This window comes from Porcisia hertigi, chromosome 18 (assembly GCF_017918235.1).
Source record: "Porcisia hertigi strain C119 chromosome 18, whole genome shotgun sequence".
Taxonomy (NCBI): domain Eukaryota; phylum Euglenozoa; class Kinetoplastea; order Trypanosomatida; family Trypanosomatidae; genus Porcisia; species Porcisia hertigi.
In genome coordinates, this window is record NC_090577.1 from 588,106 (window position 1) to 718,950 (window position 130,845).

General features: G+C 54.9%; 25 protein-coding genes across 25 annotated transcripts; all 25 read left to right on the forward strand.

Moving 5' to 3' along the window:
• Positions 1-6,266: 6,266 nt before the first annotated feature.
• On the forward strand, positions 6,267-9,635 carry JKF63_06622 (uncharacterized protein; the record flags this gene model as incomplete). The annotated part of the gene is made up of 1 exon (XM_067902571.1): positions 6,267-9,635. One exon carries the CDS (start codon positions 6,267-6,269, stop codon positions 9,633-9,635), a length of 3,369 nt encoding a protein of 1,122 aa, XP_067757988.1.
• A 1,403-nt stretch (positions 9,636-11,038) lies between these two features.
• Positions 11,039-11,752, forward strand: JKF63_06623 (uncharacterized protein; the record flags this gene model as incomplete). Its single annotated transcript, XM_067902572.1, has 1 exon — positions 11,039-11,752. The coding sequence occupies one exon, from the start codon at positions 11,039-11,041 to the stop codon at positions 11,750-11,752; it is 714 nt and encodes a 237-aa protein (XP_067757989.1).
• A 4,591-nt stretch (positions 11,753-16,343) lies between these two features.
• On the forward strand, positions 16,344-22,253 carry JKF63_06624 (uncharacterized protein; the record flags this gene model as incomplete). Its single annotated transcript, XM_067902573.1, has 1 exon — positions 16,344-22,253. One exon carries the CDS (start codon positions 16,344-16,346, stop codon positions 22,251-22,253), a length of 5,910 nt encoding a protein of 1,969 aa, XP_067757990.1.
• A 1,541-nt stretch (positions 22,254-23,794) lies between these two features.
• On the forward strand, positions 23,795-26,563 carry JKF63_06625 (uncharacterized protein; the record flags this gene model as incomplete). The annotated part of the gene is made up of 1 exon (XM_067902574.1): positions 23,795-26,563. One exon carries the CDS (start codon positions 23,795-23,797, stop codon positions 26,561-26,563), a length of 2,769 nt encoding a protein of 922 aa, XP_067757991.1.
• An 853-nt stretch (positions 26,564-27,416) lies between these two features.
• Positions 27,417-28,463, forward strand: JKF63_06626 (uncharacterized protein; the record flags this gene model as incomplete). Its single annotated transcript, XM_067902575.1, has 1 exon — positions 27,417-28,463. The coding sequence occupies one exon, from the start codon at positions 27,417-27,419 to the stop codon at positions 28,461-28,463; it is 1,047 nt and encodes a 348-aa protein (XP_067757992.1).
• Positions 28,464-30,237: 1,774 nt separating this feature from the next.
• JKF63_06627 (uncharacterized protein) lies at positions 30,238-31,152 on the forward strand (the record flags this gene model as incomplete). Its single annotated transcript, XM_067902576.1, has 1 exon — positions 30,238-31,152. One exon carries the CDS (start codon positions 30,238-30,240, stop codon positions 31,150-31,152), a length of 915 nt encoding a protein of 304 aa, XP_067757993.1.
• Positions 31,153-32,373: 1,221 nt separating this feature from the next.
• JKF63_06628 (uncharacterized protein) lies at positions 32,374-32,943 on the forward strand (the record flags this gene model as incomplete). The annotated part of the gene is made up of 1 exon (XM_067902577.1): positions 32,374-32,943. The coding sequence occupies one exon, from the start codon at positions 32,374-32,376 to the stop codon at positions 32,941-32,943; it is 570 nt and encodes a 189-aa protein (XP_067757994.1).
• Positions 32,944-34,121: 1,178 nt separating this feature from the next.
• JKF63_06629 (uncharacterized protein) lies at positions 34,122-37,274 on the forward strand (the record flags this gene model as incomplete). Its single annotated transcript, XM_067902578.1, has 1 exon — positions 34,122-37,274. One exon carries the CDS (start codon positions 34,122-34,124, stop codon positions 37,272-37,274), a length of 3,153 nt encoding a protein of 1,050 aa, XP_067757995.1.
• A 1,938-nt stretch (positions 37,275-39,212) lies between these two features.
• On the forward strand, positions 39,213-42,113 carry JKF63_06630 (uncharacterized protein; the record flags this gene model as incomplete). Its single annotated transcript, XM_067902579.1, has 1 exon — positions 39,213-42,113. The coding sequence occupies one exon, from the start codon at positions 39,213-39,215 to the stop codon at positions 42,111-42,113; it is 2,901 nt and encodes a 966-aa protein (XP_067757996.1).
• Positions 42,114-44,364: 2,251 nt separating this feature from the next.
• Positions 44,365-47,265, forward strand: JKF63_06631 (uncharacterized protein; the record flags this gene model as incomplete). Its single annotated transcript, XM_067902580.1, has 1 exon — positions 44,365-47,265. One exon carries the CDS (start codon positions 44,365-44,367, stop codon positions 47,263-47,265), a length of 2,901 nt encoding a protein of 966 aa, XP_067757997.1.
• A 5,442-nt stretch (positions 47,266-52,707) lies between these two features.
• Positions 52,708-56,037, forward strand: JKF63_06632 (uncharacterized protein; the record flags this gene model as incomplete). The annotated part of the gene is made up of 1 exon (XM_067902581.1): positions 52,708-56,037. The coding sequence occupies one exon, from the start codon at positions 52,708-52,710 to the stop codon at positions 56,035-56,037; it is 3,330 nt and encodes a 1,109-aa protein (XP_067757998.1).
• A 929-nt stretch (positions 56,038-56,966) lies between these two features.
• Positions 56,967-58,055, forward strand: JKF63_06633 (uncharacterized protein; the record flags this gene model as incomplete). Its single annotated transcript, XM_067902582.1, has 1 exon — positions 56,967-58,055. The coding sequence occupies one exon, from the start codon at positions 56,967-56,969 to the stop codon at positions 58,053-58,055; it is 1,089 nt and encodes a 362-aa protein (XP_067757999.1).
• A 725-nt stretch (positions 58,056-58,780) lies between these two features.
• On the forward strand, positions 58,781-59,842 carry JKF63_06634 (uncharacterized protein; the record flags this gene model as incomplete). The annotated part of the gene is made up of 1 exon (XM_067902583.1): positions 58,781-59,842. One exon carries the CDS (start codon positions 58,781-58,783, stop codon positions 59,840-59,842), a length of 1,062 nt encoding a protein of 353 aa, XP_067758000.1.
• Positions 59,843-60,494: 652 nt separating this feature from the next.
• Positions 60,495-62,201, forward strand: JKF63_06635 (uncharacterized protein; the record flags this gene model as incomplete). Its single annotated transcript, XM_067902584.1, has 1 exon — positions 60,495-62,201. One exon carries the CDS (start codon positions 60,495-60,497, stop codon positions 62,199-62,201), a length of 1,707 nt encoding a protein of 568 aa, XP_067758001.1.
• Positions 62,202-64,211: 2,010 nt separating this feature from the next.
• On the forward strand, positions 64,212-64,679 carry JKF63_06636 (uncharacterized protein; the record flags this gene model as incomplete). The annotated part of the gene is made up of 1 exon (XM_067902585.1): positions 64,212-64,679. One exon carries the CDS (start codon positions 64,212-64,214, stop codon positions 64,677-64,679), a length of 468 nt encoding a protein of 155 aa, XP_067758002.1.
• A 2,300-nt stretch (positions 64,680-66,979) lies between these two features.
• JKF63_06637 (uncharacterized protein) lies at positions 66,980-67,924 on the forward strand (the record flags this gene model as incomplete). Its single annotated transcript, XM_067902586.1, has 1 exon — positions 66,980-67,924. The coding sequence occupies one exon, from the start codon at positions 66,980-66,982 to the stop codon at positions 67,922-67,924; it is 945 nt and encodes a 314-aa protein (XP_067758003.1).
• A 2,244-nt stretch (positions 67,925-70,168) lies between these two features.
• JKF63_06638 (uncharacterized protein) lies at positions 70,169-70,810 on the forward strand (the record flags this gene model as incomplete). Its single annotated transcript, XM_067902587.1, has 1 exon — positions 70,169-70,810. One exon carries the CDS (start codon positions 70,169-70,171, stop codon positions 70,808-70,810), a length of 642 nt encoding a protein of 213 aa, XP_067758004.1.
• Positions 70,811-72,408: 1,598 nt separating this feature from the next.
• Positions 72,409-74,784, forward strand: JKF63_06639 (uncharacterized protein; the record flags this gene model as incomplete). Its single annotated transcript, XM_067902588.1, has 1 exon — positions 72,409-74,784. The coding sequence occupies one exon, from the start codon at positions 72,409-72,411 to the stop codon at positions 74,782-74,784; it is 2,376 nt and encodes a 791-aa protein (XP_067758005.1).
• Positions 74,785-75,563: 779 nt separating this feature from the next.
• Positions 75,564-77,513, forward strand: JKF63_06640 (uncharacterized protein; the record flags this gene model as incomplete). Its single annotated transcript, XM_067902589.1, has 1 exon — positions 75,564-77,513. One exon carries the CDS (start codon positions 75,564-75,566, stop codon positions 77,511-77,513), a length of 1,950 nt encoding a protein of 649 aa, XP_067758006.1.
• Positions 77,514-79,484: 1,971 nt separating this feature from the next.
• On the forward strand, positions 79,485-79,916 carry JKF63_06641 (uncharacterized protein; the record flags this gene model as incomplete). Its single annotated transcript, XM_067902590.1, has 1 exon — positions 79,485-79,916. The coding sequence occupies one exon, from the start codon at positions 79,485-79,487 to the stop codon at positions 79,914-79,916; it is 432 nt and encodes a 143-aa protein (XP_067758007.1).
• Positions 79,917-80,940: 1,024 nt separating this feature from the next.
• JKF63_06642 (uncharacterized protein) lies at positions 80,941-81,621 on the forward strand (the record flags this gene model as incomplete). Its single annotated transcript, XM_067902591.1, has 1 exon — positions 80,941-81,621. The coding sequence occupies one exon, from the start codon at positions 80,941-80,943 to the stop codon at positions 81,619-81,621; it is 681 nt and encodes a 226-aa protein (XP_067758008.1).
• Positions 81,622-93,218: 11,597 nt separating this feature from the next.
• On the forward strand, positions 93,219-93,968 carry JKF63_06643 (uncharacterized protein; the record flags this gene model as incomplete). The annotated part of the gene is made up of 1 exon (XM_067902592.1): positions 93,219-93,968. The coding sequence occupies one exon, from the start codon at positions 93,219-93,221 to the stop codon at positions 93,966-93,968; it is 750 nt and encodes a 249-aa protein (XP_067758009.1).
• A 768-nt stretch (positions 93,969-94,736) lies between these two features.
• On the forward strand, positions 94,737-95,090 carry JKF63_06644 (uncharacterized protein; the record flags this gene model as incomplete). Its single annotated transcript, XM_067902593.1, has 1 exon — positions 94,737-95,090. One exon carries the CDS (start codon positions 94,737-94,739, stop codon positions 95,088-95,090), a length of 354 nt encoding a protein of 117 aa, XP_067758010.1.
• A 1,383-nt stretch (positions 95,091-96,473) lies between these two features.
• Positions 96,474-98,198, forward strand: JKF63_06645 (uncharacterized protein; the record flags this gene model as incomplete). Its single annotated transcript, XM_067902594.1, has 1 exon — positions 96,474-98,198. The coding sequence occupies one exon, from the start codon at positions 96,474-96,476 to the stop codon at positions 98,196-98,198; it is 1,725 nt and encodes a 574-aa protein (XP_067758011.1).
• Positions 98,199-99,465: 1,267 nt separating this feature from the next.
• JKF63_06646 (uncharacterized protein) lies at positions 99,466-101,529 on the forward strand (the record flags this gene model as incomplete). Its single annotated transcript, XM_067902595.1, has 1 exon — positions 99,466-101,529. One exon carries the CDS (start codon positions 99,466-99,468, stop codon positions 101,527-101,529), a length of 2,064 nt encoding a protein of 687 aa, XP_067758012.1.
• Between the last annotated feature and the right edge of the window lie 29,316 nt (positions 101,530-130,845).

Genomic DNA, 130,845 nt, shown 5'->3' on the forward strand with positions numbered 1-130,845 from the left:
GATGATCCTTCGTTTTTGTGTTTGTGTGTGTGTTTTCATTACCGTCTTCTGTTTTGCCACGCCCCTTTCCTCTTTTCTTTCATTCATCTGTGATAGTTTTTTTTTTTTGCTCCTGCCCGGTCATTACGGTGCCGAGTATCTTGAAGGTTTGTCTAGGTGCGTGCGTGTGTGTGTCTTTTCTTTATGTCGTGTGCGTATATATGTTTGGATTGCTTACATATGTTTTGCTCGCATGTTATGTCATGTGGATGATGTAATCGTCATCTTTGTTCATCTTTTCCCTCCACCCCTCCACCCCTCCACCCCTCCACCCCCCCTTCCTCATCTAGTTTTTTTTTAAATCTGTTACTCCTTCATTTGAGAGTTCTGGACTTGTATGTGATGGTGTTTTGTGCTCCACTCCTCGAACAACAACAAAAAACTTTTCACTCGTTTTCTTTTGTACGACTTTCATTCTTTTGACTTATGCCTCTTCACCTATTTTGCCCCCCCTTTTTTTTCTAATGCTTGTGTGTGTGTGTGTTGTGTGTGTGTCGGGCCGTTGCCAGTCGAGCAGCGACTTGCTCTGAGTCGCAGAAATTATTCCTCGCCGGTCCATGTATATATATATATATATATGCATATTCCATCGGTCTCGTCCACTTGTAGGGAGGAGGGGGGGGGGGCGTACCTTTCGTTATCCTTGCGTGTTCGTTTCTATCAGGGGTGAAGTTTTGATGCTCTGCGGGCAAGGGTTTGACGGTGTGCGTACAAGCGTTGGGCTGGTGGGGAGCGAGAGGCTGCCAGCGCAGCGAAGCCTGAACGGGTGATGTGGAAGATGCTATACGAGCTGTGCCTCTGAATTGGAGGAGCAGTACGGGGGGGGTGATATCGACAGTGAAGAGCAGCTTACAGAGGAAAAGCTTGAAAGTCGATCAGCGATCTTGACGCAGAATCTCTGCTCTGGCACCTTACATTTCTTGATTACCCAATTCGGTAAATGGACCGCTCCATTCGTGAGCGGATGGCAATGCATCATTCACAAGTGATGCTTCATTTTCGAAGTACTTGTGTGCATAAACATTTTTTTTTGCGTTTCTGCTGTTACTCCTGTGTGTGTGTGTGCGTGTATTTGTGTATTTTTCTTCTTTGGCTTGTTATCATTACATATGTGTGTAGAAGTTCTGTGCGTATTGGGTGCACATGTGTGTCTCCACGTCTCGTGTGTCTCTCTCTGTTCAGGGTTCGCGCGATGCTCAAGCGTGTGACAATTTCGTTTTAGTGTATGTAATCGCCCCCTTCCCCCTCTGCCCCCCTCCCCCTCTGCCCCCCCCTCCCCCTCCCTCTTCTTCCTCTTTTTTTTGTTTTTGTCTGCTAATTTATTTCTCGACTTCGGGGGAGGGGGGTGTCTCCCCACGTTCCCCGGACTCCAGTGTGTATCAGGACTCTTTACTTTTTCTTTATTCTAACCTCCCTCATTTGGTTGTCGCTTCAGACTTTTGATAGCGTTTTTTTCCTTTTTTCCTTTTTTTGTTTTTTTTTTCGAATCCTCGAAGCGCTTCCTTCCGCCGCTCTCTTGCCCTTTGTCCCATGGGTGGCGGAAGGCTCTAGAGGCATAAAGGGAAACAGGACAGGAGAGCCACACACACACACACACACACACACACACGGTGAGCGGGTGGTCTCGTGTGGTGTGATGTGTGTCTCTGTGTATTTTTATACATCTGTTTTTTTTCTTATGGAGAAACAGAAGGATACGCATACGAATTAAAAGAAGAAAACAAACACGCAGAGCTGAGAAATCGGGTCGCACACAAAATCTCATCAAGCGCGAAGCGTACAACAACAACAACAAAAGTAAAGTTTGAAGTGAAGAGTGCTGTAATCGCTTTATTCCTATTTTCTCTTATGTGTTCTTCTTCACAACACGAAATAACTGAGCTTCTACGCAGCCGCACGTTCTACTTTGTGTGTGCGCGTCTCTATGAATGAACGGTGAACTCGTCCCTTCTGTGGAGAGGGGGTCTGTGCGCTTTTTGGTTTGCTGTGTTTGTGTGTATATATATACCAGAGGGAGGGAGGGAGGGAGGGATGGGGGGGAGGTAGTTTGTGTGTGCGTGTGTGTGTTTGAAGCGGAGGGCAGAAGTCAGTGAAGTCCTCCTCCCCCCCTCCCTCTCCCTCTCCCCCTCCCCCTCCCCCTTCCCCTCCCCCACATACCCCCCTACATCCGGTCTCTTGCTCTTTGCTTTTCTTGTGACGTTTTTGCGTTTTTATTTATTTTTGTTCCGTGTTTGTGTGGTTTAGCAAATTGTGATTTTCAACATTGGTGGTTTTTATACTTGTTTGTTGTCGTGCTGCAGGTGCTCTTTTCTCTTCCGGTCGACGTTGCGCAGTGTCCTCCTCTCATCCTCTCCATCTCCCGCCTCGTAGCTCTTCAAAGGGCCTTGCTCCTCCCCTCCCCCCTCCCCTTTTCTCCGAGCCTTGTATGTGCTTATGTTAATGTTCATGTTCATGTGCATGTATGTGTGTGTATTGATTACTGCGTACGGTTTTTCGTATGTTTATGCGTATGTGTGTTCGTATTTTTTTTTCCTGCCTGTTCTACTTGGCTCTCTTCTTCTGTGCTTGTGTACTTTGTATTACTGCATCGCGATTGGATAAGGGGGTCGTGCTAAAAGGGAGGCGTGGGATTTTTTTTTTTCAGGGAGCGGTTGCTTGGGCAGGTCACACTAATCTCTCCCTCCCCCTCTTTCTCCTTTTTATTCCTGCCTCCCTCGACTGTTCTCGATTTTTTTTTCCACTTGCTCTTTTGGGTGGTTTCACGTTTTGTTTTTAGTTTCTTTGACGATTTTCTACTTGTTTCCCACCGCGTACGGATACGGGCTGCCGCACACAGATTTTTTTCTCTCTCTCTCTCCTCTCTCTCACACACACACACACACGCACACCACCCATCACACATCACACTTCCTTCCTTCCTTCTTTCCTTCTTCTCCCTTCCTCCTCTCTGTGCGTGTGCGGTGTATGTGGGGCTCACTTGTACTTCTTTTTCTTTTTTAACCCCCGAGTTGGCACTGCACTCTCCCTTTCCTCGCTTCCCCCCTCTGACAAGAGTCACAAACACACAGTTTCTTCGGGAGTCACACACACACACACACACAAGGGGTAAAAAAGATGGAGGTACTCACAGGCGCACGCGAGACAGCAGACACCAGCGGTGATTTTCATTTTTCTCTGTTTTTTTTTTTTGCCCCTTTGTTTCAGATCCTTCTTTCCGAGTTATTTTTCTTCATTCTGATTGTCGTCGGCTTCGCCTCCATTCCTTGCCCTCTCTCACCCTTTCCATGTGTCTTCCCCACGCTCTTCCGCCTGCCTGCCTGCCCGCCCGCCTTTCTCCTTTCTCCTCTTTCTTCTTTCTCCTTTCTTTCTCCTTTCTGTGTCTGTACTTTATGCCAACGAGCGACCCACCATCTTGTGGATTACGCAGCTTTTCCTTTTCCGTTTCTTCTCACCCTTTTTTTTTTGAGTTACACCTCTGCAAGCGTTCCTTTTCGTACTTTTTCTTCCTTCCCAGTTTGTTGTTTCCCTCCTCCTCCTCCTCCTCCTCCCCCCCCCCTCCCTTCACCTCTTTTTTTTCTTTTGGGTTAGTTACATGTTGCTTTAATCTCACTTCTCTCTCTCTATATATCTCTGCGTGTGTGTGACTGTGTGTGTGTGTGTGTGTCCGTAGGACTCAATCCAGCATTTCTGCGTTCCTGTCTGCCTTTAATTTTTTGCTCTTTTTTTCACAGGTGGCTTGCCTTTTTTTTTCCCTCAATAATAATTCTCGCATCTTCTCTTGCCCCTCCCTTCCCTCTTTCCTTCTTCCATGTGCTCTTCAGTAATTGTCTGCATATCATGCACACCTACAGGTACACAAAGGCACGCCACCGCCACGCGCACACTCTCTAGACTCCTTCAAACAGTCTTCTTACCGCCTATCCATTACATTTTTTTTCTTCCTCCTTTCTCGATTGCCTATTTGTGTGTATGTGTGCGTAAGTCTGTCTGTCTGTCTGTCTGTCTAATTCGTTTGCCCTCATCTTGTGTGCTCGTTTGTTTTGTGCTTCTCTCTCATATATCATTGTTGGGCTTCCTACCTGTATATATGTATGCGTCTATATTTCTATCTGTTCCTCTCCTCCCCCCTCCCCTCCCCTCCTCTCTCTCTATATCTATCTACATATCAGTTTTCTTATAGTTTTGTTGCCGTTCGTCCGTGTGCTCCCTGTGCTCATTAGCCGCTGTATCTGTCACGTGTTTTTCCCCTTACTTGTTTCCTTGCCATTTGCACTACGTCATCCTCATTTCTCTATCTCATCTCATCCCCCCCCTTCAACCCCCTCCCCCCTCCCCCCCATCGCTTGTCCGACTTTCTCTTCACCTCTGTGCGTATAATCGTGTTTGTTTGCTCTGTGTCCATGTCCATGCGCACTTGTGGTCATGCGAAGTGTTCAGGTGTGTTCAACATGTGGGGTGCTGCCGTCTGCAGCGACAAGAAACGGGAAAGAAAGAAAAAAAACAGAAAACACAATGGAGAGAAGATAAAAACAGGTCGACGCCCTCGAGCGGGCCGAAGGAAGAGACCTGTGTTCCACTCGCTCTTCCTGTACTTCTTACTTCAGGGTGTATGTCAAGTGGTGGAGCTCCAGGCAGCGTCGCGCGTTCACAAGTGACGGCAGATATTGCATCCCTCCTTGCCCGCCTGCCTAATTGGGCAGTCCAGGCGTCGTCTGTCGACTTGTGATGGATGATGGAGGGGCACATTGACAGGAAGAGGCAATCGCAGAGACAGAAGCCAAACAGTCAACCACATACATACAAGCGCGGTACGTGCGGATGGTGTATGTGTGTCGTCGTTGTTGGTGATAATGAAGGGGTAGTATAAAACTCTCGCCTGTGTTTTTTTTGGTTCCGTCAGTCATAACCCCTCCCCCTTCTTGTTGCGGCTCGCTCTCTGTGTTTCTCTGAGGGAGAGGGAGGCAGACGGTGTGGACCACTCCCTGCTCTGCTTCTTCCACTTGGCTTCCCGCCTGTGTGTGTGTGTGTGTTCATGTCGAGCGTGCTAGTCCCCTTGAATGCGCTGTCACCTGACGCAGTCTTGATACCTCTACATACGTTGACCAGCCGTGTCTTATAGTGCTGCTCTTCTCTCTCCCCCTCCCCCTTCTATCCCCCGATAACAGGGTTTTCACATCTCTCCGTCCCTTGATGTTCCCCTCTTTTCTTCTTCTCTCTCTCTCCCCCCCCGCTATTGTTACCTCCTACGTATACTGATACGTTGATACACACTTATGCACTCCTGTACACGTGTATATACATGCATGCGTATTTTGTTTATTTGGCTCTCCCTCCTCCCCCCTGCGCCCCACTCTGGCACTTTTTTTTCCCTCTTTGATGGGCACTCACCATACACACACATACACACACATATATATAACTATATATTATGTATGTGTATATAATCTACCAAAGGATAGCACAAGCCGGCGCCAGCATTTCTTTCCGTCGATTTGTAGATAGGCGGGGTTAAACCGAGTAATCCCCTCCCCCCCCCCCCACACACACACACCAGGCAGAAACATCTTTTTTCTCCGGTACATCACCGGAGCCGAGAGAATTTTTCTAGGCTTTTTTTTCTAGGGCGAATTCCCCCGGCCCCCCCGCCCGTTCCAGCGGCGCATTGAGTGTGAGGAGCGGATTATTGGACGTTGTTTTAGCACATCTTTGTATCGCTCTCCCCCCTCGTTTCCCACTGTTTTTTTTTTTCGTGTAGAGTGCCGGGCCACTTCCAGCTGGCGGTAGTGCGACCGATCTTCCCTCTCCATCTCTGGGCCCGAACCGCTCGGGGGCTGTGCTACACCGTGCACTGCTTGACGTGCGACTTGTGCAGGCCCCACCTTGAAGATGGTGGGAAGCCATAATCGGACAGGGGGTAGCTAGTGCCATCAAGTAGAGGCACCAAAGGGCCTTTGAGTATACTTCCCTCCCTCTCTCTTTCCCCCATCTCCCAACAGTCTACGGGCACCTGAATAGCAGCAGACGCGCTTCGTTCACACGCGAAACGTGGACTTCAGAGTCCGACGCCTCCCCATCTCCGTGTGTGCACCTTTGTGTCACCCTGGCCGTCTTGCTGCCGCCCCATTGACTTGTGAGAGAAGAAGGGACTTGGGAGTCGACGGCGGACCGTTTTTTTTTTTCGTTCTAACCAAAAACGTTTCTACTCGTTGTGTGGCAGAGTCATTGCGATGGCGGACGGACGCCACTACGAAGTGCTCTGCGTCGCCAACTTCAGCACCCCCGAGGAGGTGCGCGTCGCATACAGATCGCTTGCCCTCAAGTATCACCCAGACAAGAACCTGGACGACCCCACGGCGGTGGAGCGCTTCCGCGCAGTAAGTCGCGCTTATGAGGTGCTCTCGAATGAAGAGACGAAGCAGAGATACGACCTCGCGCTGCGCGCTGCGCTGTCCAGCAGTGGCCCACACACTTCTGGCGTAGCCGTTGGTCAAGGTGGCACCAATCCGTATGCGATGAAGCCCCCTTCCATGTCAGATATCTACAGGGAGTTGTACCAACGACAGGCTGCGCGGGCGAGCACACGCAATCGCACCTCGTCGGCACCGCCCCAGAGTACACACGAGTCCTCCTCGCAATACACTAAGGAGCAGCAGGAGCACTTCCGAAAACAAGAAAGGGCGCGGCAGCAGGAGTTGCGCCGTCAGCGGGAGAAGGAGCGCAAGGAGCAGCGTGATCGAGAGCGGAGGGCGCTGCGCAAAGAGCAGGAGCGACAAAAGGAGCTGAATCAGCAGCGATGGTGTCAACACCAACAGCAGCAGGTGTACCCCCCACGCGCATCGACGCGCACCACCTCCGCGAGCGACTCCGTAATCTACGCAAGTGGAAGTAGCAGCGCATCGCCCCGCGTGCGGCGTGGGGCGTCACGCACATACACAACAGAGAGGTCGTCCAGCAACCGCAAGGTCTGTGCGTCGAAGGCGGCGGTCCCGGGAACGCCGGTGCGGCTGACGTCTGTCCGTAGCGGCGTCTCCACACCGCGAACGCCTCGGGCGGTCTGGTTCTCTACCGCGGCGGCGAAGGCAGCCGCCAGCCCGGGCTGCGCCGAGGTCGGCGCGTCTGGTTCACCTTCGCCGTCGTTCGCGTGCCGGGAAGGGGAGTCGGCAGACCCGGAAGGAGTGAGGGGCTACTCTTCGGGGCGCTGTTACACACCTCTCGCCACACCCCCCGGGAACGACACCTCTCTGGATGAAGGACTAGATCGCACCAGTAACCACGGCAGCCACGCCTGCTCAACCGTCAGAGCTGAGGGGCCAGAGGAGGCGTACTCGACGAGAGTGCCTCATTCATCTCACACGGCGAGTGCGTCACTCTCGCAGCCGGTGTCTGTCTTGTCTGGTGCCGGTGGCGCCGAGGCACAGCAGACAAAGCCAACGCAACCGAGCGCTGACGCCACGCACACAGTGTCCGATGAGCGTAGCGGCGAGGAGACTCTGACCGGTCGAGGAGGCACTCGTCAAAGTCCGTCGTCCTCTCATCGACTCGCAACGCGCAGCAGGACGGTGAATGGGAGGGGCCCTGTGCTGCCCTCGTCGACCAGCGCGACAACACCCCGCCGTTGGTTCACACCTCGCAGCTTCACGGGCTCCCACACAACAGGGGCGACGGCATCGCTGTCTTCAACCGCACCGTCTCCACGTAGGCGGTCGAGCACTCCACGTGTTGCTACCCTTTCACAGGCGACAAGGAACGGTCGCAGCCCCAGCTCGTCTGCTGGGGCAACAATGACCAGGGCAAGGGCAAGCAACTCCTTGAACAAGAACAGCAGTCTCAACAACGGCGGCAGCAGCGGCAGCGGCCCCGGTCATGCTCCTGCCATCCGCAAAGCTTCTTCCACGCCCAATTTGACCGACGCAGAGATGCTGGCCAAGAAACGGCGCGAGGCACTGGAAAAGGAGAAGGAGCGGCAGCGAGCAGCTCGACTCACTGAGGAGGGACGTCAGCTCCGTCGACTCGCTCGCGCCGCCTCTGCAGCGACCAAGAAGTCGGCAGAAAAGCCACCGTCTTTTGAGGAGCAGCTGATGTACCTCATACAGGACGAGACGAGTGAGCGGGATCAGCTGATCGAGCGAGAAGAGGAGCTCGCGCGGCGCCGCTTGCATCGCCAACACACAGCTGTGACGCTACCTGTCGTGTTGCGACACAGCCTCTCTGCACTCATGACAGAGGAGAAATTGCGGCGTAATGGTCTACTGCAGGTATGCCGGATAGAGCGAAGTTGGTATTACTTATTTTTCGATGAACGACTCGACCGCCTTTATGTGGAGGGCCGCGAGGGTCGTGACTGGCGTCAGATAGCGGAGCGCGAGGCTGCTGGCGCCTATCATGTACAGCGGGTCTGCCAGCGGCGCGCCCCTGTGCTGACAAAGGAGACATCACATTCACACAGGCTTTTTGGTAGCTCCCATCAGACGCTTCGTAGCGGTCAGGGCATGTCAGCTACAGGCGCGCGGCATCCCATGCTCGCTTCGGCTGCAGGGACGATAGCTCGCTATCACATCAACTCCCCCATCAACGACGATGCTGCCCAGTTCGAGGAGTTGTGTGACCTCGGCGTGCAGCATTCCAGGAACCATCCGCAGTTTTATCGACAGCCGCCGCCGCCGGCACAGCAGCAGCAGCAGCAGCAGCAGCAACCGGACGAGTGCTCATCGCCATTCAGTCGCTCACGCACCTCTGCGACAGCGGCTGCCATCTCCATTGGTACGCTGGGGTCCAGGAGAGATGGCGCCAGCGACAGCGACAGCGTCGGCTTTCCAGTTACAAAGAGCATGTCATCGTCCGCGCACCCGGTGTCTTCTCTTTCGGTGGCCACCCGGCTGCCTGGCAGGGACGCTTCCCCAAAAGTCTCTATGAGAGCGAGTCTGTGCGCACTTCCTGAGCTTTATGACTATTTTGCTTCTTCAGCTTTGACAGATCGCACCGTGTTCTCCGCGACCACATCCACCAATGGTGAGGCGAAGATGTCAGTGGTGGTAGCGGAGCGGCACGCACTGGCGCTCTTCAGCGAAGAGGCTCATCGCCGTAGTGCCCTTGTGACGCAGCAACACCAGGAGGAGATGTCACTGCGCCGTCGGCGTGCCGCGGCTCTACACCGTGTCTTTGCCAAAGACAAGGAAAGCGCGGTCAAGCACGCCCAACGCTGTGCTTTGATGGATGTTGCCGCGCTCAAGGCACAGCTGCGCATACTGCAGCGGAAAGTAGGAGACCACTCGTCGCCGCACGATTTCGAGAGCGACTCCAAACCGCTACCACACGTTGCCACGTCACCGCAGCGCCCTGAGACTCCCTTCGCTGGCGCTAGCGCGGTGACAGAGTCCTCTGCCAACTCTATATCATCCGACGTGGATGCCCTGACAGCGTCCAACCACAGATCGTCACTCTCCCCTCAGCCCAGGCTCACTGCTAAAGGTGCCGGGGAAGCCTGTTCGCCATCATCGATTTCGGTTGGTCCGTTTTCACCAGTGAACACCGCTACCACTGCCGTGGCGGGGCGTAGCGGCTGGACTGCGCTACTGGACTCAGATATCGAGGGATAGATACGTGCGACAGGGGAACGCTGCGGTTCGTCTCACTGGGTTGGGGACGACAGTGACGTGGCGTTCGATTTCATTTGTTTTCTTCCCCTTCACATACATACACACGCACGCACACACGCACACGCGGAGGAGGGAGGGAGGGGGGGGGAGGGGAGGCGAAAGAGATGGGAGGGGTGCGAGAGAGAGAGAAACGGAAACGGTGATGCTGAGATGCCTCGACCAATGATTGGTGCAAGGTGGTTGCCACCATTAGGATCTTCTATAGAGCTCATTCATTCGTTCCTCTTACTCCCCTTCTCCTCTCATCATCCAGTGAGGGCCGCTCCTTTCGGTACTCTGCCTTTGTTTTTTTTTTTTCACCGCTTTCTCTTGCCTGTTTTGATCAATCAAATGCACTCTCCCCTCCCCCCTCCCCTTCCATATCGACTCCCTGCCACCACTCCCTTTTTTTTTGTGTGTAGATAGAGATTCTCTCGCAGTTTCCGTGGGCCTTCTCGCCCTTTTGGGTAGTGCGTGCTCTTAAAAAAAAGTTATACTGCTTCAAGATCAATACCAAACAGTGGAACACGTGCTCTCCAGGTCAACGGCGACGCACACACACACACACACACACACTCCCACGAGAGATGGTGAGAGGTGAGGAGCCGGGAGGTGGGGAGGGGAGGGACCCGAGTTCATGAGCGCATTTTTTGTAGCACTCCCTATCGTATATGTGCGTTCAACGTATCTGCGCACCTTTTGGTTGTGTTCGCCTGGCGGAGTTCCATTGCTGTGGATGACCGGAACGGGTGGTTTGTGGGCGTCTGTGCCTGTGAGTGGAAGGGAGGGAGGGAGGCGGGGGAGGGAGGGAGAGGAAGACGCAAAGGGGAAGTCAGGGTGTGGCATCACTTTTGTCTGTCTCATTCTCCTTCACCTGTCCATCTCCCACCCCCACCAGAAAAAACCACTCCTCGCCCCAATCTGTATGGCGGAGCTTGCATGTGCGCTCTCTCTCTTCAATACCTCAGCGATCCTCTCTTGTTTTTTTTTTTTAGCTGTCTTAAGCAACAGCGCCGCTAAGCGACAACAGGATCATCTGCATATTGTGTCTGTGTCTGTGTCTGTGCGAGCTCCACACGTCACCTCTACACTTCATGCGAGCAGTCTTTGTAGATGTGTGTTTGTGCGAAGCTAAAATAGTAAAAACAAGAACAGAATACAACGAAGTTTATACACCCCACACCGTATTGCCATTATTTCCAACGGTATACCCCACGCTGTGCCTCTCTCTCTCTCCCTCGCCGGCTCTTTGTTTCTATCGAAGTGTTTTTTAAATATCTTCGCCCCCCCGCTCTTTCCTCCCCCCCTCCCCTCCCCTCCCTCCTTTCTTCTTTATTATTATTTTCTCGAAGAATACTGGAAGGATGGGTGGCAAAATATCACACGAGGAGATGAATGACTACCGCGAGGTGGTGAAGGGTCGCATCTCCGACGATGCCATCGGCTTCCTCCACACCCGCTTCATGAATGCCGCCCCATCTGGCGTGATGACCCCACTTCTATTTAAGCAGTATATCGACAGCGTGAACGTTTTCAAAGATCGTAAAGTCCGTTTGGAGCAGCGCAGGCTGCGGAAAGGCAGCATCTTCGACAAGCTAAGGTCCGGTCGCTACACACCAGAGAGTGGAGAGACAGAAAAGGCTGATGCTGAGCTCGACAAGAACGAAAAAAGAGAGGCCGGTCTGCAGGAGGATGACAGCGACTACTATCGTCACCTCTTCCGCGGTTATGACCTCAACAACGAGGGCATCATCACTTTCAAAAAGTTTCTCATTTATCACGTGGCAGTAGTGTACAGCACCGAGGATCTATTCTACGTGGTCTTCAATACATACGACGAGGACGGTGACGGCTTCCTGTCGCAGGCCGACATGAAAGCGGTCATCACGGCAGCAACCCGCTATGTAGGTGATTACGACGTCAGGGACCGCGAGGTGCGCCGTGTCATCGACGAAGAGGTGCGTCGACTTATGGGCTTTCTAGATATCCGCAAACGGGGTTACATACATATGGAGGACATGCGGCTCATTACCCAAAAGTATCCACAAGTACTGGAAAAGATGAAGTGTCTCATGTAGGAAAGGTGAAAGGGAGGCCACAGGACGTAGCACAAGAAGCCGTGCAGCTCATGGACTTGTCTACGCCGTCTTCTCGATTCACCTCCCCTCACGTCCCCCTTGTCATTATGGGGCGAGCGCTTTGATTTTTTTCTGTCTTTGATTTCACTTCTTCTGTTTCCTGCACGCACACACACACACACACACACAGACGCGCACAACTGCTGTGTAATGGGCTATGCTCATCATTTCTTTCCGATTTTCCTCTTTTGGTTTGCGTTTTTTTTCGTTTTAGAAGTAGAGCCAATTCGTTCCAGCGAATGGTGAGTGGAAAGGCTTTACTTCCACGCACCTCTCCTCCTCCTCCTCCTCCTCCTCTCTCTCTCTCCCCGCCCCCATTCCCCCATCCCCCCCCCCCTGTGTGTGTGTGTGGATGTACATATACGTCTGTGGGTGTTTGCATGGAGGTCTCTCTCTTTTTTCTTTTTTTTTTTTTTGGGGGGGGGGGGGGGGGGGCTGAATGGACGCGGCCTGTTGGCTCGTTTTTCTTTCTCCTGCGCCTCTTACTTGGCTGCGTGTTTTGTGTCTGTTCGTGTGAGGGTATTCGTCTCGTCATGTCTTTCTTTCTATCATTCCTGTCCTTCTCCACTGGTGCGCGTGCGCCATGGCGCTGGAGGTTGCCTCTTGCTCGGGTTGCTCAGGCTGGGCGAGGCACACGCGCGGTCGCACAAGCGAAGAGAGTGTCAACGATGCTGTCCTCTCTCTTGTTGTTCTCCCCTTCCCTTCGCCCTTTCTCCCCCTTCGACGTGCAGCCGGATTATACACTACAACCGCGCTCACTTTTTTTTTCCTCGTCTTCAGCTCAACGCGCTGGTGTTTGAATATGCGAAGCACCAAAAGAAGACACACACACACACAGACACGCACAAAAAAAAAGAAGGCAAGGAAAAGGACATGCTGAGAGGGGAATGGTGGTGGCAGTCGTGGGTGGTGGAGAGGCCCTTTGTCGTCTCTCAATGGGGATAGTCGCTTCTCAGCTGTCCTCGGGGCATTTCTTCTTCTTCTTCCTGCTGACGTTGGAAGATATGCAGGGAAATGATTGGCGTGTGTGTGCGCTTTTCCTTCTACGTGAGACCCAATCTTTCAGCCACGATCGTTGTCGCGCCATCTTCTCCCTCGCGCCAAGGCTCTCTGTTGTGATGGTTAGATCAGGTAGGTGGCTGAGCAGAGTTGGGAACCGTTGACACCGCTCCGGCGCTCGGTACTTGTAAGTGCTTCTTGTGAGCCCTTTGCTGTTTTTTTTTCCCTGTTTCCCACTTACATCTTCGGTGCACATGAGGAGCATCATGCATAGAGACTCTGCAGTTTGTGCGCCTGTTGGCTCCGGTACTTTACCCTCATACAGTCGTGATGTACTCACGTCTGGGGTTTTCGTCCTCATTTTGTCGGTGTTAGATGCTCTTCACCTCGAAAAAAAAAAACGTTGCGGGCTCTGCGGATACTGCGACTGCGGGCTATGAATGACCCCGTGCTGCTTGACTGCTCTTTTTTCTTTAACCCTCTACCCCTCTTCCCCTTTCTCTCTATCATTACTGGGAGCGGGGGTTCTGCTTCCTATTGCCGCTAACACAGCAGCGCGTAACAGACCACCCTTATCAGCAAGGAAGGGGTATATACAGCGAACACGCACGCACACACACGTACGCATACGCAGAAAGGAAGGCTGTATACCTCCGAGGTCATAACGAATCGCACACACATAACCCACACCCACACCACCATATCATCTACTCATAGGAAACAAAGAAGTCACACACACATACACACACACGCACACAAATTGGTTGTGTGTGTGTGTGCGTTTATATATTTTTCCAAAACAGCTGTGCAACTTTTTCCATTCCCCCCTTCCCCTCCCCCCTGTGCGCCTTTTGCACGGGTTCCGTGTGCGTGTGTGGACATCGCCACAGACCATTTTTTGCTTTTTTTTTGAGGTACTACAGTTGCTGTTGGCTGGTGTAGAGTTGTTAATCCTTTACAGGTCGGCCCCATCTTTCTCCACCCTTCTGTCTGTCTGTCTGTTTGCGCGCGTTTTTTTTTGTTTCGGCAAGGGAGAGACTTCCTTCTCTCTCTCTCTCTCTCCTCACGCACACACGTCACGCACACACACTGTTCTCTACTCCACTCTGTTCTCTACTCCACTCTGTTTTCTACTTTGATCTGTTTTCTTTCTCTTCCACCCCCCCACTTTTTGGTAGTGCGTTTTCTCCGTAATCGGAGCCGCTTTTTTTTTTTGTACCAGTTTCTTTCCCTCCTATTTTTGCTGCGTGCGTGCTGGACGGGCTTCTTCTTGTACGCACGAGGCCTCACTCTTCCCTCTACCCCCCTCCCCCCTCCCCCTCTCACACACACTTTAGTGTCGCTGTGGTTTGTTTGTTTCTTCTTTTGTGTGATTGTGTGTCTCCTGGTGTGACTTCCTTGCACCAGGTCCTGGGTGCCAACAGTCGAATCTTGGGTTTTTGTGTTTTCGATCTCCCCCCCTTTTTTTATTTGCTCTCCCCTTCCCCCCCCCCTCCCGCCCTTCTCCCTACAACCAAGGCGGACGAGGCGGTAGGCAGGCAGGCAGCCAGCCACAAGGGGAAAAAAAGAAAATAAATACAGATGTTTGTGTATATATGCATATAGTATACGTGTACATATATATAATATATATATATATATATAGGGGGGTATCCTTGGGGAACAAAGACACACGTGATTCTCAATTTAGAAGGGGTGAGGGAGGGAGAGTACGCGCGGCTAGTATCAGGCATTTGAAACGAAGCGGTAATCTCCACGCAAGGGAAAAAGCCTGACAGTAACCGGAGTCATACCCGAGGGGAGCCAAAGTTTTGAGAGGGGTGATCCAGTATTTAGCGGGGTGTGGAGTTCCAGAACAAAGTGGATTCACTGAGATCTTCAAGCAACTTCCCCTTTGGTTGCCACCTGGTCCAGACCACCCTGGTGGGACTGAGGGAGAAAAACGTGAGACTTAACGCCCATCCAACTCTATAAAACCCCCTTTTTTTACTTCCTACTGCATTTCATTTTCTTTTTTCACTTCATTCTGCTTGCATATCACGGTGTAACGAGCGGTTGATTCATCGCTGCACAGGCTGCTTCCTCCACCCCTCCCTCCTCTCCCCTCCCCTCCTCTCCCTTCCCCTCCCCTCCCCTCCCCTCCCCCCTTTTCTTTCTCTACGCCTTTTTCTCTTCTCGCGTTTTCACCCGAAACACCGTATTCATTTTCTCGCTTAGTGTGCTGGGCTTCTCCCTCTCTTTCTTCTCTCTCTCTGTGTGTCTGCCTTTGTTGTTATATCAGCCACCACCACCACCACCACCACCACCACCACCACTACTACTACAGGCGAGCTTACGCCTCCTTCCCTGCCATCTATCCATCCATACCCCCCCCCTCTCTCTCTCTCTCCTTCTCCCTCCTCCCTTTCTTCCTCCCCGTGGCGTTTGGTCCATTTTTAGATCGCCCCTTCCTCTGCTTTCTCAAGTACAGGTTTGGTCGGTGTCTATCTCACGTTTTTTTCCCGCTCGGTTCACGCGTGTCGGTTTCCCATCATTGTGCACCTCTGATCTGTTGCACCCCCCTTTTCAATCCCCACTGTAGAGCCCCCCTCCCCCCCCAAAAAAAAACAAAAGCCGTGTATATCGTTCTTCTCTCCCCCCTTTCTCAGTGCTTGACATACACTCAATTTCTACTTTGCGCCGTTCCCTTTTTTTTTGTCTGCTTTTGGGTTTCTTTTTTTTTTAAATTGTTCCCGGTGTGTTTTCTTGATTGTCACTGCTATTCCTCTTTTTGCTGTTGCTTGTGTGGTGAGGTTGAGTGTCTCTCTCTTTCTCCCTTCTCTGTTCTCGCTTCTTTTTTCTACGGTTTTGACAGGGGTTGGTCTCCCCCCCTGCTCTCTTTGTGTGCGTGTGTGAGAGTGAGTGAGTGTGCCTCCCCCCCTCTCTCCCCTTCCGTTTCTCTCTGCCATTTGTTTTTAGGTTTCCTGGTGTCCGTCCATATTTTCACATCCATCCACATTGTTTATTGACCCACTCCCTCTCCCCCCTTTTTTGTCCTCTTGAGTTTGGCGTTCTGTGCACGTGCGTCACCGTCGAGTGTCACACGAGTGGTTCTCCCACGAGTGGCCCCCCCTTCCCTTCCCCTCCCTTGCGTATTTCGCTCGTCCTTGTTCAAGTTCGCTGGATTGTGTAAGTCCCTGACTTCTCTCCCCCCTCCCCTTCCCTTTTTTTCACACACACCATACCACAAAGTGTAGTGTCAGGCCCCCCCCCCCTTCCTCCCATCCAGATCTGTGGCAGCAGAGAGTGGTGGTGGTGATATCGGATTGACGAGGAGGAAAAGGGGGATATATTTATATAGTAATCCCATAAAAAAAGGTCACATTGGCTTTAAATCACACGCCCGAGTCATTGGTGTGCACTGTCGCGTGAGTGGTGCACTGCACTCTGCAGTGCTGTGGGCGCGAAGTGTTCTTACCCATACACGCTTTCCTTTTTTTTTCTTTCTCTCTGACACAGCTCCCATCAGACAGGTGGATCCGCTTCTTCACTTATGTGTGATAAGGAAACTGACGGCGCCCTTAGCAGCAGCGGTGGCTCGGCGCCAGCAGTGACGTCTGCTGCCGTTGCTGGCTGTGATGCTGCCATACCAGCTCTGCGGCAAAGCGTCGACGCAGGGATAAGCTCTGAAAGCGCACCTGTCTTCTTGAGTCGCAGTCTTGGCAGCGGCAGCGGTAGCCTGGAGGTGACGCACTCTCCTGAGTCCCAGAGTAGTGGGGGCGGTTGTAAAAAAGGCCGCCTGTGGCGACCGCGCTCGTTTCTCAACGCTCCAGCAGCGACGGCTGCGGTCTCACCAGACACGACTCGTGATTTGTGTGATCCACTTTTCCGTCATGGTGATTCCGCCGTATCTCTGCGCAGTGACGGCGAATTCACAGCAACGCTCCCGCACACCTGCGAGAGCTTGCTGCTGTCTCCACCGACGCAAGGGGAACGTCCCCATCGGCACGAGGATGATGCCCTCAGCACAGGAAACCTTGACAACACCGGGGGCATCTACTCATCCACACCAACGCGGTGCTTCATTAGCAAGCGGCCGCCCCCGGTTGATTCGTATGTACCTCCATCACGATGTCAGCGCAGTGCTTTGATGCCATCGACTAGAAGCGATTGTGGTCACACTCCCGGCACGCGGCGGACAGCCTCATGTGATATCCGGAGTGCAGGGAGCGGTGGAGGCTCTAAGAGCTCGCTTGCGCCCATCACTGGGGGTAGTTCACAGAACAGCAGCAGCAGCAGCGGCACCGAGCCTCAATCTGATGTACAGCCTTCCATGCAGTCCGCATCCCAGCCAATGAACGCCGCACATGCCAGATCAGGTGACGAACCGCACGGTGGCGGTAGTGCGCATTCGTCGACTTGCCAGCGCCACTCGGTCGTCGATTCGGATACCTCGCACGCACCAGACGCCAGCGACGAGAATCTCCCCACTGTAGGCTCCTCAGCGCGCACCAGTCTCGGTGCGGCACAGCCGCCCTCTGTGACACTGCTTCCCTTGCACGCACCACCATCCGAGAATGGCACTGCTCGTAATGACAGTATGTTGTCAGGGGACATCGACAACTCCAACGCCGTCACTTCATCAACCAAGAAGCGAAAAAAAAAGAAGACCAATAAAAAAAAAGCGGATGTCAGCGCCCTCGAGGTGGGTAGTGGCCTACCGCCCGCGAGGTGTGTAGGTGCTGTGACTGGCACTGGGGCGCTGAACACGGCCACCAGCACCGTAAACAACAACGTGCCCGTCACTGAGTCTTCACCACCACCGCCCATCTCGTTGATGCCCAAGGGCGGCGGCAGCCCTGGCAGTGCGGTATCAGGCATAATCATGGGTGTTGGTACAAGCCAGGGAAACGATAGCGGCGTTAGGGGTGCGGCGCTTTACTGCGGTTTCCAAGAACAGCCACAAGAGCAGCAACTTTTTCGCCAGCAACAACTCATCCGAGCAGGAGGTCCGTATGCCACAATGGACGATTGCATGCGAGGTGTCACCTTGGGTGGCGATAGTGCCGGCGCCCTGGGCACGATGGGCTATCCGAGGAGTGGTAGAGGCGCTGGTACTGAGGGCGAGAATGTAGACTACACGGGTGCCGGCATGCCAACTTGTGGTCAAGGGGGATCGTCATTGATGATGCCAATATCTACGATGGCACCCGACTACCAACAGCAGCAGTACAACTGCCGCAATGGCGGCGATTTGTGTGGCATATACGACTACTGTCCTCGCGGAATGGGTGATTGCCGAAGAGCAGCAGGCGCTGTTCTGTCATCTTCGCATACGCCCATTGACCATCAGGGTGTGGCGGGAAGTATCCAGGAAGGCCAGAACCAGCAGCGGCACTCTCAGCAGCCGCAGCTGCAGCCGCAACCACCTTACCCCAATCTACCTCAACCGCCGCCTATAGGCGGCGGGGGGAGTGCTGGTGCTACCTCTTATCAAGAAAACGCTGTATACAGCCGCCACGGGCCAGCGCCCTCAAGTGGTGGTGTCGACTGTGTCCTGCAATACTCTTCGCCACCGCAGCATCAGCAGCAGCAACCATACTACTATCAGAACGTGGGCCATAACCATCAGACACACTTTTACGGAGGGATTCCCTCCGCCACCAACGGCGGCGATGCGAGGGCGGTTCAAGGGAGACTGACGATGGTGACAGGCGAGGGGGGCGGTGGCCTTGAAAGCGGTGGTCGCGGTGACTACGCCAGTGGCTCGTACACGCACGGCCAAGGTAACCGCGCCCCCAAGCCATACAAAGGAGGGGATCTCCATGGTAGAGTCCAGGCGCACGTGCCCATGGAGGGCACCGAGCCGCCGCCTCCGCAACTCCACCGCAACGTCGGTTTTCAATCTAGGATTTCGGCGCCGAGCTCGTCTGGCATGTTGTACTATCCACCAGATTGCACCGCACCGGCATCCACGACAGTAACTGCTGCTGCTGTCCCCAACAGCAGCAGCGCCCACAACAGCTATTTGAGCAGTGGTAGCCGTGGAGGTGTTCTGAGAGCGATGACGACGAGGGACAACGGCACGGCGTTGGATGGCGTGGCAAAGTCGCCGAGAGAGGAGGGGGCGGCGGCAGACGCGGCCCTGCCCCCGCTTTTCCAGTTCACATCTGAGGTGAGTCCGCGCCTCTGTCGCCTAATTGAGCGCGAAGTGCTTGCCTACTTGACGCCGTCGCTGGCGTGCCTGCAGCGCCGCCGCAGCCAGCTGCAGACTCTGGCCGGTTACATCACTGCTGCGCTGCGCTACGCTGGTTCGCAGACCGGTCATGAATATGGTGACATCTCCTATTACATCTTCGGCAGTGTGAACATGCGCACGGTGCTGCCCGACGGCGACAACGACGTCACCGTGGAGGTAGAGGGCTTGCTAGCGAGGGAGTCGACGCTAACACCACCGCCTTCACCTTCGCTTTCGCCTCCGCAACCGTCGTCGTCGACCTCGCCCAGTGGTGGTGGCTGCGACGGCTGCGACGGCAGCCTCGATGCCCCTGTAAAACCGGTCATGTTCCCGGTGACGACTGACAGCAGTACTGGCAGCGTTGATGGGACAATGCAGCTTACCACCACCGCCGATGGCTGCCCGCGTCTTGCGGCTCCAGCGGTGCTGAGCATCGCATCTGGCGAAGTGCTTGGCCGCGTGCGGGACTACCTGCGCATCGCCAAGACACCTGTTTTCGTAGACTCTTTGGTGATGGCGGAGGTGCGTGTGTTGAAGCTGGCGATGGAGGGATGCAACTACGACATCACCATTGGGCAGTTTGGAGGTGTCAACTGTGTTCGCTTCTTGCACGAGATGGACGCGGCTATTGGGGGCCAACATCTGCTTAAGCGCACACTGCTGTTACTGAAGGCATGGTGTAGCTACGAGGCCCACATACTGGGCGGGCAGGCCGGCTATATCGGCTCCTACGCCGCGACGGTGATGCTGATCTCGATGCTGAACACGGTAGAATTCCTTGAGGACATCGGTGAAGAGCACACCAGCGGTGCTGATGATCACAAGGCGGCGACGGCAGCTACCACGTTGGGATCCCTGACAAGCGGCCACAGCGTGGCGCATGACGAGGAGCAGCTTGTGCTGCGCAACCCTGTGTCTTCATCCAAGGGACCGGAAGCTGGATCGGCTGAGGCCACTCCCACAAAAGGAGTCCAGGCGGACCACGAAAAAGAAGGAGTCCGAGTGACCACCTGCCGCGGTGGCGGTCGCCCCGACTGTGATTCGTCTGGGCGACAGGAACCGTCACAATTTTGCACGGCGCCTCACAGCGCTGCGGCCTCTCCTGCGGCCTCATCGCGTTCCTTGTCGCCGCTGACGCTGTTCGCGCGCTTTTTGAAATTCTACGCGTATTTTGACTTTGACCACTATTGTGTGACGGCCTTCGGGCCCCTGCCGCTGCATAAAATCAGCTCAACCCCTCTGGACCTGAGCTACCTCGAAGTGGATGCTGCACACAGCAAGACGCTGGATGGTGTTGCGGCGTCGAACCGCGCGGCGACAGACTTGGCTTTTCTCGGTTTGACACCAGAGGGGGAGGCTGCGATTGGCCATCTCGTGCGCCGTCGTCAGCAGCCGCTGCTCACTGTCAGCGGCGTGAAACACTTATTGGACGAAATGAATCGATCGCGGCTTGCTGAGCGCCAGGCACGGCACGAGGGGCGCCAGGCACAATCAAAGAATGGCACCGATCCTCAACGGAATGCCTCAGATCATCGAGGCACAGGAAATTCGGTTCCGGTGCAGTTAAATCGCGCAGGGTGCGCTGCCGAGGATGCTGGACTCATGTGCCCGTCGTGCAACACAGCCGTGTTCCCTGTTCGTGACATGAACGTTCTGGATCCACTGCGGTGGAGCAGCAACATGCTCCGTGGGGTGTGTCGCAACCATCTCCAGCGTATCAAGCGTGCATTTCTGGAGGGGCTGCGGCTTTTGGACATGGCGTCGGAGGTGCTCAGTGAGGACGTGGCGCCTACGGATGTGCTTAGTGTTGGCACATCAGGGAGCGCGGCCCGCACCACCACTGGTACTACTGGTGGTGGTACGACTGAACGCAGAGGCGCCGGCGCTGCCTTCGCGAAGGTTGCCGCGTCTCCGATGTCGCAGTTGTCTGCCATCAGCGGCGCGAGCAGCAGCAGCCCCAGCTGGTCGGACAGCGCGGCTAACGGAGGTACCGGCCAAGCACGCGGGCAGCAGCGTGTGGTGGGCGATGTCTCAACGTATGGCACACCCACGGGCGCCACGGAGAATAGGGGCGGTGGTGACGGGGCACAGCGGTGCCCTGGCTACCCTGCACCGCACTCGCAATGCACACAACGTGAGGTTACTGTTTTGAGGATGTTGTTCCCACGGACTATCGATGTTTTTCGCAAGCACGGTTACTTTAACTGCGCATGGAATCAGGAGGGGACGAGTGCAGCAGCACTGACGGGGGTGCCGCAGTGCCCTACTTGCACAAAGCCTTCCCTGCTATGCGCCCCGGCCATACATCGCATGTGCCAGCCTCAGCTTATCTTCCGAGCCCCCAGCACTGGCGGTTCCAGCAGCACTACGGTCACTGGGGCAACGCAGTCGAAGCAGCCGCAGTCTACAAGCGAGAAGGCGGCTCTTTCGCCAACCTCCGCGGGTTCGCAGTGGCAGCCACCATCAGCCGTGTCGCCAACGCAGAGCAAGGCTCATCAAGGGTTGGGGGGGCGGCGTGGGAACATGGCGACAGTGGAGCAGGTTGTGAGTCGACTGGAAGAGGTGTTCGCTAGTCAGGATGCCAGCGAGGCAGCCCGTTACGATGGCCCACTCGGGGAGGCGGTACTGCCTGCGACAGAGCAGCCCCTGGGACTCCACAGTGCAGGGGGTGGGGTGACCAGTTCACAGCCACCGCCGCCGCCGCCGTCCCCGCCCCCCGGCTCCTTGTTTCAGGGGAGCACCTACGGTCCGGGTGCGGTGGAGGGCATCATGCCTCGCCGCCCACACCAGATGTACGGCCCTGGCGGCGGCGGCGGATACGTTGTCACCTACCCGGGGATGACTCTTTCACCTGCCACACCCGAGGAGGAGTACTACGCTATGCACGGTGGTGCTACTTCAGGGGGTGGCGTTAGTGGCGCTGGCAGCTCCTGTGGGTACGGCCCCTCAGCTGGCCATCACGGCAATCCACACATGGTGCCGCTGCCTCAACAACAACAGCAGCATTACCCCCAACAGGCGTACGTGCGTGTCGGACCCATGTCATCACTGGGGATGCAAGGCGGCTACAACACGACCAATGGAGATGTTGCCGGCAACTCGTGTCAACAGGCCTACCCGACGAGTTATATGACATCGATGCCAATGGAAAGCGGAGGGCATCTTGCATATAGGAGCCACAACTATGCTCGTGCTGTGCGTCACCAACAGCACCAGCAGCCATAGCAGTAATGTCGCCGGCGCTGCAGCGATGATACTGGCGCTGTCGGTACAAGGTGAATCCTTCTTCTGACGACGAGAGTGGCAGCAGGCGCAGCAGCAAGTGTCTCCAGTGCACAATCACTGCTGATGCAGCGATGGTAGATGCTTGTGAAGGGTGTGTTGAGGGTGGCGCAGAGGCGGGTGTGGATCTTCGGTGCGCGTGTGCGTGTGTGTGCGCGTGTGTGTGCGCGTGTGTGTGTGTGTGTGTGTGTGTGTGTGTGTGTGTGTGTGTGTGTGTGTGCTGAAGGGACCACAGAGGATGGGAACAGCAAAGAAGGTATGGATACGTGAAGGAGGAGGGGAAGGAGGGAGGGGGAGGGGGGCATAGACGCGCATGCATTCTCTGTACATCTGAACCAAATAGTAGGGCGCGTATATCCATGCAGACACACACACACACACACACACACACACACGCACTTTTGGGGTTGTGCTTTCCTTTGGATTCGCGCTGTCGTCGTGCCGGATTGCAGCACACGTGCCACCTCTTTCCTGCAGTAGAGAGGGGTGTGTGTGTGTGTGGGTGTTGGCCCACTTTTTGCTGTAGTGTTTTTTAAATATTTACCTTCTACTCAGTTGTGTAGGACATGTGAAGACTCGATAGAGGTTGCGGCAGTGGCGCCATTAGTTGATTGTGGTATCGACAATTTGAGGGGTCTGTTCGTTTTACAGGAAGCATCGTATATTTTTATTTGTGTTTGTCCGCAACAAGTGAAAACGACATCCGACAGTGCACGAAAGAAAACAAACACACACACACACACACACACACACACTTTTTTCTTTCGTCTATCAATGCGTATTATTACGCACCTATGCGGTCCCCACCACACAATCCAAGTAGGTAGAAGAAGGCCTGGTCGTGTGCATCTGTCCCACTTCTCTGCCCCAACTAGGCGGGCGGTGTGTGTGTGTGTGGTGTGTCACATTCGCACACACCGATAAAAATATTAGATGTGCTGCTGTGGATATTTGCTGCCGGTGAGGAAAGTGTTTCTTTCCAGCATAGGAGCACAGGAACACAAAGGGAAGTCACCCACATACAAATGTACGCCACTACAGCCACCAATGGCAGCCGTGCAGGTGATATTGGAGGTTTCCCTTCCAGACTCTTCCGATCCCCCCTTCACCCCTTCACCCCTTCCCCCCCCCTGCTCCCTGCTCTCTGGGGCTTCGGGGTTTTGCTTTTTGCATACGCGCACCCATGCGCACACAGGTTTTGTGACATCCTAGCTGGAAAAGGGGGGAAACAAAGGCAAGACCACCCGCGTATCCCCCACTCTTTTTTTTTTCTCTTTCTCGACGTGAGTGCATTCATCCGTGTCACGTCGAGAGGCGCACACACACACACACACACACACACACGCATACAGGAACGAGCACACTCGCCTTGTCACGCAGAAAACAATCTGCGTCGACTGTACTCCCCCCTTCTCGAAAAAAAAAGCGAGGGCCAGTGAGGGATTTGATTTCTTTCATTTTATCGTTTTCTTTTTCTTTCTGGGATGCCGGAGACCGAAGAAGAGCGGCAGCTGCGGAGGGAGAAGAAGAAGCGGGAGGCGGCTCGAAAGGCAGCGGAGGCGGAGCGGATGTCTGGGGCAAATATCACAGAGGCGGTTCCACCTCCAAGAGATCCAGCAAACACCGCGGCCACTATGGGTCGTACCCCTGCTGACAATCCAGAGGCGACCGTCTCCGCCGGTGATGCGCACGTTACGCGAAAGGAGACAGAGGAGGAGCGGCGAATCCGGAAGGAAAAGAAGCGCGCACAGCGAGAGGCGCGTCGGGAACAGGAGGCTGCCGCAGCGGCAACCGCTGGCGTCTCGCCTTCCATGACCGATTCGACCACTCCGAAAGCAAAACCGTCGAGGGAAGAGCGCCGTGCAGCCAGAGAGAGAGAGCGCCAGATCAGTGCGAACATGGGCGGCGATGTCGATGGGGGGCAGTACGTCAAAAAGAACGCCGAGCGCGGGTCAGATGCCGCACTGCTGCATGCCATCGAGGAGGAAAACAGGGCGGTCATGACACAAAGCGCTACGAGCAGCCGTAATTTTGCCGAATCGGAGCTCAAGCGTGCAGAGGAGGAGCACGAGCAGAAGAAGCGGGCGTCAGCTGGGCAGCGCGCTGAGCGGAGGCGTGCGGAGAAGGAAGAGCGTCACCGTCTTCGTAATGCTGATGCTGCGGGGAAAGGGCAGGGGAACACTGAAGAGAGGCTCGGTGGGTCGGCGGCAGGAGCGGCCTCTGAGAAGATGAGATCCAACTCGGAGATCGCCTTCGACTCGAGTGGTCTCCAACGGCAGGCGTATCGTTTGCAGTTCCAGAGGGATCTAGCGCGTGCCATGGCTCTGCGCCGCATGGTAGACTTCGATAGCAGCAGCGGTGTCGTGCTCGATCTCGCACCGCAGACCGCATACGATCTGTATATTCGCGATTTTGGCCAGAGTGGGCGCGAGCAGGCTGGCGTGCAGGCACCACCGGAGGAGGAGCGGCTAGACGCGGGCACTCAGGCGGAACGGGGGAAGCTCCGGGCACGCGGGGCACAGGCACCGGATGATCTTGGTCTCTGTCCGGAGGAGGAGTCGGAACGGCAGTTTTTTCAGTTGCGGCGCAACTCGATGCTACGTGGCGGCGCTGCGGCTGGCACTGGTGCGAGGTACGCTGACGGAGGTGGTGACAGGGGGGGCGATGGCGAGGGGGGCGGCGGGGGGGTGGCTGGCAAGGCGGCTGAGGATGCCGTCAGTAAAAAGAAGACACGATCAGTAGACGCGTCATTGCTGGAGCGCTTCCTCACCAGGACACTTCCAGTGATGAGCGCGGTGCTGGATGAGAACAACGCGACAGCGTCGGGTGCCGCCGCCGCAGCCTCGGCTGCGGCGGGGGACAGCCCCAAAACGAGGGCGTCGACAGCATTCTCGTCTTCGTACATCACCTTCTGCTGGCATGGAACGCGCAACCGTCCAGTTGTGCAGGTGCTACTGAACCCCTCCAACCCCCGCCAGATATTTGCTCTGCACGGTGCCGCCGTTGAGACTGGGCCGTCCCAGACGCTCGACACTTTTCTCTCTGTGCTGCTGTTATGGAGCGTCCACGACGCCGCCGCACCGGAGCGTGTGCTCACCTCCTTTTCTCCCATCACGTGTATGTGTATCAGCCCCTCTCGCCCCTACCTTCTCTACGGTGGCACTGCAGAGGGCAACGTGTGCGTCTGGAACCTTCGCGAGCCAGACCGACTGCACCTCGCTGCAGGGCGCTACGGGTCAGTGATATTTTGTCTGCCTTCCTACACTACAGGCTGGCAGGTTGGTGGCCACACGGCCCCAGTGCGGCAGGTTCGCGTTGCGGGGTACAATAGTCCATCATCCGCGACTCGAAAGGAGGAGCAGTACGAGCAGCTCGTCTCGATGGATGACACTGGCCTAATGTGCTACTGGGCACTGAGAGAGAAGCACGACCCATTCGAGATGAGCGGTGGTAGCCCCGCCACCGCCGCTGTGTCCGGCTTCAGTCTGCAAGACACCGATTATGGTCTACACCCCGGCAGTGGTGTGAGCTTGCACCTCGTCAAGGGCTCAACGGCTGCAGCGGCCGTCACGAGCTCCGCGGTGCGACAACAAGACGAGGACAGCCACTCTGCTGTGATTTATAGCGCTGGCCTCGCGGGCGGCTTTGACTTCTTACCCTCTGACAGCTCTCAGTGCGTGCTGACCGCCCCGCAGGGCATCGTGCGGTGCACTCGTTTTGGTGGAACCCCGTCGCCGTCTCTCTACGGCCCCTTCGGCAGAAGCGGCAGTTTGCCGTACGCCGTGTCGTCGAGAGAAGGCCATGGCTGCGTAAAGGTGGTAGCGGTGCCGTGCTGTGTCCAGTACAACATCGTGGACCCGCGGTGGTTTGTGGCGGGCTACGAGGACGGCACCGTTCGGCTCTACCTCCAGCACACGGCAACGCCACAGGTAACAGTGGAGGTGTGCGACCATCCTATTGTGGCAGTCCGTTGCAGCGGCTCTATACCGTGGGTGGTGTGGGCACTGGACGAGAGCGGGCAGTTGCACTTGATCGACTTTGCGTACCACCGCCGACAGGAACCGCGCCTTTCGCACACGCTGACGCAGCCAGACACTGGCCGGTGCACCTGCATAGATTTATCATCCAAGGACGAGAAGGCAGATCAGAACTTTCTCGTCGCGGGGTTTGAGAATGGCTCGTTCCAGGTGCACACCGTTGGTGTCGAGAAGCTGCGCGTGGCCAACTCGGAGCGGGACGAAAAGTGGATCTGAGGGCGCCACCCCACGTTTGTTTGTGTGTGTCCACAAGTAGGCGTACGAGAGTGATGATGGTGCTCTCTCTCTTTTTCTTTTCTGCCCCCCTTCCCTATCCCCCTCTTCGTTGTAGCGGAGATGTACACACTAGAGGTGTGTGTGTGTGCGCGTGCGTGCGGGGGGAGGGGGAGGGGGAGGAGGGGGGCGGGGGATCACTCTATAAATGCCGCTGATGAATGGAAGAGAGTGAGGTGTTCTGCGTGTGCGCGTAGACGTAAGCCTGCTGTTGTCGGGGGGGGGGGTGCGCACTCGATGAGTGCGTGGGCTGCGCGCTTTTCTTGTCTTTCGTGTCTCCGTTTGCAGGTTTCTCTATCACCTTTGTATTTATGCACATATGTCTACGAGCGCGTGTGTTTACACTTTTGTTATGCGCGCCAGGGACTGTTGGGAGTATGACGATTGTCCTCACCCGCCGTTTTCTGGAGAGGGGGTGGGGGCCGGGAGGCCCACCATTTGGCGTGTGTTGGGCGGTGGAGGGTAAGAGAAGCAAGAAAAAAGAGATGTAGACCCATAGCTCATCTGGATCGGTGTGAGGGGATGGGTGGATGGTGGTGGTGGTGGCGGCGTTGTTTGCAGCGAATTCTGACTGTTACCCCAGTGATCCTCACTCGGTTGAATGAATTCCATGACAGACACACACACACACATGTATGTTGGCTTCCACATCCTCTTCGCTCCCTCCCCCCCCCAATCGTCCCCTCCTTCCTCCTCCCGCACTCATATGGGCAGAGCGCACAGGATCGTAGTAGCAGTTCCTTCACTTCAATTGACTGCGCTTCCATCGGACGCCCACGGAAAAGGGGGTGGAGCGATGCCGTGGCTTCATCACTATGCTGCTTCCTTCATTCGTGCACCGGCAAAGCTCCCATGCGGTATGCAGGGGGGCGGCATGTGCGTGCTGTCACGGAAGGTTAATTCGTTGTGCTTCGTGCGCCAAGTCTCCACTGCTGCTGCTGCTGCTGCTGTAGGCGGCGGTGGTAATGGTCCCCTGATGGGGACTACTACGTCGTCCGTTGCTGGAGGAGCGCCAGCGCTGCCCAACAAGTTTACCTATGCCCCACGTTTTCGTTACATGGCACCGTGGCGCAGCAAGCAGATCACCGACTTCCTCGTCTGCCAGGACAGTGTAGCTGTGTCCATCGCTCACACGTATCGCCACCCAGAAAGTGACATCACCGTTACTCTCATCCCACTCCGGCACTTCGCCCACCCTGAATTCTTCAAACAGGTAGACGACTTGTGTAACCAGCACGACTCGGTGCTCATGGAGGGACGCACCCCGCTCGCTGGGGCACCCTACTCCACGATTGTACCACCGCGAGAGCGGGTCAAGTGCACACGTCCCGCTGATCACGAGGACGACGAGGGCTGGGAGCCGCGCGAGGTCACGAGTTTTTATCAGCCCTTTTCCTGGGGCGTTGTTGATTCGCCAAACCACACTGTGGTACACGCAGCAGACAAGTACGACTACGAGAGGTTGCCGTGGTGGTGCTCTGTTCGCTTCAACGCCCCCGTGGTTGGCAGCCTCAGTCGAGAGCAGCACTGCCTTGACATGATCTACCCTCTCCGTGAGAACATGTATAAATCCTTTGCGATCCCCTGGGGGGCCGCCCACATGCCAGTCTTCCACGAGATGCTGCTCGACAACGGGTTTGAGCATGTGGGTATGTGTTCCCTTCTCGTACTGAAGCGTATTGACGGCATGATCAGCGAGGGTGAGTTCGGCAAGATGCAGCGTTGGCAGCGTCGGCGCGCTCGTCGTGTGTGGTACCTGTACAGCATCGGCCTTCTCTCTTCGTGGTGGTTCATCTACTCGCATCTGACGATTGACTACCGCAGTGGACCGCGGGAGATGTGATGGCCAAGTTTGGTCAGTCATCGCACTTTGTGCGGTTGTCGATCCGATGAAAGCACCACCACGACCCCACCACCACCACCCCACTCCCCTCACCCCGCCCTGCCCCGTTATCGAATTTGGTTGCCGCTTTCTCTCTGTCCTCCCTGCTCAAGGCCAACACCGCATCACATAGACATGCATGTTTGTATAAAATCGGTACTTGAGTTCACCTGCACACACATGCCCCCCCCCTCTCTCTCTCTCATCACAGTGAAATATATATATTTGCTGTCTATCTGTTGAGGTGGTCAGTGATGAGCGTACAGAAGACGTTTTCAAAGCGCACCCCCCTTCGCCTTCCTTTTTTTTGTTTGCTTTTTTGGCGGCAGAGATCGCCATGTCTTGCGTATGTCTTGTGTGGACGTTATCGTTGGCGGCGCCTCGCACTGGAGAACACGAAACGAGGCTACAACTGAAGCAAATACAAAAAAAAAAGTGCCCTACTCGGGAAGCGCGATGCCCGAGCAATGACGAGGGCTATGATGCTTCTACTGGAGTCTGCCTGTACATGCGCGCAGGTCTCCATGAGAACCACGCTGTGGCTTCTAGGATACAGCCTGCCTGCTGCCAGGGATTGAACCCCCGTGTGTGTGTGTGTGTGTGCATGTGTGTGCCTTTGTGAATGCGATTGTCTGCTTCCCCCCCCCCCCCCGCAGGACGTACGCACGGCCCTCTTCGACTTTTCCATCACTTGGTCCACACTGGTCTTTTATTTGCTCTTAATTTTCTTTTCTGCACCCACGCGTCTATTCGTGGGATTCTGTTCGCCGCTCTCTCCTCACACACGCACACGCACACGCACACACACACACACACACACACACACGCACACACACACACACACACACGCAAGCTTTTATCTATATAGATGCCTGTGGCAGTGCAGGTGTTGCAGCAACGACCGACTGACCGATCGACACTCCCTTTTTGGTTTCTCTTGTGGGCGGTTTTTTACGCGATAAACAAACGTAAACGACAACAACAAAGTATTTAGCAGCAGCAGCAGCAGTAGTAGTAGCAGCCAGTAGACAGCAGAAGAGGGGGGGGGTGGGGCGGGGCGGGGGTTAAAGGCCAACGAGCGACGCTCCCTCGCAGTGCTCCGTCCATTTATTCATCTTCATATTCAATTCTGTTTTTTTTTTACCCCTTTTTTTCCAAAGGCCCTCCCCCCCTCCCCCTCCCCCTCTCCGCTGTCTAACCTCATCATATTTTACACCTCGTAGTAGTAGGAGTAGCAGTATATTGTCTTGTTCTCCCTCTTCTCCCTCCCCCCCCCCCTCCCCTCCCTTCCCAGGGATTCCATTATCCTTGATCGTTTCTATCGTCTTTCTTGTTCTTTTTGTGGTCTCTCTCTCTCTGCATGTGTGTGTGTGTGTCTGCATCTCGTCACATTACAGTCGAAGAGAAGAACGAGGAGAGAAAAAAACGGCTGCTATCGCGCAACCCCACAGCCAGACCAAAAGCGAGAAGGGGGCAAAGCCGAGTCGCGAGTGTGCGTTCGTGAGCGTTTGTCTCTCTCATTGATGCAGCACAGTGAAAGGGCACGGGCTACCGGGACCTGGAAAGACTAAGGCAACGAGAGCAGAGGAGGGGTCATTGTGGTCTGTCGGGACTCTCTCCTGCCGCTGGCGATCGGTGCCTCCGTTTCTTTGCTTGTCTTGCCCTGCCTCTCTTTCACCACGCACCAACCTTCTTTGGTAGAGCATCATATCTGTGGCTTGTGCTTCGTTATCTAATGAAGCGCTTTGTGAATACGGCGCTCGGCCGCCTGCCGCTCGCGCCGATTGCTCTCACCTCTTTGTTTCGACCCACACCGTCTCTGTGGACCGCACGCCGCTCCTTCAGGTCGGATGGGACACCATACAACGCAGACATGACGGACATTGCACACGGAAGCACCTACAACCGCCATGCAGCGGCCAGCACGGCTGCCGAGCAGGTTGCGGCTGGCCAATATGCTGAGAATAAGCCGCGCGCTATTATGTTTGTCAACAAGCGTCCCGTCGAGATCATTCCGCAGGAGGAAAACGTGTTGGAGGTTTTGGAGCGTGAGGGCATCACCGTGCCCAAGTTCTGCTACCACCCCATTCTCTCTGTAGCGGGAAACTGTCGTATGTGTATGGTGCAGGTGGACGGCACTCAGAATATAGTTGTGGCCTGCTCTACTGTAGCGTTACCTGGCATGTCGATCATCACCGACAGTCGTCTCGTGCGCGATGCCCGAGAGGGTAACGTGGAGCTTATCTTGATCAATCACCCGAATGACTGCCCTATTTGCGAGCAGGCGACAAACTGTGATCTGCAGAATGTGAGCATGAACTACGGCTCCGATATCCCACGCTACCGCGAAGATAAAAAAGCTGTCGAGGACTTCTACTTCGACCCACAGACGCGCGTTGTGCTGAACCGCTGCATCCACTGTACCCGTTGTATCCGCTTTTTGAATGAGCACGCACAGGACTTCAACCTCGGACAGATCGGTCGTGGTGGGCTGAGCGAGATATCGACATTCTTAGATGAGCTGGAGGTGAAGACAGACAATAATATGCCAGTCTCTCAGCTGTGCCCCGTTGGCAAACTTTATATGGGCGATGCGGATGAGAATAATAACATTCTGCGCGAGCTCGAGGCTGCCGAGGCCACCGTGTGATGATACCGTCTTTTCGAGCGCTGTTCGAATAGGGCACCTCTGTATGTGTGTAATGAGGCCCCCCCTTTTTTTTTTTGCGTGCTTCCAAATGCGGTCATCCTCCTTTTCGTTTGATTCCCTGAGCGTACACATACACGCGCTTCTCTCTTTTTTTTTTAGTGTGTGCCTGTGTCTTGGTGTGTGTGTCTGTGTGTGTGTGTGTGGCACATCCGAAACAGTCGGTGTAGCAGTTTTGGCCTAGTCACGTAGCGGACTCGGTGGCGAACCGTGAGACAACATTGGAGGCGCTAGATGCAACGCCACCTTACACTATATTCTCCCCCCCCCCTCCCTCCCCCTCCCTCCCCTTCCCCCCTATTGCGTGCGTGCGTGCGTGTGGACGCTTTTTTTTTGTGTGTGGAGGGGGTTTAATGTTGCGTTTCTGTATATCGTACGCTGTCTTTTCTCCCCCCGTGCTTTGACTTTTCTCGTGTGCTTTCGCTCCCTCTTCTCGATGATGAATTCTGGGGAGCGAGGCGGGTAGGACTCGCGTCAACACCCTCCCTCCTCCTCCTCCTCCTCCTCTGCCCTCCTCCTCTGCCCTCTGCCCTCCGCCCTCCCACTCCCTCGCCGTGGGATCACATGAAGGCGAAAAGGGAGCGAGCGGGTCACGGGCATTCGAGTTGTTATGATGTTCTATGGAAGCAAAATTACGACACCACTATGTGCACTTTTGCGTTCTACCCGGTGAAGGGGAAGGGTGGGGTGTGTGGGGAATGAGCACCACCGGGCGCTGCGCTTCGCGCATGATGAAACACCTAGATGGAGAATAAGTTGCTTCACCATCGAGTTGGTCTGGGTGCGCGCACGGAATACTTGGCGATGCCTCCCCCTTCCCCCCCCCCTACACACACACACACCTGTGTGATGGCAAAAGCAGTGACTCACAAGCTCGGTGTGTAACGAGGCCACGACCACACTTTGACACGAGTACTTCTGCGATATTGGGGATACATTGGCGGACCCCTCATCCCCCCTCCTCAGCATTTGGTTAGCTGCCGTTTTTACTTCTCTCTCTTTCCCCGCTTCTCTCCAACTCATCGATTCTTTTGTGTGTTTCTTGTCTTTCCTTCGCGGGGGCTGCGCTGCTCACGGTGATCTTTCAAACTGTTGGAGTCGCCACTGTACTCTGGGTCAGTGCGTGCATCCCTGCGTCCCTCTCCACACACACACACGCACACAATGTTCTCCGCCACGTGCTTATGGAGTCACAAGAAGTGGACGCCGTACGAGGTTCTCCGCGTGCCACCATCGGCTTCCATCAGTGAAATCCGAGCGGCTTTTAAGCGCATGGCGCTGTGCACGCACCCCGACAAGGAAAAGGCGCGTACAGGAACAACAACAACAACAGCAGCGGCGGCGGCGGCTGGCCTCACTACGTCGTGTTCAGCATCTCCTGTATCATTTCACATTGTAAAAGAGGCGTCAGATATTTTGCTGGACCCGTACTTGCGCGCTGCCTACGACGCCGCCCGTTCCCGCGCGTTGGTGCGCGAGGTTGGCTCTGTCAGCGATACTTACTCTTTGGAGGACTTTGTTCGCGTGCATATCGACGGTAGCAAAGGAGATGAACACCACGTGCATGTGTATCAGTGCGAATGTCGCTGCGGCGGTTTCTATGAGGTGGCACTCTTCCCTGAGGCAGCGAGGAATAGTGGGAGTGATGACGATGTGCCGTTCCCCTACGTACCGCGCACGCTGAGATGCGAGTGTGATTCGTGCTCACTAGTGGTGGAGGTCGTGGTGAAGTAGTCTGCAGCGGGCCGCTAGAGGAGCGTATATGCCTACAAAGAGGGTTGCATCAAGCGCGTCACCTCTCTCTCTCTCTCTCTGCACGCACCTGCACGTGCCATGTAGCGCGCACACATCCGTCCGGCTGCCGTGGCCTTTGTTTCGTTTTCTTGTCCGCTTAAACAGGGGTGCTCCCTCCCCCCTCCCTCCCCTCCCTCCCCTCCATCTGATCTCATTCGTTAAGTGCGTGGGAAAGCATACGTAGTGACGCACCGCTTCCATGCACGCCACGCATTCCTTGCAGGGTATGTCATACACATTGCTCTCGCTTTCTTTCCTCTCAATCGCGAGTCCATTTTGGGGTGAGTAATCATCAGCTTCTCCTCCTCCTCCCACTTTTTCTACTTTTCATTAACACACCTACACGTACATATACGTGCATCAAGGGGGTGTGGGGGTGGGTGGGAGGGGAAGGGAGCAACACAACGAAGGACAAGCGATGCGTGACTGCCCACGTGATTGCAGCGAGGGGTCGCGTCATGACGTGACAAGGGTGAGAGTCTCCTTCACGCCAGTCCATCCTCTCCTCCTCTCTCCCGTGGTGGTCTTCTTTTTCAAAGCCTTTTAGCACCTTCAAAAGACGTGCGTTGGACTCGCCCCCCTTCCCCAGGCCGAGTGGTGCATTCATTTCTTCAGTGAGACAATCGCTTCTCGACAATGCAACGACGTGCGCGCACCAGTTCTCTCTTTCTCTCTCTCTACTCCTTTTTTTTTTCTGCGGTGATGTCTTCACCCGCTCCCTTCTCTCTTTTATTCTCTAAAACGGGCATACTGAAAAGCAGAGGAAAAGAGGAGGGCAACTCTTGCTGTCGGCGTCGCACCGCCATCCACTTCGTGCCCCCCCCTCCCCCCTCCCCTCTCCTCCAATGATCATATGGTTAAGTGCACCGTGAAGTAAAATGACACGAACCTGTGAGGGGTGGTCTGTTCTTCGCCGGGTGAGAGGACTTTCCTTTCCCTGCTGTCGCTGGGGATCGTTGAGGGATACTGGCCGTGCAGCAGCAGCATCCCACACGCGCTCATACGATGCCCTTGATAGATCCCCCGGGGGGCTCTCCCCGCTGCGTGGTGTGCTGCGACCGCCTTTCAGCGACTGTTATCATCCGCATCGGTTTATGCGCGCCTCCGCCTCATTGCGTATGAGCCATGCCCCGTCTTCTACAGCATGCATTGTGCGCTCCTACAGTGGTGCCCCCACGTACGCAGAGGAAGGGGACGCCAATGATGAGGGCGACGATTATCTGCAGGCCTACGAGGAGTTACTACTGCATGCAACGTCTCATGACGGCGCTCTTTCCGGTGACTCAAGTACCGAAGGGGTACCCCATCTTTGCGAGGAGAGTAGGGCTCATGGAGGCGATGCGGTACCTCTATGTGAGACTGCGGCGTCGGATCTCCCACCAGCGGATGCACTCGTAGAGGAAACACTCGCGGTCCTGCCCACTGATGGCACCACAGTGCTCTTGACTGACCTCACCCGCTCACTTGACGTGGAGGCGATCAGCGAGCTTTTTGGGTCTGTGCGATCATTTGTTGAGCTCTACCCACATTGCTTTGCTTGCACCCAAGACGCCCAAACGGGCAGGTGGCATGTAGCACGGGCTCGCTCCTCTACCCCGCCTCTCAGCCCAGTTGTCGCCGCTGCCACCCCTGTACCCGGCCACCGCTCAGCCGCCCAAGAGTGCGCGCAAGATGACGAAAAGGCCACTATCATTGGCCTCGATGTGGCAGCCATGATGCTTGGCGAGGAGCTGACGCATGTGTGCGGTACGCATTCCCCACCGAAGACCCGCACACTTCAAGGGGGGTCCGTATTCTCCGCGGCAAAGCGATCGCGGCGCCGTTTGACACCCGTTGTGGTCCCTCGTCCTCTTACTTCGTCATCAGACGCTGACCCTATCCATAACGGTGCACCCCCGACCACTGAGCATGCGTGGTGGTCAACCATTGCGAGTCTGCTGCCAGAGGACGGCACCCCGCTGCCCATTTCTGTGCTGCGTGTGTCCCTGCCGGAGTCTGTGGCGCAGGGGCTGCGCGCTACCCGAGTCGGCCTGGCTCGGTCTTTTAAAGAGAACTACGCCACGTCAAGTCGATATGTGGCGCTTACAGCGGATGCAACAGCACTGGCTCGAGCTGCTGCGCTGCGCGCGGGGGGGACTCCCGTTGTCCCGCCGCTTGCGTTCTGGTCGCCGGGTCCCCAGGATGCAGCTGTCATCCACTGCACCGAGTCGTCAGTAGAGGCGTTCCTCTCTGCTGCACCCGACGTGGAGAATGACGTCTACGTGCATCCACCGGTCGACTACGACGCATCACAGGATGCAGAACCGTGGATGGTCACGCTTTCACTAGATGAGGGCGAGGTGGCGGATCCCGAGGGACAATTTTCTGCAGCCGGTGATGTGTGCGAAGGGGCTTTACTTCCAAGCGCCGACCATGCAGCTGCGCTAGAGGCTTCCACTGGGCTCCAGGAGGTACTGTACAGCGGCCTTAATGGTGCTAGTGGGAAGGTGGTGAAGCAGGGCAGTGGTGCAGGCTTGCAACCGCACGACTTGGATCTCGAGCGGTTGCGTGACGCCCCATCGCCACCGACGGCTGCCGTCAAGAACGCGGCCTCGACTGCGACTCAGCTCCCTGCTTCTGCCGGCACCGTGCGCAAGGTGCGTCCTCCTCGTCCGTCAACACCAGCCGAGTGGCTTGCCTTGCACACCGCTATGGCGGAGGCACGTGGCTGGATCACACCGATGCAGATGCTGGACTACCTGGTCGAATGTGTGCCCACCTTCTTTATCCCTGTCGAGGAGCTGCTCCCCTCCGACGCTATCTTGAAGCTGGTTGGCGCGTGCACGAGCATGCGGACGCTTGTGTGTCGAATCTACATGTACTTCGTGGAGAGGTCGGAGGACAAGGTGCAGGTCCGCCTATCACCGACTGTCGAGCACCCGCAGCGTGGTATGGCCAACGTGCACTACGCGGCATGGAGCCCGGAGCTGAGGACCGAGAGTCAGAAGCGCGGTGCAGAGGAAAAGACCAGCAAGGTGTCGGCAACATATTTAGAGGCGGACGGCAGTGCCAGCACCGCCGCCGAGCCTGTCGACTGCCAAGGCAGTCTTGCTGGCAGTGGTCTCAGAAGCAGCCGCGCTGTGCTTCAGTGCAGCGACGTGACAAAGGCATTCCCAGTGATGCGTGTGCGGAAGCCAATCAAAAGCTTGCTCTGTGTCAACTCGGTCAAAGTTAGGTCGGGCACTGCCCAGGCGGCTGTGCCAACGGTAGCTTTGCCAAGCACCACACGGTTGGGCCGCCCTGGTGGGGCGGCGGGCTCCCGCGGGGCTGTCGTAACGAGCTCTGCTCCCGCCATTCTCCAACACGACGGTGACATTATTGCGTTGTCTTCTGTTTCGACTGCCGAGATTGGCTACCCATTTCTGGCCTTGGCTACACAGCCGGCGGAGACATGGCCGTGGTGGGCACGGCTGCTATGCGTGCTGCCGTTTGACACATACGTGCCATTGGATCACCTCTGCGTCTACTACTGCCCGGATCTTTCACCCGACAACCTTCATCTCGCATGGCGAGCGACAGACGCATCACTTCTCCCGACCACCTCAGGCGACAAGAATCGCACGCCGATCCCGCTCTCACTGCTTCGTGCGCCGACGACCCCTCGCAAGGTGCGGCTGCGTCCATTCTGGCTTTCACCAGGCTGCACGGCAGAGCTGGAGAGCGCGGTGATGCCGTCAGGCCTCTTGAGGCAGTTGCGCCCAACGTGGCTGCCGGTCTCTCGTGTGCTGGCCAGGCTCACTCCTGATGAGAGGGAAGCAAGTTTTGCCTTGGCCGTCCGCCGCCCCTCCGCTGCTTCCCTTTCCGCTGAAGAGGCACTCGTGACGCTGTTGCGTGACTGTGGACAGTGTTGCTGGGTCCAAGAGGACGGTGCACGAGTGCGCAAGTACGCCGCTTCCAGCGCTTTGGACGACCACTTCCACCTCTCGCTCTCACTGCTGCATGGCTTCAGCTCTGCGCGTACGTTGGAGCCGTTGCAGGTGGTGTTGAACCGTGCATCAGAGCACGTGAGTGTCCTTTTTGCCCACGCACGAACACCCCCACAGGCGTCGCCGGACACTGTTGGGCTGATCGGTATGCTGCGTCAGGCGCCACCCGAGATGCTCAAGGCGTTTCTCACACGGCATTCCCAGTGGCTGGAGGTAATGCCGACTACCAGCACTGAGACTGGCGACACGGCGGCGGCGGCGGCTCAGTTGCTCGTGCGTAGGCGTGCATCCTTGGTCTCGTTCTGAAGAAAAGGATGAAGCTACGAGAATTCGGTTGACAGAGGGAGGAGAAAAAGCGGATACGGTTTTGTCTCGGGGGGAATTTATTCCCCTCCATCATCCAGTATAAGTACACACACACACACATATATATATATATATATGTGTATAGTTATATATAGGGAGAGAGAGAGGGGCTGAGGTAAAGAGTACCCACGTTATTGGGTTTTTTTAACATGCATTTTTTTTTTGTCCACAGCGCCCATTTCACATCCGCTCGGCTCCCCACATCAGCGTTTCGTGGGGAGCGCCTCGATGCTCAATGGGGGCTCTTCTTCACAGTTTTTTTTTTGTGCCTTTATTTGAGGACATGATATATATTGAAGTTCGTCTTTGTGTGTTTGTGTGTGTGTGTGTGTGTGTGTGTGGCCCTGTGAAGGTGCCATGTTGCGAACTAACAAGACGATGTGCTTTGATGGAGGCGGTGCGAGGTCGTCTTCACCTCCTACCATGTAGGCGACTACTCGTTTACGGTACATACTTGTACATACGCGGACCGCCGGTCCCACTAGTGAGCAGCGCTTCCATCGCTCCTGATATATTACCCGAGCGTGCCCAACCCCCCGCATGGAGAGACTTCAGCGCTGTTTTTTTTTTTTTGGGGGGGGGGTGAACGTTTGGTTTATTCTTCACCTGCAGCCAGGGGGAGGAGGAGGAGGAAGAGGAAAGGGTGGGGTATATTTTATTCGCAGCTCCAGTCCCTCTGTCCAGGGTTCAACGTTCGGCGATCATCGCTACTTGTGTGAACTGCCAAAACCGCCTCTGGCGCCCAAGAAAAAAAAACCGCAAAAATATGATGGGTGCGGCAGTAAAGAGAACGTTTTTGTGTAGTACATCGAGGGTGCTTTGCATGACTGCCCAGGTGGTTCTCATCGATGATTTGTCATCAACGCCATGGGCGTAGAGGCGCCGCTCCCCCCTCGCGCGTTTCTTCTGTGTTACTCTTGCCCTGGTGCTCCGCGCGCACCACCTCACGGCCACCACACGATTTCCGCATGGCGACACCGACGACGTCGTCGCCAATTGCCAGCGGTAACACCGGCTCTGTGTAACCCTAAAGGCGTCTCGTCACTTCCATTCATCCTTCATCCCCTCCCAAAAGTTCACTCACACCCGCGCCAACGCTACTCTTTTTCTGTGAACTTCTTCACCTGTGTACTCTCTCTATCTCTAGAAGAGCAAGCACTTACACAGGACTCAAGCTGCTAAGCATCTCTGCGTGCCGGTGCGAGTACACAGTAAACACAAAAACACAGCACCCCACTCACCCCTCTACGTGAATCCCCCCCCCCCCCAAACAGATCTCGCGTTCCAAATTATCAAACTTGGGGGCCAACAAGTTCAGCAGCATATCCCGCAGACCCCCTCTTCCTTCTTCCCTCTTTTCCTCTTTTCCTCTCCCCTAAACTGCGCTGCCTCGAATTGGCGCTCCCCTTCCCTGTTGTACACTCACCTTAGCCTCCTCGTCTTCTTTCTAGTCTCTTTCTTCCTTTCCTTTTCCCTTTTGGCGAGGCGTTTGTCGAGGCACCCCGTCACTCGCTATTTTGAAGTTTCCCCTCTTTAAAAAAAAGCACAACAAACCACCGAGGTGTGCAGAATCCTCAAAGCCCCCCCCCCTCCCCCCCTCCTCCTCGCACCTCTCCTCCTCGCACGCACACGCACACACACACACACACACACAGACGTGCGTACGCATGTAAACGTGTTGATCCATCACTCTTATCATTCTTTTTCCTTTTCTTTTTCTGTCTCACTCAGGTTGTATAAAAACTAAAGTGTTTATAAAGCGACCCCCTCCTCTTCCCTGTTCTCTAGTCAACTCTCCTAGCGGATAACGCACACCCCGCTCTCCCTGCATCAACTGACGACTCTTTTCTTCAGCCCACATCACCATCAGCAGCGGCAATGCACGCTGGTAGGCCTGGCAAGGACGTCGCCGCGTTCGGGGACAGGCCCACGAGCCCGTCTGACGTGGAGATCGCCCCGCAGAGGCCGCAGCGCCGCCAGTCGGTTTTGTCGAAGGCGGTGAGTGAGCATGATGAGCGCGCGACAGGTCCGGCGACGGACTTGCTGCCGCCTTCGAAGGGTCTGACGACGGAGGAGGCGGAGGAGCTGCTGGAAAAGTACGGGCGCAACGAACTGCCAGAGAAGAGGACGCCGAGCTGGCTGATCTACGTGCGTGGACTGTGGGGCCCGATGCCCGCTGCGCTGTGGATTGCGATCATCATTGAGTTTGCACTGCAGAATTGGCCCGACGGCGCCATTCTGTTCGCCATCCAAATCGCAAATGCGACGATCGGGTGGTACGAAACCGTCAAGGCCGGGGACGCTGTTGCTGCGCTGAAGAACTCTCTGAAACCGATCGCGACGGTGTACCGCGACTCGAAGTGGCAGCAGATCGACGCTTCGCTGATTGTGCCTGGCGACCTTGTGAAGCTTGCCGCTGGCTCTGCGGTGCCTGCGGATTGCAGCATCAACGAGGGTGTGATCGACGTGGACGAGGCCGCGCTGACGGGTGAGTCGTTGCCTGTGACGATGGGTCCGGAGCACATGCCGAAGATGGGGTCAAACGTTGTGCGCGGCGAGGTGGAGGGCACGGTGCAGTACACCGGCACGCTGACGTTCTTCGGCAAGACAGCTGCGCTTCTGCAATCCGTGGAGTCGGATCTGGGCAACATACACGTGATTCTGAGCCGCGTGATGGTCGCGCTGTGCGCGGTCTCGTTCATGATGTGCATGTGCTGCTTCATCTACCTGCTGGCGAGGTTCTACGAGTCGTTCCGCCGCGCGCTGCAGTTCGCTGTGGTTGTGCTGGTGGTGTCGATTCCGATTGCGCTGGAGATTGTGGTGACGACGACGCTTGCGGTGGGGTCGAAGCACCTGTCGAAGCACAAGATTATCGTGACGAAGCTGTCGGCGATCGAGATGATGTCCGGTGTGAACATGCTGTGCTCTGACAAGACGGGAACGCTGACGCTGAACAAGATGGAGATACAGGAGCAGTGCTTCACATTCGAGGAGGGCAATGATCTGCGCTCGACACTTGTGCTGGCGGCGCTGGCTGCGAAGTGGCGCGAGCCACCGCGTGATGCGCTGGACACTATGGTATTGGGCGCAGCGGATCTGGACGAGTGCGACAACTACCAGCAGTTGGCGTTTGTGCCGTTCGACCCGACGACGAAGCGCACCGCGGCGACGCTTGTAGACCGGCGCAGCGGCGAGAAGTTTGAGGTGACGAAGGGCGCGCCGCACGTGATCCTGCAGATGGTCTACAACCAGGACGCCATCAACGACGAAGTTGTAGAGATCATCGACAGCCTGGCTTCGCGCGGTATCCGGTGCCTGTCTGTGGCGAAGACGGACCAGAAGGGCCGCTGGCACATGGCCGGCATCCTGACGTTCCTGGACCCGCCGCGCCCGGACACGAAGGATACGATCCGTCGCAGCAAGGAGTACGGTGTGGATGTGAAGATGATCACTGGCGACCACTTGCTGATTGCGAAGGAGATGTGCCGCATGCTGGACCTGGACCCGAACATCTTGACAGCGGACAAGCTGCCGAAGATCAAGGATGCGAATGACCTGCCGAGCAACCTCGGCGAGAAGTACGGCGACATGATGTTGTCTGTTGGCGGGTTTGCGCAGGTGTTCCCGGAGCACAAGTTTATGATTGTGGAGACGCTGCGCCAGCGTGGGTTCACATGCGCGATGACGGGCGACGGCGTGAACGACGCGCCTGCGCTGAAGCGTGCTGACGTGGGTATTGCGGTGCACGGTGCGACGGATGCTGCGCGTGCTGCGGCGGATATGGTGCTGACTGAGCCCGGCCTGAGCGTGGTGGTGGATGCGATGCTTGTGTCGCGCGAGGTGTTTCAGCGCATGCTGTCGTTCTTGACGTACCGCATTGCCGCAACACTGCAGCTTGTGTGCTTCTTCTTCATTGCTTGCTTCAGCTTGACGCCGAAGGACTTCGGCAGCACGGACCCGAACTTCCAGTTCTTCCACCTGCCCGTGCTGATGTTCATGTTGATCACGCTGCTGAACGATGGCTGCTTGATGACGATTGGGTATGACCACGTGATTCCGTCCGAGCGGCCACAGAAGTGGAACCTGCCGGTGGTGTTCGTGAGCGCGTCGATTCTAGCGGCTGTTGCGTGCGGGTCGTCGCTACTGCTGCTGTGGATCGGTCTGGAGGCCTACAGCGATGACTACTACATGAACTCGTGGTTCCACCACTTGGGCCTCGCGCAGTTGCCGCAGGGAAAGCTCGTGACGCTGATGTACCTGAAGATCTCGATTTCGGACTTCCTGACGCTGTTCTCGTCACGCACGGGTGGCAAGTTCTTCTTCTTCATGGCGCCAAGCCCGATCCTGTTCTGCGGTGCGATCATCTCTCTCCTGGTGTCGACTTTGGCTGCGTCGTTCTGGCAAAAGTCGAGACCGGACCATGTGCTGACGGAGGGTCTCGCTCTGGGCAGCACGAATGCGGAGAGGCTGTTGCCGCTGTGGGTGTGGATCTACTGCATTGTGTGGTGGTTAGTGCAGGACATCGTGAAGGTTTTGTCGCACAAGGTGATGGATGCCGTGGACCTGTTTGGGTGTGTGTCGGACGCTGCGGGCTCCGGGCCCATCAAACCGTACAGCGATGGCTTGGATGACAACGGGTTCGCGCCGAAGAAGAAGACGCCTAGCGTGGGCGCTTCCAGCATGTCGCACCAGGTCATTGAGGGCGCACACAATGAGGTTCACTCGCCATTGGAGGATGTCACCCCTGTGGACGGGTATGCCCCGAAGAAGAGGAAGTAGTGTCACGTGTGGGTGTGTGTGAGGGCGGGGGGGGGGGGAAGGGAAAGGAGGGAGGAGAGGCTGAGCAGAGTCAAATGTGTTCCTGGCGTGGGGCTTAGGTCTCGATAGGACACCTCCTGTGTTGAGTGGAACCGAGAATGTGCGTCTACATCATTACCCGGGCAAACCGTCCTGTCGGTCGGTCGTTGGGTAGTACGGGGCGGGTAATCCTCCCACCCACCCACTCCCCTCCTCCTCCTCCTCCTTCCCCAAACAAAAGGCATCATGGGGATATGGAGAAGGGCTGTCAACTGTTCTCTTAGGTATCACGAGGGCTGTCTTGGAGCTTTTTCTATTCCTTTTTTTTTGGTGTGGAGGTGGTGAAGGATAAAAGAGGGGCAGCATGTTCATGGCTTGCTCGGCGGTGTGGGGCATTCCTGCGATGGCCCACTCCTCTTCTTGTGCGTCCCCTTCTGCTGCCTTCATGGGTCACTCCCTCCTTTTCTCGTTTTTCTTTTTATTTTTTTCGCGGGGGATGGGTGGGCGTTGTTTGGCAACATTCTTCCAGTGCGTTGTGTGTAGGTGTGCGTGTTTGTTTGAGGTGTACTGTAGGATAGAGGATATTTTATCTTTTTTTTCTCTCTTGTATGTTGGCCACAACACCGCGAAGACACTCTAAAGATGGAAGGGACACTCACTTCTCCCCCCGGTCCTCGGTGTCTGTGGAGGTCCTTGCGATCCTTTAAATTTGGGTGCCCGCGTGGGGGGGGGCTATAAGTTCTTGGTGTAGTATACGGTTGTGGAGGTAACGATGATCAGGGGCAGCGCGCGATGAATGCGCAAGGTGAGGCCCACGGAGCAACACGCGCGTAGTGATGGATCCGTCTCCCTATGCTCACATTTGCATCGCAATACTCTACTACTGTAAAGGGAAGGTGGATGAGTCCTCAGAGAGAGGGAGACAGAGATCTGCATGGTGCCGCTCACCGGTGCGTCACCCCTCCCCCTTTATTTTGTTATCATCTCGCTCTGTGCGATGCGGATGTACACGATAGCCGCACTGTGCAGGGCGGCGGGGGAGTGTGTGTGCGTGATTCCCTGGCATGTATCTTGTGTCCTCATCTTTCTGTGGGTTCAGATGAGCAGGATATGTTTTGTCTACTATATTTCACTGCGCCATCCTTTGTGCACACGTCCGTCTAGTGTACACACATGCGGAGTGTGTTCATAAGACGAACACCACACTAAGCCGCTCTGAATGAGCGACCGTGCTTCCCTTTCCTGCCGGTGCATCTACCTGAGAGACACGTACTTATCGTAGCACAGGATAATACTGAATGACGCTCAAATCAAACGTCGCACAATTTTTAAAACTGTGGTTGATGAAAACAAACGAATCCATATTGAACGGTGGATGTGAAATAGAGAGAGAGGAGGAGGAGGCGATTACATCCGCGCAGCAGTCGGCTGCATATCACTTTTGTGTGTATGCCCCGTTGACGTGCATGCCTCTCGTGTTCATCTCTTACGCCGCGTCTGTGGTTAACTGGTGTGTGATGCTGCGCGCGCCCTTCATCACGCCAATGACGCCGCATGCCTCTGCACTCTTTACTGCGCGGTTTCTTCTTCTTCTTTGTGTGTGTGTGTGTCCTCGCTTTTTTCAACCCACTGCCAGGTCCCGCCTTCCTGCCTGCCTATTCTATGTATGTGCCGCCACTCGTGGTGGACATCCTGCATTCCTCACGCGTCCCATGAGCACACCAACTCTCCGTCTCTATACCCACTCTTTTTTTTTTTGTATTTCTGCTCCACCTAGGTAATTGTACTAGAGTGATATCCGAAGAGAGGCAGGCATATCTACATATATTTTTGGGGTCACATCAACAGTGACCCTTGGCAAACGTGCGCACATTTTTTAAAACGCAAATCCCTCTGTATATACATAAATATTTTACTACTAGTCTCATTCGAAGAGGCGTTCGAGTAGGCTCCGACAAACACCGCTCGTCTTTCTTTTTTTGGTGCTTGCTTTTTCGTTACCCAGGCTCGTTCTCTTCCACTGGGTTGTCGTGAAACAGATCTTCCTTCCCTGCCCCCCCCCCCCCCTTCTCACCTTGACATCGCTCGTCTCGCGGCTTATTGGAGGCGAACAGGCTGAGGTAGATTTAATCCTCCCCTCGTCCTCGTTATCCGCTAGGAGAACGCACACCCCGCTCTCCCTGCATCAACTGACGACTCTTTTCTTCAGCCCACATCACCATCAGCAGCGGCAATGCACGCTGGTAGGCCTGGCAAGGACGTCGCCGCGTTCGGGGACAGGCCCACGAGCCCGTCTGACGTGGAGATCGCCCCGCAGAGGCCGCAGCGCCGCCAGTCGGTTTTGTCGAAGGCGGTGAGTGAGCATGATGAGCGCGCGACAGGTCCGGCGACGGACTTGCTGCCGCCTTCGAAGGGTCTGACGACGGAGGAGGCGGAGGAGCTGCTGGAAAAGTACGGGCGCAACGAACTGCCAGAGAAGAGGACGCCGAGCTGGCTGATCTACGTGCGTGGACTGTGGGGCCCGATGCCCGCTGCGCTGTGGATTGCGATCATCATTGAGTTTGCGCTGGAGAATTGGCCTGACGGCGCCATTCTGTTCGCCATCCAAATCGCAAATGCGACGATCGGGTGGTACGAAACCGTCAAGGCCGGGGACGCTGTTGCTGCGTTGAAGAACTCTCTGAAACCGATCGCGACGGTGTACCGCGACTCGAAGTGGCAGCAGATCGACGCTGCGCTGCTTGTGCCTGGCGACCTTGTGAAGCTTGCCGCTGGCTCTGCGGTGCCTGCGGATTGCAGCATCAACGAGGGTGTGATCGACGTGGACGAGGCCGCGCTGACGGGTGAGTCGTTGCCTGTGACGATGGGTCCGGAGCACATGCCGAAGATGGGGTCAAACGTTGTGCGCGGCGAGGTGGAGGGCACGGTGCAGTACACCGGCACGCTGACGTTCTTCGGCAAGACAGCTGCGCTTCTGCAATCCGTGGAGTCGGATCTGGGCAACATACACGTGATTCTGAGCCGCGTGATGGTCGCGCTGTGCGCGGTCTCGTTCATGATGTGCATGTGCTGCTTCATCTACCTGCTGGCGAGGTTCTACGAGTCGTTCCGCCGCGCGCTGCAGTTCGCTGTGGTTGTGCTGGTGGTGTCGATTCCGATTGCGCTGGAGATTGTGGTGACGACGACGCTTGCGGTGGGGTCGAAGCACCTGTCGAAGCACAAGATTATCGTGACGAAGCTGTCGGCGATCGAGATGATGTCCGGTGTGAACATGCTGTGCTCTGACAAGACGGGAACGCTGACGCTGAACAAGATGGAGATACAGGAGCAGTGCTTCACATTCGAGGAGGGCAATGATCTGCGCTCGACACTTGTGCTGGCGGCGCTGGCTGCGAAGTGGCGCGAGCCACCGCGTGATGCGCTGGACACTATGGTATTGGGCGCAGCGGATCTGGACGAGTGCGACAACTACCAGCAGTTGGCGTTTGTGCCGTTCGACCCGACGACGAAGCGCACCGCGGCGACGCTTGTAGACCGGCGCAGCGGCGAGAAGTTTGAGGTGACGAAGGGCGCGCCGCACGTGATCCTGCAGATGGTCTACAACCAGGACGCCATCAACGACGAAGTTGTAGAGATCATCGACAGCCTGGCTTCGCGCGGCATCCGGTGCCTGTCTGTGGCGAAGACGGACCAGAAGGGCCGCTGGCACATGGCCGGCATCCTGACGTTCCTGGACCCGCCGCGCCCGGACACGAAGGATACGATCCGTCGCAGCAAGGAGTACGGTGTGGATGTGAAGATGATCACTGGCGACCACTTGCTGATTGCGAAGGAGATGTGCCGCATGCTGGACCTGGACCCGAACATCTTGACAGCGGACAAGCTGCCGAAGATCAAGGATGCGAATGACCTGCCGAGCAACCTCGGCGAGAAGTACGGCGACATGATGTTGTCTGTTGGCGGGTTTGCGCAGGTGTTCCCGGAGCACAAGTTTATGATTGTGGAGACGCTGCGCCAGCGTGGGTTCACATGCGCGATGACGGGCGACGGCGTGAACGACGCGCCTGCGCTGAAGCGTGCTGACGTGGGTATTGCGGTGCACGGTGCGACGGATGCTGCGCGTGCTGCGGCGGATATGGTGCTGACAGAGCCCGGCCTGAGCGTGGTGGTGGATGCGATGCTTGTGTCGCGCGAGGTGTTTCAGCGCATGCTGTCGTTCTTGACGTACCGCATTGCTGCAACACTGCAGCTTGTGTGCTTCTTCTTCATTGCTTGCTTCAGCTTGACGCCGAAGGACTTCGGCAGCACGGACCCGAACTTCCAGTTCTTCCACCTGCCCGTGCTGATGTTCATGTTGATCACACTGCTGAACGATGGCTGCTTGATGACGATTGGGTATGACCACGTGATTCCGTCCGAGCGGCCACAGAAGTGGAACCTGCCGGTGGTGTTCGTGAGCGCGTCGATTCTAGCGGCTGTTGCGTGCGGGTCGTCGCTACTGCTGCTGTGGATCGGTCTGGAGGCCTACAGCGATGACTACTACATGAACTCGTGGTTCCACCACTTGGGCCTCGCGCAGTTGCCGCAGGGAAAGCTCGTGACGCTGATGTACCTGAAGATCTCGATTTCGGACTTCCTGACGCTGTTCTCGTCGCGCACGGGTGGCAAGTTCTTCTTCTTCATGGCGCCAAGCCCGATCCTGTTCTGCGGTGCGATCATCTCTCTCCTGGTGTCGACTTTGGCTGCGTCGTTCTGGCACAAGTCGAGACCGGACCATGTGCTGACGGAGGGTCTCGCTCTGGGCAGCACGAATGCGGAGAGGCTGTTGCCGCTGTGGGTGTGGATCTACTGCATTGTGTGGTGGTTAGTGCAGGACATCGTGAAGGTTTTGTCGCACAAGGTGATGGATGCCGTGGACCTGTTTGGGTGTGTGTCGGACGCTGCGGGCTCCGGGCCCATCAAACCGTACAGCGATGGCTTGGATGACAACGGGTTCGCGCCGAAGAAGAAGACGCCTAGCGTGGGCGCTTCCAGCATGTCGCACCAGGTCATTGAGGGCGCACACAATGGGGTTCACTCGCCATTGGAGGATGTCACCCCTGTGGACGGGTATGCCCCGAAGAAGAGGAAGTAGTGTCACGTGTGGGTGTGTGTGAGGGCGGGGGGGGGGAAGGGAAAGGAGGGAGGAGAGGCTGAGCAGAGTCAAATGTGTTCCTGGCGTGGGGCTTCGGTCTCGATAGGACACCTCCTGTGTTGAGTGGAACAGGGAATGTGCGTCTACATCATTACCCGGGCAAACCGTCTTGTCGGTCGGTCGTTGGGTAGTACGGGGCGGGTAATCCTCCCACCCACTCCCCTCCTCCTCCCGTTTTGCATGTTTCATTTTGTTATCTGGCGCTCCCTTCCTTGTCTGGTGGTCTTTGTACGTGTGGTCAAATATTAGGCATTCTATAAACGCTCTTTTCCACTTCGAAAGGTTCTCCAGTTTTTTTTGTTTTGCATGAGATCTGCTCATGTGTCCGGACTCATGTGCAGGATAATGTGCTTGTCATGGTGTTCTGATATTTATTCACGCATGCACATGTGTGTGCGTTATTTGAAAGTCTCACGGAGGGAGGAGCGGTTCTGCAAAACCTGTTGGCGGTTCTCTCTCCCCGGTTTCCTTTCGCATAAGGAAGTGTTGGACGTCACGTTCCCACGACGTGAACATGCGCAGGTCTACAGCTGCCCTTCTCCTCTGCCGATTGCCCATTCCTCGTGTTGTGGCGCTGTGTGGTGCGAGGAGGGGCGTGCGAACAGAGGATGCAACGTGGAGATGTGCAATCCCTAAAGAAATACTATGTCTCGGGCCCCCCTTCCTCTGGAACTCCGCTCTCTTTATATATATATATGTTCAACCCTTCCCCCGTTCAGTTCGAGCGACTCGAATAGATAAGTTCAGAGGAGTACGGGCATGTGTGTGACGATGATGCGGTCGATATTTCGGACTTTGAGCGTTTTTATTTCTGTCTTTTTTTTTTAGCTCCTCTTCGCTTTTTTTTTTCTTATGCTAACAAAAACAAGTGTTGTGGGTTGAACACAAAGGCTGACGAGAGCGTGTCCGCCGCTGCTGCTGCCGCCGCCCCCGGCGTCTCTTCCTCCTCCTGCTTCTCCACGTCTTTACCAACTCGCGCCCTCCTCTTTTATTTTTGTCCCGTTGATGAACAAAGGAAGGAGAAGTGTGTGTGTGTGTGTGTGTGTGTGGACGTCTTACAAGGAGGGAGGAGGAGGAGCGCCGTCAGCGTTGAGCGGGCGGGCGGGCGAGTATTTTAAGGTTGTAAGACCGTGTTGTTCTCGTTCGTTCTCTTCTTTTCTCTGACGTCTTTTTATTTTCCCTGGCTGCCGTGCAATCCGCTCTCTCCTGTTCTACTGTGTATGCACGATGGCCACTATGGCTTTTGGCGGTGCGTTCGTGCAATCGTTGAGGCGACAGAAGGAGTCAAGAGCAGCCCTCGAAGGGAGGGGTCGTGTCGTGGGCGGTCCCCAAATTTATTTTGCACTTGCTTTTTTTTTTCCGGTCCGCTTGCTTATCCCGTTGTGGCACCTCGCCTCTCTGGAACGCACGCACGCACACGCAACCCCTGCATTGCGTAGAAAAGCAAATGCATCCCCGACATTGAGGCGCTGGTGAATGCGCTGGTGCGTGTAAATTGTGAAGAGGGCTAACGTTGAGTTTGAAGGGTTGCGTGCTTGTCTCTCTCTCTTACGTGGAGTCTCCACGTTTCCCCTCTCCTCCCCCTTCCAATGTTTCTCCCCGACTCCCTTTCTTTGATCTACTTTTCACTGCATGGAGTTGCAGTGGGGTAGGCACCTCCGAACTTCCCCTTTCTCTTTTTACATATACCCCTCCACGAGTACATCGGTGCCCTACCGCCGCCGACAGCACCCGTTTCACTCGTTCAGCAGCAGCACCCACATCCGCCCCATTCTCGTCCTGTATAATTTCTTTTCGGACAGGTGTGTGTCTGTGGATGCGGCTGTGTCTGTATGCGTGTGCGCGCGGATGCCTTGAGTTGGTTCAGAGAGAAGATGCCAAGTGCAGAGGGGGAGGAGGCTTGCTGGAGATCGGGATAACAAGAAACGCCAAGAGTAAGTTTTATTGAGAGGGATGTCTTAATTCCAGGGCGAGGTATAATATCTACAGCCCCCCCCTCCTCCCCGTTTCTGCCTCTCTACAGAGGGAGGGGGTTCCCGACGTTTCGAATTCGAAGTAATTTTGTGTTTTTTTTTCTCTCATTATGTTGTCATGCTTCCATTTTTTTTCTTGTTTTTTTGAGCTTTATGCATTTGACTTGAAAAGACTTTATTTCAAGGAAAGAGGGGAAAGAGGGGAAAGGGGATGCCTGCGTCTGCCTCCTCTCGTTTTTTTTTGTGTTTGTATGCGTACATTGATCCACCGGCATCATTCACCAATTTCTCATTTCTCCGTCTATGTTCCCCCCCTTTAAAATAAAAAAGTATTTCCCCCGTTTTTCCCGCCCCTCCCCTCCTCCTCCTCCCTTCTCAGCCAACCCCTCTTTCTTAGACGCACTCCTACCCGTGTTTTCGTGCTCTCTAGGTATCCTATTGGATACCCAGCGTAGCGAATGGTGGAAGCAAGCGGCGTGAAGGTGAAAGATGGAGGAGGTCACGTTAGGTCCACAGAGACACCTCCTCGCGTGAGAAAAGGAGGGAGGGACGGAAGGAGTGTGTGTGTGTGTGTGTGAGGAGGGGTGGGGGCTGACAAGACACGAAAAAACCTCCCATTCCTCTACATTTCTCTCCCCCAAGCCTACTCCTGCCCCCCTCTTTCACCCTCCCCCAAAACACACACACACACACCAAAGGAAGACGATGTAATGCGGGGGGGGTGTTGAGGGACAGACAGGAGGAGGAGGAGATGCCTAGAGGAAGGCGTGGGGTGGGTGTAACACGAACGTAAACGAAACCGACGCCTTCTCCATCTTTCAGCCCCCGCTTAAAAAAAATCTTCACTTGTGTGTTCCCCCCCCCCCCCCAGCGCCGAATAAGCCCACACTCCTGGCGATGTGCGTGCTCTTTGTAAAAAGGAAGAAGGGGGACCGTTGTCTAGCAGACGACAAGACTCACTGCCCAAACATCCCAAACGCATCTGCACACTTTATGAAGGCGAGTGTCAACCGCCCATGCACTCCTGGCTATGGACCTCGTGCGACTCCCATACAGGAATTGGAGCCTGAGGAGCTTTAGTTGAAGTAGCGAGTGCGATGTCAAGACATTTGCCCCACCTCGGAAAGGCAGAGGTGGTGGTGGTGGTGGTGGTGGTGGGGGGCATCAAGTGCGTGCACTTACTCGCATGCACTTCTCTTCTTTCAAGTTTTCATGCATGGGCTACGTAACACTCCCCCCCCCTCTCTTCCCTCCTGTCGACCACGGCATTGCACGTGAGCTGCCTTTCATGTTTGATCACTCATCACCACTACACGTGCTCATACGCACGCATCACCGCCGTGTTATACTCCGTTTTTACGCATCCGTCGGCGATGGAGGGCACACGCCCCGCCCACGGATCCAGGGTTCACTGCGCACAGTATGAGGAAACCAGGCAGACCCCTCTCCCCTCCCCCCCCCTTATCCACCTGCCAAATGTGCACCCCCACTTCTCTGGTGCTCACAAGGACAGGTGCCCCTATATAGCGTAAGAGGTTAGGGTGCTCCATTGCTACTGGTGTCGGCGGCCAGGACGTGGATGACGCTGCGTCGGTGCGGCCTTTGACGGTGAGCATCTCTCGAGTAGCCCCCATGATGGGCAGAGTGTGCCGACGCCACTGGAGCGCATCTCCCCCGCCCAGCACCGCCTAGCGGTGAGGAGCCGTAGGCACCACGAGAAATGCACCTGGCGACGCCCGGCATGATGGGATCGGCTGCGAGCGGGGGCGGGGGGGGTGCCCTGGGGAAGCGGGGTGGGGGGGGGGGAGGTGGGGCAGAGCCTGAGGCGGATGCCGCGCTGAGTGGAAGGAGGCGGCATTGGCGTAACGCGTGTGTAGTGCCCTCCTTCCCCCTCCCCCCACCCACTCTTCCCCCCCCCCTCCCCTTCTGCACCGCGCGGTGCGCCTGTGGACGGACGCGGATGCTGAATGATGCTTGGACTCATCTTATTTTGTGACGAGATGAGCTCGTGGAGAGACGAGGTGCTCTGTGCATTTTGTTGGCGCCATATGGCGGGGGAGGGTGCGCGGGAGAAAAATACGATGCACAAGCGGGATGTAGCCGCTGTTGTACTGAAAGCCGATCGCACGCACAATTCTCTAATGAGGCGGGGGGAGGGAAACAGTCGGTCGGTACGGCTACGGTTTTACCCATGCACAATTTAATGGGAGGCGAAAACTCGCGCCCGCGCTTTTTGTTTGTTCTCCTCCCCGCGTTTGTTTGCTCGTGTCTTTTATCGACGTCGATACAACCTCAAACTCTCTTGGCCTCATCAAGCGCGGTATTGGGGGGGGGGGCGGGTCAAAGGGTGCGGAGGGAGCTCCAATAAAAAATATTTATCGCAGCACTCGCAGTCTCTAGCCCCCCCCCCCTCCTATTCAGCCACTGTTCGTTCAGTGGCACATGCGCAGATACGTCTGCACATATCGTCCCTGCTCTGCTCTCCTCCTCTTATACACACACACACACGCACACACACACACACACACACACACACACACACACACACCTTGCCGGCATGTCTGTTTCTTGGGCTCGCTTCTGTTGTTTGCCACTCTTTGTTGTCTTTTGAAATCCTCCTGTAGCGTGTAAAGTTTGAGCTCACCGCGTTGTCACATGGAGGACAAGGGGTGGCGCTTCTCTCCTCACCGCTTCCATTCGCTTGCGTGCTCGTTTTTCTTTCATTATATTTCTGGTGGAGAGGGGGCGCCGTGCGTATACATCTGTATTTTTGTCACCCCCCCCCCCGGAGCGTCTTTTATACCGTGCACGTGACTACATCGAGAATTCTCTTTCATCACTGGGTTTTGCAGTCTTGATGTCACTTAGCAGCGACAACCACGAATCAAAGCAAAGACTTACACCGCATGTGGCCATGAGTCCTGTCGCAGAAACCGCTAACGGTGCTCTTTGCATCCCCATCAAGGATAGCTGGCACCAGCGGTGCCCACGCGTGGCTTCTCCAACGCTGGGCGCGATAGGGATGACACGGACTAGCGCGACCTTCTCCACGCATAGCCCCGCGGCTCCAGTGGCATCGCCAATGGAGAGCATCGGCGTTGTTGTGCGCTTGAAGGGCGCCCCAAAGATGTCCTCGTCAGCGGCTCTTCTGTCCTTTGAAATTGAGGATGGCACACTTGTAACGCCACAGATGCCCAGCTGCGTCCCCTCACCCACCAACGGATTCGCTTCTCCACGCCTGCAAAGCTCACAGCATACGCCTCGAGAAGACGGTACCCCACCGGACTCGTCGACTGTACAGTCGGCATCATTTGCCGGGTGTGAGTGTGAGGCGACTGCTAGGGCCACTGGGGCTTCTGGATGTCCTGCGCCTCTCTCGACGCTTTCTTGGGCCCCGGTCCCTGTCCCTATGAAGATGGACGCCTCTTCCCTGCCGACAAACCCCCTAGCGACTAACGTATCGGTGACGCACCACGGAGAGGACAGCAGCGCCGCTCCTAGGGCCGGGTCTGGTGACGCGGCTGTGACGGACATCAGCATTGGGTCACGCGGGCGCCTGCTCACCATCACCACTCCCAGAACGGAAGAGCGCCGGCACTACGAGTTTGGCGAGGTATTGGGCCCTGAGGTAACGAACAAAGCCCTCTGTGAACGTCTTACTCCCTCCATCATGACGCAGCTGGTGGCTGGCTACAGTGTCTGCGTTCTGTGCTACGGTCAAACAGGGAGCGGCAAAACGTACACGATGAGCGCACTGGCGCCGGCCGTTGCAGAGGAAGTCTTTCGTTCCATCGACGCCAACAACGAGATGGTGGAGATGAGCTGCATACAGATATATAAGGACAAGGCCTATAACCTTCTTGGTGGTGCCCGCGCTGACACGTTTGGTGTCGAGCTGTCGACCCCGATGACGAGCTGTCACGGCGGCGGCGTCGGCGTCGGCGGTGGTGGTGGTTGCTGCCACCTTGGGAGCGCCCCGGAGCCCAAAGTTTTGATACGAAGCACTGCTGAGATGATGGCAAAAATGAAAGCGGCATTTCGACTCTGCGTGACGGACGCGCACTCTCTCAACGCCCGTAGTTCGCGCTCCTTTATCATCCTTTCTCTTCACCTCACATGCTTTCTCGAAGGTGCCCCCATAACAACGACACGGGTTACGCTGGTCGACCTCGCTGGCACAGGAGGCCTCTCGGAGAGAGGCGCCACAGGAGGTGAGGCAGCTGACCAGGCCGTCTTCATCGAACGATCTTTGATGGCGCTGCGGCAGTGCGTGGTTTCAGGCGTCACAGATGCAGAGTTGCCACAGTTTCGAGAATCACTGCTCACCACATACCTCGCACCATGCTTACGCAGCTGGCACCTTATTTTACTCCTCACCGTTTCTCTGGAGGCAGGCAGCTACGAGGAGACCGAGTCATCCCTCGAGTTTGGTACCAAGGCGCGATACCGAAAGGTAAAGAAGGTAAAACGATGCGTCGAGGAGCAGCTGTCGGGCTCTGTGCCACGCCGGTCGGACTTGCCCGGCTTTTTCCCAACCGCGAACACCGCCGGTAGCGCAGGAAGTAAAGGGGGTGCGGCCTCACTCGAAGGCAACACTGCCGTCAGGGAACTTCAGGGCGTCGTGGAGGTTCTTCAGTACCGCATCGAAGTCTTGGAGGAGGCACTGAGGATCGATCTGCAGCGGACCGCCATGGCGGCCACACACTCATCGTTGACAGGGGGGCCTCTCGACGCCGCCAATGCGGCAACGGCGGCATTGATGGGCGTGCACGCCACGCCGCTCGCCGACGCAGAGGCTTTGCAGCACGAGTTGCGGTACTATCGTGGTCTGCTACAGGAGCGGAAAGAGGATCTCCGCCGCCTGCGGGGTCAACCTTCTGTAACGGGTGCTGAGGTCGGCCGCGTGCAGTCAATGCGGTCTAACTCGTTCCACACGTCGTCGCCAGCGCTTGGAGAAGACGACGTAGTTACGGATGTTGATCCACAGGAGCCCGAGACGGCAGTAACCTCTGCAGAGGGTAACGACAGCTGTGATACACACGCACACTTTGGTGAAAGCGATGCCGACGATGCACACGCGCAGCTTCTACGGCGCGTAGGCCAGCTGGGTGCGCTTCCCTCATGCTGCAACAACCATGAAGATATGCGGTATGGGGTCGCGCTGGATGCTCTGCGCAACGCGGCGCTGCGTGCCACTGAGGAGTACGACGAGGTGCGCGAGCGGCTGCTCGTTGTCTCCAGCTCGCTGGGCGGGATGCGCACTCAGTATCGCCGCCTTGTCGACGAGGTGTTGCGTGTGAACAAGCGCCTGCTCGCCACCGACGAGGTGCTCGGGGAGCGGTGCACTGCCCTGGAGGCGGTGAAGCTGCGAGCGGCGACGATGGAAACGGAGCGGGAGAGCCTGCGTCTGCAGCTGTTTCAGGCGTACGCGGATCAGTCGATTCGAGAAGATATGACGCGCCTTTACCTTGACACAAAGCTGCTCGCCACCAACGCCGATGAAGCCGTCGCTGGCGACCGACAGACAGAGCAGCAGGTGGAGCTAGAGAAAGTCCAGGCCCACCAGCAAGTACTCTGTGGCAAGATCACTGAGCTGGTGGATAACGTCGAACAGCTGACACGCTCTGTCGCGCAGAGGGATGTCTCTCTCGCGGCACTGGAGTCTGTCATCACACCTGCTCAGCGTGCGCTTTTCCACACCTCGAATACCGTCATGGTCAACGGCGAACACGGAACCGGCAGCCATGGTGCCAGTGATGGACGACTGCTCAACAAGACTTCACCGGCTATTCCCGGCGAAGACGGAGGTAGTGCCGCTGACTGCTTTAGTCTCTTGCAGTCATGCGTGTCGGAGCTCAGTTCCCTGCTCACGCAAGAGCGGCAGCAGCACCAGTTAACCCAGTGCGAGCTCCTGGAGGCCCGTGAGGACGCACGACGCAGCCGCCAGGAACAACGACAGGCGCTCTTTCAACAACAGGAAGAAGAACGGCGTGTAGTTCAGCTGACGAGAGAGAACTACGAGTTGCGCCAACAGAACAGGCGTCATCAGCTTTACCTCGACCAGATGCACGCCAGTTTTCATGAACAACTCCAGCAGCTGAGACACCGACACGAGGAGAAGATGGCCGAGCTGCGAAGCACCGTGAGAGACCTACCGTGGCGTCAGTGCAACAGCGCTGAGACAACCAGGGAGGGGTACGGCAGTCGAGACGAGGACAACATTGGCGTGGTATCGGCGGTCGCCACGCCTGTCAATACTGGCCGCAACACGTTGCAGAGGGTGTCATCAAGCAGGGATCGGCCGTCTGAAGGCACCATGCGTGGTTGTAGTAGTGTGTCACTCGCGGCAGTGCATGTGATGGGCAGTGGGGATAAAAGGTTGGGCGCATCAACACGGAGACAACGGTCTAGTCGAGGGCGGCATTCGCTTACCAAGCCGAGTGGTCGCCATCGCAGAGACGTGGAAGGCCTGACTACGTTAACAACGTATAGCGCGGTCGAGGCAGCAACTGCTGCTGCGCGGCCACAGCACATCAGGCGGTCGTCAAAGGTGGTGGCGCGTCGCTCATCGAGCGTCACAAGGGCAAAGTTGCAACTCTTCGCCACGTATGGCGGGCCAGCAAACCCCGGCGGTGCGCCATCGCCTTTCTCCACATCCGACGTCCTTGCGTCTGCCCGACCGGCAACGCGGCGCCGTGTTCAGACGCCAACTGCACCACACGGGAAACGCCAAAAGTGAGCACGGTGGAGAGGTCGGAGCGTACAGTGCCTGGGGAGGGTCCGTGCGCGTGGCCATCGGTCTTGGGTGAATCGGTCACTGTCTAATACACACCGAGCGCACGTGTGCTTTGACTCCGTCGCCTTCGCGTTGTTTGTATTTCTCAGCTCGCCGTATTCATTGCGTCTTACTTGCCGTTTTTGCTTAATTTTCGAGCCCAACGACATCCCCAAGGAGGCGCACTCGCACACGCACTGAAGTTCGCGTGCGATGATTGGCTCTGTCGCTGCATGTTCTCATTGACCCCCCTCCCCCCCCGCTCCCCCACTTTTCTTTTTAGTGTCAGTGCGTAGACTCTCTCCCTTTTCTCCCCCTACCTCACCCCCTTCCTCATTGCCCTGTAGTCGTTTCGTTTTACACACTCGTCGCACTTGCCTTCTAACCGTATGCACGACACTCGTTGTGGACGCACTTGGCACATGCCCGCTCTCTTACATGGTGGCGTATAAATCTCTCCCCTTTCTTTCTCCCCTCACTGGACACCTTCCATCACCAACTCCCCCTGTACTCCCCCCCCTCCCCGCGCACATGCATGTATGTGTGTGTATATATACATTATACACACACACACACATACACACACACACACACGTTGTTTAATCTTGCGATTGCGCCACTACCCGAACGTGCACAACACTTTCTGGAGCCATCATTCTAAACACAAAAAACACACCAGTGTGTGCGCCCCCCTCCTCCCCTCCCCTCTCCCCCCTGTATATGTATATATGTATATATATATATATATAGTCTGTTGCACCGTCTTGCATATATAATCGAAATTCTTAACGGTATACGTAGACGCTCGCCTTCTTAGTGTCGCGTCCCTTCCCCCCCCCCCCACCCACACCACCACCACCACCACTACAACGAGGAGTTCCTCTAATGTGACAATGACGGACTCCGCGCTGGGTCTGGCGAGTGTCTTCTGCGGATGCCAGGCTAACATCTTCTTCCTGGAGCTCATAATCACTGGCTCTCCGCACACCTACTACGCCCTCACTTGTGCGCAGTATGTGTGCGTCGTTGTCTTCACCCTTCCCTTTTTGTTGCGCTTCCGGAAACACCACTCGGAGCAGGGGGTGGCGTCCACCTGTTGGCCCTTCCAGTGGCGCCGCTCCCGCATCCTGCTTCGCCACAAGCTGATCCTCGCCGTTGCCGGGTGGGCGATGTCTCTCGGCAGCAACCTCTCCTTTGGGTTTAACATCTCCATTCCGCTGCACGCAACTTTTCGTTCTTCTTCGCTGATGCTCAACATGGTCGTTGGGTACATGTTTGGTAGGCGTTTCACGCCGTCGCAGGTGGCATGCGCCTTGCTCATTTGTGTTGGTCTCATCGCGTTGACCGCAGAGAAGGTTCGCAGGTCGAGCGGCGCGGGCGCAGAGGCGGCGTATGGCACTGGAGACGACGTGTCGACGCCAACGTGGCACTGGATGTGTGGAGTAGCTATTCTGGTGGCCACTACTATTTGCACTACAGCTCTGGGCATCTTCCAAGACCACATGTACAGTCACGCCCGTGCACTCGAGGCAGCGAGGACGGTCCCAATAAAAAATGATGATGCTCCGTTGATGTGGCTAGAGGCGCTTTGCTGCTCGCATCTCTTCGCCATCCCGCTCTTTCTTCTCAAACCAGCGCGTCTTTACACCGAAGCTGCGCACCTCAGAGAAGGCAGTCCGCTGCACGTGGCGTTGAACTGCCTCACGCAGGTCGTATGCATTGCTGGCGTCTACGTTCTGAACGACACGACCTCATCCTTCACGCTCACGCTGGTCTTGACACTGCGTAAACTTGCCAGCTTTGTGCTGTCCGTCGTCTACTTTGGCCACTACCGACACTTTTCGAATGTGGAATGGGTCGCCATGTTCGGCGCTCTCATGGCCGGCACAGCGTACCCGTTCCTGAAGGGAAAGAGGACGCACCCCCACAAACCTGGTGAAGGGGGAGTGGTGAGCCCTTCAAAAGTGGGGAAGCGACACTGATCAACCCCAGGAGGAGCTCATCTTCGGCGAATGGAGTCTTTATTGAGATAGCGGAGCTGCGTGTTTTTCTTCCCCCTCCTCCCACTAAATGAAAGCTTTCCTTACCACTCATCGTTGCACGCCTGGAAGAAAGGGGTACCACATGTGGCAGGCTGGCATATGCACAAGTGTATTCATAACACGAGACAGCATAGGGGTGCATGCTTTGTGTGTGTCGCGGGGCATTGAGGGTATTCGATGCCGCAGCGGGCCTTCACTGCACCAAAAAAGCATATATATATATATCCATGTGCGCGCGCGCGCGTGTGTGTGTGTGTGAACACCACCCGCGTGGCAGTCCATGCCAATCATCTTGTTAGCCTTCGTATTGCGTCTTCCATCTTTACTCTCTGCCTTTTATATCTCTTTCCAGTCTCCACCGCTTCACTCTTTTCAAGCCCAGGGGGGGGGGGGAGGAGCACCGGCCGCAAACGCACAGTATAACACATCGCTGGGCTCAGATGACTGAACCGGAGACGATCGTGTCGCGCAAAGAGCGCGCGAACCCTGGCATCGATGACTCTGTTGCTTTTGTGGTTGGAGATGAAGAGCGCTCTTTGTTCTTCTCCAAGTGTGTTTTGATGCTCCACAGCCCCATTCTTTCGTGCCTACTTTAAGACGCACACTGCGCAGCTCACCACTTCGAGTTGTGGTGAATCCACAGGCATTCGCGTTTGCTGAGGCACATGAACCCGCTGAGCGCTGAAGCCGCTCTGCGTTTGTGCCACAGCGCGTATCATGCCGATGACAACATCTTCTGGTCGCTGCTGCGGGGCTGTGAGAACGCAGATGAGCCGCACAAACCGGCGGCGCTACGGGCTGTGCTTTCACTATTTGCTGCGTGCGTAAAATCCGAGTTGTACGCACACGCAAAAGCGGCAAGTGCGACCGCTGCCGGCGCTGTCACAGTGCACACTTTTTACAGTGCGCTCAAAGTGTGTGCGCGCTGCGCAGCCACGCTTCCGTCGGAGACGCGACGTCTGATCGGGCTGGACGCGCTTCTTGCCACATGCTTTGACTTTGTGCGGACTCCCGGAGCTTGGCAGGGTACACGACGCTGGCGCCGTCTTCACGACCGATACCCCGAGCTTACCGAGATGCTAGCGACCGCCAAAACTGCTTCTGCTACAACGTCTAGCCCGAACGGGGAAGGGAGTACCGATGGTGCTGCTAACGACCCTCCGTCTCCGCTACGGCATGTGCTCTTGTCACCAAAGAAGGAGTCGGCCACAACAACCGGGGCAGCGACTGCTCTTGTGACAACGAAGTCGGCTGTGCCCGTGCCGGATGCGTTTGCGGAGCACCTTCGGCAGACGGAACGTGTGGCATTGGCAGCGCAGTGGTGGTGGCGTACCATCTCAACAGAGGTTACATCGCTGCGTGAGCGCTGTGCAGCTCTCAAGGCTAGTGCACAGCGTGACGAGGCTGCTGCAGAAGCGTTGACGCTTTATCTGGCCGAGGTGAGCGCGTATGTGCAAGCACTGCGATGCGCCGGGGTGGAGGTGCAACGAGTGTATGCTACTGCTGCTTCAACGTGTAGTGCGCCGTCATCTTTACCTCCCTCTACTCCTGCATCTTTGTTCCCGACGGCTGCCTCGACTGCGCACGAGCTGAGGAGCATCCTGCGGTGCGCTTTATCGTTGGCTCTGGCACAGAGGTCAGCCGTGGATGATCTCCTGTCCTTGGAGCAAGACGCGGTACACAAACTTGACGTCGAGCTCGCACGGCTGCGCGCAAACACCTTTTAAAGCTGAATGCCTTTTTTTTTGATGAACGTGGTCTTCAAACGGGTTCGTGCTGTCGCTTTTCTCTCAAATTGTACAGCTCTCCTCTCAGGCAGGCAGGGGAGGGGCGGTGGTGGTGGTGGTGGCTGGAGTCCTTTCCCAAAGAGCTGTGCCGCGCCACTGACGAGCGAATGGCGCACCGCGTTGTCTCCAGCATCTAACCGGTGCTCTCATTCATCCCACAAAATGACGCGCGTCTGCGTATGAAAAAAAAAGTGTTTGCATCCTCTCCCTCGTCTCTTCGAGGAGAGGCACGATAGGGGACACCCACAGGCGCGTGAACAGGATGGGGTCGCACGTCCACAAAAAGACAAAACCTTCGCGCTTTTCTGCGGCTGTGCAGCTTTCCCGCCCCGGGGAGGATTCAAGTCTGCTCCTGACGTCTATTTTTGTTTCATCTTCCCGTTTTTCCCTTTCCTTTTTTTTTCTCTTCCCCACTTCGATGCTTGGCGGCGCATTGTTTATCCTGTTTCACTGGAGGGCATCGGTGGCGGTGGTGGTGGTGGTGGGGCTCACTCTCTCATGCGCAGACATATTTTGCCCTCTTTTGCTTCTCCTCTCCCACCCGACATAAAAACACCCAGGCAGACACTCACCGAGAGGCTTAGAGGACAGAATGTTGTCGGTGGACCCCGGGCATGAGCGGGTTCTTGAGGATCCGCTTCTCATGCTGCGGCTGTACAAGCGCGTCGCGTACGGACTTGTCCCGCGATCACACCCCGACAACACCCGAAGGTTTCTGCCATCGTTTCTCGCTGTGGACTCCCGCTTTGTCGAGTCGAACAACGCTGCGGTAGACGCGGCGGCGCTCCTCACGGTCGTTGGGCCAATTTTCCCGACCTCTTTGCTGGCGCAGAGGGAGGTGTGCCTTCTTCTGCGTGTTCTGCCGCTGGAGGAAGAGGAGGGGGAGGGGCGGGATGGGGCTGCGGGGGATAAGGAGAATAGTGGCACCTTTGGTGTGGCACAGGGGGGCAAAGGACGCTCACCCGAAAGGGGTATCCGGCCTGGTTGTTTCATGCTGGCGTTGCGAAACATGATTCCTTTTAGGACGTGGCAGGTGTCGCAGACCGTAGCGACTGTCCGGCGTGCGATACAGCAGAGTTCTGTAATGAGTTCGTTTGAAGAGCACGTCGTCGACATCTTAGATTGGCAGGCCAACTGCCGCCGCCAGGTAAAGGAGGCAGCCCCACCTCAGTTGGAGCGCTGGGAGGCCCTGGCGTTCATGGAGGAGACCTGCGCACTAAGTAGCTCCGAGTCCCACGAACTATTGCACTACTGCTTCAGCGAAGGGGGTAGGGAAGCCGAGAGCCATGCGATAACTGGCTCGTCTTTCGGTTGCGAGGTGCAGTTGTTGCACCAGCTCCTCTTCAGTGAAGTGATTCCTTGTGTAGCTGAGTACTCGCTCCTCATGGGACGCTTTGCTGAAGCTTCACTAGATGTTGGAGAGGTGGAGGACTCTACCACCGGAACGCTCGCTCTCCAAAGCAGTCTGGCTTCAATGGATCTAAAATTCCCCGAGGACGGTGCGATGCTGTCACCCGATTTGGATCTAGGGACGCTGGTGCGGGCAGAGCTAACGCCGCGGCAGTTCTTCTACGTGTGCACCCTTCTGCACACCGGGTTCCGCCAGGAGGAGTCTGATCAGCTCTACTACTATCTGAAGGATAACGACGCCGGAGATGGGTTGCTCGTCGCCAACTTGTTGGCTGCATATCGGCAGTACTTCCCTTCAGTTACGGTTTCAGTGCTCCAGTTGGTCCAGGCGGCCGTGAGGCAGTGGGTGCGACGCAACGCCAAGGATGCACCGGCATTTGTAGAGCTTTACTCGTCTCTTAGAGAGTGGGGCACCGCCCAAGTGCCCATCAAACCATTCGTCAAAGCGCTGCGCGGAGCTGGGGTGCCGAACGGCATCTCGGGTGTGCTCGATGTGGAGCTCGAGTGGCTGCGGCTGAAGGCTCCAACTCGTGTAGATTTGCTTCTAGTGCTGTGCACCCCCGTACCCCCATCACGCGCTGCCGTTGTCCGCAAGCTGTTTGACCGACTCGATAAGCGCAATTGTGGGACTGTTACCGAGGCTGCGGCTCTCGAGGGCTTCCGTCCAGAGTTCATCGAGGGCAGCGCCTTGCGTCGACAAGGTGTCATGTGGAGGAGGGCGCTCGAAGGGTACTTGGAGGAGCTGGGAGAGGGAGGGCTCGACTACGACGTCTTCGCTTACTTTTGGTACATGATTTCTGCCGGCATCGAGGATGACCCGACATTCACGATAACCGTCTGGCAGGCGTTCGGCCTCGCTAGGGATTGGAAACGATCTGGCCGTGACTAGTCACACTAGAAAGGGAGAGGGGGAGGGCAAACGAGGAGAGCTGGTCCGTGGAGACCGGCGTCGTATACCCTTGAAAGGAAAAGAGGCAAGGATGGTCATGTCTTCTAGCCGCAGGGCCCGACCCTGCGTGTACACGAGCAGCAGGCGCCCACAGAGCCTCTCCTAACCTGCCGACTGGTGATGAAGTCCACTGAACAGCTTACGACCCCATTCATACCGCCGTATCGACGTCAGTTGAAAAAGTGAGTGTGCGAGCAGGTGCGTGCGCGCAGCTTAACTTGCCGCGGCTTGCGTCAGCCGCCTACGGTTTAAGCGCTTGCGACCCTCGCGCATTTCTCTGGTCGCCTCTCTCTCTCTCAGCCCAGTCCCTCCCCCTTTTTCCCCGCGTTTCAACGGCCGTGAAGAATATCCGATGTAGGGGTGCTCATGAGGTCAGCCAACAGCGCAGTCGAGAGCAAAGAACAAAAGTAAATGCGAAGTGGTGGGGGCGCTCGGTTGACATCACCGAAGGAATGCGAAGGCAAACAAAAAAAGGGTGCCTGTAATGGTATAGAGCGCGCCAAAGACAACACCTAGATTATTGTCGGCGTGTGTATGTGTATGTGTGTGGATTACTCTGTAGACGGTGCGTGAGGTCCACGTGGTCTGCCGTCTTTATTTTCTTCGGATGTGCTCGTCCCGTCACAAAATAAGATGAGTCCAAGCATCATTCAGCATCCGCGTCCGTCCACAGGCGCACCGCGCGGTGCAGAAGGGGAGGGGGGGGAAGAGTGGGTGGGGGGAGGGGGAAGGAGGGCACTACACACGCGTTACGCCAATGCCGCCTCCTTCCACTCAGCGCGGCATCCGCCTCAGGCTCTGCCCCACCTCCCCCCCCCCCCACCCCACCCCGCTTCCCCAGGGCACCCCCCCCCGCCCCCGCTCGCAGCCGATCCCATCAGGCCGGGCGTCGCCAGGTGCATTTCTCGTGGTGCCTACGGCTCCTCACCGCTAGGCGGTGCTGGGCGGGGGAGATGCGCTCCAGTGGCGTCGGCACACTCTGCCCATCATGGGGGCTACTCGAGAGATGCTCACCGTCAAAGGCCGCACCGACGCAGCGTCATCCGCGTCCTGGCCGCCGACACCAGTAGCAATGGAGCACCCTAACCTCTTACGCTATATAGGGGCACCTGTCCTTGTGAGCACCAGAGAGGTGGTGGTGCACATTTGGCAGGTGGATAAGGGGGGGGCGGAGGAGGGGGAGGAGGAGAGAGGGGTCTGCCTGGTTTCCTCATAATGTGCGCAGTGAACCCTGGATCCGTGGGAGGGGCGTGTGCCCTCCATCGCCGACGGATGCGTAAAAACGGAGTATAACACGGCGGTGATGCGTGCCTAGGGGCGCATGGGCGGTCTTCCTAGTATATTACTAAGCTCTTCACTTACCCTACTTCAACGCCTTGCACTGTGTGTGTTCTACACATGTTATCGTGCTGGTGCGTGTCTACATGTCCATCCTCTCAAGTTCTCTCTCTACGCACACTCTCTCTACTCTTCCTCTATTTACATAGTTTTCTGTGGCTTCTGCATCAGCGGTGTTGAACCACGATTTTTTCACCTGCGCCTCCTTCCCCCCCCCCTCCTGTCGTTCCCACAGGGGAGTCTTGGAGCTGCCTTGTTCTGCTTTTTTTTGCTGCAGTATTCTGCCTTGGACTAGTCGTTGTATGTCACGGCCTATCCCCTCTGCCGCTCGACGTTCGGCGCCACGTGTACTCTGTGAACCATCATCATCAGTGACGCGCCGGGGGAAAGCTCAGGTGGCGGTGTCTGCGAGGTTGCGAACATCAGCTCCATCCCTCGCTTACTAGCTGGTCCGGGTGCCTTTTTTTTTTCACGGCGTTGGTTCACCTCAGCTGTCATACACATCACTGGAGGCTTCCGCTCCACCATTTCTGTAGTTCTCACGCAGTGCTCCTTTCATCTTTGATCGTGTTTGTTGTTGTTGATCACAACTGTCGTATTGTCGTTGTCGTCATGAGCGGACTGGAGCTCATCGCACTCTTGCCGTTCGGTATCGCTGGCTGGAAGCTATTCCAGAAGCTGGGACACCAACAGAGTCTCATAGAGCAGCATGAGATGACCATCAATAGCCAGAGGGAGATGCTCGAGTTCATTGTGAGAACCGATAGAACCAGTGCTTTAATGAGTCGGCTCAGCATCGCGGCGGCAGCCGGCACGGTGGCCTTAGCGTGTACGGTGACCTACAAGGGTTGGGCACACTTGAAATCCACTACGGTCCGACCACCGCCGAACTACGAGCCCACGAAAGCCAGTTTTGATGCAGAACAGTGCGTCATTTGTTTAGAAAACTGCAAAGACACCGTCTTCCAGCCATGCCGACACCTCTGCACCTGCTGGACCTGCGCGAGTCGTATCGAGAATGGCGCCTGTCCCACCTGCCGTGCACCAATTGAGGCTATGCAGTTTGTTTACCAACAATGACGGCATGGAAGGTGGCTAGCCAGTCCCGGGGGCTCGCGTCACAGACATTTACATCCGTTACAGCAGCAGCAGCAGCAGCAGCAGCAGCCGCTACCGACCCCCTTCCCCGCTCCTCCCCCCTCCCCCCTTTGCGTTGTCGTTGCTTGCATTCATTTGTGTTGACTCAGCATCTTGGGCTTTTTTTTCGCTCACTGTTTTATTGTATTGCGCACGTTTCTTTTTATGCTGTTTTTGTTTTTGTTTTTGCGCGTTTGTGCTTGTGTGTGTGTGTGTGTGTGCAAATTGCTGCAAATCCCCCTGCTTTCGTGAGTGCGTTCTTGTTTCTGGGGAAATAACTGCGACTCACAGGGTTGCCCCCTTCCACCCCCCCCCCTCCCCCCCCTCCCCCCCCCCCGAAGGAGGCAGTACTCGAGACAGTACCACACTCCAGCGAGCCCTGGTGGTGTGAGCGTCTATTTCTTGTCGTGGATTCATCACCCAGTCTTACGATTGATGGCGCCGAAGGAGCTGGCTTTTCCCTCCTCCTCCCCCTCCTCCCCCCCCCTTATCCACCTGCCAAATGTGCACCACCACCTCTCTGGTGCTCACAAGGACAGGTGCCCCTATATAGCGTAAGAGGTTAGGGTGCTCCATTGCTACTGGTGTCGGCGGCCAGGACGTGGATGACGCTGCGTCGGTGCGGCCTTTGACGGTGAGCATCTCTCGAGTAGCCCCCATGATGGGCAGAGTGTGCCGACGCCACTGGAGCGCATCTCCCCCGCCCAGCACCGCCTAGCGGTGAGGAGCCGTAGGCACCACGAGAAATGCACCTGGCGACGCCCGGCATGATGGGATCGGCTGCGAACGAGGGCGGGGGGGGGTGCCCTGGGGAAGCGGGGTGGGGTGGGGGAGGTGGGGCAGAGCCTGAGGCGGATGCCGCGCTGAGTGGAAGGAGGCGGCATTGGCGTAACGCGTGTGTAGTGCCCTCCTTCCCCCTCCCCCCACCCACTCTTCCCCCCCCTCCCCTTCTGCACCGCGCGGTGCGCCTGTGGACGGACGCGGATGCTGAATGATGCTTGGACTCATCTCATTTTGTGACGAGATGAGCTCGTGGAGAGACGAGGTGCTCTGTGCATTTTGTTGGCGCCATATGGCGGGGGAGGGTGCGCGGGAGAAAAACACAATGTGAGAGTTTTATGAAGAAAGAGATGCGCTGCGAATGACGCAAGCGGGACAGTGGTCGTGAACTGGCTCGTATGTGCGCACCGGTCGCCAAGGAGGGGTGGGGACGCGGAATATGCGTGTGCCCAGGCAGGCCAATATGCCTGAGGATCTGAAGATTGCTGAGCACATGTATGCCGCTGTGAAACGTCATTGTAACCCCCCCCCCCCCCAATGCTCCTTTCTCCTCCCCCCCTTTGTCTGCCGCTGTGGCGCCTATTCGGTCTGGTCCGCATCATTCGGAAAAAAATGGCGGCGTGGGGGAGAGCGCCTCGCGCCCCCCCCCCTTGTTTCGTGTGATCACCGCGCCATTCGGCCAAAGAGTACCTGGCGCTGATTTTTTTGCGTGCTTCGCTGTGTCATCTCGAGTTCTTCACTCCCTCCCCTACTCAAAACACTCACACGAATAAACACAGTCGTGTCAGGGTCGTGGCCTCTTGAGGGGCTGCTTGTTCCTCGACACGCATATGTTTCCCCTACGGGGGGGGCACAAGCACTTTTACTTGAAAGGTGGACACCCATGACCCTGGGACCTACTTCTTTTTTCCTTGAATCTACTACGAGGTTGCACAAGGCATGCCACTGACTGGGCAGGTCGGCACTAGAGTATTTTTTTTTTATGGCGAGGGTCGTAGCGCCCCCCCCCCATTCCTTGCTGTGCAATCTGCACCCGGTTGCCGCTTTCCCGTAAGGTGGCTTGTTGGTCTTTCACACCTGCGGAAAGGTTGGTCCTTTGCGGGGGATGCACCAGACAAGACATGAAGGCAAGCGCGCTGTGTGTATGCCGCTCGCGGTGCTCAGCATGATGGTGACAAGGTGCACACTTGCGTTGTAGTTTCTTTCTCTTTCCTGGCTTTGTATCTTTCTCTGATTCTCTCTCCTTGTGCCCCCCCGGCCCTCTGCCCCTCTGCCCTCTGCCCTCCCTCGCAGCTCCAACCCTGGCCAAAAGAAAAGACTCATTTTCTCAGTACTGTGCCCCGGTTGTCCTCGTCGCGGCCTTCACGCCCCTCCCCCCCCCTCTCCCACCACCAACACCTACACAAACGCACACACACACTTATACGTACGTACATTATTGTAAATACAACACCCTTTGACTGATGCCGCGCAAAATTATTCTTGATTGCGATCCTGGAGTGGATGATGCCGTCGCTATCCTTCTCGCACACGGCAATCCAGAGATTGAGCTTCTGGCCATCACGACGGTGGCGGGAAACCAGACCCTGGATAAGGTGACTCGGAATGCGCAGCTGGTGGCTGATGTGGCCGGCATTGTTGGTGTGCCCATCGCGGCCGGTTGCAGCAGGCCCCTCGTGCGCAAAGTGCAGACTGCTGCACACATCCACGGCGAAAGTGGCATGGGCACCGTCGCTTACCCCTCAACGTTCAAGGCGAAGGTAGATGATCGCCACGCAGTGCAGCTGATAATCGACCTGGTCATGTCGCACGAGCCCAAGACGATCACACTGGTACCCACGGGCGGCTTGACAAACATTGCGATGGCTGCCCGCCTGGAGCCTCGTATCGTGGAGCGTGTGAAGGAGGTGGTTCTCATGGGTGGCGGTTGCCATATTGGTAACGTGTCCGCCGTCGCTGAGTTTAACGTCGCCTTCGATCCGGAGGCGGCGCACATTGTCTTCAACGAAAGCTGGGACGTGACGATGGTGGGCTTGGATCTCACGCATCAGGCGCTGGCAACGCCCGCAGTTCTGCAGAGGGTGAAAGAGGTAGGCACGAGGCCGGCTGCCTTCATCCTGGAGAGTATGGCCTTCTACACGAATGTGTACCAGAAAAATAACAATACGGACGCTGTGGTACACGACCCCTGCGCTGTGGCATACGTCATCGACCCCACGGTGATGATAACCGAACGCGTGCCCGTGAATATCGAACTGACTGGGGAACTGACGGCCGGCATGACCGTTGCGGACTTTGGCTACCCGCGACCACAGAAATGCCATACGCAGGTGGCGCTGAATCTCGACGTCGAAAAGTTCTGGGGGCTCGTGATTGACGCACTGGTGCGGATCGGCAACCCTCAGTAAGGTGTGTGTCCGTGGTGCCCCATAAGGCGGCGTAGAGAGAGAGTACCAGGCGTCTCTAATTAGCCCCCCCCCTCCCCGCCCGCCCTCTACTGTTTCCGTGCCATTTTTTTTTTGCGAGATACAGCTCCGTCCCACCTGGGGAACAGTGATCGGTGGGTGGGAGGGGGGGGGGGCAAAGAGCATAAACGATTCGATGTCGAGAAGCCTCGATATAGGAGATGGGTCAATCCCGATGACAAGAGAGAAGATTACAAGGCAATTGCGCCGCTCTTTTTTTTTCTGTCATTGAAATCTTCTTAGGTACTTGCTTTTTTATTTTTCTTTTCCCCACACTTTTTTTTTGCTTTCTCTCCCCCCTCTTCCCTCTCTTTCCTGGCTTCTGCCTCACCTTTCACGAGGTTTCTCTTTTTTTTTTGTTTTCCAGACCCTCACAATGGTGGAGGCGCATCTCTAACACGCCGATTTCTCGAGAATATTCAAATATGAATACTAACATCGAAATACCCAACGGTTTTAATGGTGCATTTGACATGTGTTCTATCGAGAGCTCCACGGCTGCTCTCGCGCCGCCGCGCGACTTTTACAGCCGTTTTTTGTGTATTTGGGTTACTGTGAGTGTTGTGCACCGACCTAGTTCCTGCCTTGAGGGTGGGAGACAGTGATAGGCTATATAAATATTTTAGTTTACTAGTTAAGCTTGTAGGACATATACACAACTCGAAAAAAAAGAAAGGTGTTTATCTCAGTTGCCGAATCGGGCGTGCGTGTCTTCACATGTGCATCCTTCGCTCTCGATGTTTTTTTTTTCGTATGTGCGTGTGTGCGCGCTATCTTCACCCTCGTGTTCTCTTTGCTTCCTACACACACATACACCCGCACACACACACACACTCGCACACACACTCGCACACACACTCACACACACACACACACTCGCACACACACTCGCACACAAGCACTCTTTAGCATCTTTGTAAGTGCCTGTGTCTACACACCAACCCACCTAGCACAAGTAGGCCTGTGTCTCATACATCTGGCCTTCACCCGTCTTCTTCCAAAAGCTTCACCTTGCGACACCAGCTTTACTGCTTATCCGTACACACATACGGACCTCGGGCACATCCTCCAATCCCTTGCATTATTGGTCAAGCTCTTCGCCGCACGCACCAAACTCTTCGATCTGATTTCTCCCCCCTCTCGGCTTCCTTCGTCTTCACGCATATACGTGCATGTTGACATTCCCATTCGACACCCCCTCCCTCATCCCACTGAACAAACAAAAGTAACGCATTCGTGTTGACGTGGGGGTATTTCTGAGTTATTGGATACACAAAGCATAAACACGGAGATATTCGCGTTCAACTTTGATTTTTTTTGTTGTTTTTATCTGCTCCACCCCCCACCCCCTGTACACTTTCACTTGGAGGGAGCTGCGTGAGATCGCTTTCCTCTTTTTTTTGTTTTTGATCCAGCGCTTTTCTCCCTTACACCTTTTTTGCTCTTGAATCCGTTGACGAGCTCGCTGTGCTATCTTTCTTTCATTTCGTTTTATAACGTTGCCGCTTGGTCCCCCCCGTTGCTACGCCGCGTTCTCACTCCAAATCTGCCGGGGCCGTCCCAACTTCGCTCTCCCCCTCATCTATACTTGCACACCTCTTTTTTTGTTTCCCTGCTCGGATTGCCTCTACGCTCAACTCACAGCAACGGTGTCGCCTTCTTTCTTCGTCCGGCTATAGTCGATCTACCCCCGTTTTCTATTCCTTTTTTTTGTGTGTTTTGAACCGGGGAGTTGGTGTTGTTTTGTTTTTTTTGTTTTTTTTTTGGCGAGGGGAGTCTTCTAGAGACGGCAGGGGTCACCGACTCACACCGGGACCGGAAAGGAAAAAGGGCACGCCAGGGAAAAAAAGCAAGCAAGAGGGGGATCCAGGGCAGAGATCATCTTCTCAAACTTCCCGTGTCATCGACGACTTTTGTTGCTGCTGTTCTCCTTCCATAAATACGAACGTGAAAGGTGCGCGCGTCCTAGTATAGACTCAAACCAAGCACGTGTCGTATTGTGTTGTTGTGCTGTTCAGCGCGCGCGCTCTCTTTCGGTGTCCCCCTCCCTTCCCCCTTCCCCACTGTTTTGCATTTTCTCTTCTTTTGTTTCCCATAATCTTCCTTGGTGTACTCCCCCCCAAAAAAGCTCGTCTCTTTTTCTAGTGGTCCACCGTGTAGCTACCTTGGGTGCATGTGCATGCCACCATGTCCTGCAACACGGATCATCTCATTTCTGTGAAGGGTGATGTAGAGGGTGAGCTTGAGATTACACACTACCCCACGAAACTCACGTGTTCCTTCTGCGTCTCTCTCACTGAAGAGAGGCGAGGCGATGCCCTTTTCGTCTTGTATCGCCTGCGTGTCAAAGAGGCCTCCATCCTTTTTTCTAAGACGTATGGAGTGTTGGGCCATGACAAGACGGGTCAGGCTTATCCGTCCACGTGGGACGATATCGCGCTGTACGCGCAGCCGGCAGTGATGGAGATGGGCAAGCTGTCCACCATTCGAGTTGAGTACGTCGTCATAACTGAGAATGAGGCGAGAGGACTTATCGAAAGAGGAGAGATCGAGAAAGAGTTTTGCCGACCTTTCTTTGCACGCGGCAGCACAAAGCACTATGAGGTGAGGTGCACCTTCCATGACGCGCCGCCGCCGAAGGTGACTAAAAATGGCAAACAAGCACGCCGTCGAGAGGAGCTCGCCGGCGGTTCCCGTCTCAGGAGCGCCGCCGCCGCTGTCACGATATTCACGACAGTGCTTGTGGTTGCGGGCGCTATAGCGGCAAGGAGACGCGGTGTAACCTGGGAGGCCGCTGCACGGGTTGTGCATAGCTGGGCCAGAGACTAGGACTTATGACGGTTGATTAGCTTGCCTTAAGGCACCTCCGTGAGGTGATGTGAAATCAGTAGGTAGCCATCGCCTTTAGTGTGGCCCGAACTGTCGTCAGTCAGTCTCACGACGCTATGCACTCTTGTTAAAGTTTTCCGCTGCTGTTCTCACTGAGGCCCCGCGTGGCTGCTTCTACCCTGGGGGGGGTCAAGCGGACAGGGATATCGTCATCCACATACTTACGTGCACACATACACACAAGTACACGCACGTACGTACACTCGTCTCTCTGTGTGTGTGTGTGTGTGTGTGTATGTGTTACAGCGCCGCATATTTTCTTTTGCTCTTATTCTGCTTAGCTGGAAACGCGAACGCGCGCTTGTGTGCAAATCTGTCCGCATTGACATCTTCGGGAGGCGGTACACGAACGGCGTTGTGGTGGTGATGATCAACAATAAGGTGCATAGGTGTTTTATCTTGTTGTTTCCTTGAGCTTGTGTGTGTGTATATATATTGGGTATCACCTCTGTTTGTCTGCTCCACCAGTACGGAGTCGTTGAAACTAAGGAGCCTAAGGCCTCAAGGGTAGGGAGGGAGGGGGGGGGGTGTGCCATCGCTGCAGGGGCTGGCGATGATGTCTTCGTCACACGCGCGGGTTTCTCCTTGTTTGTTTTGCGATTTGCACACTCTGACGTGCCCCTCTTAAGCGGATCGTTCTCATATCCCGGAACAGCCTCGTACAGTGCGTCGCGTGACGAGTGAAGAAGGAGAGAGAGGGAGATGGCGCGTAGCGGAGCCTGCAATATTCTACTTTTTTTTTGCCCCCCCCCCTCTCTCTCTTTTCTGTTGCTGTGGTACAACTGCTTATCATCCGTGCTGGCGATTCCGGGAGTCTGCGGGGCGTGTGCATGTGGGTGCAGCACTAGGAGAAGCCCAGCCACCGTTGTCTTGCGCCTTTTTCTCTCTCCCGTGCAGCTTTTCTCATCTCATCTTTCCCTCCGCCTTTTGTTTTTGATGTACCGCTTTTCTGCATCGCCCTCTTCTCACATCTTTCCCTACAGCAGGCGTTTCAAATTTTTTTTTACAGCTGCATCTTTTTAAGAGTGGCGGGTAAATCAGAGACGTGAAGGCCACGCCTTGGACATAGACGCTGAGCTTCCCGTCAGCAGACGGTGACATAGATAACGACTGATACGAAGAGGCCTTTTCTACTCCGTACTTCAGCGTGCCCATAACACACAGTAGTGCTACACTGCGCGTGACATGGATAGAGATTAGACCCCCTACCTCCCCGCCACCTGCTTCAGATATACGTTGTGCTTCTAGGGCACACTGTATAAAGAAACACGGATGATATTGATGAGACGCCACTCCATCATGTCTCTGGAATTTGTTCTCAACGCCACATCCACCGCAGCACCTCTAGCGCGTTCGCCCGCCCAGTGACAAGAGTAGGCACTGCTTTGTTTTATTTCTCTCTCGTCTCTCTCATCTCTCCCGTCTCCTCTCCGCGCTCAGACGTGTCTTTTGGGTGTCTTGGCGATTGATGAGAGGATATCTCCACGCGAATGGTGCCAATCGAGTCGTCAACAAAGAAAAAATCTGATCGAGTGCGGATGGGTCAACGCCGCGTGAGTGTGGCTGTGCGTGTACGACCCGACACCGACTCACGTCATCCATCGTGTGTTTCCCTCAACCATGCTACGTGCCATGTAAGCGTCCAGGAAGGCACCGGTGCAAACGGACTGGCCGGGAGTCGCTCCTACAAGGAAGACTTTATCTTCGATGAGCATGCAAGCAACCGAGCCGTGTTCGAGAAGCTGGTGCTACAAAAGATGCGCGCGGCTAGCCCTGAGCACCCAGACACGCTGTGTTTCCTTGCCTACGGCCACACATGTAGTGGCAAAACCTATTCCATCGCGGGCAATGAGCATGAGCTTGGGATCCTTGCACTGTGTGTCGAGGAGCTACTCCGGAGAGAGGGCGTCGTGGAGGTGTCGATGCTGGAGGTGTATCTGGAGTCTGTGAACGACCTCCTCGCGAACGGAGAGCCGCGGCACATTCGCCGCCGCCAAGGCCCGAACGGACCTGTGGTCGTGGTGCAGGGGCTGACAACCTGCACCCTCACATCTCTAGAAGAGTGGCACGCGGCATCCGTGTACGGCATGTCCTCACGCCGCACTGCGCCAACTGAGCGCAACCCCCGCAGCAGCCGCAGCCACGCCATCTTCACTATTAAAAGCAGAGGAGTGCGTCTCTGCTTCGTCGACTTGGCCGGCAGTGAGCGGCAGACTGTCTTCTCCCCTCAGCTCAACAAGGAGAGCATTAGCATCAACAAATCGCTCTCCCGGCTGAGCACCGTGCTGGAGGCGCTGAGCAACCAAAGCGCTGCCCGTGGCGGGACTCGCGGCTATGTGAACTTCAGAGACACCACCTTGACGGTGCTCCTGCAGCGCTACTTGACGGGTGCGTCCATGACCACCTTCCTTGCCTGCGTGCACCCGAGCTCAGACTACTATCAGGAGACGCTCAGCACTCTTCGTTACACGCAACGTCTGAAGCGTATCCACACCCGCGTCACAACGCCTGGTGAAGGCGAGTGGAGCGGGATCAATACCAGCGAGCATCATGTGCTGCTGCTGGATGAGCTTATGCGCCTACGTGAGCAAATGAAAGCGAAGGAGAGCACCACCAAGCTCGTCGAGGCAGCCCATCAGCGCCGCATCACCGCGCTGGAACGTGCACTTGCAGATCAGACAAATTCGCAATCCGGCACGGCTTGCTGCGCTATGCTGCCATCTCTGTCTCCTCACAGGGATTTGAACGCGACTCGCGCGAGAGACACGCGGCGTGTGGCGGGCTGGCTGCTCAGCCGCGTCTTGGGAGAGCTCCCAGGCCTAAATGTCGGCTATGACACGTACTTCGACCCCTACTTCCCCCCCTCAGTCCAGGTGATCGGCTTCGTTTCAGCCATGGCAAGCCTGGTGCCGCGCAACGCCGTCGACGAACCGCTCGCATTTCTGGACGTTGGCGATTTGGCCATGGGCCTCTCCATGCTGGACGCTGGCGTCCCCCCTTTTGTTCGCCTGCACAAGGCTGGCTGCGGTGACCCAAGTAGCTGGGAGGGATATGAGTGGGATGAGGCCAAAAACGTGGTGTACGTACTGGCGTTCTTTGAGTATCACCCTACGGCGATGTCTCCGGTCGAAGTGGACGCCCTTGGCATGGAAGAACCCCTGCCGTGTTGTGGAGGCTTCGTGACGTCCGAACCGCTCCTGCCCATTGCGACAGTGCTATGCGTGGCGTCGAGCACCACTCGCCGCCTCAAGGAGGAAGTGCTGCAGCGGCTCATCGACCTACAGTCTGAGCAGCACGAGGTGGTCGCAGAGCGGGTCAACACCGGGGCGCTTACGCTGCCACTGTCCTCGTCAGTGTCGTCGTATTCTCAGGATAGTAGTTCCCAAAGCGCGAGGCTTCTCGATGCTTCTCTAGTGCGTGATGTAATCGCATCAGAAAGCGTCGATAGCTCTAGGGCCTCGAGTAGTACTGGTGACAATGTTGGACCTCTTGCAGTGAAGGGGCGCCGCCAAACGGCGGACACGTCCGACATGGTCACGTCATTTGAAGAGAGCAGCGATTGCAGCACGGTCACCAAGACCAGCACTGACTGCGACTCGCACGAAGAGGTGCACTCTAACCACCTCGGCACGCCCAAACTTTTTTTGCGACCGTCGATGACGCCTTTGTTGGCGCACAAAGCAGAAGAGCCGACGGCGTTGGGGGGTAGCACTGCTGGGGAGGTGCCATCTACGCAGTGGGCCCTCTCACCACATAGACCGTCATTATTTCTGCAGGCTTCCGGTGGCGCCGTCGCCGTAGTCACGCCAGTGAATCAGTCGCCTCCCAGGCACACCAGTAAGCAGCATCACAGGAGCGTTGGCAAGCACAAGGCTGTGAAGATACAGTCATGTCAGGGGTGCAGCTCTATGTAATGACAATAGCGAAGTGTCGCCGTTCATGCGCACCCGCTGAACAGCCACCCCGAGTGAAGTTGTGGCCTTCCGTTCTCGGAAGCCTTTTTCGCTTCACTGCTCCACAGACACGTGGCGATGACACGCGCCTGGTGCGGCTTTAGTGGGATGGACAGGCCAAAGCTGCAGATGGGGAACTGTGTGGCCAGAAGGTCCTTGGCCTGTGTGCACACCTCTGCTTGTGTGTTCTGAAACCCAGAAAGGTGAGGTGATGTTATCTGGCGGTGGGGGGGGGGAGAGGGGGGCCGCAGAGCGTTACATGAAGTTGCACAGGAGTAAGAAATGCATACGTAAAGGCTAATACCATATTGGACTCTCCCGTACAGAGTCGAATGAAAGAGAACATGCCGTCTGCACACCCCCTTTTTGGGTACGCACCGGAACACTGTATGTGCCGTGACGCGCCTCACCACCGAAACTGAGAAGCACGCATTCGCATGAAGAGCCGAACCTCTTTCGAGGGATTAGGCGTGAATGTCTGCTCTTATGTCCGCATGTCTATGCATCCGCAACTCCCTCCTCCCTCCTCCCTCCTCCCTTCACCCCCTCCCCAAAAAAATCGCCTTATCTTTTTCACCAGTCTCATTTTTTCCCTTCTCCTTCTCTCAGTTGGTGCTTACCGTTGATAACGACCGACATCCCCTATTCCTCTTTCCTCCTCTTTTCAACCGAAGACCCTAACAGCACTTCGTCCCCCCCCCAAAAAAAACAAAAAAATTAAAAGAGGACGTTGTGCAGTGATGGCCGCCACCAAGGAGAAGAAGTCCTTCAAGAAGTTTGCCAAGAAACACTTGGCTGGTGTCATTGAGACCCGCCGAAAGACTGCCAAGTCCAAAAAAGAAAAGCTCGAGCGTTTGCAGAAAAAAGAAGCGCGGGCAGCTAAATGTGCGGCCAAAGAGGAGAAGGAGCACATGGATCAGCTAGAGAGGCTGAAGGACACGGACCCTGAGTTTTACTCCTACCTCGAGGAGGAAGACCCAACGTTGCTGCAATTTGGCAAGGGGGACATCGACGTTGTGGAGGGGAGTGACGGTAGCGACGCCGAGACGGAGGTGGATGAGGAGGAAAACCGCGGTAGTGAAAGCGGCGAGAATTCGGAGAGAGAAGGCGGGGGTGATGAGGGCGGTGATGTCGCGGCACCCCGCCGCGGTCGTGTCACCCGCGAGGAGCTGACGCAGCTGACGAGCGCCGGCTGTGCCGTGGAGCTGTGCGTCGACGTCTTCGTTTCGGCTGTTCGAGAGCTTGGCTATGAGGTCAAGGAGCACCCTCGGCCGCAGTCCACTCGAAAGTTTGAGGAGCCATCGCTGGTGAAGGAAGCCTTGGTCTCAGTGGCACAGCATGTCGGCAAGCAGCTCAGCACTCTCATCACCGGCAAAGGATCTTTCAAGTCGCACAAGACACGCATGGTAGTGAAACGTCTCCTCATGGCGCTCTCGTCTGTGATTGGTGAGGGCCAAAGCGACCCCGTTCTCTCCTCGCGTCTCCTTCATGCCATCGTGCCTTTTGTGCCTCTGCTTCACTACGTACGCGGCGTGACCAAAGCGGTACTGAAGGCATCGCTGCATCTCTGCGCCGCCTCCGAGGAAGCTGTCCGCGTCGCGGCGTACGTGGTGGTGCGGTCTGTTGCCACTCGTGCTGCTGGAACGCGCTCCATGTACCAGTCTACCGCCTTCAAAGGCATCTTCCTTACACTCATTCGCACTGCACACCAGTACAACATCCACAATCAGGCCACCGTGGCCTTTCTCATGAACTGTGTGGTGGATCTCTACGGTACGGATATAGAGGCGGCGTACCAGCACACCTTTGTGTATCTACGTCAGCTGGCAATCTACCTACGTGCGGCTTTACAGCAGCAGACACAGAGTAACGTCCGCGCGGTTGTCAACTGGCAGTACTTGAATGCGCTCCGCACGTGGGGGGCTGTGGTTTCGACTTACGCCGAGCCCAATCAGCTAGGACCGCTCATTCACCCCGTCGTGCAGATAGCCACCGCGTTGATGGACCTCTTCTCTTCGCCGCGCATGTTCCCGATGCACCTCCAGATTATTGAAGTACTGAACCACATCTCTAGCCGTGCTGACGGGCTCTACATCCCCGTCGCGCCGTACCTGCTGCGAATTCTCACCTCTCCAAGCGTTGCCCTCTCGCACGCGCCGAACGGCGGCTCGTCGAGCACGGACACGGTCGATCTAGTTTTCACCATCCGCGTGAAAAAGTCACAGGCGCGCAGCGGTCTTTACCACCGCGATATCTGGAGCGAGGGTCTATATCTCCTCACCGAGCACCTCGCTACGCACAGTCACACCGTAGGCTTTCCTGAGTCCTTCTGGGCGGTGGAGAGCACTCTGCGCAAGCTCAAGACGCAAGTGCGTGTGCCGATGGTGCACGCTTTAATCAGCAACCTGCTGCGCCACATTCAGACGACCTCGCAGAAGATCAAGGCAAAACGTGACAACGCCAACTTTGGACCGTGCGATCTTGCCGCAGTGAAGCAGTTTGAGGACGAGCTCAAACAACAGGGGAGCGCACTCGCGTCGTACTACCGAACCATGCGGCAGCAGCGTATTGAAAACCTTGCCTCGAAGCACAAGGATGCGTCACGTGAGCGTGTGACGCTGGAGTCTGCCTTAAAAAAACAGAAGGCCGATGGCAGGCGTAGACGTCCTCAGCCGGTCGACAGCGCGTAGGGTTAACGGTGTACAAAGAGGGGTAGCAACGTGGTCATAATACGTCAACCACCGACGTCCCGAGGTGGGTGTGGTGCTCCGCTCGGCGAGTGGCGGAGCCGCTTGTCTGCTTCCCCCCTTTTTTCACTTCACGACTGCGTTACGTCACAATGCGTACTACGGCATTTTCTTTGCTTTTTTGTGGATTGTAATCGCTATATACGGGGAGGAGGGGGGCGGGGCATGGAGAGTGGTGGTGGTGCATCAGCACAGGTGAATAACAATATTTAATTCGACTAATGAAAGGTATCTTGGCGCGCTCTTTTCCTCTGTAGCCTTTCGGTGCCCGCGACCGAACGTGTCTGGCATGTGTTTGTGTTCTGTGCCGGGCGATACATGCTACCTTTTTTTTTAAAGGGGCACAATGGCCCCTCAAAAAATATATATATATGGATGGATGGATGGATATTCGCAGATTGTGACCCACTTCTGAGTTGAGGTTGTGCGAAATATCTGCCCTGTCATACCGCAAGCGAAACATGCATGAGGGGTCAACAGAAGGGTGCTGGGATGGAGGGAGGGAGGGAGTTGCACAGGTGAATATTGCCGCCTACCGCAGACAGTCTCAATGACTTCAACGACCTTGCGGAGACTTCTAGTATATAGCCTCCAAATGATGAGCTGACGGGACCTGTGGACTCGGCCCAGTCCCCAGACAGTCTCTGCGCAAGTTCCCCAGGTGCTTCTGTGCCGAGCACCCTGGCCCCGAAGATCCCGGGAACCGGCCCGTAGTGTCGTTTGCTGCTCTCGCATTTGTTATTATTATTATGAAAACAAAATTTTTTTTTCTGGGGGTGCGGGGCTGGTCTACTCATCCTAGTGGTCACCTTCTATCCTTCACCATTCTTGTTTTCTCGCTTGACTCTCCTGCGCGTCATACCATATCCATCTACTTCTTCTCTATTTTCTTTTTTTACTGTCCCCCTTTTTCGCCTTCAGCGAGCACAGCAAACTCCGTCGTGTGGCACACGCGCATCCCCATTGCCTCGTTATTCTTAGATACTATACGTACACCCGAGGCGCCCTCACTTGTAGTTGGGGCCTAGTTCGTATCGAAGTCCCGTGCTTGCCGGCCGTGTACACGCCCGTCTATCCAGCGCGCTGAACATCTGTCGGCCTCTCTCTCTCTCTGGATGTGTGCATATATTTATATACACATTAGACCTTTTACACATCTGCATAGGTCATTTCTTCATTTGGCAGATTCTCATCTCTGCACTTCACACGCTTCGCCCCCTTCTCAATTCGTGTGTTGTCCGTGAACACCACGTAACGCATTTGGCACACTTTGACGCATTTTTTTGCCGCTTGCGTATCCTTCTTTGGTTTCTTCTTTTCGCGGTGAAACCTCAGCGGAAAGTAGCGTGAGGTGGACGAGGGGGGGGGGAAGGGCTCCGTGTGCACGACTCTTCCTCATTTAGCAGCTGCGTGTGTAGAACCAAAACCTTCGGCCCTTTCCTATTTGCGCGGCATTTTTTTGCTTTTTTTTCCTACCCTTGCAGGTCCGGCAAGAGCCCCCTTTTCCCCTGTCGCTTTGACGACGGAGGCAACGACCCGCTTTTCTTCTATGTCAACCCGTCACCCCTTTTCGGTTCTTTTTGTTACTATTCGCTGTCCTGCGTTCTCTCTCTGTGTGTGTGTAGAACACTGGCCTCCACACTGACTCCCCGTTTTTGCTGAAAGTCTGGAACGTTTAAATCTTTTGTTGTTGGCGCGTGTGTGTACATCACAGGTGCGCTGCTCTGTGTGCACCCTCGACGGTGCTTCTCTCCTTGGGTTGTCGCCGCTTTTTGTAAATTCCTCGTTGTCGTCGTTCCGTCCGTTATCTTTCGATTACTGGCGACCCTTGTCCTCCCCCCCAAAAAAAAACTCGCTTCTTCAGCGTTACGTCTGTTGTGTGTTTTGTATTCGAGAGGCTGTTTAGCTGCCGTCATGGACTCCCTTTACAATTGGAATGACACGACCAAGATCGGTGTTGCCTTTACCGGCCTTGGTATGTTCTTCACTTTTATGGGTGTGGTGATGCTTCTGGACAGCATTCTCCTCACAATGGGAAATATTTTGTTTGTAACAGGTGTGGCGATGGTGATGGGCCCTAAGCGCTGCAAGACGTTTTTCATCGCCCGGCAGCGGGCGTCCACGTGTTTCTTCGTGGGCATTTTGTTCGTCTTTTTTCGCTGGTGTTTTATTGGCCTGTGCATCCAAGGCTTCGGTGCGCTGAATCTCTTTGGCAACTTTTTCCCTACAGTGGCGCGTGTGCTGGAGTCGACCCCGGTCATTGGCCCCATACTCTTGTCTGCTCCGGTCCAGAAGGTGTTCTCTCTCATGCACGTCAACGAAGGTCGTAACTCGCGCAATGTGTAGAGGAGTGCGTGGACACTCTTCACCCCCCCCCCCTACGCTGACCGACGGATTCAGCGTGGCAGTATCCCTGCTCTCTTGGCAGAGGAAGAGGGAACACAGTAATTCGCTGGTGGTGGTGGTGGTGGGTGTGGCATGGAGATGTTCCAGTCGCGGAGTCGAGCGATTAAGATGCCACGTTCGAATGAAAACACAACGCAAAGGGCCTTCCTATAGTGGGGAAGAGTGATACACAGCGCCAGCCCCCCCCCCCCCCCCCCTGCGGCGGTGATGCACGTTTTCTTTGTTGCTCCACATCTACACTTTTTTTTTAGGCTGGCTTAAAAAAAAAGATTCGAGGTGCTGTGTTGGTGGAGAACTTGCCTGTGTGTGTCCACCCAACTCTGGTTAGGCGCACGATGGGCATGGGTAGGATGCTCTACCATCGCCGCCACGCACGTCCACAGGTGTGTGTTTTTTTTTCTCGCAGTCTAACCCCCTTCCTTGCTCGCCTGTTTTGGGGATGTGGGGAGGCCCACGTACAAAGAAAAAGAAGGGGTACACTGGCTCGTATCATCACAACCCACGTTCACACAACGCCAAGAAACGCTCTGTCAACAACATAGTCTTTTTCAAGACTGCGTTGGGAGGCTCTGCTGAGCCACCCGCTATCGAGGGCGCGAGGCATCTGCCCATGGCGCCGCCTCCGCGCATCTCGGCACGCTCATCGAGCGCTTCACCTACTCGTTTCTGTGTTCCATTTTGTGCGTGTTGAGCGGTATTTGACAGGAGAAACCACAAAAACGTGAAAGGCGCTGATGTTCTTGTCGACTACTCTCATGGGCGGATCATTAGGCCTCTACTCCACTCTCCTCACTTCATGTCATTCTCCTTTCAATTTTACAGGCTTTTCCCCCTCTGGCGTTGTACCACGTTGTACACACCGAAGTAATATAGCAAACAAAAAGGCGCACTCGCAGACATCGTCCCCCCCCCCCTCCCCCTTGTCTCCCCTCATCACTCTTGTACGAGTAACCTACAGTCAAGGATGGAATTCACTGTAGGACATACGCGAGTTCTGCTGACAACGCACAAGTCTTACGGTGATGCGGATGCGTTGGATAGCCTGCGTGCGTTTGCGCAGTATCCCCCGCTGTGCGGCTACCTAAACGAATGCGCACAAGGCGGTTCTATCCCTGATACCGTTGTCGTGCGGAGGCTTGACCGCGTTGCTGATCGAATTACGGGCGCTGTGGTTGACCTCGTCTATGGGAAGGCGCCTGGTGGCACGGCCACGACGACGACTGTGCTACGTCTTGCCGACGCTGACCCGGCTGTGTTGTTGCCGATTGTTACCCTGGAGGGGCAACGCTATGCCGTGCTGGCGCAGCAGGTGGAGTTATCTCAAGGGCTTGTCAACACAAAGACGGCGATACGCGGTGTCGTGACCAGAGAAGGCGGCTTTGCTAGTGACAAGTACGCGAGTGCACTGGCTGGTGTGGGGATACGAGTCGCAGATGCCGCACCTCTCTCACCCAAGGCGTTCACCGTTGGCAATGAGGGAGAGCTCGCTATTCGTTTTTTTACTCTGGCCGCAGCGTGCAATGCTCATCAGGTCGAGGAACTTCGGCACACCCCAAGCTTAGCACTTGTGCCACTTGCGGACGTTATCGCCGCAGGGGATGCCGCTGCGTCGTTGGCGGTGTCGTTGATCTCAGCTACTGCCTAGCTGCATAAAGCGCAAGAGGGAGCTGGCTCCTAGCGAGTGGAGCCACAGGCAATCCTCGCATAGATATCCCCCCTTCTCGGTTCTCGCCTTGTTCTCTGATTTGGAGTCTCACATTTGTGGCGATGTCTACTTTGTTCAGGTGTATATCTCTTGTCGTTCATGGTTTCACTCATGTACAGTGAGGTCAAGCATGCTTCTGCTTGTGTGCATGCTTGATTTCCCCCCCCCCCCCTCTTTCCCCTTCCCCCTCAGTGTCACTTGCCGTGCCAATACGATGCAACAGACAAATACATGCTGATATCCTTGCTGATAAACGAGGAAGAATTGCCTCACCCCGCTCCCCCTTCCCATGACTCCAATCAGTCGGCGTATCGCCGCGGAGGCACATGGCGCAGATGAAAGTGATCAACAGGGTCCTGGTTTGGAAAGAAAATATAAAAAAAGAGCCGAGAGGGTAGAGTCGAGCAGGTGTTGCTGGACGATTTGATACGCGCCGGAATTTCTCTCGGTGTCGTGTTGCACATTGCATTGCTGCGTGGCGCCGTTTTTCACCAAGAGGAGCGACGCGCGCCCGGTGCAGTAATAGAGCCACCTGGACTAGTATTCGCAGAAAAGAGGTGATCTCTCTCTCTCTCCCTTCACGTATTCGCCGAAAAAAAAATAAATTGGTGACCGGCATTTCCATCTCAGTTCGCCTTTCCTCCTCCTCTTCGTTTGCTCTCTTTGGTCACGCTCTCTTCGCGTTGGCACGCCTCCTGCTTCCCCTCCCCTCCCCCCATCCATTGGCGACCACCACGCCGTATACGTCTGACCGTCAATCTGTCGTTGGTTCTCGCTTATTACTACAATTCCCTTCATTTCCAACAAGCAGCTCAAACGTGTATCCGTATATGCTGTTTAGCCGCTTTCTTCTTTCCCACCACGCCTACAGCTCTCGAACGTAAGCTTCGCTAAGAATTGTTTCTGTTTGCATTTCTATTTTGGTGTTGCGTGACGTTTCTGATTGTCTGTGTCACGCGCGCTGCTTCTTTTTACCTCTTTCCTTCTTCCCCAATCAAAGCTTCAGCTGTGTCTGTATTAGGATTGTTGTTGTGATCATTTTCTGTTTTGTCCTGTTTCTCTGACATCCCCCCCTCCCCTCCCCCCCTTCCTGCCCTCCCCCGTTCCTTCCACCATTTTGTGAGCTTTTTTTTTCTCTTTTACGTTTTCTTCATCTGTTGCATAACAAATATATTGCGCACCGACTGGGAAACGGGCAAAGAAAATAAAGGAGTTCGCGAGAGACACAGTAGTTGAGTGAGACGGTCGTTCACTTGAACACACACGGGGCCTACTCGCACCCCCGCTCGAGCTTCCACACGTGTCTGCTCCGTTTGCCTGATCCGAGTTCCCCCTTGGCGCTTTCATCCCCTCCTCGTGTGCATTAGCACTTCAGTGTAAGTGTCTGCGTCTTTTTTTTTTACTTGCATTGGCTGGTCTTTCCCGGAGAAGACCGCCCCCTTTGTTTGTTTGTTTTTTTACCCTCCTGTTGTTTCACTTCGTTTCCTACCGTTTAGCTCACCGGGATTTTTTTTTTCTGTAGTTACCAGTAGCAGTCCTTTGTGGCCCCTCCCTCTCCCCCTCCCTCTTTTCTTCCTAACTCTTCTCGTTTTCCTCCCGGTGCTTTGGATATATATATATATTTTTTTGGACGTGGCTTTTTTCTTCTCCTGATACGTCCTTCATTACTTTCTTTTTGTGTTTATCCCTTCGCCCACGTTTTGTGTGTATTTATCTGCCTTTTCCCCCTCCTTTTACGCGTGTCGAAGACGGAGTTAGTGGAAAGGTGTGCACTCTTATAGACACCGCGACACGCTCTAAGCCCCACCAGAAGAGTCTGCACACGCGTAAGAACCGTGTTCCCGGATAACCTGTATCTCGGCTCCGCTCTCTTGATTTCTGCATCCTCTCTTTCTTTTCGCGCACCCCGCTTGTCCGTAAGCTGTGGCCGCTGTGACTTGCACCGCTTTGGCCCCTTACGTATTTTTCTTTCCGAGGCTTTTCCCCGTGCCTGCGCCTCGAGTTTTCTTTTTGCTTCGCTGCGAAACGCTGATCAGCTGCTCCCTTTTTTTTTGGGGGGGGTTAACGGGATCTTTTGAGCGCACGCAACTCCCTCTTCGTTTGCGTGCTGGTCCCTCGAGTGTTGAGCGGTCTTGTCTTCACTCTCACTTCTTACTGCTTCAGTGCCTTTACACTTATCCCGCATCGGTGTTTTTGTGCTCTGCTCTGCTCTGTGTGTGTGTGCATGCGTGTGTGCGTTCTTCTTCTTTCTCCGCTTCAGCTCACCTCTATCTGTACAGCTGCGAAAAGCTGATACACACACACACACACACACACACACACTCAAATGGTCGCCAACAACAAACTGGTGATACGGGAGACGGGGGAGAACCCGCAGGATACCCCGGTACCCAAGAGGCAGCTGCTGTCCCAGACGTTGCGCATCCTCATCCCCACCCACGTGAGCAGTCTGCTGTGGATGTCGTCTCAGATAATTACGCTGTACTACGTCGGCAAGTACCTCAACACACCTGCCACTGCACAGTACGGCGCCGGTATTTTCATTGTCAACGCATACGCGTTTTACATCGTCATGACTTGTGGCCCTGCAATCGACACTCTCTCCTCGCAGGCCTTTGGCGCGGATCCAAAGTCCCCTGAAGTGGGGGAGGCGTTGCAGATGGCGCTGGTTGCTAGTATGCCCTTTGGACTTGCTTTTAGCATCGTTTTCTTTTTCATGCCACTCATGTGCGGCTCGTCTGAGAAGGAGTTCTGTGTCGGATTGGCGCAGTTTTTGCGCTACAGCCCACTCTACCTCTTTGCTCAAATCATCAGCGGTGTCGCGAGCAAGTCGATGTACGCACAGAAGATTCCCGAAGTGGTCGTAGCGGCGAACGCCGTGGCGGCGCTGGGGTCACCCCTGGCAAATTACTTTCTCACCCCGCTCGGCATCCACGGTGCTGCGCTGGCGCTTGGTGCCACAGTCGCCCTCAGCTCCATGATGCACATCCTGTGTATGCTCTATCACCCCAAGGTGGTTGTCCGCTATGCCCCATGGCCGTCACCTAGGCTGGTTAGCCTGAAGTCATGGAATGCGTTCTCGACGGTCGAGAATCCGGCGGCGATTCCGATAATCTTCGATTTCTATATGTTCTCGTTTCAAATTGTGATAGCACTGGATAAATTAACATCGGCGCTTGCTCTTCGCGTTGCCGCAATGGACTTGGTGGGGTTTATGATCCCCGTAGCACTCGGCATGCCCGTCGCTGCGTCCGTGATTGTTGGCAACTCTCTTGGTGCTGGCAGGCCGCGCCAAGCCAAGCAGTTTGCTTACTTTGTGCTTGGCTGCAGTCTCATTCTGGCACTCATCACGGCGGCTCTGATGCTCGCCTTTGGCACTCACATCGCACACTTTTACGGAGAGAAGGAGGATGTAATTGAAAACATGAAGAAAATCATTCCACTGGTGGCGCTCGGCCACATTGGCCACTCGGTGCAGCTCTGTTTGGAGGGTATCTTCCGAGGAGCAGGTCGCTTAGCTCAGGCTGCTCTGGCCGCGTTTCTGAAGTTTTTGTGCGTTGTCGTGCTTTTGTTGTTCATCCCAGGCTTTCTCGAGAAGACTGGTGTGTATGGCTACATGGGGGGGATCGTTGCCGGCATGTCCTGCGAAATTTCACTCCTGAGCTGGTGGATGTACAAATTCGACTGGTTTCAATTGGGCATGGAGGCCCGGGCGGCAGAGAGGCCGCCGCAAGACGCGACAGATGTCGTGGTCAAAGACAGCGGTGCCAATGCAGACTCTACATCGTCGAGCTCCAGCCGAAGCGCCTCCGTATCGCTAACCCGCACCCGTGCAAGCGTCTGCAACTGCGTCTATGCCCATGAAAAGTACGAGATGAAGCCGCAGGAGCGCAGTGCAAGTATCCTTGAAGAGGCGTGCTGTTCTCTCCACGAATCCTTTGCCGTGCCGCCGGGGAATCGCTAATGGCCCCGACTTTTTTTTTCGACACCGGTAAGGGGAGTGCAGGGTTGAAAGATATGCGCACCGTTGCACCACGGCTTGTCCTTCAGTACAAGGTGGTGCGGTTGGCTGTGCATTGGGTTTTGCGGGCCATGACTCGCAAGGAGATGGCCAGCGGGAGTGAAACATAGAGGAGGCGAGAGGGAGTGTGTGTGTGCGTGTGTGAAGAAGCCAGGGAGGGTGTGTGTGTATGGAACAGCAGAGTCCCTCTTCCCCCCCTTTTTTTTTTTGTTCTCCCCTTTTGTACCCCCCCATTTCCCCAGGTGTTTGTTGTTGTCACAGGCGATCCGCCGTGTGGTGTCCTCTCCCCTCCTCTTCGTGTTGGCAGTTCACTCCTGCTTTGACAACTTTCTGGTAGCGACCCCCTCCTCCCCTCCCCTGCTTCCCCCCCCCACAGATACACCGGTGCTAGCTTCGTCGCGAAACGGGCCTTAATAGCCAAACACATGGGCACACGGTGCGCTTGCGCGGTCAAGCATTACTGTCATGGTGTCTTCCACGCTCGCCAAGCGTCCCGAGCTGAGAGCCGCAACAATGATAGGCGATCAGGGCTGGGCAGAGTTTCATACCAGCCATCGACAGTGTGCGCACGTGTGCAGAATGTGGAGGCGCCTCCTGCATCTGGCGGTGTGGGCTAAAGAGGTGTAAGTGGCGGCAACACGGCGGTCCACACCTCTCGAAGCACACCATCGAGTCCGCCACACTCCCACCGTGGGGGAGCCGTCACGCGGTCCAGCGGAATGCAGGGTCTCGAGGCGACCTTGGTAGGGGCGATGGGCACACCGGCAGTGTGCAGGCTCTGCGTGGTCCCTGACCCGAGGCTTGTCAGCTCCTCCTTTTCCAGTTCATGCGGCTTGCTGCTGGACCCCGACCTTCTGTTACCCCCACCTGGCAGCCAACACTGCTCAGAGCCTTTGACGACGACGCTGCGCATGGTTTCTCTAGACCACTATATGCAGTAGCCTGAGGTTCTCCTGGGCTGAGTGGTGCAGCACCTCTCGGAGGGAGCGCAACGAGGAAGAGCGCAGGGAGCGGGTATATGTTGCACGGCCCGACTCAACGCCAGGGTGGTTCGTGCCCCGGAGAGCCGTGGCTGTACGCGCATTTGTCTTTGCTTGCATCGTGTGGGGATGTCACCTTGGAGGAACAGCGTGTGTTGGACCCCGGCGGGATGGGACGGTGCTTTCTCGACTTAGCAAAAACAAACACAAACACTTTTCTATCTTCTGGAATAATTGGAGGGGCCCGCGGGTGTGGCTGGTCGGCCCATGGATCTCGTATGGCGCATTTTTGTGGTGATGGTGGGAGGGGAAAACTATATACAAGCCAACGAGATTCTGGGGCGCGTGATGGTAACGAAGATCAACAGTCACCCATAGTGCCTCGCCGATCGGTCTTGCACTGTTGTTAGCCGTTGGAGTACAGGGAAGATTGTTGCAAAGATGGAACAATGCTGGGGCGATGCACTAAGCAGCGGTGACACAGTGGGGCTCTCTACATACGCACAAAAATGGCGCGCGGAAACATACGAGATTTTTTCCTGGTACGCGCAGTGTGCGATGGCTCCATTGTGTGCTGGCGGCCACCTTTCTGGGATGCTTCCCTTGGCTAATCTGCACTCCTCCCTCTCTCATGACGTGTGCACTTGCCAACGTGTCTCGTTCTTCTTTGGTTTCTCAATTGTAGTCTTATTCGCCCCTTCAGCGAATTCTAAGCTGCATTTTCCCCCCCTCTCATTGGACGCGAGGGCAGCGCTTCGCACGCCAGTTTTCTTGGCGCAAGAGCGCCTTCCCCCCCTCCTTTTTCCCCTTCCCCCTCAGTGTCACTTGCCGTGCCAATACGATGCAACAGACAAATACATGCTGATATCCTTGCTGATAAACGAGGAAGAATTGCCTCACCCCGCTCCCCCTTCCCATGACTCCAATCAGTCGGCGTATCGCCGCGGAGGCACATGGCGCAGATGAAAGTGATCAACAGGGTCCTGGTTTGGAAAGAAAATATAAAAAAAGAGCCGAGAGGGTAGAGTCGAGCAGGTGTTGCTGGACGATTTGATACGCGCCGGAATTTCTCTCGGTGTCGTGTTGCACATTGCATTGCTGCGTGGCGCCGTCTTTCACCAAGAGGAGCGACGCGCGCCCGGCGCAGTAATAGAGCCACCTGGACTAGTATTCGCAGAAAAGAGGTGATCTCTCTCTCTCTCCCTTCACGTATTCACCGAAAAAAAAATAAATTGGTGACCGGCATTTCCATCTCAGTTCGCCTTTCCTCCTCCTCTTCGTTTGCTCTCTTTGGTCACGCTCTCTTCGCGTTGGCACGCCTCCTCCTTCCCCTCCCCTCCCACCATCCATTGGCGACCACCACGCCGTATACGTCTGACCGTCAATCTGTCGTTGGTTCTCGCTTATTACTACAATTCCCTTCATTTCCAACAAGCAGCTCAAACGTGTATCCGTATATGCTGTTTAGCCGCTTTCTTCTTTCCCACCACGCCTACAGCTCTCGAACGTAAGCTTCGCTAAGAATTGTTTCTGTTTGCATTTCTATTTTGGTGTTGCGTGACGTTTCTGATTGTCTGTGTCACGCGCGCTGCTTCTTTTTACCTCTTTCCTTCTTCCCCAAGCAAAGCTTCAGCTGTGTCTGTATTAGGATTGTTGTTGTGATCATATTCTGTTTTGTCCTGTTTCTCTGACATCCCCCCTCCCCTCCCCCCCCTTCCTGCCCTCCCCCGTTCCTTCCACCATTTTGTGAGCTTTTTTTTTCTCTTTTACGTTTTCTTCATCTGTTGCATAACAAATATATTGCGCACCGACTGGGAAACGGGCAAAGAAAATAAAGGAGTTCGCGAGAGACACAGTAGTTGAGTGGGACGGTCGTTCACTTGAACACACACGGGGCCTACTCGCACCCCCGCTCGAGCTTCCACGTGTCTGCTCCGTTTGCCTGATCCGAGTTCCCCCTTGGCGCTTTCATCCCCTCCTCGTGTGCATTAGCACTTCAGTGTAGGTGTCTGCGTCTTTTTTTTTTTACTTGCATTGGCTGGTCTTTCCCGGAGAAGACCGCCCCCTTTGTTTGTTTTTTTACCCTCCTGTTGTTTCACTTCGTTTCCTACCGTTTAGCTCACCGGGATTTTTTTTTTCTGTAGTTACCAGTAGCAGTCCTTTGTGGCCCCTCCCCCCCCCTCCCTCTTTTCTTCCTAACTCTTCTCGTTTTCCTCCCGGTGCTTTGGATATATATATATATTTTTTTGGACGTGCCTTTTTTCTTCTCCCGATACGTCCTTCATTACTTTCTTTTTGTGTTTATCCCTTCGCCCACGTTTTGTGTGTATTTATCTGCCTTTTCCCCCTCCTTTTACGCGTGTCGAAGACGGGATTAGTGGAAAGGTGTGCACTCTTATAGACACCGCGACACGCTCTAAGCCCCACCAGAAGAGTCTGCACACGCGTAAGAACCGTGTTCCCGGATAACCTGTATCTCGGCTCCGCTCTCTTGATTTCTGCATCCTCTCTTTCTTTTCGCGCACCCCGCTTGTCCGTAAGCTGTGGCCGCTGTGACTTGCACCGCTTTGGCCCCTTACGTAGTTTTCTTTTCGAGGCTTTTCCCCGTGCCTGCGCCTCGAGTTTTCTTTTTGCTTCGCTGCGAAACGCTGATCAGCTGCTCCCTTTTTTTTTTTGGGGGGGGGGGTTAACGGGATCTTTTGAGCGCACGCAACTCCCTCTTCGTTTGCGTGCTGGTCCCTCGAGTGTTGAGCGGTCTTGTCTTCACTCTCACTTCTTACTGCTTCAGTGCCTTTACACTTATCCCGCATCGGTGTTTTTGTGCTCTGCTCTGTGTGTGTGTGCATGCGTGTGTGCGTTCTTTCTCCGTTTCAGCTCACCTCTACCTGTACAGCTGCGAAAAGCTGACACACACACACACACACACACACCACACGCGCACACTCAAATGGTCGCCAACAACAAACTGGTGATACGGGAGACGGGGGAGAACCCGCAGGATACCCCGCTACCCAAGAGGCAGCTGCTGTCCCAGACGTTGCGCATCCTCATCCCCACCCACGTGAGCAGTCTGCTGTGGATGTCGTCTCAGATAATTACGCTGTACTACGTCGGCAAGTACCTCAACACACCTGCCACTGCACAGTGCGGCGCCGGTATTTTCCTTGTCAACGCATTGGCGTATGTCGTCGTCATGTGTTATGCCTCTGCAATCGACACTCTCTCCTCGCAGGCCTTTGGCGCGGATCCAAAGTCCCCTGAAGTGGGGGAGGCGTTGCAGATGGCGCTGTTTTTTAGTATGGCCTTTGGACTTTTTTTGAGCATCGTCTTCTTTTTCGTGCCACTCATGTGCGGCTCGTCTGAGGAGGAGTTCCTTGTGGGATTGGCGCAGTTTTTGCGCTACAGCCCACTCTACCTCCTTGCTCAAATCATCAGCGGTGTCGCGAGCAGGTCGATGTACGCACAGAAGATTCCCGAAGTGGTCGTAGCGGCGAACGCCGTGGCGGCGCTGGGGTCACCCCTGGCAAATTACTTCCTCACCCCGCTCGGCATCCACGGTGCTGCGCTGGCGCTTGGTGCCACAGTCGCCCTCAGCTCCATGATGCACATCCTGTGTATGCTCTATCACCCCAAGGTGGTTGTCCGCTATGCCCCATGGCCTTCACCTAGGCTGGTTAGCCCGAAGTCAAGGAATGCGTTCTTGAGGTTCGGGGGTCCGGCGGCGATTCAGATGTTCTTCGATTTCTATATGTTCTCGCTTCCAATTGTGATAGCATTGGATAAATTAACATCGGCGCTTGCTCTTCGCGTTGTCGCAATGGACTTGGTGGGGTTTATGATCCCCGTAGCACTCGGCATGCCCGTCGCTGCGTCCGTGATTGTTGGCAACTCTCTTGGTGCTGGCAGGCCGCGCCAAGCCAAGCAGTTTGCCTACTTTGTGCTTGGCTGCAGTCTCATTCTGGCACTCATCACGGCGGCTCTGATGCTCGCCTTTGGCACTCACATCGCACACTTTTACGGAGAGGAGGAGGATGTAATTGAAAACATGAAGAAAATCATTCCACTGGTGGCGCTCGGCCACATTGGCCACTCGGTGCATTTCTGTTTGCAGGGTATCTTCCGAGGAGCAGGTCGCTTAGAACAGGCTGCTCTGTCCGCGTCTCTGAAGTTTTTGTGCGTTTCCGTGCTTCTGTTGTTCTACCCAGGCTTTCTCAAGAAGATTGGTCTGTATGGCTTCATGGGGGGGATCGTTGTCGTCAGGTACTGCGATATTCTATTCCTGAGCTGGTGGATGTACATACTCGACTGGTTTCAATTGGGCATGGAGGCCCGGGCGGCAGAAAGGCCGCCGCAAGACGCGACAGATGTCGTGGTCAAAGACAGCGGTGCCAATGCAGACTCTACATCGTCGAGCTCCAGCCGAAGCGCCTCCGTATCGCTAACCCGCACCCGCACCCATGCAAGCGTCTGCAACTGCGTCTATGCCCATGAAAAGTACGAGATGAAGCTGCAGGAGCGCAGTGCAAGTATCCTTGAAGAGGCGTGCTGTTCTCTCCACGAATCCTTTGCCGTGCCGCCGGGGAATCGCTAATGGCCCCGACTTTTTTTTTCGACACCGGCAAGGGGAGTGCAGGGTTGAAAGATATGCGCACCGTTGCACCACGGCTTGTCCTTCAGTACAAGGTGGTGCGGTTGGCTGTGCATTGGGTGTTGCGGGCCATGACTCGCAAGGAGATGGCCAGCGGGAGTGAAACATAGAGGAGGCGAGAGGGACTGTGTGTGTGCTTGTGTGTGTGTGTGTGTGTGTGTGCTTGTGTGTGTGTGTGTGTGTATGGAACAGCAGAGTCCCTCTTCCCCCTTTTTTTTGTTCTCCCCTTTTGTACCCTCCAATTTCCCCAGGTGTTTGTTGTTGTCACAGGCGATCCGCCGTGTGGTGTCCTCTCCCCTCCTCTTCGTGTTGGCAGTTCACTCCTGCTTTGACAACTTTCTGGTAGCGACCCCCTCCTCCCCCCTGTTTTCCCCCCCATACATACACCGGTGCTAGCTTCGTCGCGAAACGGGCCTTAATAGCCAAACACATGGGCACACGGTGCGCTTGCGCGGTCAAGCATTACTGTCATGGTGTCTTCCACGGTCGCCAAGCGTCCCGAGCTGGGAGCCGCAACAAATGATGGGCGATCAGGGCTGGGCAGAGTTTCATACCAGCCATCGACAGTGTGCGCACGTGTGCAGAATGTGGAGGCGCCTCCTGCATCTGGCGGTGTGGGCTAAAGAGGTGTAAGTGGCGGCAACACGGCGGTCCACACCTCTCGAAGCACACCATCGAGTCCGCCACACTCCCACTGTGGGGGAGCCGTCACGCGGTCCAGCGGAATGCAGGGTCTCGAGGCGACCTTGGTAGGGGCGATGGGCACACCGGCAGTGTGCAGGCTCTGCGTGGTCCCTGACCCGAGGCTTGTCAGCTCCTCCTTTTCCAGCTCATGCGGCTTGCTGCTGGACCCCGACCTTCTGTTACCCCCACCCGGCATCCAACGCTGCTCAGAGCCTTTGACGGCGACGCTGCGCATGGTTTCTCTAGACCACTATATGCAGTAGCCTGAGGTTCTCCTGGGCTGAGTGGTGCAGCACGTCTCGGAGGGAGCGCAACGAGGAAGGGCGCAGGGAGCGGGTATATGTTGCACGGCCCGACTCAACGCCAGGGTGGTTCGTGCCCCGGAGAGCCGTGGCTGTACGCGCATTTGTCTTTGCTTGCATCGTGTGGGGATGTCACCTTGGAGGAACAGCGTGTGTTCGACCCCGGCGGGATGGGTCGGTGCTTTCTCGACTTAGCAAAAACAAACACAAACACTTTTCTATCTTCTGGAATAATTGGAGGGGCCCGCGGGTGTGGCTGGTCGGCCCATGGATCTCGTAGGGCGCATTTTTGTGGTGATGGTGGGAGGGGAAAACTATATACAAGCCAACGAGATTCTGGGGCGCGTGATGGTAACGAAGATCAACAGTCACCCATAGTGCCTCGCCGATCGGTCTTGCACTGTTGTTAGCCGTTGGAGTACAGGGAAGATTGTTGCAAAGATGGAACAATGCTGGGGCGATGCACTAAGCAGCGGTGACACAGTGGGGCTCTCTACATACGCACAAAAATGGCGCACGGAAACATACGAGATTTTTTCCTGGTACGCGCAGTGTGCGATGGCTCCATTGTGTGCTGGCGGCCACCTTTCTGGGATGCTTCCCTTGGCTAATCTGCACTCCTCCCTCTCTCATGACGTGTGCACTTGCCAACGTGTCTCGTTCTTCTTTGGTTTCTCAATCGTAGTCTTATTCGCCCCTTCAGCGAATTCTAAGCTGCATTTTCCCCCCCTCTCATTGGACGCGAGGGCAGCGCTTCGCACGCCAGTTTTCTTGGCTCAAGAGCGCCTTCCTCCCCCCCCCTCCCTCTTACCCCTTCCCCCTTCACACCACTCCCCTTTGATTTTCGCTTCTTCACGGAGAAACGGAAGTGACAGATTAAACAGTCCTCTTCGCCCCCACCAATGGACCCCGACACGCCCTCGGTCCTCACAAGTGAGGTGTACAACGATGCCGCAATTATCTTCAATATGCTACAAAACAAAGAAAAACTGGTGTCTTTTCTCGACTGCACAACATTGCTGCGCGGCATGGGCATGAACCCGACCCACGAAGATATGGACAAGCTAAAGGGACTCATGGCGCAGCCCATCCTTCGACTAGAGCAGTGGCGGCGAGAGGAGGAGTTGAAGCGCGAGAAAGAGCGGCGTAAGGAGGAAGCGCGAGAGCGAAAGGGAAAGGGATTCTCTTCGGGGAGAAAAGCGACTACAAAAAAAGTCACCGACCCTGCAGCTGAGGCCCCTCCAGTAGACATCACACCCGTGGAGGAGATCAAGAATATTGACTGGAACATCTTTATTAAGTGTTCCGAATTGCTTTTTCGTGACCGCATGCGCGAGGAGCGCGGTGTGGTGGAAGCTCTGCAGGTCTTCACAAGTGACTTGTCCACTAGCATGTCTCGCGCTAAGCTCGTTGAAATAGTGACTACCAACGGAAGCAACGTGTTAACACCGGCGGAGGTGAAAATGCTGGTGACGATGCTGCCGGAAAGCTGCTCGGTGAAGGAGTGGGCGAAGCGCATCAGTGGCACGTACGTGCCTCCCACCCAGGAGGAAATCGACGCGGCCGCCATGCGCGAAATCGAGGCGCGTCGCCAACAAGAGGCGACAGCCAAGGCCAAGGAAGCAGAGAAGGATCCGCTGGAGGGCTTATGAGCTGGACACCGCCTTCACCCCTTTTATTCTTTTTCGCTGTTATCCTCCACTGCTCGTCCGGTTGTGTGCAGCTCTCGTGCCACGGGACTTATGGCGATAGCGGTGCCATTGCCTTCAGGTGAGGGGTTCCACGACCCTCTCCGCGCCTTCTCCCCTCTGGCAACCGAGCACGTGGGGAGGTAAACAACGATGAGCGACTAGAGTGCACTCGTATGTACAGTTTATATTTCCCCATTCCGTGTCAATGTCACCCTCACTGCCGATTTGCCTCTGCGGAAGAGCGTGCCGCGGAGTACTTACGCTCTAGAGAAAAAAAATCCACAGAGAGGGCGTGGCTGCTGTCTTTGCACCACATCCTCACACCCGTTGGCTCTCTCAAAGCTTCCCCCCCCCCTCTGCTGAGCATGCATATTCATTAGAGACTCCCGTGCCACCATAACACCGCTGCTCGTCTAGCACCCCACTAGCTCCTGTTTTTGCTATCTCAAGCCACCGTCTTCCCCCCTCCCCTTTGACACCTTCCTTCATAGTGCTCTCCTTTCTGTGAACCCCCTTTTACTTACTGTGGTGTACTGTCCTCACAAGTCCATTCTTTAGCACTCCAAATCTGTCTCCAGGCCGTGCATATCGCCCTTCCGCCTTTACTACTGAGCGCCCAAATCACTCTTCTTTGCTGCGGCTCTCTCTCTCATTTTCGTTCAGCTCACACATTCCTCATTTGTGGAACACACACGGAAACTGCACTGCAGGTCTGTACGATCACATACAATGTCCGATATGAACCTCATCGTCAACGTCACGTGCAACCCCCCTCTCATCAGTATCTTTGGCCCCATCAAGGAGAGCACGATTGAGCGCCTCAACGCCACAATTCCGAGCTCGTGTTCGACCACCAACACGGGCTCCGTGCCTTTTGCTTTGGTGCACAAGGCGGATCCTCCACACTGGTTTGGTGAGCTTCGCACTCAGTTCGCCTCCGATGACATCGGATCATCAACGCTTTTTATCTCGATTCTGGACGCGCTCGATGAGGAGGGCATCTGGACGCTGCGCGGCAGCGCGTCTTCTTCACTGGAGGGGAAGATCCACTACAAATTCTTCTTTGTTCGCAACGCTCATTAGAATTCCTGCTGCGCTAGACGCACGTGATGTGGAGTAGGGTTGTTCCACGTGGATTTACGGCTGCAACTTGTGCGTCCCTCCATCCCCTGAATGGCGTCTATGCTGGGGGTGCGTCAGCTTATTTTGGTGAGGCTTCTCATGTTCTTTTTGTACTCCTCTCTCTATGCTTATGTATATAGCGAACGGCAGTACCACCGCTCTGATGGACTACTCTGAGTCAAACCGTGGATCACCGCAACCGAAGAAGTGTCGGAGGTGAGAGAGAGAGAGTAGTGACTGAAATGGGAGATGGAAGAGGCGGACAACGTGCGTACTGACAATGTACGTGCCAACGCACACACACCTCTTCTAGCGCACCCCAGTGTGCATCTCACGACTCTGTCGCTCAAGTTGATCACAAGGACGTGTCCGCTCACGCGTCCGCGTGCGTTTAGATGAGATGAGCCCTCATCTCTTTCGCCTGTTTCTTACCTCGACACACTCCTACCGGCCGTGCGTATCTTCATCACTTGCCGTTGTGTACCCGCTGATCATTTTTTTTTGGTTCATCTCTTTTTATTCCGATGTTCTACGTTCCCCCCTCCCCATCCCCGTCCTTTCCCCCCCCCCCCCTCCCCCTTCTCTCCTCCAAACAACCAGGATAAAAAAACAGAAAACAGTTCAGAGGAAATGGGATGGGGCAGCGGTTTTTGTTTTGTTCTTCTATTTTGTTTCCCCTCTTGAGGTCCACTGTACGTTGAATCTTCGCCCATATCTTCGTCAGCACCACGCCCTCCTCCTCCTCCTCCTCAATCACACAGCTCAACGCGTGCGGTTGTGGTATAGACACTCAAGTTCCCCTCTCTCTAGCTAGTGCATCTCATTAGTATTTGTACATATTCTTATCTCTCATGTATATGTGTTTACCCCACATACACATGTACATATTATTTATTTTCATGCTCTTTTCACGTCGCGGCGATTTTCAGGTTCATCATCTCGCTTCCTGAAGGGCATACATGGATTCGCCTGCTCTGTGTCTCGTCCCTCTTTTTTGTTAATGACTGGAACGGCAGTCACTGCTGTGGCCATGGAATCTTCTGTGATATAACGAGTGCTTCGGATTCTTCACTTTCCTCCTTCCTCCTCCTTCCACCTCAAAACACTTGTCTCACCATCAAACGGATCCATCGATGGTGTGTTGACGTACATACACTCGCACCTGTCGCCACTGCTGAGAAGAACTTCTTTCCTTTGTATTGTGTATGGCCGAAGTTCTCTCTCCCCTCATATGCACAACAAAGGGTTGAGGTGCACACCGATGCATGCCCGCTCTCTCACGCTCACAGAACACACATAGAAGGAGCTCTGCGGAATGGCTCTTTCGAAGCCCTGGTGGCGGCAATGCAGCTCTCTTCACTACCACTAGCGACGCAGTCGCTGCTGGACCCAACAGCGATGCTGGATCCTCTCATTCTGAGTGAATGGAATGCCGCATGCGCTGCAGCTCGTTCTGAGAGCGACGAAGGCACTGGCGCTGCTCTCTCTTCGACCACAGCCATGTGTGGTGTCGTGCGTCGGCGTGAGCCACGGCGGCAAGTGGACACAGACGACTTTTTTACCCTCGCAGAGGCCCTGGATACACTTGCCGATGAGCTCAACGCAAATCTCTTCCTCGGCGGTGCATCACCGCCTTTGGCAGCAAATTCACCAAGCAAGGCGCCGGGCCGGCCGCTCAGCGTAGACGAGCTGGACCCGCGCGGGATGGACGGTCTGACAGGAGTACAGCTGAACCACGTGGAGGAGGCTCACCGACTTTTTGCAGCGAAGAAGTATGCAGCTGCCTTGGCTGCTTTTCTTGGTGTTAACTCGGCGTGCCTGGCGCATCAGCTGACACCGGCTCTGCTCAACAATGTCGCTGTCTGCCAGTATGTTGTAGAGCAGTGGGACGCTTGTGAAGCGACCACTCGACGTGTGCTTTCCGTTGATACGACGGAGCGCTTCCCGAGCACACGTCGACTCGTGCGTGTGTTTATCTTACAGGGACGCCTGCACGAGGCACAGCAGGCCATCAGCCCACATCGCGACGCCACAGACTGGTTTTCTGAAGTGGAGGCTGTGAAGGCGTACGTGTGTTACGTCAACCTCTACGCCGCCCATCAGTACAACAAAGCCCTTGAGAGTTTGGAGGTGCTGCTATCATTTTGCCCGTGTGGCACACTTGAGGCAGCAAAGGCGCGTCTCTTGTCTCTCGAAAACATGTCACAGGCAGTGCGGTACGCTGCTCGGCGTTCCCAAGTTTACACAATGTCGGTAGATCTGCATCTCTGTTTGTGGGAGCTCACTTTCCATTCCATCACCTCCGTTCCCGGGCTGACCGCCCTTTTTGAGGACATGCAAGCCGCCTCGGTGGGCAAGTCGGAGCTGCGGTTCCGACAGCTGCAGACGCACATAATACGATGCAAAGAGGTGTTTGCCAAACTTCAGGGCCTGATGGCCGCGCAAAAGTTCCACGAGGCGGCAGAATTTGCTCTGCAGGTCCTTACAGAGCCTTATCTCCAGGATGGGATGAAGGGCGTTGTCTACTTCGAGCGCGCGCGCGCCCTTGCGCAGAATGCAAACTGGTACTGTGCTCTTGACGACGTACATCGAGCGCTGTCCTACACCGAGCCGGTGGAACTTCGGGCGAGCATGCTGCTTCTCGTCGCCCGTTGCGAGGAGGCACTTGGCCGCTTTAGGGACGCTATAAATCACATGGAAGAAAGCCTTCGCCTTGTTCCCAATGCGACGGCGGTGGAGCAGCTGCGCTGGCTAAAGGTACGTGTGGCCCGTGGGCAAGGGTCTACTGCCGCTCCTGGAACAGCGCCACGCACAAAGAAGGCACCATCACAGAAGGCGCATGCTTACCAGCCTACCGTGTCCTCCAACCCACTTGATGTACATTATAAGACACTCTCTCTTCCTTGTAACGCCAGCGCAGTGGAGGCGAAGAAGTCGTACCGGGCCTTGGCGATGAAGTGGCACCCTGATCGTTGGTGCGGTGCCTCAGAAGAGGCCATACACGCCGCAGAAACTGCGTTCAAAACTATTCAGCATTCCTATGAGGAGATCATGAAAAAGGTCTCCTGATTGAGTTTCAGAGAGGCTGTTTCCCCTTCACCCCGTTCCGCCGACTACCGCCATGAGGACCGCTTCCTTTCTCTTGACCGCTCTCAGAGACAACGTGGAAGAAGAAATATAGAAAACATTATAGAAAAAAAAAGTGATCGCCTCCACTAGTTGACTGGGGTTTGCGCACCACTCTTGATAGTTGTTGCGCAAAACACAGGTTTTCATTCACTAACCGGTGGAACTTGGCCACGCTCTCCTGCCTGAGCATGTTTATCCAATTCTCGGCTTGTTCGAACGTAGTCGGCCGTTCAAAGTTGCCTTTTCCTCTTCTCTCGCATTCCATTTGTATCGAATTGACTCACTTCCCGCTTTTCCCTCGTCCCGGGTCTCACTGGGGCAATATCGATTGCGCCTGCACATGTCTCATCTATAGAAACCCCCCAGCTACATCGTTCTCCTCATCTCAGCACACATCGACTTCGCGAGGCGTCACATTTTGTTCTTATGCACTACGCCCCCCTTGCCGAGAGAGTCACTATTGTTCCTTTTTTATTTTTTGTTTTGCTCGCTTCTTAGTCGTCTGGGAGAACAAAGGCCGTGATCCATTCCTTGCTCTCCACCCGGTCGTCTCATTTGCCGCGCAATTACGCGCTTCTGTGTATCTGCTGCGTTTCTTCTCACAGCACACCCCGATCGATCTGCCGTGGTTAGCCGCGGATACGCTGTCGGGGTGTTTTTCAGCCCTTCGCAGCTGTTTCAAGTTTCTCTTTTTTTTTTCCAGGGACGACGTTGCTGTGCATCTTCAAACGCTAACACGCACATGGACGTACGCATCAGCACTTCCACGTCGCCTTATTGAGTTTGGCATGGCTGTGCTTTCTTTCAACCCGTAGTCACAAACACTATATTGTGTGTTGAGCCTCGAAAAGCTTTCGTTAATATTACCACAACTGTTTCAGCGTATTTGGTCCTGATTTAATCTCCACATTTTTCTTTTTGTAACACCCTCCGTACTGTACATCGACGTGAGGCGTTCTCCACCCTCCCGCACCTTTTTGCCCTCCTCCGGGCCATCCACTCCTATCGCCGAGTCTTTTCGGCAGTCTCTGTATCACGTCTTCCCTTTTCTCTCTGCTGCTGCTGCTAGTTTCCAGTCCCAGTTTGTGCGTCTCCCTTATTCTCGCAACTTCTTACCCCACTCCCTCCCCCCTCCCCGCGTTGACCTCTTGGAGTCGCTAGGATACACCGTGCTTTTCCCATATTCGCAAGTGACCAGCTTTGCAAAATGGGTCACTTGGCGACGGGTGGCGCACCGATGCGGTGGGGAACCGCTGCAAACAACAAGGCCATCTCTCATGTGAGTGCTCATGGAATTCAGCAGTTCCTCAATATTTTCCGGAACAAAAAAGATCTCCATAATATGCCGTTTCTATGGGGCGATGAGCTGGAGCACCAACTGATTCACATACAAGAGGACACAATCACCCTTTGCACTGAGAGTGCGGTGGTGATGGAAAGACTCAGCGCACGTCCTGACAACTGCGCCGTTTGGCACCCAGAATATGGGAGCTTCATGGTCGAAAGCACACCAGACCACCCGTACACTCTGTCGACGGAGAGCCTCGAATCGGTAGAGGACAGCATTGAGCGGCGTTATAGCATTCTCGACAAAGAGGCGCCGCCCGGTGTGGTTGGTACCACCTTTGTAACTTTCCCGCTGATGGGCCAGGGTGACTTTGTCAAGTGCGATGATAAGAGCTCTCCCTACTCGGAGTCGCTGTTCGTTCCGGATGTGTGCATCAACCAATCGCACCCGCGCTTCGCCAACCTGACAGCGAACATTCGCCTCCGCCGTGGGAGAAAGGTTTGTATCCTAGTGCCGCTGTACATGGACACGCTCACCATGGAGAGGACGGTGGATCCACGACTGAACATTGACATGACTCCACGAAACAAGGACATCTGTTGTGTGGTCCAGGCGAAAAAGCAAAACACGCGGAGGTTCGGCACCGAGAGCGAGGGATCTGCCCCGCTGCTTATGCCTGCCAGCCCCTTAAATGTACACGAGAAAGAGCTTCCTATCACCGAAGCCGTGCCACACCACTTCACCCCAGTCACTCTTTTTTACTACGCACAGTACTTCACTGCGCAGCAGTGTGAGCGCGTCCAGGAGTGCTATAACGAGTGCCACTGTCCCCTACCTTCGGTGAGTCGCCCATGCATCTACATGGATTGTATGGCATTTGGCATGGGTAATAGCTGCCTGCAGGTTACGATGCAGCTAGACAATATTCACGAGGCCCGTGATGTCTACGACCAACTCGCCATATTAAGTCCGGCATTCCTGGCTCTTACCTCAGCGACACCCTTTCAGAAGGGCCTCCTTTGCGACTCTGATGTGCGCTGGTTGACCATCGCAGCCTCCGTCGACGACCGCCGTGTGGAGGAGGCGCCGCGCATCCTCAAGTCCCGCTACGACTCCGTCTCCGTTTTTATTGGTGACAACCCTGCGAACCTTCCAGAGTTCAACGACTCGCAGATAGAGATCAATCACCCGTACATGAAGGTGCTGACAGAGTCCGGTGTAGACGCAAGACTGGCGCAGCACATTGCACATCTCTTTATTCGAGATCCTCTGGTGGTGTATGACAAGATGATCGACATTGACGACACAACGCACACGGAGCACTTTGAGAACATCCAGTCCACCAACTGGCTGACGGTGCGCTTCAAGCCGCCACCGCTTGACAGTAACACTGGCTGGCGTGTTGAATTCCGAGTGATGGAGATTCAGCCGACCCCTTTTGAGAACGCTGCTTTTGCAGTCTTTATTCCCCTGCTCACCAAAGCCATAATCGCCTACAAGCCCCGCTTTTACACGAAGATGTCCATTGTCGACGAGAACATGGGTCGTGCACATCGCATCAACCCATGTGACGAGCTGTACGTTATGCGCAAGGACATCTTCGCCGAGATGATCACCGTCAGTGAGGCTGAGACGGTGGAAATGAGCATCAACGAAATTTTCAACGGCAAGGCGGGCAGCTTCTATGGCCTCATTCCGCTCGTTCGCCGCTATCTGGAGGATCGGGGGCAATCAAGCAGTAAAGTGAATTCGTACTTAAAGTTCTTATCAATGCGCGCCTCTGGTCGCATTCCTACCGCGGCGCAGTACATGCGCAAGTTTGTCATGACACACCCAGACTACAGGCACGACTCGCGCCTCACTGGCGTCATAGCACGCGACCTTGTGCAGCGCATACACGGCTTGGCGACGAACACAATTCACGACGAGGACTATCTTCCCATAACCACCTTCAAGGCTCAAAAACGAGAGCGCAGTGAATGACTTATTCTTTCCCCCTATTTCGGTTCGCGGAGAAGAGGCGCACACACTGCGAGGACTTGTGCGCACGTGCGCAGCTCTTGATCACACACCAAAGTTCGTCTATGTGAAGCATCGACCCCACTCCCCTCCCCCTCCTGCCAAACGAAAGTAGGGGGAGGGAATCATCAGATATACTCCGATAAGAATAGAACACTATTACAGTGGGATGTTTCCTGTCTGATAGTTTTGGTGTGTCTGCGTGTGTGTACTGTGATGTCCACTAGACGTGTGTCTATTGCGATGTCAGAGAATTTTGTATCCGCTCTGGCCATTCTCTTCATATTTTCCTCCTTTTCTGCTGATCGTTGGCACAATGTGTGAAGCTGTACTTTGTGTATTGTTATTTTTACTTCTGCGTGTTCTATTTTCACCTCTCTTCCCCCTCCCTCCCCCTTCCCCCCATTCCGTGCCAGAGATGTGATCCTCTCCCCCTCTCGTGTGTGCGTGTGTAAGAGTTTTCCTCGAAGGATGAACAGACGTGGGCTGGGAACAGGGCAGAATGCGGGATTCGAGGGGGTAGGGTGGGGATCCTTCTCCCTCGCAAAACAAAAACCCAAACACGCCTCTGCTGATAATGTGGACTGCTGTACCGTGGTATCAGGGTGTGGCACCCACTCTGTGGGAAAGCTGAAAGTCCGCAGCTTGTTCCCTGGTGAGACTGAGGGTTTTGCGTGTCGGCGTCGGGTCTGGGATGGTGTTGTGCAGAAGAGATTGGCAGTAAACAGCGTTGTTGTACCGCCAAACTACAAGTCGCCTCGATTTATCGAGGAATGTTACTCTCAAGTTATTTCCTTTCCCTGCAGAGGAACGGGTGTATTTAGAGCCTTTTTTTCTTTGGCCTATCAGTTGCTGCACAAGGCGAGCTGACCGAGGGTGCAGCGTGTCCTTGCTTGCGAGCAGTACATGGTAGTATCGTGGCTACACTGTGGCGGCGTGCCGCATGGGGGCGCGTCCCACAGACCGAGCCCCTCCCCCCCCCCCTCCTCCTCCGTTACACTGTGGGAGATGCGGGATGAGGTGAGGCCAACCTCCCTCCCCCCCCCCCCACACACATACACCGGTGCTAGCTTCGTCGCGAAACGGGCCTTAATAGCCAAACACATGGGCGCACGGTGCGCTTGCGCGGTCAAGCATTACTGTCATGGTGTCTTCCACGGTCGCCAAGCGTCCCGAGCTGAGAGCCGCAACAAATGATAGGCGATCAGGGCTGGGCAGAGTTTCATACCAGCCATCGACAGTGTGCGCACGTGTGCAGAATGTGGAGGCGCCTCCTGCATCTGGCGGTGTGGGCTAAAGAGGTGTAAGTGGCGGCAACACGGCGGTCCACACCTCTCGAAGCACACCATCGAGTCCGCCACACTCCCACTGTGGGGGAGCCGTCACGCGGTCCAGCGGAATGCAGGGTCTCGAGGCGACCTTGGTAGGGGCGATGGGCACACCGGCAGTGTGCAGGCTCTGCGTGGTCCCTGACCCGAGGCTTGTCAGCTCCTCCTTTTCCAGCTCATGCGGCTTGCTGCTGGACCCCGACCTTCTGTTACCCCCACCCGGCATCCAACACTGCTCAGAGCCTTTGACGACGACGCTGCGCATGGTTTCTCTAGACCACTATATGCAGTAGCCTGAGGTTCTCCTGGGCTGAGTGGTGCAGCACGTCTCGGAGGGAGCGCAACGAGGAAGGGCGCAGGGTGCGGGTATATGTTGCACGGCCCGACTCAACGCCAGGGTGGTTCGTGCCCCGGAGAGCCGTGGCTGTACGCGCATTTGTCTTTGCTTGCATCGTGTGGGGATGTCACCTTGGAGGAACAGCGTGAATTATCTCTTGGAGATTCCTGTGCGTAGGGGGCGGGGGGGCTCGTCTCTGTTGAATTGACGCGTTGTGTTTGGGTCCTTGTGTGCACTCCGTCAATACTTATCAGCGCCGCGGCCTTGCCTGTAGTCTTCTCGGGGGATGGTTTCTCAAATGGGGAGACTGGCGGACACACCTCACCCCTTTTTTTTGGCACTAAGAGGAGTCCGCGTTTTTTTTTTTCGTTGCTAGTGTTTTGAGGCTGTGCGCGAGCAGTTCTGTTATTCTTGCGGCATTCACCGCAACAGCGGGACCGCCCAATCGCGCGCTAGGCGCGCATTCGATATTCATGCGAGCGCAGTGGTTTCCAAAGTATCTAGGATTGTGTTTCATTACACAGGCACAATCTCTGGACAACCTGACGCAGTGATACTCGGGATATAATTCCCCACTATCACCAGATTAAAGCGCTGGAGCATGGACTCCCGGTAGTTATTGCAGGAGTGGAGGCCAAAATTGTTGGCTTCACGGGGTCGTCCACGCGCGGGGTGTCAATTGCGTTTGAGATACGATCATCTCAGCGAAACAACTTTCTGAACGCTGCCTCTGAAACAGAAGTTTTTGTTTCCACCGACTGTGTACCGGGGAGGTTGTGTGAATCAGCTCATAGGGGCAGCATTCCCGCTGTGTGTCTACTGCCCAGGATAGGAACATACACTCATACTTAATTTCTTCTTGGTAGGGGCGAAAATAAAAAAAAAGCGTGAGCACTGCGGGCGCAGAAGCAGCAGCAGGACGCTGCAATACCGATGCAAGGCTGATGCCCGTTGATGGGTGCTACCGCCACCTTTTCACACCTCTTCTCTAGCTGCCCTATAGTGCCGTGTATTCCAAGATCAGCTCTCTTTTAAACCGCCACTATCCATCTCCCGTTTATATTTGATGAAACATTTTGCGACACCCCCAAAAGCTAAAGAGCACCACACCAGTCATTGTGACCCCCACGCCCCTCTCCCGAGCACACAGACACACACTACTCCTCCCCACCCTCTTTCCTTTGCAGCACCCGGTCCGTTGCTGTGGGCAATGCTCCCGGCGAATACGCAGCGCTTGCCGCACATCGAGGGCTCGGCGACACTTCAAAATGATGGGATATACGAAACACGCGGAGCTGGAGAAACCCATCGTACCAGTCCACCTTATGTGAACCCATACACTAACCCTGTCATGCTAACCCAGATCTACGGCCCCATATCATCCACCCAAACCAGGGACAGGGCTACAGACACAAAATATCAGGGAGCGCATTTGCCTTTTCTTCGAGGTGCGTCCGGCGACCGTGGATCTTCGCAGAAAAGCAATTTGCGGCGCAGCCAACCTTCCCTGCTTCAGCATTTCAACCTGTCGTATCAAACACCAATCGCTTACTTCACCGATGCGCTGTGTTTCACAGAGGCTGCGGAAGAATCGCAGCGGGTGGCTATCAAATTTGAAGAGCGCCGTTGGTGGAAGCAAATGCAGAAGAAATTCAGGGTCGAGGTGTGTTGCGCAGCTTTCGGTTCTTCAGTGTCGATGCCTCTTGCCCGTCAAGGAGGACCATATCACCCTTCAAGGCTGGCCAAGACTCCTGGGGAGATCCTAGCGGGGTTCGACGCCGCTTTGCCCCCCAAAAAGGACACCCGAAATGCTAGGAAACTAGCACCGCTGCCCCTGGCAAACCAACATGCCCCGCATCACGCGTCCCGGAAGCCCATGGAGCACTCTTTCGGTATGCCCATAACGGGCCCGGATGCATCTATGATTACTCGGGAGCAACTTCCCGCATCATTGCCGCTTTTTGGCTTCCACGTGCACCTGCCTCGACTCCGCTCCGAGGAGATCCACTTGCCTCTTGTGAGCGCCACGATAGCCAAGTTGTCGCCTTTTGGTGCCCCAAACGCTAAATCCCGAGACGAGAGGAAGGCTGAAAACAAGCAGGGATATGAGGGCTCTGCTATGATCGAAACTACGCCGACAGCATGCAGTGATCAGCAGGCCGCCCCACCCCACTCCAGCGAACCAACGTCGAATGTGGTGCCCATCGAGGGAAGTAGAGTACTGCCAAGTGACCCGGACACTGTTGCGAGCAACGGTATGCAGGCGTCACAGGGAGACGCTTCGGTGTCTGGCCTACCAGACCGTGAGCAAGAGGCGTCGATCAGCTCGGATACGCTCCGCGCTGCGCGTGAGCGAGAAGCGGCGCGCTTGGTGGAGGATGCCTTTCGGCACGTAGCGGGAGGAAATGTATCGAATTCAACCCCGTTGTCACGGCAGGAGACCTTGGAGACACATCACATCGGTGATGTACTCGATTCCAAGAGGGGTGCAGAACTTTCTCAAAAAACAGGGGATGCTGATTGCTCGGATGGGGGGCACACGCGTGCGCAGGGGCTGAAGAAAAGTGAACAGCATGTGTACTTTGCAGACCCGAAAAAGAAGCCCCTGCTAGGCAAAAAGGAGCCTGAGGGGAAGGGGAGCTCCACTTTCTCAACTACCCCAAGCCCATCACCTTACCTGCTCTGCAGCGAAGAGGTATCGGCGAATCTACCTGCAGGCAACAAGGCGCAGCCAAAGAAGAAGACACAGAAATAATGTGGCAATGGGTGTTGCGGCTCTCACTCACGCGGCAGCAGCAGCCCTTGACTTCCCCCAGCTGCGATCAGAGGTGTCGGCAACTAGCTTTCGCTCCGTTGTTGTTTGCGACGCTGCTACCCACAAAACTTCGATGTTTAGTATTCAGGGGCGCTCTTCATCCGAAAGAAAGGTCGAGACTGTTCCCGTTCTTCTTTCCCGATCTCATGAATTTCACTTCAGGTGCCCCTCGACAAAAATCTCGTCAGCACCCCATTTCATCTTTTCCCCCCAAACGCAAGGGCGGCATATACCCGTCGCCCTTCTAGCTGGCTCATAAACTGGACGTGATAGCGACAAAGTCGTTCCGGTCCACCGAAAATGTCTCTTAAAACTGTCCATTGTTGTGAGAAGGTGCATTTCTTTTTTTTTTTTGTACGCGCTTTCGCTTATATGAGGCGCGTGCCTTCTGCGGGGGGGGGGGGCGGCATCTGATCAAATCAGCACTGGACTGTCTACGCGTTTTCGGTTGCGTGTGAGATCTCATTCTTCCGTGCCACCTCCTCGATATGAGTGAGAACCATCGGGTTTGCAACATTGCATGTACATAAACTTTTACTTGCTCGTTTTGCTTACTGTTTTCCTCCTCAGTGCACACTTTTTTTTTTGCTGCGCATCCACCTTCCCCTGCGATCCCCCTTTTACGTTCCCCCCTCTGTTTTTTCCCCCAATGTGTGTGGTGTGATGAAAATGCTTTTCAAGGTGCAGTGCACAGACTACGTGACGGTTAAGATATATAAGTTACGTGCGCAGGTCTTTTCTCGGGGTTGCAGGCGTTGCAGTCATTTCTTCTGGATTCCTCGCTCAATGTATTTTCACCCTCTCCCTGCTTGTTTTGTGCGTAACGATAGGGTTTTGCAAGGCGAGAGTGATCTATATTCACTCTCTCTTTATATATATATATATAACAGACATGCACATACAAATCTGCTGAACCATGTGGGGAAAGTCCCAGGAACTTAGTTGGAATTAAAAAAACCAAACTCATAGGATTTTTGGCGTGGGAGAAGTGTTTTTAGCACAGCTGGCCCACAATTCGAAAAAGTGTGCTGAGGCATGTCCTGTAGAGTACCATCTTAAACTACTAGCACTCCTTGTTGTGAAGCCAAGGTTGCGTCTTCCTCTGCAAAGCGCTCGTTTCATCACGAAAAAAGACGCTTCCCCCCTTCTAAATCTGCTCTGTCGACACTCACCTCTACTTGCACTCTTCATCACTTTGACCCTCTGCCCGAGCTGGGTGTGACTGCACTCTTTTTGCCTTCTTCGTCGAGTGTGTGAGGAGGGTAAGACGCACCGGCACAACGTCGAAGAAAAGAAACCCACGAAGATGGAAACCAAACTGTCTCCTCCTGTTTGCGTCTGTTTCTCGTACGACCATACTCGCCGCTTGTGCGTTTATGCGACAAACTACCACATCTTCTTCTGAAGAACAGACTGAGAAATCACCAAGTCAAGTAGTACATGTCGCCAAAGCGCATACTCTCATTCGCGCGAGGCGGTGTAGTTGCGCAGAGAAGACCTTTTTGTTCGAATTCTTGGCCTTTCTAGAATTTCGGTCCTCCCTCGTGGTGAAGGCGCCAACAGGGACAGCGCCACGTGATAGCCGGGTGCTAGGGGTTAGTTTTTCATTGGCGAAGTCTTTTTGACGGAGGCAATCGAATGGTACTTGATTTTCTGGACGGGTTGAAAGTTCCACACGGGAGGGGGGGTCCGAGCGAGGGGGTCGGGTACCATGTGGTGGGCCGGCGTCTCGAGTGAGTGACGCACATTCACTGCTATGCAGTATGTGGTGCGGGGTATTTCTGACGAATGCATGTCCGGGTTTCGTCCGGGATGTCTGGTCCGGATGTATTTTTGGTACCCGGACGCGGGTGTACCCGGGACGGTCTAGTCCACTGCACCTTGTGTGTCGATATGCTCCTGAAGTGGTTTTCTACAAATGTGATGTCACATGTGTGTGTGTTTGTTATCTCTTCATCGAATGATTATTCGTTCTCTCTCCTTCTACTTCTGTCTCTTCTGGAATTGGATACAAATCCAGTAAGTATTCTAAGTGGGTTTAATGCGGTCTCTGACGCAAAAACGCCCACCCACCCAACCCTGAGAACCGGAACTCCTGACGGTGTCTGGTCCGCGGTGAAGTGGTTTTTTCTTAAATGTTGATTCAGTTTAAGCTGTTTCAGGCCACACGATGGCAGATCAACAAACCAGTTTGTTTTCAAGGTGGTCAAGAATGCCACGCAAGTGTGATTTTATTCATTTTTTTTTTGCAGATGCCCGAGGGGGGTTTCGACCAGCTCTCCTTTTCCCTCGCGCCCGGGTCTTTCGAAGAAAGAGGGCGCGGGTCTGAGTTGAAAGGGTGCGCTTCTGAGATGGCGGGGCCGTGGCGGAAAGCTATCCACCCTCATATGCCGATGGCGTTTCAACACCCCGTGGGCTTTAACAAGGGGAACCGTTGATCCCATTAAGGTCATTCTTCTTTAAAAGTTCTTTAGTTTTTCCAGCACCATCTTCCCTTCGATAGTTTGTGGCTGGGCATCGCTGGGTGAGGAAATGGTAGCCAGGATGACCCGAAAAATGGAAAAACTATATCTAACGTTTATGATTGATTTCTCCAAAGATTCTCTTGTTTCCAGTTTTCTCTTAACACAGCTTGGATTCCCGCTGTGTTCGCCATAACCCTCTGACGAACGCCGGCGGGGCGTTTTGTCATCCACCCAGTATCTTTTCTTTGTTTTCTGTCACTCTTTGGTTTGTTCGATTTCTCTAGTTTAGTAGATTCTCTTGTCTTCATATTTTTGCCCACTGACAACACAAGTGCTCGTTTCGCCTCGGCTTCTTCCTTTTTTCCCTCGGGCACCACCGTTTGTTCAGTCGGAGCTGATTTGCCTTTGTATTTTCATAAGTTTTCAGATTTACTTTCGTGATCCGTTGTTCTTGCATGTCCGTTTGGCATGCACACCTTTGGCACAAATGAAGGGGCACTCGGTGCTGGGGGCTTCCCCGGTACCGGTGCCAAGCCACAAGAAAAAACACACAGCAGAGATGTAGACGACGTGACGTGTCCCACACGCGACTGGACGCGAAGGGTGGACGAACGGAACCCCAGTTACGCGGCCACGCGGATGTAGTCGCGTGCCTGCCTTGCCGTCACCTCTCTCTCCCTCTCGGCCTCCTCCTTCCGCGACGCCTCTCTCACGCAGTTCGGCGGCATTAGGGTGAGGGTCATAGGGTTAGGGTGCATAGGGATGAGGGTGCATAGGGATGAGGGTGCATAGGGTTAGGTGGGTTAGGGTTAGGGGGGTTAGGGTTAGGTGGGTTAGGGTTAGGTCAGTAATGTTAAAGTTGCAGGTTGCGTGAGTTAGAGTTAGGTTAGGTCAGAGTTAAGAGTTAAGTTTCATTGGCGAAGTCTTTTCGACGGAGGCAATCGAATGGTACGTGATTTTCTGGATGGATTGAAATGGGCTTTAAGCTCGGCACGGGGGGGGGTCCGAGCGAGGGGGTCGGGTACCATGTGGTCGGCCGGCTTTCCGAGTGAGTGACGCACATTCACTGCTATGCAGTGTGTGGTGCGGGGGATTTCTGAAGAATGCATGTCCGGGTTTTCGTCCGAGATGTCTGGTCCGAATGTATTTTGGTACCCCGGACCCGGGTGTACCCGGGACGGTTTGGTCCAGTGCACCTTGTGTGCCGATATGCTCTTGAAGTGGTTTTCTACAAATGTGATGTCACATGCGTGTATGTTTTGTTATCTCTTTACCGAATGATTATTCGTTCTCTCTCCTTCTACTTCTGTCTCTTATGGAATTGGATACAAATCCAGTAAGTAATCTAAGTGGGTTTAATGCGGTCTGCTGACGCAAAAACGAAAACAAAAACACATTTTGCACAAAAAATACCGTACGCACGCGCCCAGGCAGATCCGCAGCTTCTCGTCATCTAGCCGTTCAAGAAGTTCCGCCACGTCACAAAAAGACGATTGTACTTCACAACATTCGCGCTTAACAATGAGCAACAAGACGGATATCGATTCGCTTTCCACCGAGGAGGGCGATGTGGACATCAGTTTCTTTTTGAACAACCCAAGCACGTCGACTAGAGCGAAGACGTGGAGAGGTCTCCGCAAACAAGGGATCATTTCAGCGGAGAAGTATCACGAAGAGCTTGTGCGCCTGGCTGAGGGTCTTGAAAAGGACAAGGAAAGGGACCGAACGGTGCCGTTGGACGGTGACGCGAGGATTCAACACAACATGATGGAAGCGCAAACCATCTACGCGGACACACGGCTCCGCGAATGCATGAACACGGAAAATGCAGACAAACAGGCTATCGAGGCGCTCCGGAGCCTACGCCAAACAACAGGAGACCCGTTAGAAGGGGCCCTGGAAAAACTGGAAACGGCAATCGAAGCATCACAGGTGACACCAGTCGTGGCGGCGTCGGCGGTAATCCTGCTCGGCCTATCCGGGCCGGAGCTGAAAGAATTGAGCGATAGGGAGCGGATCGCGTTATGGCTCGATATGTTTCTCGAAGAACCCAAGCCGACGCGCCTTTTCCGGTACAACGTGCATGTTGCAAGGGCGATGGGAGCCCAGATGCGTACATGGCGACAAATTATCCAAGAAGTCAGCGAGCCATTGCTTCCACAAACGCCACGCCTGGCGAGATTCACGCGAGACATTATGGAAACAGCGCAGGCTGCAGTAATGACTAAAAAGGCGGAATTTGAAGGCGGCGCTGGTTACGCAAAAAACCCAAAAGCACGTTCCGGAACTCAAAGGACGATAAATGTGACCCGCTTGAAGGTGGAGCTGCGTATGCGCAAATTGTGGGCACGGACGGGTCACCAATTGGAGCGTTGGACTTGAGCAGCTGGGATGAATTCGCCACCACTCTTTGCGCAAAGTTGGACACCCTCAATGCCAATGATCGTGAGCTTGTTTCTCGGATGATGAAAGAACGCATGCGCGCGCAAACGCGCCAAAGCACTCAATACCGCTCGGACGCCCCCGCAAATTACAAGAGTTACCAAGGACGTAATTATTCAAATGGTAGCAGGCGAGGCGGCTACGGCAACGGAAACGCAGGAGGCAGAGGCCACACGTGCCGCGGAGGCGAACCGCAGGAAAATCCAAAAACTGATGCGCGACGGAACGGCAGCGCGTCGTTTTGAAGGAGGAATCCACACACACACCAAAAATATGTCGAATATTGCCCGCGAATTCGGCAAGGAAGTGTGGGGCGGCGACATGCTCGAAGGCAAAACATCAAACATAGAACTCGACGCCATTTACGAGCAGTACCTCCACCAAAACGCATCGTTCCGTCGGATACAATGGTGTACTTGGACCGCGATAAAACCCAACAACTTACGAAGATGGTGCGCGAGCACGGCTTTGTTTATTTTCCAATCTTTATTATGAAGCATTGGATAGTGGGCATTTTGGAGCAAGACGACGAGGATGCAACAGGCATTCAAGTTATCCCTTTATGATTCCGCACCATCCCCAATTTTGGAGCAACAACTCAATGAGAACCTCAAAAAGGTTTGGCCAGCTTTGCGTTTGGTGAAACAATTTTCGCCACGTCAGGAACGCTATAGCAATGATTGTGGGTTGTTCATGTCCGCGGCATTTTCAGTCATTATTTACAATTAATGGTTGATCACCGTCGTGATTTGCCACGGTGTTTGCGACGACTATTTTATGCGGCGTCGCAGTATCACCCGCCTCGTGATTATTTCCTCACGAAAATGAGAAAGGTGCTCACGAACCACCCGGTGTCTAGGAAAGATTTCTTTTACGATGAAATCGCGAAGATGCCATGGAAGCGTGCAAAAATGGATGACGCAGTCCAATCATCCGGATCACGCGACGCTCTCCACGGAGGTGGTGGTGTAAAGCAGTCGAAAAAGTCTCCGCCGAATCGGAAACGACCAACGACACGCACCACACGAGCGGTCCAGAGCATTCCAAAACCATCTTCGAGACAGAAGAAAAGGGAAACCAGGATGCAGAGGAACGTGGACCGAGCTGCGCGAACGAGGCGCACACCACAGGAGAGAAAATCGACATCGCAGGCGTCGTCCCGAAAACGTCCGGACAGGTCCTCGATGGATGCTCCGCTTCCAAGGCGTAAGGCTGCAAAGAAACGTGGTAGACAAATGTCCGTGGATCCAGATTCAGGTGACAGAAAACACATCACATTCCCCACTGGTAAGCGACCCTCATCCGATGATGAGGACATGCTGCTGATTGATGCGATCGCGCGTGCCGACGCACGCGCTGCAGCACTACAGGACAACGTGCCCGTCAATGAAACAACCAGCGCATCAGCACGAGACGTGGCTCACAGAGCCTGATTGGCGCATCAGCACGAGTCGTGACTCACGAGCCTGAGAGCGCATCGGCGAAAACTCCCGAAAAAGCATCAGAAAATGAGCAGAGGATTGTCCCAGAGAACATCCCAGGGAGTATGCCAGCGAACGCGACCGTGAGTGTAGCTGAAAACGTGCCGGCGAATCCATCACCACCACCTCCACAAGGGAAATGCATCTCCGAGTGGATAGAAGAAACATTCGCAGAGGCAAACAAACACGCCAGGAGGGTATACGAATTTGTTTTGGATCACCTATGGGCTGCGACGGCTCTGGCGAGAGCCGGCGATGCGTGTCGCGCGCGGTATGAGCGACACAGCCGTTGGACAGCAGCGTGTGCGACACAAACTGACACCGCTGCAACCCTATAGTGTTCAAGAGATGCTGAAACTTCTCCACAAGAAGATCCACATCGTGGATCCATCACCGACCGATCCGAATGAGGTGATTTTCCGTGAGGAGAACGGAGCCGATGAGGTGTCGATGGACCCTCCGATCGACGAATTCGTATCTCGTTCGAGGGCCCTCGATGTCGGCGTTATCTGACCAGTTTAGAAACTATGAGTTTGTCCTCGGAGCGAGACTCCGTGAGGCACCGGAAGACATGAACGGGGTGCGATACCCGAGCTATTACGTCCTCACAAAAGTGGCGTCGGAAGCGACGGTGGGTGTATACATTCCCGCCGGGATGACGCATTACCCGACCTCAAAGCCACAGCGTGCCGTCACGCCACGCGTCCCGATGCGTGCCTCGCCCAAGAGGTGGCGACGCCGGAGACACATCAAGGTCGCTCGGATGATCCAGCGCCACGCCTGACCAGACGGAAAAGATGGCCAGGTGATGGAGTGAACGTCGATCCGGACATCAACGATGAAGGCGATGAAGGCAGAGACATCCAGGATTCCTGGCAACAGGAAAGGTGATGGATACGCCGATGTCGACGCGAACATATCGGAGGAGGCGAAACGAGCACTCCGAGGATATCCGTTCAAACCCGCACAAACATGCAGGGCGGGCCTCTTTCGCAAGCAGAGGAAGCAGAGGCCTGCCCGAGAAACTGGTTCCTCTTCAGCGCGAAACCGCCACGCGTCTCACAGCTGGCATGGAGTCTTGTGAGGCCGGACACGCGCGCACACCATCTACGATGGCTGACGCGCATAAAATGCATGAATTCAGAGCAGATGCTCATGCGTCTTCCGTCGGCGTGCATCGACCTGATCCTGTCGACCGCTCGGGCACGCAAATGGAAGTGGGCAACGACAGCGAAGGCGTTTGCAGGAGTAGCGGGTGCGCTGCGCGACCTGCCGCTCTATTCCACCCAATCGCGAGGCATTCGCCTCCAGGACGACCCGGAATGGCGAAGCGCTTTTGGCACGGCGCAGCGCTTCATGAAGGAGTCGGTGCCAGACGCGCCTCCTTTCGTATCGCGTATGCAGGTCGAGAAAATCCTCGACCGACTTCGCCTAGGCCATCCTCGGGCTGCACTTTTCTTGGCGATGATGTGGGGATTCGCGGCGCGAGCGTGCGACATATCCACGCTGGGTGTGAAGGACGTGACGGTGTTTCCGACACCCGCTGCGGAGCCGGACCACCACAGCAGGAGAAGAGCGACCACCATCGCAGAGGAGGAGCCGTGCGTGCGAATCACCCTGACGATGCGCAAAGGAAAAGGTGCCAAGACGAGGGGCCCGTACCCTGTGCCGTCGATGCTGACCAGAGACCTTGCAGCCACGCTGCAAGGATGATGGCAAAACGGAAACCATCAGAGGAGTTGTTCGCGCCTCACTCGGAGGAGCTGAGGTCGCGGATCGCATCACGAGGTGCGGACAGAGATGCGAGGCGCACAGCTGCCCTCGATTCGAAAAGGCGCATCCGCTGCATGGCGGAAGCGGATGTCCGCTGAAGGACTTGATGACGATATCAGGCCACGCCAAACAAGCCACGCTGCTGCGCTACCTTGGGTATGGCCAGCAGCCTGCGGTGGAGGCCGAGACCGCAAGGAAAACGCAGGAAGAGCGTTGTTCCAGACCCGCTAGAAGCGGCGACTTCGGTGTTTCGTTTCCGCTCCAAGGAATCGTCGTGTGCGAACCTCGCGATTGCACCGCAAGAGGTGTCGGACATGGTGGATCGCATGTCCGGGTTCGTCCGAGTGATGGCGGAAAGGCCGGCGCTGGTAAAGCACTGGCCGCTGCGCTTGAAACAAAACACGCCGCTGGACATGGAGGCGGTGCTGACGATGCCGACAAAACGCGCCTCCACAAAGCGTTTTCTTCGCCGGATCCAGTGCTTCCTGGATCCCTGCTTCCTATGACGGATTGCGGACCTCGCGGACCATCAAAAATGCGCCGCTGACAGCGGACGAGATCCGCCAGGCAGTCGACATGGGAAAATTCGAGCCGTGTCCTGCCAACAGGTTGGGTACCCAGGCGCAACTGCCTGAGGGAGTGCATGGCGTGAACGTGTTCACGGTGCCCGAGTTGAAGGGCAGACGGCGCCTCATCACGGAGCCGCTGCTGAACCGGGTGATCCCGACACATCACGTGCCACGCGTCCACTACGACACCCGCCTCGGAAGGCGGCAGCGGTTGCGATACGCCCGCTACATGCTGCAGATCGATTTCGAAGCTTATTACGACGCTATCCCGATCGCGGCGACACTCCGCAACAAGTTCGTGTTTCGAGCACGACATGACGGACGCTGCTGCCGTCTGCGGACGCTTCCGACCGGTGCGCGATGGAGCGTTGCCGTGGGTCAGGCCGTGACCTGGACGATCGTCGACATCGACACGCCAGTCACCATCACCACCCTCATCGACAACATTCTGGATCGCAGCGAAGGAGGGTCAGGAACGTGAGTTCCTGATGGCGGTGCGCGCGGTCGTGGCGCGCATCAAGGCGGCAAACCTCATGACATCACCAAACCGCGACGAGTTGGAGGTGATGTCCGACGAGGCGATCTTGCAGATGGCAGGTGCCAATACGGTGTTTCTCGGTAGAATACATGTGGAACGGACATGAACGTCTGATTCGGAACTCGGTCAAAGACGGTGGCGAAGATGCAGATTGCGCTGCGGAAAACTTCACACGATTCGCAGTTTGGCGTCGCTGATCTCGCTGATATTTTTCGCGCTCACACCACCCAGGTGAACCCGGCTCGCGCCTTCAAGCTGTTGAGAACCTACCGCGGCATATTCCGTCTGACGTTCCGGGGCTTCGACTGGGACGACCCAGTGCCATACATTGACTCGGCGGTTTCGCGCACACTCCAGGAGATTGGCGGAGCACTTGTGCACAACCAGTGGTGGAGAATATCGAATGAGCGTCACCCGTCCTATGACGAGGCGGCCTACGACGCGGTGTGTTTCACCGACGCGTCGCTGGAAGGCTGGGGTGCGGTCCTTCACCTGCGCGAGGCCGGCGCCACGGAAATGTGGACGTATCGACAACGTTGGACCGAGGACCTGGAGCAGCAGCTCTGCGGTGAGGACGGCGAGGCGACCCGCGTGCTGGAAAAACTGCGAAAATACCAGCAACAATGCCATAGGAATCCGGACGGCAAACTAGGAGATCCGGACCTCGAGACGGACCGGTTCCAGGCGAGGTAGCCGGCACATGCGGAACCTCGCGCCGCGCAACTGATGCTGCGACACATTGTGGAACACCATCGCGTTCCAGATGGTGCACGCATCGCGCTGGCAACGGATCACCGGGCGATTGTGATTGCGCAAAAGCACCTGAACGGTTTCGGTGGCATCGGCAGAGGCTATGCACTGAACAAACTTTTCGAGTACACATATGACCTCTGGTATGACAGAGGCATCGACGTAGTGTTTTCTACGTCGAGGGTGCGCGAATCCGGCTGACGCCTACTCGCGCCACTTTGGGGTGGACGCGACGGGATCGCTGGAGGTGGAACGTGTAGCTCCCATCGGTGTGCCGTTTCTCCGCCAAACGTGGTGCCCGCTATGCGAAGAGCAGCCCCGCGAGGAGGGCGGAGAAGTGTGACGACCAACCCCGCACACACACACACGCACACCATGAGATGAAGAACTTCGAAGGAAGAAAAGATGCAAGAGTGGTTTCTGGCTAACCGCGCGCTATGGGGGGCTTCCCCGGTACCGGTGCCAAGCCACAAGAAAAACACACAACAGAGATGTAGACGACGTGACGTGTCCCACACGCGACTGGACGCGAAGGGTGGACGAACGGAACCCCAGTTACGCGGCCACGCGGCTGTAGTCGCGTGCCTGCCTTGCCGCTTCCCATCGGGGTCGCGAAGAATCATGCCATGACTTGCCCCACCTCAGGCCACGCCTCCCTCCACTTCCCCTCGGCCTCTTTCTTTCGCGACACATCTCACACAGGTCGGTAGCATTTCATTGGCGAAGTCTTTTCGACGGAGGCAATCGAATGGTACATGATTTTCTGGATGGATTGAAATGGGCTTTAGCTCGGCACGGGGGGTCCGAGCGAGGGGTCGGGTACCATGTGGTCGGCCGGCTTTCCGAGTGAGTGACGCACATTCACTGCTATGCAGTGTGTGGTGCGGGGATTTCTGAAGAATGCATGTCCGGGTTTCGTCCGAGATGTCTGGTCCGAATGTATTTTGGTACCCCGGACCCGGGTGTACCCAGGACGGTTTGGTCCAGTGCACCTTGTGTGCCGATATGCTCTTGAAGTGGTTTTCTACAAATGTGATGTCACATGCGTGTATGTTTGTTATCTCTTTACCGAATGATTATTCGTTCTCTCTCCTTCTACTTCTGTCTCTTATGGAATTGGATACAAATCCAGTAAGTAATCTAAGTGGGTTTAATGCGGTCTCTGACGCAAAAACGCCCACCCACCCAACCCTGAGAACTGGAACTCCTGACGGTGTCTGGTCCACGGTGAAGTGGTTTTCTTAAAGAAATGTTGATTCAGTTTAAGCTGTTCTATGCCACACGATGGCAGATCAGCAAACCAGTTTGTTTTCAAGGTGGTCAAGAATGCCACGCGAGTGTGATTTTATTCCGTATTTTTACATGTGCCCGAGGGGTTTCGACCAGCTCTCCTTTTCCCCGCGCCCGGGTCTTTCCAAGAAGAGGGCGCGGGTCTGAGTTGAAAGGGTGCGCTTCCGAGATGGTAGGATCGTGGCGGAAAGCTATCCACCCTCATATGCCGATGGCGTTTCAACACCCCGTGGGCTTTAACAAGGGGAACCGTTGATCCCATTAAGGTCATTCTTCTTTAAAAGTTCTTTAGTTTTCCAAGCACCATCTTGCCTTCAATAGTTGATGGCTGGGCATCGCTGGGTGAAGAAATGGTAGCCAGGATGACCTGAAAAATGGAAAAACTATATCTAACGTTTATGATTGATTTCTCTAAAGATTCTCTTGTTTTCAGTTTTCTCTTGACACAGCATGGATTCACGCTGTGTTCGCCATAACCCTCTGACGAACGCCGGCGGGGCGTTTGTCATCCACCCAGTATCTTTTCTTTGTTTTCTGTCACTCTTTGATTTGTTCGATTCCTCTAGTTTAGTAGATTCTCTTGTCTTCATCTTTTTGCCCACTGACAACACGAGTGCTCGTTTCGCCTCGGCTTCTTCCTTTTTCCCTCGGGCACCACCGTTTGTTCAGTCGGAGCTGATTTGCCTTTGTAGTTTCATATGTTTTTAGATTCTCTTTCGTGATCCGTTGTTCTTGCATGTCCGTTTGGCATGCACACCTTTGGCACAAATGAAGGGGCACTCGGTGCTGGGGGCTTCCCCGGTACCGGTGCCAAGCCACAAGAAAAAACACACAACAGAGATGTAGACGACGTGACGTGTCCCACACGCGACTGGACGCGAAGGGTGGACGAACGGAACCCCAGTTACGCGGCCACGCGGCTGTAGTCGCGTGCCTGCCTTGCCGCTTCCCATCGGGGTCGCGAAGAATCATGCCATGACCTGCCCCACCTCAGGCCACGCCTCCCTCACTTCCCCTCGGCCTCTTTCTTTCGCGACACATCTCACACAGGTCGGTAGCATTAGGGTTAGGGTTAGGGTTAGGGTTAGGGTTAGGGTTAGGGTTAGGGTTTCATTGGCGAAGTCTTTTCGACGGAGGCAATCGAATGGTACATGGTTTTCTGGATGGATGAAAGTTCTGCACGGGAGGGGGGTCCGAGCGAGGGGGTCGGGTACCATGTGGTCGGCCGGCTTTCCGAGTGAGTGACGCACATTCACTGCTATGCAGTGTGTGGTGCGGGGGATTTCTGAAGAATGCATGTCCGGGTTTTCGTCCGAGATGTCTGGTCCGAATGTATTTTGGTACCCCGGACCCGGGTGTACCCGGGACGGTTGGTCCAGTGCACCTTGTGTGCCGATATGCTCTTGAAGTGGTTTTCTACAAATGTGATGTCACATGCGTGTATGTTTGTTATCTCTTTACCGAATGATTATTCGTTCTCTCTCCTTCTACTTCTGTCTCTTATGGAATTGGATACAAATCCAGTAAGTAATCTAAGTGGGTTTAATGCGGTCTCTGACGCAAAAACGCCCACCCACCCAACCCTGAGAACTGGAACTCCTGACGGTGTCTGGTCCACGGTGAAGTGGTTTTTCTTAAAGAAATGTTGATTCAGTTTAAGCTGTTCTATGCCACACGATGGCAGATCAGCAAACCAGTTTGTTTTCAAGGTGGTCAAGAATGCCACGCGAGTGTGATTTTATTCCGTATTTTTACATGTGCCCGAGGGGGGTTTCGACCAGCTCTCCTTTTCCCCGCGCCCGGGTCTTTCCAAGAAAGAGGGCGCGGGTCTGAGTTGAAAGGGTGCGCTTCCGAGATGGTAGGATCGTGGCGGAAAGCTATCCACCCTCATATGCCGATGGCGTTTCAACACCCCGTGGGCTTTAACAAGGGGAACCGTTGATCCCATTAAGGTCATTCTTCTTTAAAAGTTCTTTAGTTTTCCAAGCACCATCTTGCCTTCAATAGTTGATGGCTGGGCATCGCTGGGTGAAGAAATGGTAGCCAGGATGACCTGAAAAATGGAAAAACTATATCTAACGTTTATGATTGATTTCTCTAAAGATTCTCTTGTTTTCAGTTTTCTCTTGACACAGCATGGATTCACGCTGTGTTCGCCATAACCCTCTGACGAACGCCGGCGGGGCGTTTGTCATCCACCCAGTATCTTTTCTTTGTTTTCTGTCACTCTTTGATTTGTTCGATTCCTCTAGTTTAGTAGATTCTCTTGTCTTCATCTTTTTGCCCACTGACAACACGAGTGCTCGTTTCGCCTCGGCTTCTTCCTTTTTTCCCTCGGGCACCACCGTTTGTTCAGTCGGAGCTGATTTGCCTTTGTAGTTTCATATGTTTTTAGATTCTCTTCCGTGATCCGTTGTTCTTGCATGTCCGTTTGGCATGCACACCTTTGGCACAAATGAAGGGGCACTCGGTGCTGGGGGCTTCCCCGGTACCGGTGCCAAGCCACAAGAAAAAACACACAACAGAGATGTAGACGACGTGACGTGTCCCACACGCGACTGGACGCGAAGGGTGGACGAACGGAACCCCAGTTACGCGGCCACGCGGCTGTAGTCGCGTGCCTGCCTTGCCGCTTCCCATCGGGGTCGCGAAGAATCATGCCATGACCTGCCCCACCTCAGGCCACGCCTCCCTCACTTCCCCTCGGCCTCTTTCTTTCGCGACACATCTCACACAGGTCGGTAGCATTAGGGTTAGGGTTAGGGTTAGGGTTAGGGTTAGGGTTAGGGTTTCATTGGCGAAGTCTTTTCGACGGAGGCAATCGAGATGGTACATGATTTTCTGGATGGATTGAAAGTTCTGCACGGGAGGGGGTCCGAGCGAGGGGTCGGGTACCATGTGGTCGGCCGGCTTTCCGAGTGAGTGACGCACATTCACTGCTATGCAGTGTGTGGTGCGGGGGTTTCTGACGAATACATGTCCGGGTTTCGTCCGAGATGTCTGGTCCGGGTGTATTTTTGGTACCCCGGACCCGGGTGTACCCGGGACGGTTTGGTCCAGTGCACCTTGTGTGCCGATATGCTCTTGAAGTGGTTTTCTACAAATGTGATGTCACATGCGTGTATGTTTGTTATCTCTTTACCGAATGATTATTCGTTCTCTCTCCTTCTACTTCTGTCTCTTATGGAATTGGATACAAATCCAGTAAGTAATCTAAGTGGGTTTAATGCGGTCTGCTGACGCAAAAACGAAAACAAAAACACATTTTGCACAAAAAATACCGTACGCACGCGCCCAGGCAGATCCGCAGCTTCTCGTCATCTAGCCGTTCAAGAAGTTCCGCCACGTCACAAAAAGACGATTGTACTTCACAACATTCGCGCTTAACAATGAGCAACAAGACGGATATCGCTTCGCTTTCCACCGAGGAGGGCGATGTGGACATCAGTTTCTTTTTGAACAACCCAAGCACGTCGACTAGAGCGAAGACGTGGAGAGGTCTCCGCAAACAAGGGATCATTTCAGCGGAGAAGTATCACGAAGAGCTTGTGCGCCTGGCTGAGGGTCTTGAAAAGGACAAGGAAAGGGACCGAACGGTGCCGTTGGACGGTGACGCGAGGATTCAACACAACATGATGGAAGCGCAAACCATCTACGCGGACACACGGCTCCGCGAATGCATGAACACGGAAAATGCAGACAAACAGGCTATCGAGGCGCTCCGGAGCCTACGCCAAACAACGGGAGACCCGTTAGAAGGGGCCCTGGAAAAACTGGAAACGGCAATCGAAGCATCACAGGTGACACCAGTCGTGGCGGCGTCGGCGGTAATCCTGCTCGGCCTATCCGGGCCGGAGCTGAAAGAATTGAGCGATAGGAGCGGATCGCGTTATGGCTCGATATGTTTCTCGAAGAACCCAAGCCGACGCGCCTTTTCCGGTACAACGTGCATGTTGCAAGGGCGATGGGAGCCCAGATGCGTACATGGCGACAAATTATCCAAGAAGTCAGCGAGCCATTGCTTCCACAAACGCCACGCCTGGCGAGATTCACGCGAGACATTGTGGAAACAGCGCAGGCTGCAGTAATGACTAAAAGGCGGAATTTGAAGGCGGCGCTGGTTACACCAAAAACCCAAAGCACGTTCCGGAACTCAAAGGACGATAAATGTGACCCGCTTGAAGGTGGAGCTGCGTATGCGCAAATTGTGGGCACGGACGGGTCACCAATTGGAGCGTTGGACTTGAGCAGCTGGGATGAATTCGCCACCACTCTTTACGCAAAGTTGGACACCCTCAATGCCAATGATCGTGAGCTTGTTTCTCGGATGATGAAAGAACGCATGCGCGCGCAAACGCGCCAAAGCACTCAATACCGCTCGGACGCCCCCGCAAATTACAAGAGTTACCAAGGACGTAATTATTCAAATGGTAGCAGGCGAGGCGGCTACGGCAACGGAAACGCAGGAGGCAGAGGCCACACATACCGCGGAGGCGAACCGCAGGAAAATCCAAAAAACTGATGCGCGACGGAACGGCAGCCGTCGTTTTGAAGGAGGAATCCACACACACACCAAAAAATATGTCGAATATTGCCCGCGAATTCGGCAAGGAAGTGTGGGGCGGCGACATGCTCGAAGGCAAAACATCAAACATAGAACTCGACGCCATTTACGAGCAGTACCTCCCACCAAAACGCATCGTTCCGTCGGATACAATGGTGTACTTGGACCGCGATAAAACCCAACAACTTACGAAGATGGTGCGCGAGCACGGCTTTGTTTATTTTCCAATCTTTATTATGAAGCATTGGATAGCGGGCATTTTGGAGCAAGACGACGAGGATGCAACAGGCATTCAGTTATCCCTTTATGATTCCGCACCATCCCCAATTTTGGAGCAACAACTCAATGAGAACCTCAAAAGGTTTGGCCAGCTTTGCGTTTGGTGAAACAATTTTCGCCACGTCAGGAACGCTATAGCAATGATTGTGGGTTGTTCATGTCCGCGGCATTTTTCAGTCATTATTTACAATTAATGGTTGATCACCGTCGTGATTTGCCACGGTGTTTGCGACGACTATTTTATGCGGCGTCGCAGTATCACCCGCCTCGTGATTATTTCCTCACGAAAATGAGAAGGTGCTCACGAACCACCCGGTGTCTAGGAAAGATTTCTTTTACGATGAAATCGCGAAGATGCCATGGAAGCGTGCAAAAATGGATGACGCAGTCCAATCATCCGGATCACGCGACGCTCTCCACGGAGGTGGTGGTGTAAAGCAGTCGAAAAAGTCTCCGCCGAATCGGAAACGACCAACGACACGCACCACACGAGCGGTCCAGAGCATTCCAAAACCATCTTCGAGACAGAAGAAAAGGAAACCAGGATGCAGAGGAACGTGGACCGAGCTGCGCGAACGAGGCGCACACCACAGGAGAGAAAATCGACATCGCAGGCGTCGTCCCGAAAACGTCCGGACAGGTCCTCGATGGATGCTCCGCTTCCAAGGCGTAAGGCTGCAAAGAAACGTGGTAGACAAATGTCCGTGGATCCAGTTCAGGTGACAGAAAACACATCACATTCCCCACTGGTAAGCGACCCGTCATCCGATGATGAGGACATGCTGCTGATTGATGCGATCGCGCGTGCCGACGCACGCGCTGCAGCACTACGGGACAACGTGCCCGTCAATGAAACAACCAGCGCATCAGCACGAGACGTGGCTCACGAGCGCTGATGGCGCATCAGCACGAGTCGTGACTCACGAGCCTGAGAGCGCATCGGCGAAAACTCCCGAAAAAGCATCAGAAAATGAGCAGAGGATTGTCCCAGAGAACATCCCAGGGAGTATGCCAGCGAACGCGACCGTGAGTGTAGCTGAAAACGTGCCGGCGAATCCATCACCACCACCTCCACAAGGGAAATGCATCTCCGAGTGGATAGAAGAAACATTCGCAGAGGCAAACAAACACGCCAGGAGGGTATACGAATTTGTTTTGGATCACCTATGGGCTGCGACGGCTCTGGCAGAGCCGGCGATGGTGTCGCGCGCGGTATGAGCGACACAGCCGTTGGACAGCAGCGTGTGCGACACAAACTGACACCGCTGCAACCTATAGTGTTCAAGAGATGCTGAAACTTCTCCACAAGAAGATCCACATCGTGGATCCATCACCGACTCGATCCGAATGAGGTGATTTTCCGTGAGGAGAACGGAGCCGATGAGGTGTCGATGGACCCTCCGATCGACGAATTGTATCTCGTTCGAGGGCCCTCGATGTCGGCGTTATCTGACCAGTTTAGAAACTATAAGTTTCGTCCTCGGGCGAGACCCGTGAGGCACCGGAAGAGCATGAACGGGGTGCGATGCCCGAGCTATTACGTCCTCACAAAAGTGGCGTCGGAAGCGACGGTGGGTGTGTACATTCCCGCCGGGATGACGCATTACCCGACCTCAAAGCCACAGCGTGCGTCACGCCACGCGTCCCGATACGTGCCTCGTCCAAGAGGTGCGACGCCGGAGACACATCAAGGTCGTTCGGATGATCCAGCGCCACGCCTGACCAGACGGAAAAGATGGCCAGGTGATGGAGTGAACGTCGATCCGGACATCAACGATGAAGGCGATGAAGGCGAGACATCCAGGATTCCTGGCAACAGGAAAGGTGATGGATACGCCGATGTCGACGCGAACATATCGGAGGAGGCGAAACGAGCACTCGAGGATATCCGTTCAAACCCTTTCAAACATGCAGGGCAGGCCTCTTTCGCAAGCAGAGGAAGCAGAGGCCTGCCCGAGAACTGGTTCCTCTTCAGCGCGAAACCGCCACACGTCTCACAGCTGGCATGGAGTCGTGTGAGGCCGGACACGCGCGCACACCATCTACGATGGCTGACGCGCATAATGTAGTGAATTCAGAGCAGATGCTCATGCGTCTTCCGTCGGCGTGCATCGACCTGATCCTGTCGACCGCTCGGGCACGCAAATGGAAGTGGGCAACGACAGCGAAGGCGTTTGCGGGAGTAGCGGGTGCGCTGCGCGACCTGCCGCTCTATTCCACCCAATCGCGAGGCATTCGCCTCCAGGACGACCCGGAATGGCGAAGCGCTTTTGGCACGGCGCAGCGCTTCATGAAGAGTCGGTGCCAGACGCGCCTCCTTTCGTATCGCGTATGCAGGTCGAGAAAATCCTCGACCGACTTCGCCTAGGCCATCCTCGGGCTGCACTTTTCTTGGCAATGATGTGGGGATTCGCGGCGCGAGCGTTGCGACATATCCACGCTGCGTGTGAAGGACGTGACGGTGTTTCCGACACCCGCTGCGGAGCCGGACCACCACAGCAGGAGAAGAGCGACCACCATCGCAGAGGAGGAGCCGTGCGTGCGAATCACCCTGACGATACGCAAAGGAAAAGGTGCCAAGACGAGGGGCCACACCCTGTGCCGTCGATGCTGACCAGAGACGCTTGCAGCCACGCTGCAAGAGATGATGGCAAAACGGAAACCATCAGAGGAGTTGTTCGCGCCTCCTCGGAGGAGCTGAGGTCGCGGATCGCACACGAGGTGCGGACAGAGATGCGAGGCGCACAGCTGCCCTCGATTCGAAAAGGCGCACTCCGCTGCATGGCGGAAGCGGGTGTCCCGCTGAAGGACTTGATGACGATATCAGGCCACGCCAAACAAGCCACGCTGCTGCGCTACGCTGGGTATGGCCAGCAGCGCTACGGTGGAGGCCGAGACCGCAAGGAAAACGCAGGAAGAGCGTTGTTCCAGACCCGCTAGAAGCGGCGACTTCGGTGTTTCGTTTCCGCTCCCAGGAATCGTCATGTGCGAACCTCGCGATTGCACCGCAAGAGGTGTCGGACATGGTGGATCGCATGTCCAGGTTCGTCAGTGATGGCGGAAAGGCCGGCGCTGGTAAAGCGCTGGCCGCTGCACTGAAACAAAACACGCCGCTGGACATGGAGGCGGTGCTGACGATGCCGACAAAACGCGCCTCCACAAAGCGTTTTCTTCGCCGGATCCAGTGCTTCCTGGATCCCTGCTTCGTATGACGGATTGCGGACCTCGCGGACCATCAAAAAATGCGCCCTGACAGCGGACGAGATCCGCCAGGCAGTCGACATGGGAAAATTCGAGCCGTGTCCTGCCAACGGATGGGTACCCAGGCGCAGCGCGCGAGGAGTGCATGGCGTGAACGTGTTCGCGGTGCCCGAGTTGAAGGGCAGACGGCGCCTCATCACGGAGCCGCTGCTGAACCGGGTGGATCCCGACACATCAGTGACCACGCGTCCACTACGACACCCGCCTCGGAAGGCGGCAGCGGTTGCGATACGCCCGCTACATGCTGCAGATCGATTTCGAAGCTTATTACGACGCTATCCCGATCGCGGCGACACTCCACAACAAGTTTGGGTGATTCGAGCACGACGTGACGGACGCTGCTGCCGTGCTGCGGACGCTTCCGACCGGTGCGCGATGGAGCGTTGCCGTGGGTCAGGCCGTGACGCTGGACGATCGTCGACATCGACACGCCAGTCACCATCACCACCCTCATCGACAACATTGCTGATCGCAGCGAAGGAGGGTCAGGAACGTGAGTTCCTGATGGCGGTGCGCGCGGTCGTGGCGCGCATCAAGGCGGCAAACGCTCATGACATCACCAAACCGCGACGAGTTGGAGGTGATGTCCGACGAGACGATCTTGCAGATGGCAGGTGCCAATACGGTGTTTCTCGGTGAGGAATACATGTGGAACGGACATGAACGTCTGATTCGGAACTCGGTCAAGACGGTGGCGAAGATGCAGATTGCGCTGCGGAAAACTTCCACGATTCGCAGTTTGAGCGTCGCTGATCTCGCTGATATTTTCGCGCTCCCACCACCCAGGTGAACCCGGCTCGCGCCTTCAAGCTGCTTGAGAACCTACCGCGGCATATTCCGTCTGACGTTCCGGGGCTTCGACTGGGACGACCCAGTGCCATACATTGACTCGGCGGTTTCGCGCACACTCCAGGAGATTGGCGGAGCACTTATTGCACAACCAGTGGTGGAGAGATATCGGATGAACGTCACCCGTCCTATGACGAGGCGGCCTACGACGCGGTGTGTTTCACCGACGCGTCGCTGGAAGGAACAGGGTGCGGTCCTTCACCTGCGCGAGGCCGGCGCCACGGAAGTGCGGACGTATCGACAACGTTGGACCGAGGACCTGGAGCAGCAGCTCTGCGGTGAGGACGGCGAGGCGACCCGCGTGCTGGAAAAACTGCGAAAATACCAGCAACAATGCCATAGGAATCCGGACGGCAAACTAGGAGATCCGGACCTCGAGACGGACCGGTTCCAGGCGAGGTACTCGGCACATGCGGAACCTCGCGCCGCGCAACTGATGCTGCGACACATTGTGGAGACACCATCGCGTTCCAGATGGTGCACGCATCGCGCTGGCAACGGATCACCGGGCGATTGTGATTGCGCAAAAGCACCTGAACGGTTCCGGTGGCATCGGCAGAGGCTATGCACTGAACAAACTTTTCAGTACACATGTGGCCTGCTGGTATGACAGAGGCATCGACGTGGTGTTTTCTACGTCGAGGTGCGCAAAATCCGGCTGACGCCTACTCGCGCCACTTTGGGGTGGACGCGACGGGATGCTGGAGGTGGAACGTGTAGCTCCCATCGGTGTGCCGTTTCTCCGCCAAACGTGGTTGGCCCGCTATGCGAAGAGCAGCCCCGCGAGGAGGGCGGAGAAGTGTGACGACCAACCCCGCACACACACACGCACACCATGAGATGAAGAACTTCGAAGGAAGAAAAGATGCAAGAGTGGTTTCGCGGCGACCGCGCGCTATGGGGGCTTCCCCGGTACCGGTTGCCAAGCCACAAGAAAAAACACACAACAGAGATGTAGACGGACGTGACGTGTCCCACACGCGACTGGACGCGAAGGGTGGACGAACGGAACCCCAGTTACGCGGCCACGCGGCTGTAGTCGCGTGCCTGCCATGCCGCTTCCCATCGGGGTCGCGAAGAATCATGCCATGACTTGCCCCACCTCAGGCCACGCCTCCCTCCACTTCCCCTCGGCCTCTTTCTTTCGCGACACATCTCACACAGGTCGGTAGCATTTCATTGGCGAAGTCTTTTCGACGGAGGCAATCGAATGGTACATGATTTTCTGGATGGATGAAAGTTCTGCACGGGAGGGGTCCGAGCGAGGGGTCGGGTACCATGTGGTCGGCCGGCTTTCCGAGTGAGTGACGCACATTCACTGCTATGCAGTGTGTGGTGCGAGGGATTTCTGACGAATGCATGTCCGGGTTTCGTCCGAGATGTCTGGTCCGAATGTATTTTGGTACCCCGGACCCGGGTGTACCCAGGACAGTTTGGTCCAGTGCACCTTGTGTGCCGATATGCTCTTGAAGTGGTTTTCTACAAATGTGATGTCACATGCGTGTATGTTTGTTATCTCTTTACCGAATGATTATTCGTTCTCTCTCCTTCTACTTCTGTCTCTTATGGAATTGGATACAAATCCGGTAAGTAATCTAAGTGGGTTTAATGCGGTCTCTGACGCAAAAACGCCCACCCACCCAACCCTGAGAACTGGAACTCCTGACGGTGTCTGGTCCACGGTGAAGTGGTTTTTCTTAAAGAAATGTTGATTCAGTTTAAGCTGTTCTATGCCACACGATGGCAGATCAGCGAAGCAGTCTGTTTTCAAGGTGGTCAAGAATGCCACGCGAGTGTGATTTTATTCCGTATTTTTACATGTGCCCGAGGGGGGTTTCGACCAGCTCTCCTTTTCCCCCGCGCCCGGGTCTGTCCAAGAAAGAGGGCGCGGGTCTGAGTTGAAAGGGTGCGCTTCCGAGATGGTAGGATCGTGGCGGAAAGCTATCCACCCTCATATGCCGATGGCGTTTCAACACCCCGTGGGCTTTAACAAGGGGAACCGTTGATCCCATTAAGGTCATTCTTCTTTAAAAGTTCTTTATTTTCCAAGCACCATCTTGCCTTCAATAGTTGATGGCTGGGCATCGCTGGGTGAAGAAATGGTAGCCAGGATGACCTCAAAAATGGAAAAACTATATCTAACGTTTATGATTGATTTCTCTAAAGATTCTCTTGTTTTCAGTTTTCTCTTGACACAGCATGGATTCACGCTGTGTTCGCCATAACCCTCTGACGAACGCCGGCGGGGCGTTTGTCATCCACCCAGTATCTTTTCTTTGTTTTCTGTCACTCTTTGATTTGTTCGATTTCTCTAGTTTAGTAGATTCTCTTGTCTTCATCTTTTTGCCCACTGACAACACGAGTGCTCGTTTCGCCTCGGCTTCTTCCTTTTTTCCCTCGGGCACCACCGTTTGTTCAGTCGGAGCTGATTTGCCTTTGTAGTTTCATATGTTTTAGATTCTCTTCCGTGATCCGTTGTTCTTGCATGTCCGTTTGGCATGCACACCTTTGGCACAAATGAAGGGGCACTCGGTGCTGGGGGCTTCCCAGGTACCGGTGCCAAGCCACAGAAAAACACACAACAGAGATGTAGACGACGTGACGTGTCCCACACGCGACTGGACGCGAAGGGTGGACGAACGGAACCCCAGTTACGCGGCCACGCGGCTGTAGTCGCGTGCCTGCCTTGCCGCTTCCCATCGGGGTCGCGAAGAATCATGCCATGACTTGCCCCACCTCAGGCCACGCCTCCCTCACTTCCCTCGGCCTCTTTCTTTCGCGACACATCTCACACAGATCGGTAACTGGTCAGGGTTAGGGTTAGGTTAGGAGGGTGAATTGGTAGAATTAGAATTAAAATTAAAATTTAAAGTCAAGGGTTAAATTAGAAATTAAGTTAGAATTGAAATTACAAGTCAGAATTAGGTCAAGTGTCAGTAAGTCAAGTCCAGGTCAGTTAGGTAAATTGGAATTAAAATTAAGTTAAGATTAGAATTAGAATTAAAAGTCAAATTAAAATTAGAATTAGAATCAAGTCCATTAAAATTAAATTTAAAATTAAGTCAAGTCAAGTCAAGTCAAGTCAGAATTAAGGTTAAATTAAATTAAGGTCAAGTAGATTAAAGTTAAAAGTTAAAATTAGGAATTAGAATTAGAGTGAAATTAAGGTCAAAGTTCAGAATTAAGATTAAGTTAAGTTAAAATTAGAGTCAAGTTAAATTAGGGTTAAGGTTAAAATTAAAGTTAGAGTTAAGGTTAGAGTTAGGGTTAGGGTTAGGATTAAGTTAAGGTTAAGTTAAGTTAAGATTAGGATTAAGAGTTAAAATTGGAATTAAGATTAGGTTAAGTCAAATTAAGATTAAAATTAAGTTAAGTCAAATTAAAGTTAAGTCAAGGTCAAGTGTCAGGGTCAGGTTAAGTTAGAGTTAAGTTAAGGTTAGAATTAAAGTTAGAGTTAGGAGTTAGGGTTAAGGTTAGGGTTAAGGTTAGAGTTAAGGTTAGGGTTAGGAGTTAGGGTTAGAGTTAGAGTTAAAGTTAAGATTAAAGTTAAAGTCAGAGTTAGAATTAGAGTTCAAAGTTAAGTCAAGTTAAAGTCAAGTCAAGTTAAAGTTAAAGTTAGAATTAAAATTAAAAGTTAGAGTTAGGGTTAGGGTTAGAGTTAGGGTTAGGGTTAGGGTTAGGAGTTAGGGTTAGGAGTTAGGGTTAGGATTAGGAGTTAGGGTTAAAGTTAAGTCAGGTTAGGAGTTAGGAGTTAGGAGTTAGGGTTAAGGTTAGGGTTAGGGTTAGGGTTAGGGTTAGGAGTTAGGGTTAGGGTTAGGGTTAGGGTTAGGGTTAGGAGTTAGGGTTAGGAGTTAGGGTTAGGGTTAGGGTTAGGGTTAGGGTTAGGGTTAGGGTTAGGGTTAGGGTTAGGGTTAGGGTTAGGGTTAGGGTTAGGGTTAGGGTTAGGAGTTAAGGTTAGGGTTAGGGTTAGAGTTAGGGTTAGGTCCAGAGTTAGAAGTTAGGGTTGAAGTTAGAGTTAGAGTTAGAGTTAGAGTTAGGGTTAGGGTTGAGTCGAGTTAGGAGTTAGGGTTAGGAGTTAGGGTTAGGGTTAGGGTTAGGGTTAGGGTTAGGGTTAGGGTTAGGGTTAGGGTTAGGGTTAGGGTTAGGGTTAGGAGTTAGGGTTAGGAGTTAGGAGTTAGGGTTAGGGTTAGGGTTAGGAGTTAGGGTTAGGAGTTAAGTTAGGGATTAAGGTTTGGAGTTAGAGTTAGGTTAAGTTAGAGTTAGGGTTAGAGTTAGGGTTGAGTTAGAGTTAGGATTTGAGTTAGGGTTAAGGATTAAGGTTAAGTTAGAGTTAGGGTTAGGAGTTAGAGGTTAAGGTTAGAGTTAGAAGTTATAGATTTGATTAAAATTTAAAATTAAGGGTCAAATTTAAATTGAGTTAGAATTCAGGGTCAGAATTAGAAGTCTAAGGTCAGATTTAAGATTAGAGTTTAAAATTACAAATTAAATTAAATTAAAATTAAAATTAAAGTTAAAGTTAAAATTAAATTAAAATTAAAA